This window comes from Mustela nivalis (assembly GCF_964662115.1).
Source record: "Mustela nivalis genome assembly, chromosome: 4".
NCBI classification, from domain to species: Eukaryota; Metazoa; Chordata; class Mammalia; order Carnivora; family Mustelidae; genus Mustela; species Mustela nivalis.
This window is the reverse complement of record NC_139023.1, coordinates 159,661,867-159,806,045: the sequence shown is the minus strand read 5'-3', so window position 1 is coordinate 159,806,045 and position 144,179 is coordinate 159,661,867. Positions and strand designations below refer to the sequence as shown.

At 36.5% G+C, this 144,179-nt stretch overlaps 1 protein-coding gene and 1 pseudogene across 5 annotated transcripts; both read left to right on the top strand.

Annotated features, from left to right (window-relative positions):
* Positions 1-29,204: 29,204 nt before the first annotated feature.
* On the top strand, positions 29,205-30,446 carry LOC309863155 (large ribosomal subunit protein eL20 pseudogene; annotated as a pseudogene). Its single transcript has 2 exons — positions 29,205-29,232; positions 29,936-30,446. The product of its transcript is annotated as a large ribosomal subunit protein eL20 pseudogene (transcript).
* A 16,699-nt stretch (positions 30,447-47,145) lies between these two features.
* ADAM28 (ADAM metallopeptidase domain 28) lies at positions 47,146-112,976 on the top strand. Of its 4 annotated transcripts, none has more exons than XM_082727431.1 (24): positions 47,149-47,370; positions 54,507-54,610; positions 62,334-62,410; positions 63,948-64,026; positions 65,664-65,740; positions 67,343-67,532; positions 71,093-71,164; positions 72,100-72,171; positions 76,750-76,919; positions 79,682-79,766; positions 87,556-87,686; positions 88,688-88,865; positions 90,416-90,505; positions 93,001-93,196; positions 96,324-96,426; positions 98,443-98,602; positions 99,310-99,390; positions 99,695-99,773; positions 107,194-107,302; positions 108,255-108,333; positions 109,123-109,188; positions 109,962-110,024; positions 110,872-110,934; positions 111,414-112,976. In XM_082727431.1, the coding sequence occupies exons 1-24, from the start codon at positions 47,319-47,321 to the stop codon at positions 111,432-111,434; spliced, it is 2,397 nt and encodes a 798-aa protein (XP_082583557.1). In that variant the 5' UTR covers positions 47,149-47,318; the 3' UTR covers positions 111,435-112,976. The 4 variants fall into 4 exon arrangements, with proteins under 4 accessions (XP_082583559.1, XP_082583558.1, XP_082583557.1 ...); XM_082727430.1 differs by having other exon boundaries at positions 47,227-47,370; positions 67,325-67,532; XM_082727433.1 differs by lacking the exon at positions 54,507-54,610 and having other exon boundaries at positions 47,146-47,370.
* The last annotated feature ends 31,203 nt before the right edge of the window (positions 112,977-144,179 follow it).

The window sequence follows — 144,179 nt, the reverse complement described above, 5'->3', positions numbered from 1 at the left end:
CTTCTCATAGAAAAAAGCAAGAAATCTATTCTATTTTGTTAGGACATTTTTTTTGCCAGTTTCGGGACCATCTTATTTTAATCTCAAGACAGTTTTGTTTTATTTATAACTTTAGGCATAGAGAAAAAACCCACAAAAACCTCTATTAATGATTATTTATCATTAGCTTCAAATTTCTGAAGTTTTTTTTCTGTTTTGAGGGGAGGGGGGCCTTGAATGTATGTGTATGTGTGTATGTGTGGATGAGTGTATGCGTGCTTGCACACACATAGGAGGGAGTAAAAGGAAGATAGATGTCTCTACTAGATGTTAAGCTCTAGTAGAGACAGTCAATGAGAGACATGCTGTTACATTGAAATCATTGGAATGGTAGCATCGAAAAGTGAATGAAGAGAATGATAAATGATTTGGCAGGCATTTTAAAGAAAAACAATGGAACAATCATACTCACAACAACGGAGAAATCATACTCACTGAATTATAACCTTTAGGGGAAGGCAAATTGACTCAGACAACTGAAGAGGCTATTATCCAGAGCTTAGGCTCTGGATAGCTAGTAATAATTTATGGCTTACCAACAACAACAAAAAATCTTTCCTATTTTTATTAAACCTCATTTGAGAAAAAGTTATATTGTCTCTCCATCTTACTATAATATTGTGATATAATAAACTTATCTTGATCTTTGTCCTCAGCTTCTGGCCAAGAGCTCCTAAAACCCCTGTAATCTACGAAGTGAGCAAAAGGAGCATTTTTGGTTATAATATTTGTTTTTTATCTTTAAAGTCTGAAATTGCTTTGGAATTACAAAGGTGAAAAAGCATCTTTTCCTATGCACAACAAACCTTTTTCAACCACACCTGCATTTATGCTAATGAAGTGACTTTTGGAAGACTCTCAGGGTGGGGATCTGGTTGCCAGGATAATGAACCATGTGATTGGAGGGTTGGAACTTTCAGTGCCACTCTCTGACTTCTGGGGTGGGGAGAAGGGCTAGAGGTTCAGTTAATCACTAATGGCCAAAAGACCTAAATAGACATTACTCAAGAGAAGACATAAATATATATGTGTGTGTACACACAGATGCACATGATGGAATATTATTCTGCCGTAAAAAATGAAATCTTGACATTTGCAAGGACATAAATGGAGCTAGGGACTATAATGCTAAGTGAAATAAGTCAGAGAAAGATGAATACTATACAACTTCACTCATGTGGAATTTCAGAGGCAAAACAAACAAGCAAAGAGAAAGAGAGAGAAATAGACAAATTAAGAAACAGACTCTTAACTCTAGAGAATAAAGTGATTGTTACCAGAGGGAAGGGAGTGGGGGATGGGAGAAGTAGGTGATGGGGATTAAGGAGGGAGCTTGTGATGTGCACCAGGTGTTGTATGGAAGTGTTGAATCACTATATTGTTAACTAATATAACACTATATGCTCACTGGAATTAAAATAAAAAACTTCTTTTTACCTCCTCTGTTTTAAATAGATTATATGCTTAAGTATCCCACCTGCAAAAGGAAAAGCATTTTATAAAGAGGTAATGTGGTCTGCTGAAAATAAATATGAGGTTACAATGGTCTTCGAATTCTCATCATATCTTTTGTTATGTGTTACTTAATATCTCTAGCCTATTTTCTTATCTTAAAATAGGAGGGGAGGGGATAATTCCTTTAAGGCAGAGATACCACGAGGAATGGGGGCGACTATATAAACATGTATACATACATATATATCAAACATTTGACATAGAAAGTTGGAGACTCCACTATTTAAATGTTGCAAAAGTTTAAAAGGATATCTGGATCTTTAATTGATGCTACTTAACACATAAATACTTTATATAGAACACACTTGAGATTTTCTCTTTATGTATAATTATATCCCATTAAATTTTTATGTTTCAACACTGAGCTTTTCAAACTATTTTGCCTTTTCCTCTTTTATAGCATAAATTGTAGACGAGAGGGGCCATGCACAGGCAAAGAAGAACTTGCAAAGGAAAGTTTTTTTTATGTGATTTTTCTAAATATATATTGGGTTATTGGCAGAAGTTTAATCTGCTTCTGATCCTAAGCTGGTGATAGGTGACAGAGCAATAGTGATAGTGTCATAGATCAATAAATGAACTGTAGGCTTATCTGTACTAACCGCATTAATTGCTGTGTCATCTCCATATTACTCTTTTGCCTGGGTGCAAGTCTTGTAGCCGGAGGTCAAGGTACATAAAATTTTCAGTGTTATCAGTGTTAATTACAACTGGATTCTGATGAGAGACAGCCATTCATTTACTTGAGGCTAAGCCTCTCAAATATGTATTTCTTTTGCAATAAAAAATCCGTTTTTAAAATGACACAAATGTGTTAATCCTTCTTAGTTCCCCAGAAGCTAGGTCCAAGGATTCCTCTCCAGTGTAAATCAATGAAGACAAACCAGTTATGTACACTGTGATAAGCACTATGGGGTACCATAAGCTCTTAAAGAGTCTTCAGTCTAATTTGCTACCTCTACTATTACTACAGTGAAGGCTTATGTGAGGCACTGTGTGCCAGGCTCTGTTCTAAGAGCCTGACATAGAGTAATTCATTTTATTTTTACAATAAACTGATGAGACCAGTATCATCATTACATCCATGAGGAAACTGAAGCAAAGAGAAGTTCTGTAACTATAACCAGTATGTGATGGAGCTAGCTATAGTTAAGACACACCTGTGGGAAGATCACTAACTAAGAAACAAATTGTTCTAAATGCCAAATGAGTGTTGGAGGCAGTAAGTACTTTAGGTATTCATTAGAGGAAGAAATCAGTGTGGGCTTATATGGTTAGGGAATGTTTTTTGGTGAGTACAGGATGTCAATAGATAAAACCATGTCTTTAAAGTACACCATGAATTTATTGAAGCAGGGTTGATTAAGACAATGTCAAACTCAATTATTTTTAACCAAACCACTCACTTAACGGTGTGAATTCAAAGATGGCCGAGGGTGGGGCGTCCATTGAGGGCACCTGGCCAATCCTGTATTTCCTATTTACTCTGCTTTTTTTGGGAGATCATGCTCTGTTCTGTGATTTTGATGAAGAAAACACCCGAGTCTTAAACAGAAATCAAGGTGAAATAGAGTAGGTTTGAATATGGGAACATGGTGTGTAAGGATCATTTAAGTTTTGTTTCCTTTCATTCTCTGGGAAGGTGCTAAATAAATCTGAAATAACTTCCCTGTGCCCTTTATGATTACCTGAGATTTCTCCTCAGGAAAAAGTGACTAAGTCCACACTAGAATGTACATTGTAGATGTTAAATAAATGCTTATTATCTAGTAGGATGAAGTATAATATTAGATCTTGATATTGTAGACTTAGAAAAGAGGCTATTGATTGGACAGTGTTAGAGAAGGGAATACTTGAATCTTCCCAAATCCTTCTCTTCAAAGTTTTGGTAAGCTTTTCCTATAAGACTTCTTAGTTTTTTATTTATTGAGATATAATTGAAGTATAACATTATAGTAGTTTCAGCTATTCAGTATAGCAATTTAATACATGCACATATTGTGAAATGATCATCATAATAAGTTTAGTTAAAATCCATCACCACATATAATTATAGTTTTTCTTGAGTGAGAAGTTTTAAGATCTACTCTCTCAATTTTCAAATACACAATACAGTATTACTAACTACAGTCACCAAGCTTTACGTTATATCCCCAGTACTTACTGACTCTGTGTCTATTTTTTTCTCTTTTTAAATTCCACATAAAAATTATCACATGGTATTTGTCTTTCTCTGTCTTACTTCACTTAGCATAATCCCCTTAAGGTCCATCCATGTTATTGGAAACAGCAAGAGTTCCTTCTATTTGTGTTTTATATGGCTGAATAATATTCCTTTGTGTGGGGGCACCTGGGTGGCTCAGTGGGTTAAGCCTCTGCCTTCGGCTCAGGTCATGATCTCAGGTCTGGGGATTGAGCCCCGCATTGGGTTCTCTGCTCAGTGGGGAGCCTGCTTCCTCCTCTCTCTCTGCCTGCCTCTCTTCCTACTTGTGATCTCTCTCTCTCTCTCTCTCTGTTGAATAAATGAATAAAATCTTAAAAAAAAATTCCTCTGTGTGCGTGTGCACGTGTGTGTGCGTATGTGTGTGTATATCACATTTTCTTTATCTATTCACCCTTCAATGGACATAGGTTGTTTCCGTGTCTTAGCTACTAACAAATAATGATGCAATGAACAGAGAAATGCAGATATCTTTTTGAGTCAGTGTTTTAATTTATGTGAGATAAATTCCCCAAAGTGAAACTGCTGAACCACATGGTAGTTTTATTTTTTATTTTTTGTGGAAACCGCATAGAGTTTTCCATAGTGGAAGATGCACAGGGTTCCTTTTCTCCACATCCTTACCAACACTTACTTACCTTTTTTTTTTTTTTTTAAATAAAGATTTATTTTTTTATTTGACAGAGATTACAAGTAGTCAGAGAGGCAGGCAGAGAGAGAGAGGAGGAAGCAGGCTCCCTGCTGAGTAGAGAGACTGATGCGGGGCTTGATCCCAGGATCCTGGGATCATGACCTGAGCCAAAGGCACAGGCTTTAACCCACTGAGCCACCCGGGCACCCCTATTTCTTACCTTTTTAATAACAGCTATTATAACAGGTGTAAGATGATATGTCATTGTGGTTTTGATTTACATTTCCCTGATGACTGTAATGATATTGAACACCTTCATACGTACCTGTTGGCCCTCTGTATATCTTGTTTGATAAAACAAGGTCTATTCAAATCCTCTCCCTATTCTTACTAAGATTGTTTTTATCTTTCCTTTTGAGTTATATATGTTCTTTATATTTTTTAGATATTAACTATCAGATATATGATTTTCAAATATTTTCTCCCATTCAGTAGGTTGCCTTTTTAAAGGTTTGTTTCTTTTTAGGTGTAGAAGCTCTTTATTTGATGCAGTCCCACTTGTTTATTTTTGTTCTTGTTGTCTTCGCTTTGGTGTCAAATCCCAGAAATCATTGACAAGACCTATGTTAAAGAAGCTTATTGTCTATGTTTTCTTCTAGGAGTTTTATGGTTTCAGGTCTTATGTTCAAGTGTTTAGCAGCTTTTTCTACTTTAAACCTGATGTTCTTACATTTTCGTTTTCTGTGTCTAAAGGGAGTGTTTTAAGATATATTAAGGGCTTAAAGGATAGGTTTTTTCTTTATTTGAACATTTATCAAAATTGGATCACTTCCTGGGGCACCTGGGTGGCTCAGTCAGTTAAGTGTTTGACTCTTGGTTCCAGCTCAGGTCATGATCTCAGAATCATGGGATCAAGCCCCAAGTAGGCTTCAAGCTCAGCTTGTGGTCTGCCTGAGATTTTTTCTCTCACTGAGCCTTTGCTCCTCCTCCCCTGCTCTCTCTATCCCTCTAAAATAAATAAATATATAAAATCTTACATAAAGTAAAATAAAAACTTGAATCACTTCCTATTATAGAACTCTTTAACAATACCCATGAAGGGAGTCATAATGGTAAAATAGGAAAATAAGAACAATTTATTGAAGGAAAAGACATTTTTACAAAGGGAAATGTAAAAGCAGAGAAGTAAGACAATCATCCAAAAGGAAAACTCCTTCTTACCCTACTTTGCTTTTTTAACTAAGCAGAATTATGGACCAAATGGCTGAGATCAATGGTTCCTCAGGATTGGTTGGGCATTAGAATCATCTAGGGAGTTTTTATCAGACAACAAAGGCTGGGCCTTTCCCCTAGAGTATATAATTTAATTAGCTTGGGGTGACATCTGGGCATTGACAGGGTTGAGAACCATTAGTCTAGAAACTGTCTCAACTGCCCATTAGAAATACATAGACAACATAATCAGAAGTGTATTTTAATGGTATTTCTACTCAAAGTGTGAAACTTAATTGATCTTTAATATTTTTTCACTTTTGGGAAACAAAGTTAGAAGTTAAACACACATAGGCATAATAAGACACCATACTGGGTTACATCTTTGGTGCAACAGAGAGGCATGGTCTTTAACATAGCCTTTTTACTTTATTTATTATTTTTTTTTAAGATTTATTTTTGGGAGGGGGAGAGGGCAGGGAGAAGGGTCTGAAGGAGTGGGGGAGAATCCCCAAGCAGACTCCCCATTGAGCCTGGAACCCTAAGTGGGGCTCGACCTGGGCTGAAATCAAGAGTTTGATGATTAACAAACGCAACCCACCCAAGCTTTCTTTTAATGTGGTCTTTAAATACTACGGCTCAAACTCTCCAGCTGGCAATAACTATCATAGTAATAATCACTGGTCTTTAATGAAAATAGAACTGCACCGTTTGTGCTCCTAAGATTAAACATTAACCAAAGCTGTTAACTACAGTGATGTACACATAAATTGGAGAAATGCTTTAGAAGGGGCTGTCCAGTGTTCTTTTACACACTCCTTCTTGCGTGTGAAAGGGACAACACATGAAGAATGCAAGTAGGAATGTGGGGTGGGATGCAGCCCACATCAGAATTTCCTCCACACTGGGAAAACTGCTATAGTTTGAAGTGACGAGGCTGAATGCGCTTGACAATCCTGGGGGAAGATATCCATCCACAAGCTCCACCCCTGAGAAGCAATTTGATAGTTAGGAATAGAGCTGCAGAATTCAGCATGATGAAGGAGGAGGCATAGTCTCTGTACTCAAAACATGCAAATGTTTCTTTTATTAACTCTTCATTAATTAATTTTATTAGATGATCTTATTAATTTAATGTACTCTGAGGGTTAGATAGAAGTCAGCACTAAATATGAATGAGCATTGACTAGGTAGCAGAGTCCAGGCAAATCACTCCAGTGATTGCTCCAGTATATTAGAATTGCTCCAGTATATTAGAAGCCTTGGTGGAGATTGACATCCAATTCTTTCCACATAGCTTTCTCTTTCTCAGGGACTTATTAACATGAGAGGACCTCCAACCTCCTACACCTCAGATCTGCTATTGCTATGTGAGTTTGTAATCCCTCCTTCCTCTCTTTCCAGATCTGAATTGTTCCCAGCAATTGTCTGAGATGCCTATCAGGATGCCTATCAAAAATCCCATCAAATTTCTGGCTCATCCAATTAATATTTGAGTGACCTTGGCAACATCAGAGTGTAAAGTAGAAGTGGTATTACTTGTCTTATGGTTTTTATCTGAACAAAATTATACTAATTTGTGGAAGAGTATACTATAAACTTTTGCCACTCAACCTTATGAGAGCTTAACCTAGAAAAATTCACATGGCTAACTTTGTTTTTACTGTTAAATATCACTGTGGGAAGTATTGTAAATATACCAGTCCCACTGAAATATTAATTTTTTTCTGTAGAATTTTATTTGGAAAATTTCATTTCACCAAAATATTAATCTAAAAACATTCTAAGATATGAAAATGTTATATAATTTATCTATTAAAAATTAATCAGATAATTAATTCTGCAGTTAGGTACATTGTGTTCACCTACATAAAAAATATTGCATATTTTCACTTTGTCTACATGTTTATCTGATGTCTAAACTACATGAATTCCAAACTATTCTAATTTCTGTGAAATACTAATTTTAAAAATATCAGAACTAAATGTACTGTGAAACAACCACATTGGAAACATGCATTTATTCACAGTTGATTCATTTCCCCAGATAAATACATAACTGCTCAAAATTATTTAAGAACCTATGTAGACATCCAAGAGCACACTTATAAATCTATTTCTACCTTCATCTTGAAGAAACACTGATCTTGGAAAAAATCTGGCTTATTTTAAAATGAACTATTGCTGGTTAAAAAGGCATACTTTAAAACTCTTCTGTGGCCTGCACCTGCTTTTTTCTTTTTAAATTAAAATGTAAAAGCATTTGTTTTCAGAGATGTATCTGACTATTGAGGCATAAGTGAATAATTACATAAAAACAGACCCTGAAAGTTGTTGAGCATTTAAGTGCCTGCAGAGCCTCATTTTACTTGTAAGCGATGACTGCCTTAAATAGCTAGACCACTTGCTGATCATAACTAAGAAATTGAGAAAACCAGACCATTTTAATGTTATGAAATTGACACAAACCCACATGATACTGCATTCCTCCACTGAGCTGAGGTTATATTTTTTTTTGAGGTTATATTTTAAAAATACAAATAAATATATTGAATTGTGAGTCTTATTTCTGTAATACTCCCAGTGTTTAAAATATGCTTCTAAAACAGAAGTAGATAAGTGCAGAATGTAGTTCCAGACTTGACTATTACCCACTGAAGTATTCAATGCTAGTCTGTGCTTCCTTGTTGTTCCCCAATTTGTGAATTGAACTTTTGCTGTCTTTATGTTGCATTATCTAACATGGCTATTCCACACCTTACCCACTTACCTCAAATCTCCACTTCTCCCCCATTTCGGTTCCTGTGAATAGATGCATTCTCTCTATTAAGAAGAATGGTTTGGTCTATCCACCTTCTATTTTCAAACTTCATCTTCTGTGGCTTCTCAGTTGCATTTCTTACAATTCAGCATTCCTATCTTTATGACGTTAGCACCCTCTGTGGTATCTGTGAGAATGTCCTCAGTTTTGTCTCATATCTCACACTCTTTTTTTTTTTTAATTATTACATGTAACTTTATTTTTCTTTTGGATTAAGAGGCTTTATACACATTTGGTTTCATGAACAAAACAAACCATACATCAATAATTACCAGAAAGCTTTATGGATCCAAAAGTATTTGCCATCAAAAATAAACCACTGTAGGGGCGCCTGGGTGGCTCTGTGGGTTGAGCCGTTTCTTTTTTTTTTTTTTTTAATTTATTTTTTAGTTTCGGCATAACAGTATTCATTATTTTTTCACCACACCCAGTGCTCCATGCAATCCGTGCCCTCTAGAATACCTACCACCTGGTACCCCGACCTCCCATCTTCCGCCCCTTCAAAACCCTCAGATTGTTTTTCAGAGTCCATAGTCTCTCATGGTTCACCTCCCCTTCCAATTTCCCCCAACTCCCTTCACTTCTCCAACTCCCCATGTCTTCCATGCTATTTGTTATGCTCCACAAATAAGTGAAACCATATGATAATTGACTGTCTCTGCTTGACTTATTTCACTCAGCATAATCTCTTCCTGTCCCGTCCATGTTGCTACAAAAGTTGGGTATTCATCCTTTCTGATGGAGGCATAATACTCCATAGTGTATATGGACCACATCTTCCTTATCCATTCGTCCGTTGAAGGGCATCTTGGTTCTTTCCACAGTTTGGCGACCGTGGCCATTGCTGCTATAAACATTGGGGTACAGATGGCCCTTCTTTTCACTACATCTGTATATTTGGGGTAAATACCCAGGAGTGCAATGGCAGGGTCATAGGGAAGTTCTATTTTTAATTTCTTGAGGAATCTCCACACTGTTCTCCAAAGAGGCTGCACCAACTTGCATTCCCACCACCATTGTAAGAGGGTTCCCCTTTCTCCACAACATCTCCAACACACGTTGTCTCCTGTCTTGCTAATTTTGGCTATTCTGACTGGTGTAAGGTGGTATCTCAATGTGGTTTTAATTTGAATCTCCCTGATGGCTAGTGATGATGAACATTTTTTCATGTGTTTGATAGCCATTTGTATGTCTTTATTGGGGAAGTGTCTGTTCATATCTTCCACCCATTTTTTGATATGATTGTCTGTTTTGTGTGTGTTGAGTTTGAGGAATTCCTTATAGATCCTGGATATCAACCTTTTGTCTGTACTGTCATTTGCAAATATCATCTCCCATTCCGTGGGTTGCCTCTTTGTTTTCTTGACTGTTTCCTTTGCTGTGCAGAAGCTTTTGATTTTGATGAAGTCCCAAAAGTTCATCTTCGCTTTTGTATCCTTTGCCTTTGGAGACATATCTTGAAAGAAGTTGCTGTGGCTGATATCGAAGAGATTACTGCCTATGTTCTCCTCTAGGATTCTGATGGATTCCTGTCTCACATTGAGGTCTTTTATCCATTTTGAGTTTATCTTTGGGTACGGTGTAAGAGAATGGTCGAGTTTCATTCTTCTACATATAGCTGCCTAGTTTTCCCAGCACCATTTATTGAAGAGACTGTCTTTTTTCCACTTTATATTTTTTCCTGTTTTGTCAAAGATTATTTGCCCATAGAGTTGAGGGTCCATATCTGGGCTCTCTACTCTGTTCCACTGGTCTATGTGTCTGTTTTTATGCCAGTACCATGCTGTCTTGGTGATCACAGCTCTGTAGTAAAGCTTGAAATCAGGTAACATGATGCCCTCCATTTTATTTTTGTTTTTCAACATTTCCTTAGCGATTCGGGGTCTCTTCTGATTCCATACAAATTTTAGGATTATTTGCTCCAGCTCTTTGAAGAATACTGGTGGAATTTTGATAGGAATAGTATTAAAAGTATAGATTGCTCTAGGCAGTATAGATATTTTAACGATGTTTATTCTTCTGATCCGAGAGCATGGAATGGTCTTCTATCTTTTTGTGTCTTCTTCAATTTCATTCATGAGTGTTCTGTAGTTCCTCGAGTACAGATCCTTTACCTTTTTGGTTAGGTTTATTCCCAAGTATCTTATGGTTCTTGGTGCTATAGTAAATGGAATCAATTCTCTAATTTCCTTTTCTGTATTTTTATTGTTAGTGTATAAGAAAGCCACTGATTTCTGTACACTGACTTTGTATCCTGCCACATTGCTGAATTGTTGTATGAGTTCTAGTAGTTTGGGGGTGAAGTCTTTTGGGTTCCCGTTGAGATCAGGAACACGACAAGGATGCCCACTCTCACCACTCTTGTTCAACATCGTATTAGAAGTCCTAGTAACAGCAATCAGATAACAAAGAGAAATAAAAGTTATCCAAATTGGTAATGAAGAAGTCAAACTCTCTCTCTTTGCAGATGACATGATTCTTTATATGGAAAACCCAATTTCTCACACTCTTTAACTGAATTCATTTTTCTTTCTAGTCTTCCAAGTTCAGTTTTTACACTAAACACATTCTACAACTATCTTCTCTTTTTACAATTTCTCACTTAAGATTATCATCCATTCTCACAAATTCTTATATGTATGTAATATTCAGATTTGTTCAATGCCAGTCCTATCCTTGAGTCCAAGTCTTGCATTTTCAATTGTTTGATGTCTCCCTCACCAAACTCATATATAAAACTGAACTTGTTATGTTTCCCTCAGGCATGTATTTCCCAGTACTTCTTATTTCTGTTAATGGTATTATCAGCTATGTAATGTTAGTACTTTGATTTCACTGAACTCAACCATACTTAATCTAAATGAAATTAGATTCATATTTAAAAAGCATTTATGACTTTAGGCATTTAGTAAAGTAAATCTCCCAAATATACACTTCTTATGTTTTCTGTATTACCATTTATTTTTGGGAATAATATGAATATTTAGTAAATATTATTAATATGCAATGGTTTATTAGAAGCAGTTTGCTTTGATGGAACTGTATTGAAGAAGAAAGGAAAGTATTAGTGGTATCTGACATGCAGCTGTTGTCCAGGATTGAAGCAAATCTGATATCTAGTCTAGCATAAATCTCTTTTACAATAATTATTACATTCTGCCTTTAGGGTTTTTTCAAATTTGTCTTATTTTATGTCTTAGGTTGTAATGTTAAATGACAGTAGGGATTATGTCCCATTAGTCTCTGTGGTTTTTTATTTGTTTGTTTGTTTTTTAAGATTTTACTTTTAAGTAATCTCTATACCCAATGTGGGGCTTGAACTCACAACCCTGAGATTCAGAGTCCCATAGTCCACCGACTGACCAAACAAGTACCCTTATCTTTGTTTCATCTCTAGTCCCTAGAACATTGCCCATATATAATGGGTAATCAATAAATAGTCACTAAATTCACAAAGACACTCAGTTCTTGAGCTATTATGGAAAAAGCCACCCCAAAAATGGAATGGTGATGGGAAAATTGTTGATAACAGAGTAAAGATTGCAAAAAGCAACTTTACTTACTTATACATTATCTCCTAGGCCCAGAAATAGCCACGTATCTTCAGCAAGAAACAGCAAATTTATACAAGAAGTGCATACAGTTCTGTCCTACATTACTGCCATGTGTTTTTTATATTCCATTGATTTTCTTTGTGATTGGCAAGCCCTACATATTTAGCTTAACTATTCATTCTGGGAATTCCTCCAGAAATATCACGAGATTAGCTCACTTATGAAACTTGAGCAATTTTACTACATGATTATTACTAGTAATAGCAATAATTAGTTAATAGAGAGAAACATTGATTCAGAACCAACCAAGCTCTATGGAAGCATTTACTGTTTAAAACATGATTGGAGGCGGTGCCTGAAGAACCAGGGACCAGAGTGTTGACATTTTAAAGCAGTCTAAGCCAAAACTTATAGTAACAAACCTCAGGGGAACTAACTTCCAACTTTATAAATCTCCTCATAAATTTCTAGGGTGATTTTGCTGAAAATTTTCATAAAATTCCAGCACTTTCTATTTCATTTTGGAACTGGATTGCCTTAGAATCAAGCCACTGATTTTTATCTGACTTTTACTGTTGATTTCATACTGCTTTTCATTAGTTTTACTGGAGCTGGCTCTAGATGCATGCCTAAAAATGTGGGCATGTCAAGAAAATCCAGATTTTTTTGTTTTGTTTTGTTTTTATTGTCAGCATGTTATGTATGCCCTCATAGAAAACTTCATGGGCAAATGTATAGTCTCCATTTGTTGTGGCAATAGAAATTATTTTTCAATACAGTCATTTGCTAAAAATGAATGCGCTGGTGTAGGCTACTGCTCATGCTAGCAGGGCATAAAATTAGAAACACATATAAGAAACTTTAGAATATGAAGACTTTTTTCCCTGCCTTTCAAAAAAAGATAGTCGCTATCCTAATGGGTATGAGGTGGTATCTCCTTGTGGTCTTGATTTGTATTTCTCTAATGTTGAGTGATGTTGAACATCTTTTCATAGGTTTATGGCTATTTGTATAACTTCTTTGGAAGTTATACAAGTCATTTGCCTGTGTTTTTTTGTTTGTTTTGTTTTGTTTTTCATTGGGTTGTTTTACGTTATTGAACTAGGAGTATTGTATATATTCTTGATATTAATCCCTTATCAGATATATGATTTGCAAGTATTTCTTCCCATTCCATAGATTGCCTTTTCACTCTGTTGATTCCATCTTTTGATACATAGAAGATTTTAATCTTGATGTAGTCTAATATATCTTTATAATATATCTATTTTTACTTTTGTTCCTTATGCTTTTGGCATCATATTCAAGAAATCATGGCTAAATCCAAAGTCATGAAGGTTTCCCCCCTATGTTTCCTTTTAAGAGTTTTATAGTTTCAGGTTTTGCATGCAGGTCTTTGATCCATTTTGAATTAATTTGCATATATGATGTAAGGTCCCAACACCACTTGTTGAACAGAGTATGTTTCACCATTGAATGGTCTTGGTACTCTTGTCAAAGATCATTTGCAGTCAAATGCTCTACCCCTGAACTATTGTCAAAGATCATTTGACCATATAAATGAGGGTTTATTTCTGGGCACACTATTCTATTCCATTGGTCTATGTGTCTCTATGCTAGCACCAAGGTTTTGATAATTGTAGCTTTGTGGTAACTTTTGAAAATAGGAAGTGTGAGAGCTCCATCTTTGTTCTTTTTCAAGATTATTTTGGCTATTCAGGATCCCTTGTGATTTCATATGAATTTTAAGATGGATTTTTCTTTTCTGTAAAAATTGCCATTTGTAATTTGAGGATTGCACTGATTCAGTAGATCACTTTGGATGGCAAAAATGTAAAATGGTGCAGCTGCTGTGGAAAACAGAATGGCAGTTCATCCAAAAATTAAAAATGTAATTACCAAATGATCCAGCAATCCCACTTCTGGTGCTATACACACACACACACACACACACACACACACATATATATATATATATATATATATGCATATATATAAACACACATATATATTTTATATATATATAAAATAACACTTGAGACATATGTCTCAAAGAGTTATTTATACACATTCATAGCAACATTCAAAGAGTTATTTATACACATTCATAGCAACATTATTCATGATAGCCAATGGGTGTTCATCAACACACATGTTCATCAACAGACGAATGGATAAAAAAATTGTTTTATATACATACATTAGAATACAATTCAGTCTTTAAAAAGAAGGAAATTATGTCACATGCTGCAATATGGATGAATCTTCAGGACATTATTCTAAGTGAAATAAACCAGCCACAGAAGGACAAATACTGTGTGATTCCACTTACATAAGGTATCTAAAGTCATCAAATTCGTAGGAACAGAAAGTAGAATGGTGGTTGTCAGGGGCTAAGGGAGGGGGAAAACGAGGAGTTTTTTTGGGTACAAAGACTGAGTTTTACAAGATGAAAACAGTTCTGCAGGTGGATTCCACAACAATGGGAATATACTTAACACTACTGAACTGTACATTTACAAATAGTTGAGATGGTAAGTTTTATGTCATGTGTGTTTAGAACCATTAAAAAAATGTTAAGAACAAGGATAATAGACACTCAAAAAATATGAAAACTTGATTTACGTCTTGAAGAGTTTTAAAATTAACAGTTCAATATTTAATTTCTTAGACTCACACAAGATGTATAAAAGATTTACTAGAAAGAAGTGGGTGGGGGAAGAAAAAAGAAGAGAAAAACATAAAAAAAATCCTTTCTTTGGCTTTTACTGTCTTTTTAGCCTATATAGGCAAAGCAAAGTTCAAAATTCATTATCAAATATTTATTCTGTGAACTTAAGTCAAATTAAATGAAGATGTGTTAGTATAAACATTTTTAAAATTATAAATGGCTAAATAAATGGAATAACAATACTAGGCAATAAAGATCAGAAAATATTTGAATTTTATGACAGACTCTAAGCTCCTTAATGTCAGGAAAGATGTTTTGCTTTTTCTTTGTATCTATTCAGGAATTTGGTCTATTTTAAGTGAAGACATAAATGTGAATATATAAATATAACATATTAATATGTAATTTTATATAAATGTGTATAATTTACATATGTTATTTATATATGTATAAAAATATATACATATAATCCCACCCCCTTCTCCCAAACCCCCTCCCCCCAGCAACCCTCAGTTTGTTTTGTGAGATTAAGAGTCACTTATGGTTAGTCTCCCTCCCAATCCCATCTTGTTTCATTTGTGTAAACCTGGTGATTCACAGACCTGTACCCCTGGGGATAAAAATATATGTTTATAAAATATAAAAAGTTAAAAAAATTTAAAAATATATACATATATATATGAAATATATAAAAAAGTAGTACCACCTTAACTAGTTTGTATTTTCATCACCTTAATAGTCACAACTGTGTGCTTCTATTGTTCTGTGAAAACATAAAGAGTTAAGTTCAGAAAAATAAGATAAAGCAGGAGCCCAAAATTCTCCTGTGTGACACACTGAGAATATTCCTACAAAACAGAAATGTCTATGGCTTGATATGACTTACCTGAGAATATAGTCCTATAGAGATAATAGAAAGAAGAAAACATCTTGTTGGCTTATCTATTTTCAATAGATGTTCTATACTGTATTACAAATGGAAGGCATTCCTGCTTCAAAGTAATACTCCATACTCTTTAAATAAAATTAACTTCATATGTATGTTTCTTCACAGAAAATTTTAAAGCCAATTCCTAATACATTCTGGAGTCTTCCTATAGGTTTACCAAAAATGTATAATTGACTTTCTCCCTCTTCACTAATCTTACTAGACCCTCCAAACCCAAATCTGGTCTCACCTTCTCTTAGAGACATCTAAAGTGCAAAAAAGAAAATTAAAAATCACCTTACTGGCTGTGTTATTTTCCAAGTGAGAAAACTGAGTTTAAGTGAATTACCTAAAGTCACAGTCTGTTGCTCTGAGACCAGAACCTAAAAATCCCAGTCAGTTTACTTCATTTTCCTGGCTGCCTGACCATCCCTAGTGAACTTCTTGGGCTTTGAAAATGACTAAATAGATGCAATATGGAATGATGGTGTTCTAGAAAATGGATGAAATGTTCCAGAACCAGCTGCCCCATCTCGTCAGGGAATGGGTCTAGCTGACAAAGAAAATAGATGTAGGAGGCCTGTTAGAGAGGCAAAGCCTCCCCCTGTCCTGGCTGGTTAGTTTGAGGGGGTGATGATGGCAATTCTAACAGGTGGAAACAGCCTCCTAGTTAACATTATTATAGTTTACCTCTAATATCAGGAATCAGTGTACGTTCTAAAACACTGATTTTGAAACCAGATCTATAAATGGACTTCAGGGAGTCAGTATTCCCTACATATAAATCTAGGCAGAACAACCACCACCACTACTACTACTACTTCTTCTTTTTCTTCTTCTTCATCTCCTCCTCCTCGTCGTTGTCCTCCTCCTCCTTCTTTCTTCTTCATTTTGCATTTATCTGGGATAAAATCCATGGATGTCTTCAAATTTTCTGAGGGATTTTGTGGACTAAATAAGAGTTAAAAATCACTGATCTAGACTGTCAAAGGAGGTAAATGCTAAAGTGAAAACTATAATGTTGGTACTTGTCCTTAGTATTTCCAGGCTCTCCTTTCTGTAATATTTTACTTTTATTAACAATATTCTGTTTCTATCATCCCTTACCATTTTATGTACTCAATATTCTCGTTGTCTTTTTCTCCCATTTAAAAGAAGAGAAAAAGTGCCCCAAACTCTGGGTGTCCTACTAACAGGTATAAGACTGATAAGGAAATCATCCATCTATTCTCTCCTGTTTAGTTGATCTAGTGGTTTGAGGAGGTCCACCTACTTCCTGCTTTGATAATGAGAGGATGTCTTCAACAATCCTTGGATCTTTGCCATTCTCTCTTTTCAGCCAACTTTAATGATTCCAGATGGAATATAGTTCCCTTCCTGTGTTTATCAATTTAACCTCCTGGAGAACACAGAGTTTTGTCTGTGGGAGCTAAGTAATATTTCTATTATCATTAAGTTCTAAGAAATCTCTAATTTCCCTTAAGACTTGTGTTTATTTGATCTTGTTTCAAAATCTAGTTTTAAATTCCCAATCTTAAGCCTCCTATGGCTTCAATGCAAACTCTATTAAGATTCTAATGGCATTTTTCATAGAAATAGAACCACAAAAGGCCCTAAATAGCAAAGAAATCCTGAGAAATAAGAACAAAGCAGAAGGAATCACATTTCCTGATTTCAAGCTATACTGCAAAGCTATGATTGTTAAATAATATAGTACCGGCATAAAAACAGACAAACAGACCATGGAACAGAATGGAGAGTCCAGCAATAAACCTAAATATATAGAGATAATTAATATTTTACAAAGGAGCCAAGTATACTTAATGAAGAAAAGACAATCTATGCAATCAATAGTGCTGTAATAATGAGATATTTACATGTAAAGGAATAAAGCTAGACCCATATCTTATACCATTCACAAAAACTAATTTGAAGAAGATTGAAGTTTTAAGTGGAAGACCTGAATAGTGACTCAAAGATGAAAATTTAAAAATTATGCTTGATATAGATTTTTGTTATTTTTTTTAATGACACTTTAAACAGGGCAATAGCAACAGCGATAAAAGCATGAGACTGCATAAAACTAAAAAGTTTCTGCATAGCAGAAGAAACCATCAACAAAGTGAAATGATAACCTACAGAATGGGAAAAAAAATATTTCCAAGCTGTAGATACGATAAGAGGTTAATATCTGAAACATGAAAAAACTCATATAATTCAACAGCAAAAAGTCAGTAATCCAATTAAAGAATAGGAAAAGGACTCTAATGGAAATTTCTTGAAAGAAGACATATAAAAGGCCAATGGGTACATGAAAAGATGCTCAACATCACTAGTCATTAGGGAAATGCAATTTAAAACCACCATGAGATATTCCCTCACCCCTGTTGGAATGGCCATCACCAAAAAGACAAGAGATAACAAATGCTGGCCTAAATATGGAGAGAAGGGAACCCTTGTCCACTGCTGCTGAGACTGTATGTTGGTACAACCATTATGTAAAACAGTACAGAGGATCTCAAAAAAAAATTAAAAATAGAACTACCACATTATTGAACAATTTTATTGCTGGTGAGAGTGCTGTCACTGTGAGCGCCATACTAGATACAAGGTCTTGCTTGGGAATCACAGGAAAACGAAGCCCTGAAGATTTTACAATACAGATTTTCCTTGATTTACAAGGGGGTTATGTCCCAATAAACTCACTGTAACCTGAAAATAGCCCATGATGAAAAAAATGCCTTTAATACATCTAACCTACCCAACATCACAGCTTAACCTAGTGTACCTTAAATGTTCTAAGAACACGTACTTGAGTCCACAGTTAAGCAAAATCATCTAACACAAAGCCTATTTTACAATAAAGTATTGAATATCTCATGTAATTTATTGAGTACTGTCCTGAAAGTAAACCATAGAAGAATTGTATGGGTACAGAATGGTTGTAAGTGTATCAGTTGTTTGCCCTTGTGACCTGGGTGGCTGACCAGGGGCTATGGCTTGCTACCACTGCTCAACATCATAAGAAAATAATGTATTGCATCTCAGTAGCCCAGGGAAATATCTAAATTCAAAATTCAAAGTAGAGTTTCTACAGAATGTGTATTGCTTTCACACCATTATCAGTCAAAAAACCGTAAGTCATTGCACTGTAAGTCAGGGACCACCGGTGTTTTGATGGTATCTAAGTAGGGGAGGTAAAAGGATAGATATGAGTAATGAAGTATAAAGTGTTTTTTTAACTTATTTTGATTTTATTAGTTTTTTTGACAAAAATAGTATACATATTAAGGTGCACAACATGATGTTTTGATATATGTATACATTATGAAATAATTACCATAATCAAACTAACCACCTTTTGTATTTACCTTTTTCTTTCTTGTAGTAAGAACACTAGAGATCTACTGCCTAAGCAAATTGCAAGTTTACAACATATTGACTATTGTCACCATTCTATACATTAAGTCTCCAGAACTTACTCATCTTATAACTAAACGTTTGTACCTTTTGATCAATATCTCCCCTTTTCTCCCACCCTCTAGGCTCTGGTTATCACCATTCTACTGTTACTATGAGTTCAACTTCTTTTTAAAAATCTTTTTTAGATTCTATGTGTAAGTGAGAAAAGGACTGCTAGACTAACCTGGGTAAAAGGGATTTGCTTTGGAGATTATAGAAAGGAAGTCTGAGCCCCTAGAGGAAGTTAAGTTATGTAGGATTTCCTGTTCTGTGATAAATTTGCAGTGTCATCTGTACATATTTAGATACAGAATATTGTCTATTTATGGGGACTTCGGCAAAAAAGATGCTCAGGAAAGTTACTTGGCTACAAAACTGACTGCAGGGATACAAGTGGGTGGAGAAGAGAGTATATGATTTGGCAAATAATTTAGGTGTCCAATGAATCAGATACAAATTCAATTCAGAGCAAAATAGTAGAGACTTCAGGCAAAGATAATTTTTAAGATATCTGCAAGATTAAGGAGACAGTTCCTCTTTGTGCGAACTCTCCACAGATGCACTGTCTCGCACACTGATCTGGGTCTGAAGCAGAGCTTAGGTCTTAGGGTGAGGCTGTGAAGGCATCAGGTAGAGAGATTCTCTCTACCAAAAAATTAACAAAATTCCAAATCAAAACACCAGACAGTGGACTAGGCCAACTTTTGATTGAGTTGGAGAAGGAGTCCTGTCAGTCACATAACTTGCATCTAGAATGTTTTTCTGGAGATACAAAGGTCTAGACAACAAGAGGGACTCAGAAAATATTATAGAAATCTAGTAGGTATGACTAGACCATTTATTCCTGAGTCTAGAAGGGGCAACAATTCCTATGAATAAGTTTTACTGGAGAGGAATAGAGACGACACCTTACATCTTACATCCTATACTATTTAGGATTAACACAAATGCTGGTATGAGGCAGATTGATTCTATAGGTAGTCACACCAGCAAAATTACTGTGAAGAGCTGGGGTGGCTAAAGGGAAGAAAAATTCATGAAGACTACAAAGAAAGACAGAAGTCATGATTTAGAAAGAACGGACTAAATAAGAAATACAAAATATTCTATAGGAGAGAAATCTTAGGCTTAGAAAAGCTACATTTACACACTGGAACGTTACAAAAGTCCAGGCATAGTAATAGAAATTGAGAGGAGGGTGATGAACATACCAAGAACTACAATTGAATAGAAAGTCTTGCAAATATCCAATCGGGTGTTTGGGGATAAATGCGTTACTATAGAATTTACCATATACTATATTACTATAGAATTTACCATCCAAATCAGACCATACTGACAATGAAAAGTGGTATTCCAATAGTCAGGCCAAGACAACAGGAGTAAATGGAGGCTTGTCCCAGGTGAGACAAGAAGTAAGGTCACCCCGGGTGTAGGATGAAAGTATTAGAAGGATTCTCAGGTTTTCTCAGCTCCTGGGAAATTCCAATCCAGCATATAGGGAAGTAGCATTTTGCATTCACTCACCCTTTGTATGGTGTGGGATCACAGGTGTTAAATCACCTAAGTATGTGTTATTTTCTTACTTTTCAGACCCAGGTGAGGTTATAAATACAACTTCCACCCAGGTCTTAGAGGCAGTGCTGTGAGGAATGTCCAATCCCTGTAGGAATACCTTCTGTGTGTGGTACAGCTGATGCCTGGCTTGGGTCCCAGGCAACAGCCAGTGCTAACCTCCAGACATGAGAAAATGATCCCTCAGATGTTTCAAGCCCCAGCCACTGTCACACTGCAGTTGTATGAAAGATTCCAAGCCAGAACTGCCTAATCCAGGCAAATCCCAGAAATGTGAAGGGTAACAGCTCTTAATATCTGAAAAGATTTTCACAGAGAATATTGAAAAACCTAGCAAAGCTCTATATTTCTACTTAGTATTATAGATTGTTATTGAAATATCTCATTAAAGGCTAAATTCATGCTTTTATGTGCATTGTTACTTGCTAATTTTGCTAAAATAGATATTTGCAACTGAATAAAAGCTTTTGCTCCAATTCATCAAATACCCGTTATGGACAAGTGAAGATTTTCATTTCAAGAATGGGCTAGCCACCTGCGTGGCTCAACTGATTAAGAATCCAGCTCTTGGGGCGCCTGGGTGGCTCAGTGGTTAAAGCCTCTGCCTTCGACTCAGGTAGTGATCCCAGGGTTCTAGGATCGAGCCCCGCATCGGGCTCTCTGCTCTCTCTGCCTCTCTCCCCATCTCTCTCTGCCTGACTCTCTGCCTACTTGTGATCTCTGTCTGCCAAATAAATAAATAAAATCTTAAAAAAAAAAAAAAAAGAATCCAGCTCTTGATTTGGGCTCAGGACAGGATCTCAGGTTTGAGCCTTGCACCAGGCTCTGCACTCAGCACAGAATCTGCTTGAGATTCTCTCTCTCCCTCTGCCCCTTCCACCACTCATGCTCTCTCTGTCTCTTCTAAATAAATAAATAAATAAATAAAATCTTCAAAAAACAGGCTAGCCAGAACCCAGGGGTGATAACACAGATTATTAGGCGAAACAGGATAAAACTCAAGTTTGTGGGTAGCCTAAATTCAAAATATCTACGCAGATGTGTCCTGAGTCTCTATCTCTAATCTCAAAATGCCATCTGAATTTTATCAGAAGTAAATATTAGCGGACTGAAACATGCTAGAGCAACAGTAAGGAAAATAGAACCCTGATTAGTATGTACAGTACATAGGGTCTTCAGAAGAGACAGTGAGCAGGACACAATTCACTCTGATGTGAAGGTTTTTTTTTAAAAAAATATTTATTTATTTGAGAGAGAGAAGAAGAGAGTGCAAGCAGGGGGAGGGACACAGGAACAAGCAGGCTTCCTGCTGAGTGAGGAGCTGGATGCAGGGGCTCAATCCCAGGACCCCGAGATCATGACCTAAGCTGAAGTCAGGCACTTAAACAACAGCCACCCAGGTGCCCCTCTAATATCAGCTTTAACAAGAAATGATAAAGAGAAGTATAAATTAGTCATGACTCACTTTGTAATCTGGTACAGACCACACCCTTTTACGTGAAATACGGCAAGCCCTGTCCCTTTCTTCCATACACAACTGGTGGGAACAGATGGCTTTGGAGAAATTTGTTTTGTAATATGAGTTTCTGAATTGTCTAATGCACCTTTTTACACGAGCTTTACCTCTAAACACCAGGCCTTGGAATCCTTTATTTATCTCACTGTTAGGGGATGCCAACTTCTCTCGGTCTTTGCTGACAAATCTCATTCCCTGGCCCTGGTCCTCTTCTGCCTAAATAACAACTGAAAAATGCTGTAACTGGAGCAGAGATTTGAAGGAAAAATAAAAACTCTTGCTTGAAACGTACGAAAACTGAGTTTATTTCCTTTGTTGGCATTAACCGATGGTGGGATTTTTTTTTTTTTTTTTTTTTTTTTTCAAGTAACTTGGCCTCACTGACCTCAGCTTTCTTAGGAAAATAAGTGGGTTTGGCTCAAAGACTTCCTAAAGAGTCTTCCCACAGAACTATTGTTCAGTAGCTCAGATCCCTGATACATTCAGCGGCACCTCTGTTGGGGTTAACAAGGTGTGCTGTGGAAAGCAGGTTTGATTTTCACAACTCAGCTTTTCCCTTTCTTGGTTCTATTTTCTCCCTCTCCTCCAGCAATTTCCAATTAGCTTCTCACCACACACATTACCAGCTAACTTTGCTTCAGCTAGCAACCCCAGACTTCCCATCCCTTTTACCCTTTGTTAGTTCTAAAATCTAATGTCCTCTCCTCATTTCCTCACTGGTTTCTTTCTCTCTCAGCCCTCAGCCCTGTAGCCAGGTTGTTAGCAATCACTAGAACTGTTGCTTATGTCTTTAGACGGCTACTTTCTTTTTTTTTTTTTTTTATAAAGATTTTTATTTATTTATTTGACAGAGAGAGAAATCACAAGTAGATGGAGAGGCAGGCAGAGAGAGAGAGAGAGGGAAGCAGGCTCCCTGCTGAGCAGAGAGCCCGATGCGGGACTAGATCCCAGGACCCTGAGATCACGACCTGAGCAGCGGCTTAACCCACTGAGCCACCCAGGCGCCCGACGGCTACTTTCTATCAGGCTATTTCTACTCCTGTACAAGGCTTTGAAATATTGTAGCTTCATGACTGATTCTAACATTTACTGAAAACAGACCCTCACTTGTTCTCACTTTAATAAAGGTTGTTTACTAAAATAAATAGCAAAGTATTAATCAAGAAGATCGAGAATATGAGTAAGACCATTTGGGGGCTATTTACAAAGTTTTGACAGGTAAACTGAAGATATATTTCCTTAGGTCTCTGGGCCAGTAATTTCCTTATTACTTGTTTATGCACATAGACAGTTTTCATCTGCAGATCAGTGATTCACCTAATCAGCTTTTCTGCTATAAATTTCATTACTCCCTGCCACTTAGCGTATTTCCTAGGAACAAGCAATAACAATGTAGAACCTCATAGAGCTCCTTGGATTCTGTGGTTCGTGGTTCATGTTTCATTTTATTTATTCTACTGCTCTGGTGTCATTCACAAGGTATCGCTATTCCTGATAAATACCTTTTCTACAGTAAACATGTTCTAAGGTGTGTACCCAGCAGCTAAGGTATATCAAGCATCTTTGGCAATGATTCATTAGGAAATGCATGCTTTAAGATATTTGAGATTGCTTTGGGAAGTTCCTGTGACACAGGAAGATAGTTCAAGACAACATAGGTACATGAAAACTTTCATCTCCCATTTCTGCATTCTCTTGTTTATCCTCCTACAATTGCATCTTTTCTCCTAGAATTATATTTTTTTCTTTCAAGTCCTGGCATGCTTGGTTATGTTTGCAAATGGAAACTACTTTGGTAAATTTTTGTCTCTACTTTAAAAATTTCTCATTCTTCCTAGGCTAACTTGTCACCTTGCTGCTGCTCTGTCTTCCAGGCAGGCTTGTGTACCTTCCAGAATGAGTTTCATCGTTTATAAAACCTGTAGCACTTTTAACATCTCTTCACCTCATTCCGTTACTCCAAGGATAGAATATATCTGTAGCTTTTTTGTAGACAATCCTCATTCTGTCACTTTCTAGGAGTGGAGAAAGCAGTGGTTAGATTCTGTAAGTTTCCCACTGTCGTTTGCATGCTCTATTCTACATGCTGCAAGGATATCTTTTTCCTTGTAGTCACGCAGCTCTCCACATTTGCATAGCCTCCAAACTATTTCTCCATATTCACCTAGAATTTGGCACACATTTAACGGTTTTCCTCTTTTAAAGCCTAGTTTCTGCCATCATCCCACAATTGTTCAAAAACCATAACTTACCTCTCAGTTTCCGGACATTCAATTGCACTTATGATCTCTCTTCTTATGCCATTTCCAGAAATAGCTTCATTCTTGACCTGTTCACTCTAAAATTCTTCAGCTTTGAAAAATTTTTAAAAATTTTGATTTCTTACTTATTTTATAAAATAATAATATTCATTTTAGAAAATTTGAAGAAATCACAAATATATAAAGAAAATACAAATTATCAGTAAGTTCATGATATTGGTAACTTGTATATTATATACGGACTTCTATATCTAAATCATCCGTCTATCATCATCTGTTTATTATCTATCATATGTATGATATCTGGCTGGCTAGCAATCATCGAGCGATGTAGCTATCTAATTATCTATAATTCTTCCTCTCAACACACTAACACACGTATACTAATTTATGAGTATACATACCTAATTTTGTCTATGTCTATGTGAAGGGACGTAGAGCCCATTCTGGCCCGATCTGCTAGGATTAAGCCATGTGCTCTGGAAAATGACTGTGTAGATGAATTTTCTAAAATTGTAATGTTATGTTCCAAGCCAATTTGAGAAAAAGCACAAAAATTTCGGGCATATTAGCTCTCATAGACTAAAAAGGAGACGTCATTAACGGCCTTAGCTCTTTAAGTAATTGCCAACAGTGTGACCAGCAGCAGTGCAGCAACTGCCCTGCAGGATATCCAAGCTACACTGTGTTATGCAGATCTACTGGAGATTTGGAGTGTCTGGAACAGAAAGATTAGGTCCCTATGCTCATAATGCCATCTTACACTTTTGTCTCATTACAGGCAGCTCTCTTTGCATGTTTAAGTATTGTTCCTCTCATCCCTTTCTCTTCCTGTTATACAGAAATTTAAAAGAAATACATTTTGGAGGGCAACATACGCCTCCTAAATTGTTCTATATACTTTTCATAAAGTTATTTTAACATCCATGCTTGCTTCTTAAACTTGAGAGTAACATTCCATTGCCTTAATTATGCACATATTTTCATCTACTCCAAGATGGTTATTTTATCTATATTCAGCTTGGATGGAAAGATATCCTTCTAGTTCTGGTGTTTCCTGGTATACAAGTTGATGGAACTGCACTGCAGATTTATGAATCCCAACATCCAATGTGGTCCTCAAGTCCCTCACCTAGAGCAGGTTACTTTCTTTTCTTCTTAGAGAAAATACTTTTCAGAGTGTGTATACTTCTTTAATATTTGCCAATTTTTAAAAATGTTTCTTTTTTTAAAGATTTTATTCCTTGCTTCCTTTGTTTAGAGAGAGAAAGAGCAGGGGGAGGTCAGAAGGAGAGAGAGAGAGAGAGGCAATCTCAACCAGACACTGCACTGAATTTAGGAATCAGATGTGAGGCTCGATCTCACGACATTGAGATCATGACCTGAACTGAAATCAAGAGTCAGATGCTTAATTGACTGAGCCACCCAGAAGCCCCTTTTCAGATGTTTCTAATCGTGTAACTACTTATAATCAGTAACTCCAGTGTAATCCAGTTATAAGTCCTCACATAAGTGGTCAACTACTATTTGGCAAAAGAACAAAGAATACTCAATGGGAAAAGCTTATCTTCTTCAATAGTGTTGGGAAAAGTGGATAATGACATGCAGAAGAATGAAGCTGAACCCTTATCTTACACAAAAAATTAATTCAAAAAGGATTAAAGACATGTATAAGACCTAAAACCATAAAACTTCTAGAAGAAAACATAGGAGCAACCTCATTAACATTGGTCCCAGTGATGATTTTTGGATGTGACACCAAAAGCACCATCAACAAAAGCAAAAATAATAAGTTAGACTATAACAAACTAAAAACTGCTGCATAACAATCAACATTATTGGTCTGTAACCTCAGGAGCTTCCTGGGTCTAATCCGAAAGAGGTTCCTGAACATGGAGGACAGGAAGAGACCAAAGAAAGAGGCAGCCCCCTCCATTTTGGTAGGTGGTGGCAGTTTTAAGAAGCAAAGGGAACTTGCATATATGTCTTCTCTGGGGTAGCAGCAGGACAAATGGATCTTTGCACCTCCCCCCAAAATCTTGAAAGTCATCTTTTCAATGACTTTCCCCAACACTCCACCCCTTGCAAGCAGCTCTTACAATCTCACATGCCCTCATCTTCTGTCATGGACCCTGAGTGGTCAACAAAGGGTTTCACTCACATAGAAGTGTCTCTTTTGATGGCTACCTGGCTGCACAGGAGACAGTTGCTATAGCCACAAATCAGGCACATGCCAGGGAAACAGATTAGACTACAATTCCCAAAATCAGCGACAACTTTTTCCATTCAGAGCCCCAAGACCTGGACTATTGCTTTATCAAGTCCCCTAAACTGAGGGTTGTATCACTCAGGGTGTTTACTTATGTCCTTGTGTGACTTAATAAAAAGGATACAATAGCAGATTCATGAGGTATGAACACACAACATTCTGTCTGGATTATGGTACAGATGTTTTCTTAAAAGGGAGTAATAATGTTTTAGGGTCTTCATTTTGAAAGACAGCTTTTCTCATGAGAGACATTTTGGTGTTCTTTAAAGACAGGTTTTGTTGGCTATCAGCTAAGGCTCGCTTGGAGAATTTAGCAAAGGATTCAATTTGTGCTATACCATCCTTAGGCCAATTGAGAAGACAAAGATAGCTGCCAAATTATTGTACAAGTGGAAAATTGTGTCCACCTAACCTTGGAAAGAGGGAGGTTGGTAGTTTTAGGAACCTAACCTGGTTTTACATACCATACATGTTAGATGGAAGAGGCAGCATCATCTGGCATAAAGAGATGGACTGGGGTGGGATATGCCAGACCAGGACCCCCACCTTTCTCCCCTCTTTCCATGGTGCATGCTCCATTTCAGGTATAATATTTAAATAGGTCCATCTTGAAGAAGGACAATGAGATCCTAGTGGAGATTGAGTAGTTCCCCTTCACCTTAGGTGTGAAGTAACTCACCCATCGCAGCAAGATGTCCCATTGTAAATTCCAGTGTGCTCTCAGTAGTATAATATGTTGATCCATGGTGAGAATAAGGAGAATGGGTGTTTCCCATGACTTCCATACTTTCATGGTATTGGATGCCTTGGCATGGGTCCTCTGTCGGGCATATGGGAGAAGGACCTACTTGTTGATCACTCAAATGTATTAAAGCCTATGACAGTACTGCAGTCTACCTGGCCAAGGTGGTTTTACATGTTAATAGTTTAATCTGTTGCTTTAACTTTCCATTTTTCTTTCCTACCAATGCTTTTGCTGTGGTTAATATGGGAGATGAAGCCACCATTCAATGTCATGTTCTTTTGCTCATTCTTGCCTGCCATGACTTTTGGAAATGTCTTTCCTAAGGACTGCCTTGTCCAAGGGGGTATCTATAGGTTTTATTTCATTATTTTAATGACCTAATGGTGGCAGTCTGGTTTGCACATTAATAGGGAAAGCTTAAGTTGGGTTAGATATAGTATCCATACAAACCAAGGCATATTTAGAACCCTTACTCAGGGAGAGGAGTTCAATATAATCAATCTAAGGCACTAAGGCAGCCACAAGTTCCTTGAGGAAAGTTACATTATGCATGTTTCAGTATCTGTCAGTGGGCTGTAAGCTGCAGGGAGATTTAATTTAAGCTACATTTCTCTTGCTTTTGTTCTCCTCATCATTGTGGCCACTGATTCACCTGTGAGCTGAACCCAGACACTTGGAGGCTCCTAACCCTCTCCCTGGTCCTTAGAATATGGGTTACACTTGCCTTTCCTGATTCCATAGACTGCTCCAAGTACATAGCCTTGAGATAGTGATGTGGTGTGGAGAATACCTGCATAGTACGTATGACTGACCCCAGTTAGGGTCTCTTCATAAACTTTTAAGACTGGCGGGCAGGTGCATCCTTTTGTCTTTAAAACAGTAATTACCCCAGGGACACCTGGGTGGCTCAGTTGGTTAAGCAGCTGCCTTCCAGGTCATGATTCCAGCGTCCTGGGATCGAGTCCCATATCGGGCTCCTTGCTCCGCAGGGAGCCTGCTTCTCCGTCTGACTCTGCCTTCCACTCTGTCTGCCTGTGCTCGCTCTCGCTCACTCTCTCTGACAAATAAAAAAATCTTAAAAAAAAAAACCAGTAATTACCCCAAAACTCATAGGAGAAAGCTAGAATTGTTTCTCTGCCTTTTAAAGTTGTAAATCTTTTCTTGTCTTTGAAGTATAAACAACCCAGAATATAACAAAAACACTGCCCACAGAGACTAAAGCAAGAGAAGGGGGTGGTGAGACCTCTTAAAATACGGACCACTGTAGAAGAATTTACAAATTTCATCAGCATCATTTTGATGACTCCCCTCAACAAAATAAAACCTGCAGGAGACACCTGGGTGGCTCAGTTCATTAAGCATCCAACTCTTGATTTCAGCTCAGGTCAAGATCTCAGGGTTGTGAGATTAAGCCCCAATATATTCTCTTATGATTCTCCCCCTGCCCCTCCATTCTTTCTCTCTCTTTACCTCTTTTAACAACAACACCACAAAAAAAGACAACCTACATAATGGGAGAAAATGATTACAAATCATATAAGGGGTTAATAGCCAAAACACATAAGGGACTCATACAACTCAGTAGCAAAAATCACACAATATAATTAAAATGGGCAAAGGGCCTGAATAGACATTTTCTAAAGAAATGGCCAACAAGTACATGAAAACATGCTCAACATCACTATTCATTAAGAAATGCAAATCCAAAGGACAACATGATATCACCTCACATTTGTTAGAATGACTATCATAAAATAGACAAGAGATAATAAGTACTAGTGAATATGTGGACTGTACAGCAGCTGTGGGAATGTAAACTGGTGCAGCCACTAAGGAAAACGGTATGGAGGTTCCTCAGAAAATTAAAAAGAGAACTCTCCAGCAATCCCAGCAATCCCACTCCTTCTAGGCATTTATTTGAAGGAATCAAAATCAGAATCTTGGGACATCTGTACTCTCATGTTCATTGAAACCTTATTCATAATAGCCAATGTATGGAGACAACCTAAATGTCCACTGATGGATGAATGGACAAAGAAAATTTTATATATTCATATAATATAGTAATTATCAGCCTTAATAAAAATAGAAGGAAATCCTGTTATTTATGACAACATGGATGGACCTGGAAAAGGTTAAGTAAAATAATTTAGACACAGAAAGACAAATACAATATAATTTATTTACATGTAGAATCTAAAATAGTCAGACTTACAGAAGCAGAGAGTAGAATGTTGGTACTGGAGTGAGGGGAGGGAAAACAAAGGGTAGATGGCCAAAGGATGCCAAGTTTAAATTATGTAAGGTAAATAAATTTTAGAAATCTATTATACAGTACAGTGCCCACAACTAACAATACTGTGTTGTATACTTAAAGTTTACTAAAAGGCTAGATCTTACGTTGTGTTCTTACCACATAAAATAATAATAACAATAATGATGATAATAATAACAAGGGGGACTTTCTTGGGTGGAGGTGAGAGTGGAGAGTGAGTCCTGAAGGCCTGGAGCACAGGGCAAAAGTACAAAGTGGTGGGGTGCTGCCTGCTCCCACCCAAATGCCGCACTCCTCCTCTCCATCGAACAGGAATCTTTGCACCTCCTCATGTTGTCGCCAAGTCCTGCTTCTGGTACTTTGTGTCTCAGCTGAAGAATATGAAGTCTTCAGGGGAAATTGTGTACTGTGGACAGATATGCCAGAAGTCCCTCTTGCAGGCAAAGAAGCTCATCTGGCTGCGCTATGACTCCCTCAGGGCACCCACGCATGGACCGGGGGCGCCCGGAACCGCCCACTGCAGGGGCCTTCAGGCAGTGCTACCCAAACTTGGATGTCCTGCACCGCACCCGGGGCGCACTCCATCCAGATCCGGAAAGTGGAGGACTTTCCAGCCAGCAAGGGCCGCATAGCAGCAGTCAAGAGGTTCCACGACTCCAAGATCAAGTTCCCGGGGCCCCACTGAATCCTGCACGGCCAGCACCAGTCATGTTTCACCACCAAGAGTCCCAACACCTTCTTTAGGATGTAGAGCCTCCCTGTCCAAATAAACTCATTGGGAAAAAACAAAACAAAACAAAACAAGCCAAAAAACAATACTACTACTAATAAAGGGGATGGGAGGAAATTTTAGGAGGAGTTAGATATGTCGAAGGCCTTAATTATGGTGATGATTTCACATGTGTATACTTATATCCAAATTCATAACTTGTATACACTAAATATGTACAGCTTTTCACAGGTCAATCATATCTCAATAAAGTGCTTTTTAAAAAATTCTACTGATTTATGGGTACCTGGGTCGTTCAGTCAGTTAAGCAGCTACCTTCAGCACAGGTTATGGTCTCAGGGTTCTGGGATGGAGCCTTGCATGGGGCTTTCTGCTCAGCCTCGTAGCCTGCTTCTCCCTTTCCCTCTGCCTGCCCCTAGGCCTACTTATGCGCGCGCACTCTCTCTCTCTCTCTCTATTAAATAAAATCAGTACATAAATAAATAAGTCTGCTGATTTAAATGTAAACCTCATCAAAAACACCTTCATAGAAACAGCCAGAATATTTGACCAAATATGTGGGCATTATGGCAGCCAAGTTGACACAAAAAATTTAACCACCACCATATATGTTATATTCCAAATTTTACTTTCTTCAAGCACTTTTCTCTCAGCTCCTTGACGTTTTGTTACATTTACCTTCTCTTTTCTTAAGCCACTTTCAGATATAACTGTATTCTTGAGCTGTTAAGCAGATCTCCATCTACTTGATTCAAAATTAATTGAATATATAAATAATTTGCTGGTTTTCTTTCATATATATACTGTGTAAAGGATCACACATTGATAAGACCATGGGGTAACAACTTTGGTTGGTTAAGTTGAGAGAGAAATCAGAAAGGATTGCTAAGGTTATCCTCTGTTTTAATCCTAACAGACCTAATGAGGACTTCCTATGAACCCAGAAGCATGTGACACAGGAATGGAGTTTGTAAACTGACTTAGTTATACATAGATAAATTGGTTGAGTGTTACTCTTGCCAAACAATGTTCTTCCATCTAGTTTGTCTGAAAGTAAGAACACCACCATTAGCCTCAGGGGTTTTGTTTGTCCTGGCTTACATGATCCCACTTGGTGAAAAGATGAACATTTGGGTCTGAGAACGTACCCAAAAACACTCATTCAGGAATTGCAATCAGCATCTTGATTTCAATTCTAGGTGTTTATAGTTTATTTTTATTTACCTGCCACATCTTCAGGCGTTATTGCTCATGTGGGTATCCCGTATTTCGTAGAATGGGTTCAGGATTTCTAATCCAGAGAAACCGATCTTTGTCCTACAAAAGATCACTTGGAGGACCTTCTCTGGTATGCAAATGCACAGCACACATTTATTAGTGGCTTAGTATATAACAAGGTCTTTTTTTTCCCTCTTTCTTTTTTGATGGTCAAAAAGTTGCAATACCCATCTGGTATCAATAGATCTATGTGGTGAAAGTGACAATTTAAATAAAGAGCTCTGGGTTTCCTAGAAAGAAATAGTCGAATCCCAATCTATATGCCCTGTGATGATTAGTTGTATGTGTCAACTTGGCTAGGCCATAGTACCCAGATAATTGGTCAAACAATATTCTATTTCTGTGAAGGCATTTTTTAGGTGAGATTAGCACTCAAATCAATAGATTTAACTGAAGCAGATTACCCACCATAATATGTGTGGGCCTCATCTGATTTGTTAAAAGCCTTCTCTGAAAAAAAAAGAGCAACAGAGGACTGAGAGAAAGGGCATTTTGTCAGTAGACTGCTTTCAGACTCAAGACTTGAACTAACATCAGCTCCTCTGGCTCTCCAGATGGCCGGCGTACTCTCAGATTGTGGACTTGCCAGCCTCTACAATTGTGTGAGGCAACTCAAGGAACGTTTCAGTTCTCTGAATTAAATAACATGTGGGAAAGGAGCATTTAAGCCACAACTAATGAAATGTTGAACACCTCATAAAAAACTAACAATGTACTGTTCACTGGCTAATTGAACATAATAATAAAAAAAATTTAAAAAATTTTATAAAAGGAGTGTAAGCTGGAAAACTGGGCTTTAAACAAAGATATACATTAAATTGAGAAGAGTAAGTTTGAAGCAGTATAGAACTCTTATCCCTTTAGATCTAAACTACTCTGGAATAAATTAACCAGTGTGAACAGTAGCTAAGTCAACATGAATTAAGAACCTTAGTGCCCTATTTGGGGGCACCATCATTGCCTAGGGAGGGTCCAAGGCCTATAAAAGTACTTCTACCGTATGGACCAGTTTCAGTTCAGTAAAAATAAAATTGCAGTAACAGACCAGTCAGAATCCAGTCCTCATTCTATGCCTAATATCTTGGAAGGGCGTGCCATACTTTCAACTATATAAAACTGTAAAACTTATTTGGAGGAATTGGTGCAAAAGAGAAATATGATGGATTTCCTGCTAATAGTGTATTAGGGGGCTCAAATGGGTTACTGAAAACTTTTCTAAAATTACAAATATATATCAGAATTCTATGTTAATAAATGAAAGAACTCTTCCTACAAAAACTTTTTAAAAATCCTTAATTTAAATATACTCATTTAACAAATATTCACAAATATTTACTGGGCTCTTACTCTGAAACATACATACTTATAAGTGCAGGGGCTACCTTATAGAACAAATGCATGCCTTTATGGAACTTAAGGACCAACTGGGCAAAAGACAGACTGTAAAAATACAAATGCATTCTGTAGAGTGCTAGTGTTTGATAATTGCAATGGAAAAAAAAATAAAACAGCAAGAGGATAGGTTGTGGTAAAGAAGAGAAAAATGGAAATTACAATCGAGTTACCTTTCATGGAGAAGGTGATGTTAGACAAAATATTTGAACTAGGTTATCATTCAGGTAGTTATCTGAGGGAAGCACATTTCAGGAAGAAGTGACAGTCAAAGCAAGTGTTGAGGCAGGCGTATGTCTGACATAGTCAAGGAATATGAAATAACCCAGTGTGGCTAGGTTTGAGCAAACAAGAAGATGAGATCAGAAATCAGAAGGGACAGAGGAGTGAATGCAGAGTATGAGACACCAGGTCCTGTTCAGCCTGAAAGTCTGCAATGGATGGAATTGAGTTTAATAGAGATGGTGAAGATTTTTTAATCACACTGGATTTTCATATGTAGGCAGACCAGGAGTAAACATAAGTAAACTCTCTCTATCCCTATTATAAAGAAGAGGAATTAATAAGATTTCTCTGAGGGAGTTTAACTGTGAAATAAAAACTAATGAATCAGAATACTTCTCATGGCCAAGGACATGTAACTGTTCCTGGAGGTGTCTGTGTTGGGGTGCTTAATGCCTACTATTTACCACACTGATGAAGGAATGATGCCTGTCCTAGTTACAGGGATGGCTCAACATGCAACCCCCTATACTGGACAGATGAGATGAACAACAGCTTATGTCACATATACTCACAGCCCAGGGTTGGAGGTTCCCCATGCCGTGAATGCTACACACAAACACCCAAAAGTTGCACTTTGGAACAGAGTGAACCAAGGTCTATGAGATATAGGCTTGGTAGTATCAAGAAGATGATATGCTCCCCCCGTTTCCATGGAAGCATATCATTGGCTTGAATAGTTCTTCTTTAAGTTGGCAAGGAACTGAAGCCTGTTATTCAGGAGATAAGCAGGGACTCGGCCTGGTCCTGTAACTAGGCCCCTTAACTAGGGGCCCTGACCCATGGAAATAGGGTAGAAAGGGAAACTCATGTTTAGACCAATGCAGACCCCCTTGTTTTTCCCCAGATGTCAAGGAACACATAATGCTAGATCTTAATTTCCATTCTTATACCAGATGCAGGGCTGGGGAGAGTGTGGGTCAGCAATGGGACACAGAAATTCAAGGATCAGTTACAAAGATGGACAATATCTATCCTCGTTCTCTAGAGGATAAAGTGCTCTCCTTGTCCTTTGTAATCATAAGCCCTTGTCTGCTTATTAAGTACATTAGATTATGCAAACTGTGAATCAGTTTGATTGGATCTGATAAATCTCTGCTGATTATCTACTGCCTTTTGATTTAGATCTGGCATGATGCAGAGGAAAGACACTTCTCATTGTAGGCGTACCTTGAAGGTACCGAGGGTTGAGTTCAGAATACTGTCATGAAGGGAATATTGCAGTAAAGTGAGTCAAACAAATTTGCTGGTTTTTCAGTGAATATGACAATGATGTTTTACACTGTACTCTAGTCTATAAAGTGTATAATGGTGGTATGTCTAGAAAAAATGATGTACAGACCTTCATTAAAAAATATTTTACTGTTAAAAAATGCTAACCATCATTTGAGCTTTCAGCCAGTCATAATCACTGATCACAGGTACCATGACAAATGTAATAGTGAGAAATTTTGAAATACTGCAAAAATTACTGAACCATAACGAAGAGGCAGGAAGTAAGCAAGTGCTGTTGGAAAAATGGCACCAGTAGGTTTGGTGGACGCGAGGTTGGCACAGACCTTCATGTGTAAAGTGCAATAAATGTAAATAAACGTATCTGCAAAAGGAGATATATCTGTACAAAGAACCTAATGGAATGTAGCAGGCCTTAAACACAGAGCTAATAATTCAGTGCCAGCAGGTTATAGGCTGATTATAATATTAAGACCTAAGCAAGAAACTAGACTCTTAGGTAAATATAGTACCTGAAAGGTGATAACAAAATCTCTTGGCTTTCTTATGTAAAAATGTATTTACTAAGCTTGAAATCAAATAGCTTTCTTTCATTTGTGTCACACTATCTACTTACCACAGGTAGGAATATGATAGGTTAGAATAGGGAGCCCGAAGGCTTTGAGGTGGTTTTGGTTTTAAAAGACTTCTAGCTATTTCTTGCCCCTTTATTCTAAAACTCAGCTGTTCATGGTTTGTGGTTCAGAGATATGCTTGTGTTTTTTTTTTTTTTTTTTTAAGCGTGATCCTCCTCCAACCATTAATTCAGCATGCAAACCCATATTTAGTAGCTACTATTTTTAAAGCACTATATTGGGTTTTGGGGATACAATGGTGACTGAATATATCTTAAAGGAGAGCTCAATTTAAGACCCATCAATAATTTTGGATAATATTTTGATTTTTTTGGTATTCATTATATAATTTTTAATTTACAAAAAAATACTGACCACTACTTAAAAATCAAGAAATACAGAAAGAAAAGAGGTAAAAACCCTCAACTTTCCAGCAAATACAGAAGGGCTTCTCCAAATATTTTGATTTTTGTTTTCTGTTTTTGTGTTTCCTTCTGAATAGGTTTGTAAACTTTTAAAAAAAATTTTGACCATTTTGCTTGTAAGTCTATTGCTTTCCCTTTGCTCTAATATTATAATGTAGAGATTGCCCCTAATATTAAAATTCACTGCACAGATAATTTTAAATAATGGTTTAATATTTCACTCAATAGGTATGTAGTGGATTGAAGAGCCATCTCCTTATTTGGGAGATATTTAGTTTTAACTTTTTCCTTTATAAATAATGTGATTAATTTCTTAATGTATAAAACCCATTTTATATTTTAGACAATTTTCATAGAGTGATTCTCAGTGGAGGAATTCTTTGTTTAAAATATATAAGAAAATATGTGAAAATGTTGAATTTGACAAGTCTCTCTTCTCTTGCAGATTACTTTCAAACTCTGTATTATTTGTTTGCTCTGTTACCCCAAGTAGAGGTAAGAGATGTGATTAGATAAAATATCAACATATGTACAATGTGTATATAGAGCAGAGAGAAGAATGTATCCAGCATGTCAAACCCTGAGCTTCTCAGGCCCTTCCACACACCCTTTATTGGCATCACTGGAAGCCATTGACTTCCATTGACTTCCATTGACAGCCATTGACTCAGTGTCAACTCTATGCAGTTCATTTCTGGGTACAGGATAAACAGTGGAGGCAGTGCCTCAGAATTCAGTCACCTTATAGTTTATCTTTGGTCTGAAGGATGGTATGCCTGTGTCTGTTCCAGAAGCAATTGTAATAGCACAGCAGTTTAAAAAGGTTTTAATGGAGAAGAATAAATGAAACAAGATGGGATTAGGAGGGAGACAAACCATAAGTGACTCTTAATCTCACAAAACAAACTGAGGGTTGCTGAGGGGAGGGGGTTGGGGAGAAGGTGGTGGGATTATGGACATTGGGGAGGGTATGTGCTTTGGTGAGTGCTGTGAAGTGTGTAAACCTGGTGATTCACAGACCTGTACCCCTGGGGATAAAAATATATGTTTATAAAAAATAAAAAGTTAAAGCCAAAAAAAAAAAATAAAAAAATAAAAAGGTTTTAATTGAATAAAAACTTTTAATTGAATAAAAACTTATATTAATGATCCTATTTCCAATGGTACCAAGATTTTTCACACATGCTTAGAAAAGTTCAACTATCTTTGATATTTCAATGCTATTTCTTTCTCAAGGTGGTGGTAAAGACGGGTTCATGCTCATGTAAAGAGCCTGGCATGGGGGCTCCTGGGTGGCTCAGTTGGTTGGACGGCTGTCTTCGGCTCAGGTCATGATCCTGGAGTCCCCGGATGGAGTCCCACATCAGGGCTCCCAGCTCCACGGGGAGTCTGCTTCTCCCTCTGACCTTCTCCTCGCTCATGTTCTCTCTCGCTGTCTCTCTCTCAAATAAATAAATAAAATCTTAAAAAAAAAAAAAAAAAAGAGCCAGGCATGTTCTAATCACCCCGTAAGGCTTCTCTCTTCCCCTTAAGAGGACCTTGCATCCTTGGCCTAAGTGGGGCCACATTGGCGGTGACTGAATTATCTTTTTCTCTCAGTTCCAGTACTGACACCATTCGTTCTTCTTTCTACATGACAGTCTTTTAAACAATTAAATTGGAAAGCAGAAAGGATACTGAGAAGAGTGGGATGAAGTGAGAAAAGACATAATCTTCCACATGTGCAATTCATTTTCTGCCCTTAGGTAATAGAATAAGTGGTATTGGAGTCATTATGGTCCTGGGGGTGAAACAGTTACAATGAGGTCTTCCTGGTGCTTCAGTAATAATCTGCCTCACGTAGAATGATCTCTCATCCATAGAATTTGGTGGTTCTAAGGAATTATTTCTGAGGATATTTTGAAGCCCTTGATGAAATATGTTTACAGAGAACAGAGCAAAATAATTATGTTTATTTATTTAATCAGATCCATTGTATGAGTCTTAGGAAACTATCCATAATTTGGTCTTTTTTTCTCATCTCCCTTCTCCAAAGTTTTAGGACTATCCACTCCTAAGAGGAAGAGGCCATCTACCATAAAAATAAAGTATTTTAAGCTTTGAATACCTCCCTTCTCCATTTTTCTGTATCTGTTTTTATCCAACACTTTCTTGAGATGTGCCCTAGAAAGAAATAGAAGGGATCATAACTTGATATAGATTCTCTGCTCTAAGAAACACCTCACAAAGACAAATTACAAGTAAAAAGGCAGTGCTCAAGACCAGTTCCTCCTTGAGATAGGAATCCTCATTATGTTTTCTGCTTGGTACTAGAGAAGTCTTTTACTGTCAATCTCTCCCCAGTTAGCACCCCTGAAGGTATTTCTCTTTCTAACAATTATTACCCAGTGAGCTGTGTCCCCTGTGGGATGGAGCTAGGATCTGGGCAAACCCTGTATGTAAATGGCACCACCAAACAATCATCAGAAGCTATACACCGCTGGCATCCCTGAGACAACTGCCTAAACACCTCTGGGCCTCAGTTTCCTCAGATGGAACTTGGAGTTGATGATATCTACACTGAAAAGTTTTTATAAGAATCAGTGACACTAAGTACAATGCACTTCAAATGGTATCAGACATATATTAAAGGAAAGAGGTTTTCCTGAGTTCCCATAAATTATAATATATGGGAACTACACAATTTGGAACACTGGTACAAAGCAGTACTAGTGCAGCACTCTTACTGCATCTAATCAGATTTCATAGCCCATTATTTTTAGTGAGATGGTTAAAAATAGGTCATCTTGTAGGGATGTCTGGGTGGCTCAGTAGGTTGTGTTTTGGTTTTGATTTTAAAAACTTTTGGTTTCAGCTCAGGTTGTGATTGCAGGGTCATGAGATCCATACCTGAGTGGGCTGCACACTCAGCTGGGAGTCTGTTCTCCTTCTGCTCTTCCCCCACATCGTGCATGCTATAAATAAATAAATAAATAAATAAATAAATAAAGTAAAAAAATGGATCACCTTGCTATCATCCTCTTTCTTAGGCAATATTTAACTAAAGAAGTTTGTGTAGAACAGAAAACAAAGTAGACATTTTACAGATATGTTGGAAAGGAGGGACAGTAAAGCATCCTTCAAACTGAGAAAGCTCTTTGAGATAAAAAAAAAAAAAAAAAAGAATCAGGAGACGTCATTCAGTTGACAGAGAATTCTATTCATGTAACTTACAGATGGGCGGGATTGGGTGGATTTTGTGCCATTCTTCCATGATGACCCTACAGACAATTACTGGGAGGTGACTTGCATCCTTGTGCCCTAGCAGCAATATAAACATCAATATGAGGTTATTATACATATAAGAGAAAAAAAACTTAGGACTGGAGTTCCCCCGGAGACCTGGTTAAGAGATGAGCTACCTAGTGAAGGCATCAGCAAAAGATATCTTTTTTATGTTATTAATAAGTTTCTGTGTATGAGGATGCAGCAGTGGAGTGATTGTGAATTTCAGCACAAATAGTGGGCCATGACAGGGAAAGGCTTCCTGAGGCAACAGAGAGGGACATCAGTTGTGCAAAGCTGGGGACATCTGGATTGGGATTGGCATAGTGAAACTGCCTTGCAACTAATTATAGTGTCTAGCACTAGGTTGAGCCCTCATCCTTTGTAGACCCATTATTTTGGAAGCTTTGTGGATGGGTATAGAAACATCCATCCAGTACTGTAAGTGCGGTGTTAAAGTCACCTACTATTACTGTATTATTATCAATGAGTTTCTTTATTTTGGTTATTAATTGATTTATATATTTGGGTACTCCCAAGTTGGGGACATAAACATTTATAATTGTTAGAACTTCTTCTTGGATAGACCCCTTAATTATGATATAATGCCCTTCTTCATTTCTTGTTACATTATAGTAGGTTTAAAATCAAGCTGTCTGATATAAGTATGGCTGTTCCAGCTTTCTTTTGACTTCTATTGACATGAGAAATGGTTCTGTATTCCCTTACTTTAAAAAAAAATTATTTATTTGACAGACAGAGATCACAAGTAGTCGAGGGGGGGGTGGGTAGGGAGCAGGCTCCCTACTGACCAGAGAGCCCAGTGCAGGGTTTAATCCCAGGATCCTGGGATCATGACCTGAGCTGAAGGCAGAGGCTTTAACCCACTGGACCACCCAGGTGACCCTGTATTCCCTTACTTTTAGTCTGCAGGTGACTTGAGGTGTAAAATGAGTCTTTTGTAGGCAGCATATACATGGGTCTTTTTTTTTAATATACATTGTAATACTTTATGTCTTTTGATTGGATCATTTAGTTCATTTCAATTCAGAGTGATTATTGATAGATCGAATTTAGTGCCATTGTGTTACCTATAAAATTGGTGTTTCTGGAGATTTTATCTGTTCCTTTCTAATTTTTGTTGCTTTTGGTCTTTCCTGCCCACTCAAAGAGTCCTATAATATTTCTTGTAGGGCTGGTTTGGTGGTCAGGACTCCTTTAGTTTTTTGGGTTTTTTTGTTTGTTTGTTTGTTTTTCTGAGAAACTCTCTCTCTCCTATTCTGAATGACAGATTTGCTGGGTAAAGTATTCTTGGCTGCATATTTTTCCCATCCAGCACACTGAATTTATCATGCCACTTTCTTCTGACCCGCCAAGTTTCCGTAGCAGATCTGCTGTGAATCTTGTTTATCTTCCTTTGTAGTCTAAAGACTTTTTTTCCCCTTTCTGCTTTCAGGATTCTTTCCTTATCTGTGTATTTTACAAGTTTGACTATGATATGTTTGGTGTTCGTGGACTTTTGTTGATTTTGATGGAAGTTCTCTTTGACTCTTGGATTTCAATGTCTATTTCCTTCCACAGATAAGAGAAGTGTTCATCTAAGATTTACTCAAATAAATCTTCTGCTTCCTTTTCTCTCTCTTCTTCTTCTGAGTCTCCTATAACACAAATGTCATTACTTCAAGGCTAAGGTCTAAGTCAAATATTTGCCATCAGACTTGGCTGCAGTACCTATAGATTTGGATTTCTTTATCTTTCCTTGAGATCCCCAAAATATCTTGAGGTTCCTGAGCCTGTCACAAAGTGACCTTCAGTAGTTGGTTGTGAAGTCCCCTAGGAATGCTATTAAAGAGGTACCAGGCCAGTTTTTCCAAGGGGCTTCATTGGCTGCATGAAGTCAACTTTAGTTTCTCAAAACTGTCTACTCATATCTCAGTCTATATGTCTTTCTCAAATATGACATTCCAGGCAAAGCCTTGATAATATAACCAGTGTGTCCCATGGTGTCCCATGGTTTTATAAGGAGAACAGATTCTTGTTGAACTTATGCAATAACTGTAATTGCCCTGAGAAAAGAATACTCACTGAGAGTTTCTGAATTCTGGAAGGATCAGGTTGGGAGAAAATGATAAATTTTTGTTGTTGTTGTTTTTTAATCTACTAGAGCATGTATAAGACTCAGCAATGTTTTACATAGGAGTCAGAAAAACTATAATTATCTTTTTTGATTAATTCAGTCCCATGTTACTAATTCTTGATCTGTTTGAATGAAGTTTTTCCTTTAGTTTTGGAAATTCTCACTCAACTTAGTTTTGTGATCTTAAGTGTATAAGAAAGATTCATTCATCAAAAGTCCTCCCCATAAATCTCTTTGAAGATAAAACACATTTGTTAGAACAGCAGAACAATAACTGTAAACAAGACTCAAAAATGACCATGGTTAAAGATCTGATGAGAGTTCAGTATCAATAATTAAAATTACATATAATGAAGTTATAGCATGACATATGAAACTTCAGGAATTTCTTTCTTTTTTTTTTTTTAAAGATTTTATTTTTATTTATTTGACAGACAGAGATCACAAGTAGGCAGAGAGGCAAGTGGGGCAGGGGACAAGCAAGCTCCCTGCTGAGCAAAGAGCCCCATGTGGGTCTCGATTCCAGGACCCTGAGATCATGACCTGAGCTGAAGGCAGCCACCTAACCAACTGAGCCACCCAGGCACCCGAAACTTCAGGAATTTCATTAATTTCTAGAAGAGTTGTTCCATTCACTCATGCAATATAACCTAAAAAGATTTATCCTCCCCTTTCTGACAGTACTTCCAATATAACTTAACATATCAAATAAACAACCCTAATTAGTCAAAACAACTTCATTTAGAACTGGAATTTTGTTAAAATTATCAGGAGGTTTTTAAAGCATATGCCTAAATAGGATTACAGGTCATTACAAAACTTAAAACTTAACTATCTGTTTAACCAAGGTGGCAATAAGAGATTCTAAAGGAAAATACAGAAGTTTACATAGTTGTCCGCAAAACTTGACTGTTTTAATATTGAAAAGATTTAGGTTTCCTAAGTAATTAAAGAGCCAGTAAAGACAAACAAATGAAACTTTGTTTTTTTATGGGGAGATAAAAAACATTTTTGTTTACAATTTTCTATCAAGTGCAGACCAACAATAAAACAAGAAACAAACAAACAAACAAAAACCAAAAAAATCTTTGTCATCTTAACAGAGAGAAAAAATAAATTTCAATCTTATGCCATACTTCTGATATTAAAACTCATTCATTCCAATCTTAGTCATTCTTCATTATGCATAAAAATTCTCTTCCAAAGAGTCTTTTCTAATAAACTTTCTACAGTTTTCTCTTTCATTCAGATTTTGTTCTGTCTTTCCTCTCAAGCAAACAAGTTCATTTTAGGACAAATTTACTTTTCTTTTCCTTCAACAAAAATGTATTCTCATTCTTTATACATTTCTTATAAAAACACATACCTTCCTTTCCTTATATATAGAGTTGTTTCTCTTATTGTTTCTAGTAGTCTTAATGACATTTATTAGAATTCTTCATGTTTAAAAAACTCACATTTCAGTGAAAACTAAGTTAGTAAGCAAGTGTGAACTTTCTATTTCACCTGAATTCTCTGGATTGGCAAATTTATGAATATATTTCATAATCTTTAGAAATGTGTTTTTCCATGGTACCATTTTTCAATAAAGCATAAAATATGTTTACTAAAAGGCTCAAATTTACTTTATTTTTAATCAGACATAAGTAGATAAATGTATGTTTAGTAATCAATGTTTCAGTATTTTATCTTATTTGGAAAAGACTTAGATATCCAATGAATTCAACTAAATTTTTTTTTAAAGACAATTAAGCCAATTTATTTTTTTTTATAGAAAGGTTTTTTTTTAAGATTTTATTTATTTTATTTTATAGATAGAGATCACAAGTAGGCAGAGAGGAAGGCAGAGAGAGACAGAGAGGAGGAAGCAGGCTCCCTGCCGAGCAGAGAGCCCAATGCGGGGCTCGATTCCAGGACCCTGTGATCAAGACCTGAGCCAAAGGCAGAGGCTTTAACCCACTGAGCCACCCAGGTGCCCCTCAACTAAATTTTTAACCTAGACAAACTTTAAAGATTTAGGTTACCAGAAATTTTGAAAGCTATTTAGAAACTTACCTACAAACCATTTTTATTTATTCAACCTACTGTTCCTACTGATTACTCATGAAAGCTTCATGAAACAGACAAAATCAACTATAATGTTAAGTAATTTTTGCTGACAAATTGCAATAGATACAGCAGGAATTTAACTAATAAATTCATGTAGAACAAAAGTTGATTATCTGTATTGTATTTGATGTTTGTAACTCTAAAAGGCATGCTTATTTTAACTAAACCAACAAACTTAAACTAGCTTTAATACTGAATATTTCTCACATGATCACATGAATATGAAAAACATTTGGCTTAATTTCTGGGTGTGTTTGTTTGTTTGTTTTTAGTTTTAGGATGCTCAATTCTTACAATTGCTTGCCTTTTAACCATTGAAATAGAGCTCTTTTACAAATTAATTAAAGCAATACCATTCAGAGGGAGAAAATATCACATACAGACAGACATAATAAAATAAAAAACCTTATAGTGAAGATTTGTATTTATCCTTGATAAGTAACCTCATGGAAGCTGTGGCTCGATTTTGAGGTACTTTTCTTAAAAGACTTCTCTATCCCTTTTTTAAAATTTTCAATCTTAGGAATGGGAATGAACTAAATAAGAGTTCCCAGAAATGTTGAAAATACTTGGATTGTTTCTGGGGCCTCAATTTCTAGTTTTTGCAAAGATTTGCAAGGTAAGGACAGTTGCTTTCAATCCCTCAAGGAATTGGGTTGCAACCCAAATGACATTATAGGTTGACCTACGCATCTGGCTCTATTTTATCCTGTCACGTTTTTAGATACTTATAAAAGTGTTTTTAGACACAATCAGAGTATGCATCCCACTCAGGTTGTTTAGTCTACTACCTAGCTTTCTCAAGTTGGTTATCTATATATATACATTTATTAGGTATTTTTTAAAAGTACCTCATTTAGGCCTTCTGAGTGTTAAAATCATCCTCGGTGTAATCTTAAAACTTTCTTTTGACTTCCTTCATCTGGGAATTCCTAGGCTCTACTTGAACAGATATATTCAATCTACCAGTGCATTTATCAAAGGGAGCTTTCTCTCTCTCGATTTTTTTTCAGAGGGGGTTATCTCTTAAAATACTTCCCCAGACAGTTCCTTTTTCCTGCTGCTTGAGATAGAGGCAGAGCCCTAAAGCTGATTTGTAGGGTAATAGCCACTCACTTCTCTGAAAGGACTCTCTGCTTAAAATGTCTGGAGTGGCCACTGAGCTTGTTCAGCTAGTTGAGGTGCACAGACCCGACAAGGAGTCAAGAGGGATTCTCTTATGCACCCCTCCCATAGGTTCTCCAGCAACACAGATGAGCTGGATCAGGTGAGTGGCTCCTGCCCACTACATTACTTGCTGGGAGCTGGGGGAATTTAAAGGGGTCAGGTCAGAGGTCCCATCTGAGTCTCCAAATTTGTAACTGAACTCAAACGATTAATTGCTTGGAGTGCATTAAATCAAACACTTCCCAAGGGAGTATTGAAAGCAAAGAAACTTTTACTACTTGTTATAAGCAAAGAGAAAGGGTGGTAGTGCTCAAAGTGCTATCTTATGATTCCATCTCTCTGGTGTCTTGTAATGCACAGAACAATGGCCGAACAACTGCCGAAATAATTTGTTCACTTTCCCTCTTCCATTTCCTTTCCCCCACCATTTCTGATAGGATGTCTAATAATACATTGGGCATTTTCAGGGCATCCTTGTACTCATGTACTGGTGTAAAGTGCTCAAAAAACCTCCCCAAGTCTCCCCACATGAAGGTGGCTGTCCAGCTTGGGATTTCCCTGACAGACAATGGGTTTTCCCTGGGGCAGGGCCCCTTAACCCAAGCTTGATTTTTTTTTTTTTTTTTAAATCTCCTGACTGGCTTGCCAATTGTGAGAAGATGGAGGAGGGACACTAGAGTATCATCCAAGCCAAAAAAACAAACCAGGATACTCCATACAGTTTACACAGAGTAACTTACTGATGGGGGAATCTGTGGTGAGCAATCCAGACAGTGACCTAGCTATTCCCCATAAAGTCCAAACCTTTGTCTACAGATTTTATAAAGTGAAAAGATATGCAGAAGGCATGCAGTGAGGTCAAAGAATCTGTATCCAGTTACTTGATCGCTAACACTTAATGGAGCTTGTGGTGTCATTGGGCAAAGGCGTAAGGGGGAATCAAAATTATCTCTACCACTTATGTAAACAACTTTAGGGAAGACCAGAACAAGCCTCCCTGCATTTTCAATCAGGGCACACATTAACCTCCAAGGGATCTAGAACATGTAGCACCAAGGGAGGTCATGCCATGAATGTGAACAAGATGGAGGGCCAAATATGGAGTCAATATTGTGAGCACTTGCACAGTGACAAAACCAGACATAAGATCTTTTCCCATTACTTCAGGCTCTCTTTGCTCCAACAATACTAAAGTATTTACCATAAACTAGTATGCTATGACATAATGTCCTCACTTTTTCTCATAGTTAATTTTTCATTGACCTTATTGTTACTGTCTCCAGAAAGCTTTCCTTACCTGGCTAGGGGTAGCCTCTGACTTCATGCCTAAATCTTTCCTAGCCCTATGGGTAGTGTCTCGTGATATACAGGTAGCACTCACTTTGCACGTCTTCATGGTAACTGTCCTTGCCTATCTCCCTCACCAGATTATAAGCATCTCAAAGAGAGTGACTATTTTCAACTGTGATTTCAGGGTCTTAGATGTAATATGTACTAGTGAATGTGCATAGAATTAATGGGGGAAATCATGTGACAATCAAAAAGTAGGTATAAGCTTTTTGTTCTCTGAAGAAGAAAAAGCAGTGGAACTTCGATTAAAAGAAAAGAAATGTGTGATATTCCTAATCTTTTGGCTGAAAGGCTCAGGAACTAGATTTAAACTTTGCCTTGTGGTTGTTAGTTGATGCTGTATGATATTTTGAAAAATCCTTTTTCATCAAAATCACTGTATTACAAAAATATCCTTTGGAATCCATAGAATAACTAATAATTTTAGTATTTAGTATTAATTCTAGTGGACCAAGAATTGGTGTTAGTCATAATCTCAGGAACTTGTATTTCATAGGAATAGTACTTTTATTTCATATATACACACACACATGTGTATGTGTGTGTGTATATATATGATGATTTCTCAGTAGAAGTAAGACTGGATTTATAAGTCAGCTATTAGAATGTGTGACTAAGAGCTCACACAATACTGAACTCAAATTCCACTCCTGCCACTTACAAGATATATGAGCTTGGGCAAACTGCTTAATCTTATTTACTATATAAAGGAAGGATAACTGAGTCTTAATCTTTTGAATCCTTTATCTTTTTAAATCCTAGTATTTTAACCTACCAAGTAGGAGTAAAATGGCATTTATCATACAGAAGTATCATAACAATTAATATGATAATAAGTATAAAGGATCTGGAACTTAGTAAAGCAACTCAACTGTAGCTATTTAACTTCTTACACAGTGTGATATTTGGACATGTCGGCTTAGCCTCACTATGACCAATGACAGCTCCTACAGCTTTTCTGGAAATTACATCCTTTGAGACTTGAAGGCTTTCCCTAACTCCTGGTTGTTAGTAATGATACAAATGCCCTTGGGGATCTGATAAGCCTTGAGCTTGTATTGTCACACATTCTTATTTCAGAATAGTTCAAGCTCCCTGGTGCACCATTGTGTGAGAATAGAATACGAGATAGCCGAAAAGAATTTTATATAATAACTGGATTGGATTAGAAATTGTTTTATTGACAGCATATGTATGTGAGGGAAGAAGAACATTTGTAACAACTTGTTGCTAACATAGCAAACACATATATAAATATTTACATATATTTATAATGTGCATAATAAATACACACATTTACCAAGGTTCATCAAAGTCAGTTATGTCAATCAAGGTAGCTTATTGGGCTATAGTAATATATTGGAAACATACTACCTCTAAGTGGGGAATATGGGGAAGCCGGAAAGAGAAGCAGGAGGAGGAGTCCTAAAGCCTGGAGGCGGCCGGAATTTTTGCCCACAGGTGCCATTGTCACAGGACCACAGCTCCAAGGTTGTGCAACACCTTTAATAAACACTTCCTGAAAGCAGACAAGAATGAACCTGGGAGTTTCATTCTGTCTCACTTGAGCGGAGGCTGGGAGAGACCGAGCAGTGCTCTCAGAGTGTGAAGGACAGGTGCTGCGCCCCTGAGCTCCCCCAGTATGTGGCTGGGGCTTCTTCTGACCACCACTTTCCTCCTTTCTCCAGTTCCAGGTAAGTGTCTGATTCCTTTTCAGGTTCTGGTAAATATGTCAGTGAACTGCTTGCTTTTCATCGTCTCTCAATAGTTTTATTTATTTATTTTTAAGCCAATTTTACTAACCAGTTGGGCTGGTTTGGATCTGTTGTTTTGGGGGGAGTGTGACTGATATAAACTCTCCACGTAAAGGAGAGGCAAGGAGACGCCTTGAATCGATATGTCTGATCTGAGAATACATAGAAATCAAAGGGGAAACTTCATATAATTTAATTTAAATAGTAAATATGATCTTCGAGTCAAAACGTGAAATTCCTCAAATCCCACCTTATCATTTTTAAAGCAGTAGAGATGCAGTGGATTTGACTAGCTATTGGTGCAGAAGGCTCTCAGAAGTATCTGCTGTTATTATCCGGACCAGTTTGGCTGGTCTTATTCCTTTTGGGTGTACATTTTTTTGTTTTATCCTTCCATAACTGGTGATAATAAATATGTCGGTTAGAAATAAATAATTGACTGATTCGATAATTATAAAGCATTGTGCTATTACTTGGTTAAAACAATTGTGCTGCTAAGCTTAAGCTGATAATTTACTTCCATTTTGAATTTAAGAATTCAAACAAGAGGAATTTTACTTTTCAATAATAAATCAATTCTAGCATATCTCTCCATTTCTGAAAAATCTACCAATTAGATTTTGGTTAGATTAGATTGGGCAACATTTTCTTAGTTTATTTCTATTTCTAGAGCTTAGTTAAGTCACCACATCAGCTTCAGTGCCTGGGAATAACAAACCTTCTCTTTGGTTTTAGAATGCTTGCTGGGACTCAGTAATGGGAGCAGATTATCAACAAGTACAAGGCTAGGGAGGGAAAGATTCTCCTCACCCTTGCACTCACTCAACACTTTGTGGGTAAAAGTGATTTTCCCCACTCCTGGTTCCTGATTTGTTTTCCAGACTTATGAAATGTTTACTTAAGATCAATTAAATATAGAACTGTACTAGGCATTTAAGTTATTGACTCAAAATTTCCGCTTTGTGAGTCAAACTTAATAGAAATCTTCTTTCCTTACATTCTCCAAAAGTGTTATCCCTAAAAATTCTTTGGGATCCTTTACTTAGTTGGAATATAAGAGTTGTTTGGGACTGCTTTATCCAACAGCATAAAGATCAAGCAGGCTCTATTAACAAAATCACATAGATAACCCTGGAGTCCACCCACGTGACAGCTTTTTCAGTAAAATTAGGCTTTAAGGGGGCACCTGGGTGGCTCAGTCTGTTAAGTGTCTGCCTTTGGCTCAGATCATGATCCCAGCATTCTGCATGGGGCTCCTTGCTTGGTGGGGAGACTATTCCTCCTTTTCCCCCTCCCCTTGCTTGTGCTCTTTTGTGCTCTCTCTCTCTGTCAAATAAATAAATAAAATCTTGGGAAAAAAAGAGTATATGAGCTGATTTCCCCCTCTCTTTGCATTCACAACATGGCACCAAGAGGCATCTTCCTTAGAAATCATGCCTCAAGCTGTAGATCTTCAAGGGCTTAGTGGTGGGAACAGAGGTTCTGCAGTGTCTTTTGTGAGAATAGGGGTTCATATAGGCAATTATCCCTTATCTTCCACCTTGAACAGAGAGTCACCCCACTCTCTACCTTCCATCTTGTATTTTCAACTATCTTCTTGGTATTATTCTCGTTGATATTATTACCACATGGATTTATTTCCCATTCAGAATGTAAAAAAATAAAGGAATTTGCATTTCTCTTCCTTTTTGTTTATCTGCCCCCATCATCCAAAGAAAATAATATGCAATCAGATCATGACTTGTGCTCAGTTTCTGTATACATGAAATGAAAGAGTGAAACATAAGTAGGTCAGCTGTTTGTATGTCCTTCACAATCCCCTGAGAGAAATAATTAATAGGATTTCATCATAGGAAAAAAAAAAACAAAACCCCAAATAGTTAAAGGGAAGTGACAGTTGTTTAAGGGAGAATATAAGGTAAATGACAAGAGAGAAAGGTCTTCAAGATATTCCAGCAGGATATCTAGGGGATATAGTACTTTTTGAAATTATTTTGTTTCAAATTAGCCATCCTTTCTTGTCTTTATAAGGTGACTAGATGACCCTTAGAAGTATTTATAATTTAATCTTATTAGCCAAAATGATAGACTTAATAGGGATGTGTTTTCCCTCAATGTTTGCACTCACTTTTACAACACTAAATTTAAAAGTACCAGATAGTTTGAGGGGGGTACAGAGAAGCCCAGATCTGAGGTCAATATTGAATAAACTCTGATCCAGGTCTGAATGTCATGTGTTTAGTCTGGAAAGACACTCTCTAAAGAGTTTGGAACAGATTTGAACAAAAATGAAAATGTCAATATTATGCATTATAGCTAAACTCCAAAACTGCCCCAAACTTATTAAAAAATAAAGTAGCAACCCACACCAGGGCCTGTTGTATTAATCTTGTCCATGCGTTTTAACTTTTTAAAAACTAAAAAACAGTAAAATAATTATCTAACCCAAGCCAAAATAATAGTTTTATTTTTCTTGATCTAGTTTTTCTTGTCAGAAGTAATCCAACATGCGAGTTCTGTGGGAGAGAGAAAGCAAGTATTAACATGAATTAGTAGAAACATATTGTGTTACATCTCAGATTTGTTTAATCCCTGGATGGCAGTTAGTTGTGTTTATTCCACAGGCTTCAAGATAATTAGCCTGGTGTTATTCAGCTGGGAGGAGGCTGTCTCATTTCCATCAACCTTAAGGATGAATGAGCCAAACAATATTTAGGTCTGTCCATTTTTCTAACGGCTGTCTAATTTGTTATAATTCAAGTCTTGTTCTTTCATGGGCTTTCTTGGTTTCATAAAAATTGGAGCCATTAAAAGAAATTCTATCTGTTTCTCTTAGACAATGTACTCTGTTGCAAGAGTTTGAGAAGAGCTGAAGGTCTGTTGGTTTCAACTGAAGAAAAGGAGAGGTTCCCAGAGGCTTTTAAAAAAAATACTCTGGTTCATTTGTTGATTAATTTTGTTTGTCATTGGGAAGTGCTCAGCATCAAAGAGTTGGGAATAAATTTCTCCACAATTTACATACTTGGCTCCTTATTTAAGTCAATTCATAATTTCTGATTTCATAAAACATTAAGATTTAGATACTAACTAGAATCATGGAGATGAGTGTGTATATATATAATTATTATTATGTTATATTATGTTAGTCAATATGTACTTCATTAGATGAGTTGCATATTAAGAAAACCTGCAGTGGGGAGATTCAAATTAAAACCACATTGAGATATCACCTTACACCAGTTAGAATGGCCAAAATTACAAAACACGAAACAACATGTGTTGGAGAGGATGTGGAGAAAGGGGAACCCTCTTGCACTGTTGGTGGGAATGCAAGTTGGTGCAGCCTTTTTGGAGAACAGTGTGGAGATTCCTCAAGAAATTAAAAATAGGACTTCCCTATGACCTTGCCATTGCACTCCTGGGTATTTACCCCAAAGATACAGATGTCGTGAAAAGAAGGGCCATCTGTACCCCAATGTTTATAGCAGCAATGGCCACAGTCGCCAAACTATGAAAAGAACCAAGATGCCCTTCAACAGATGAATGGATAAGGAAGATGTGGTCCATATACACTATGGAGGATTATGTCTCCATCAGAAAGGATGAATACCCAACTTTTGTAGCAACATGGACGGGACTGGAAAAGATTATGCTGAGTGAAATAAGTCAAGCAGAGAGAGTCAATTATCATATGGTTTTACTTATCTGTGGAGCATAACAAATATCATGGAGGACAAGAGGTGTTAGAGAGGAGAAGGGAGTTGGGGTAAATTGGAAGGGGAGGTGAATCATGAGAGAATATGGACTCTGAAAAACAATCTGAGGGGTTTGAAGTGGCGGGGGGGTGAGAGGTTGGGGTACCAGGTGGTGGGTATTCTAGAGGGCACGGATTGCATGGAGCACTGGGTGTGGTGAAAAATAATGAATACTGTTTTTCTGAAAATAAATAAATCAATTAAAAAAAAGAAAAGAAAAGAAAACCTGCAGTGGTTGGATTGGCCTCTTTCCCTCACCACTTCTAAATGGGAAAATTGTGTGGGTTATCATTTTCTGCTTTTATAAAAGAATCAATTATGATTAGCTATTATTTTATGACCTCAGGGTAACTTGGACTAATATTTACTCTCAGAATAGTGTGTGTATTGGATGAAACCACTTTTTATATAGGACTTTTAGAAGAGTTACTCTGGTTGCAACATTGGTGAATATATGGCTTTATGAACTCTATATTAATGGGACTAATTGCATTGATTGGACACAATACACTAGACAGCATGTGGTTGCCTTATGGTATGCTTGTTTGGTACTATGGGTTTACAAGAAGCTCCAGGGAATTGTGTCAACACCATCAGTTCATTTCTGGCAAGAGTAATTTTCTTACCTTGTGACATCTTATTATTTTGAAATAAGTATAATAATTATAAACATTTCAACTCGATGTTAATAAAATGATTGATAATATAACTCTAGATTTTTGAATTTGTTATAATTTTTTATAAAACAATGTTATTATTTTCCTTTACCAACAACTAATTAAATAGAAAGAAAAATGCCCAGTGATTATCTCTTTAACAACAAGAAGTCATTGAGGTAACTTATGTACTTTTTGAAGTCTTGACTATGTAATAAGACTTATTTTATCACACCCACTTAAAAATTTATCCAAATGATCATCACTTCTTCAAAAAGATTATGAGGAATTCTGTATTTATTTGCATAAAATCATAGACTGCTTGAACTGTTCTTAAAGATCATTTAATCTGCTGTGTCTGTTCAAACAGTTAATAAATTAGAACCAAAGCCAAGTTTTAAGTATTCTAGGGTTGAATCCATGGTTTTAAGGTGTTTTGAAATGTTTTAAGAGTAAATCTTGAGACACATGCATACACACACACACACACACACACACACACACACACACAAGAATATTACTCAGTCATCAAAAAGAATGAAATCTTGCCCTTTGCAACCATATAGATGGAACTAGAGGGCATTATGCTTAGTGAAGTAAGTCAATCAGAGAAAGAAAAATATATGATTGCACTCATATGTGAAATTTAAGAAACAAAACATGAACATAGGGAAAGGAAAGGAAAAATAAGATGAAAACAGAGAGGGAGACAAATGATAAAAAAATTATTTATTTGATAGAGAAGAAGCAGGTGCCCACCAAGCAGGGATCCTGATGTGGGGCTCAATCCCAGGACCCTAAGATCATGATGTGAGTCAGAAGGCAGATGCCTAACCGGCTGTGCCAACCAGGCATCACTACCACAGAAAACTCTTATTATAGGAAACAAACTGAGGGTTGCAGAAGGGCAGGTGGGTGGTGGGATGGGGTAGAGGGTGATGGCCATTAAGGAGGATACTTGAGGAATGAGCACTGGGTATTATATGCAACAGATGAATCACTAAATTCTATCTCTGAAACTAATAATACATTGTATGTTAATTAAATTGAATTTAAATGTTAAAAAAAAAGTAAATATTGAGCCAGTGAAAGAGAAATCATTCCATCCCTTTAATTGTTCATTTTTGACCCAATGAGTTTTTAGCTCATTACTTTTCCTGTTCTTCGAAGTTAGAAGTAAATAGCTCTTGAGAGGTCAAGTGCATTTAGCCATCCTAAAATGATAAGAAAAAAATTGACATAACTACAATTTTTTTAAAAGATTCTGCTTTAGTTTTTAAAATAAATATTCTCTGGAGCATAATTGGGATAAATGTGCAAGTCATTTAAGATGACTAACAAAAGAAATACTCACTTGTATTTGTGAAAAGATCAACAATAATAGCAAATTTATATTACTATAAAATTTAGGGCTGAGTAATTTAATGAGCTGGGATTATCTTTAGAGAGCACGCTAGTCAAAAGACAGAACTAAAGCCTTTCCAGTCCGTAGTGTTAGTCAATTGCGAGACTGGGGCCACAGTTTAGTTCCTACTGCATCTATATTCTGGGTAGACCAGTAGCCCCTTGAAAAACCAAAGAACTGGCTTATTGACATTTCCTTATCCATTACTCTACCCAGAGCAAGGACTGATCAAGTGAACAAATAAAAGAGAAAATAGAAAATTAAGTGTTAGCATTGGGAAAACTCTGAATTCCTCTGAAAAATAGCTTGTGGAGGGGCACCTATGTGGCTCAGTTGGTTAAACCTCTGATTTTTTATTTTGGCTCAGAACATGATCTCAGGGTCTTGAGATGGAGCCCCAAGTTGTCTTGTGCTGAGCATTGAATCTGCTTGGGATTCTCTCTCCTCCTCTTCTTCTGCCCCTCCTTGCTTGCTCGTGTGTGCCTGCATGCTCTCTCTCTCTCTCTCTCTCTCTCAAAAAATAAAATTAAAAAAAATAATAACTTGTAACAACAATTCAAAATATAGAAGAAGGTTGGATGAGATAACTATTCAGTTCTCTTTCAATATGACTGCAGGCTCAAAAATTTTCCTTCCAGACCAGTAAAATTGTTTTAAATTTTACTTATCTAATTTTCATTTTTTCATGCTTTGTATGCAAAAATGAAAGTTTATCTGTATTACAAAAGCCAAGCATTCTATGGAGCTTATATTGGAGCTTTTCTTACTGTCTTAGTTTCATTCATTACAATTGGAAAATGGCATGCATTAGTTATTTCATTCAGAAATGGCATGCATTAGTTATTTCATTTTTGTAACAATGTAGTTTTCAGAGTACTTCTACACAATTATGCCAACACTGATTAGTATCTTAGAAGATTAGTTTGGCTTTTGCCTTGCTGTACTAGCTTTTTGCCTGTACTCTTTGCTATATTCCTGTATAGAGGATTCAAGGTAGCAAATAGAGATGAAAAAAATCCCAAAGAAATATTTTTACCAAATAGAGAAACACTTTTAGCGGGGAAATAGGTTCAAGATTTGAAAGGTAGTATGGACTTCTGATTTTGTCTATCTCTAAACTTAAATAATTCTCTGACGTAACTCGGTTAAACCTCTCTATATAACATTATCCATCAGAAATGCAATAAGGCTGATTATTTCCAACCATCTTGTTTATTTGTTCTGCTCTGCTAAATCTTCTCTTACTTTCTTCCCCCTCAGTAAATGCTATCAAGGAACTCCCTGGAGTAAAGAACTATGAAGTAGTTTATCCCAGAAGACTCCATTCAGTACATAAAAGAGAAGTCAAGGAGGCAGAGCAACAGGTACAGCTTTTGACTTAATGAAGAATCTTGAAAAAACATACATACATATTTTACATATGCTATACACATAGATATATAACTATAACATATATATATATTTAATTATATACATTTATTTGCATTTGTTGTTTAACCTTATTTTTATTAATCTTCACAATAACACAGTATTCTATTATCAGTCTCATTTTGAAGATTAGGATTCTGACAACTGAAATAAACTGCCCATGGTCACACAAAAAGTAAACTTTAATACTTTTATGGTAATTTGTGACTCTTCCAAAGAGATTAGATACAACTTATTTTATCTATTATTGATTGATCATCTATGTGTCTATGTACACACATACAAACAAAACCATAAGTATTAAAGTAGAAAACAAAATATTGTAGATGAAAATTAAGCTAGAATGAATTACTAGGGTTAAACATAAAATTTACCTTTGTCTTTTCTAAAGAGAAATTTATTAAAATTTGTATGGTTCTTATTACTTAATGAAAGAACACGTTCTTAATCAAATGATAAAAGCTAAAACACAGTGATTCATTCAGCAATTTTCTAAATACCTGCACCCAGAAGTTTTCTGCTGAGAGCCAGGAAAAATATAGATAAATGAGACATAGATAATAACTTGAAGAAATATTTTGAGATGCCACTCCCTGGGAGTACATACCCCCCACCACTGGGTAAGGTTCCTAAAAGATGATTTCTTCTAAAGCAAACATTTATAATAGCAGAACCCATAGTAGACCCTGTTTATCAAAACATTTCTTCCAACAAAATGTTTCTGTTAAATTTGAATGGGATCTTTATTCATTGGATTCCTTATCAGTATGGTCCCTTTAAATGTTTTCCAGTATTCTCTTAAAAATATCAATATCACTTATGGTTTGTCTCCCTCCCAATCCCATCTGAGGGTTGCTGGGGGGAGCGGGTTTGGGAGAAGGGGGTAGGGTTATGGACATTGGGGAGGGTATGTGCTTTAGTGAATGCTGTGAAGTGTGTAAACCTGGTGATTCACAGACCTGTACCCCTGGGGATAAAAATATATGTTTATAAAAAATAAAAAATTAATTTAAAAAAATATCAATATCAGAACACCTAGGTGGCTCAGTTGGTTAACCGTCCATCTTTGGCTCAGGTCCCAGGACCTGGGATCAAGCCCCGTGTTGGGCTCTCTGCTCAGTGGGGAGCCTGCTTCTTTCTCCCTCTTCCTCTGCCTGCCATTCCCTCTGCTTGTACGCGCTCTCTCTCTAACAAATAAGTAAATAAAAAAAAAATTTTAAATGCCAGATACATTTTGTCACTGAATATTTTGAGGAAAATTTGAATACACATGTAGTGTTTTTATCATAGGTATAAAGTGATTTCCTTCTAAAAAAAATTTAAGCTTTTGAACAACTTAATTTGATGAATAACTAGAATAGTTTTTGATGATAGATGAAAATAGATGAAAACTATTCTAGTTTTTCATCCCCCTTTAGTACAAGAGTTACTGGTAGTTACTATTCTATATAGTAGAATAGTTGCTCTACTTTACTCTACTATTCTACACAGTAGTACTGGTATCTCATAGATGTAGTTGATGCATTGTGCTTGATATTTATCCCAAACACATTATTTGTCTAGTGCACAACTCGATTAACTGGTTGTATGAGCTTTAGGTTTTCCCAGTCCATAGTGGAAGGGTAAAGGACCTGAACTGAAAAGCCTTGTTTATGCTCAACATCTTAACATTGTTAATTTTCTCTGTATAAATTTAGATGTAAGTGAACTTCAAATTCTGTGTCTTTAAACTGAGATAATAATAGCCATGCTTATCTTATATGACTATTCTGAGAAAACTTACTGAAAAGCAAAGCAGAATACAATTATTAAGTCCCTGCTCAAAATTATATTATGGCACTACCTACGTAACTCACCAAACTTCACTTCTTAGGACTCATCATCTTGGCTCTTTTGCTTAATGCTATGGTTTACTAAACCATTTTGTCTTCTTTCTGCTTCTTGATACAACCTCCTTTTTAGTCAGCTTTGGTATTCTCAAGACCTTTCTTAAGAATATACTTATTGCTACCTATCTGCCCTTTAAGAATTTTTTCCCCTACATAACTTGTTCTCCGTTTATGTAATGCCCAGTCCATCTTACATTCTTTGTGAAGTCAACACAGAATAGTCCATGCTTCAGGAAAGGTCAGTGTTACACCATTTGGCTCTTGATTTTCTTTTTTTTCTTTTTTTTTAAATTTTTATTTATTTATTTATTTTTTTAAAGATTTTATTTATTTATTTGAAAGACGGAGATCACAAGTAGGCAGAGAGGCAGGCAGAGAGAGAGAGAGAGAGGGAAGCAGGCTTCCTGCGGAGCAGGGAGCCCGATGCGGGGCTCGATCCCAGGACCCTGAGATCATGACCCGAGCCAAAGGCAGCAGCCCAAACCACTGAGCCACCCAGGCGCCCCTGGCTCTTGATTTTCTTTTAATATTGATTTTACTATAGTGTGTGTGTATGTGTGTGTATGTGTGTGTGTGAGTGTGTGTGTGTGTGTGTGTGTGTGTGCATGTTCTGCATGTCTGTGAGTGTAAGTTTAATCTTCTCTTCTGATTTAAAATGGCCAAGCACAATTTAAAAAAAAAAAAAAGAAAAAAGTATTTTCTGTGTCTTTAACATGCCTCTTCCCCCGCTTCCCCCTCATCTTTCACCCCTGTCCTATGAAAAGTATTCCATAAATGCCTTTTGGTTCAAAAATATCCTACAAAACGTGTCAATTTTATCTTTTGAAAGAAATAAAACCATTACACCAAATTCCATAGAGATTGGAATATGCCTAAATGACTTGCATGCTTTAATTCCATTTTTATTTTTAGAGTTTTGTGTAATATATTTGCAAACTTCTCCTTGCTGCCTTCAGTTGTAGACAGTAGAAGGCAACATATTAGCCATGAAGAATGGAAAGGGGGAAGCACTGAGTGATTTCAGCCATCTCACAAATATGTGTAACTCAGACATGTTTGCCTTTTAGCATTCAAACGGCATTGATGTTCTCAGGGGCTACTTGATGCCTTTGAAGTACCCCACAGCAAGAATGTGATCAAACCATTAAAAGTAATTCCTGACTAAAGAAAGAATTAGTGATATAGAAGACCAAATGACAGAGAATAAAGAAGCTGAGCAAAAGAGGGACAAACAGCTACTGGACCACGAGGGGAGAATTCGAGAGATAAGTGACACCATAAGACGAAACAACATTAGAATAATTGGGATTCCAGAAGAAGAAGAAAGAGAGAGGGGAACAGAAGGTATACTGGAGAGAATTATTGGGGAGAATTTCCCCAATATGGCAAAGGGAACGAGCATCAAAATTCAGGAGGTTCAGAGAACGCCCCTCAAAATCAATAAGAATAGGCCCACACCCCGTCACCTAATAGTAAAATTTACAAGTCTCAGTGACAAAGAGAAAATCCTGAAAGCAGCCCGGGAAAAGAAGACTGTAACATACAATGGAAAAAATATTAGATTGGCAGCTGACTTATCCACAGAGACCTGGCAGGCCAGAAAGAGCTGGCATGATATTTTCAGAGCACTAAACGAGAAAAACATGCAGCCAAGAATACTATATCCAGCTAGGCTATCATTGAAAATAGAAGGAGAGATTAAAAGCTTCCAGGACAAACAACAACTGAAAGAATTTGCGAATACCAAACCAGCTCTACAGGAAATATTGAAAGAAACATTCCAAAAGCATCGATCTGCTTTTCCCAGGCAGTGGTTTCCATGTTCTGGTATTTCAGAATTTCACTTCCTTACCCTGGTCACAGATGTTTAGTTTCCATTCTTATAGCTCATGCTATAGATTCTACTGTGTTTAGAACAACCAGATTTAGCAAGTAAAAATACAGGATATTCAGTTAAATTTGAATGTCAGATAAACAATGAATGTTGTTTTTTTTTTTTTTTTTAGTGTAAGTAATCTCAAATATTGTATGGGACATGCTTATATTTAGAAAATTATTCACTTTGTGTGGAATTCAGATTTAACTGATGTCCTGTATTTTATGCAAAATACACCATGTGTCTTTTGTCACTTCCCTCTGATCATCTAGGGCTAAGCCTTTGTAGTCTCTGATTCCAGCCACCATTTTGGTTATGAATGTAAAGTCCCATGTTGCTTCATGTCTGATATTTCAGTTCTGCTCTGTCAGGGTGACTGAATTGTATCACATCACACTTGTCTCATAAACACAGGTTAGAGAAGCCAGGTAATCCTTATCTGCCACACAGAAGGCACATTCTTTTGACATAGAATCTTCTCTTTTTGTTCAGGTACAGCTTATGACCAATAAGAACACTGTCCTATTAGATAGAAGCCAAGTTCTTAGAAGTTATCCTCGAGCCTTTTCAGTTGAGACTATTGGTCTTCCTTGTGCAAGGAATTGATTAGCAATTTCTTGAAACATCTAGACTTTGGATTGCATGTGACTGAAGGGATCTCTGCATCCCATAGATGTAACATAGATCTAGTTAGTCTAGATTATTCACTCTTCAAGGCAGTGGAGATGTGGAGGACATGTGTACTTATTATTAAGCAACTGTGCCCTCTACTGGTCCAGAGAACAGAAGCACTAGCTTTACTTTGCTATTCCAAGAGCCTGGCCTCATCCTTCCGACTTCATCGCACCTGGCCCAATTACTTAAGATTTGAGCTAGAAGGAAATGATCCTTTGAAACATTTTCTGGAGTGGACATTCAAGGCCAGAGTAGAAACATGAATTCCATATTCATTATCGTATTTTTAATTATATTTTATATGCATGGCACAAGGAAAACTAAGTATTTGTTGCATAAATAAGTAAATGGACAAATGGTTAAATGAATGAATTAGTACATTGTCCATAACTGCATAGATACTACTGGACTACGTGGTCCATATATTTGCCAAGTACTTAATCAAGGTCCCTGATGTTGGGAACTTAACTTCAAAGGTAATCCCTATTTTCCCAGGATTCTGCCTCCAGAGCACACACACCTCCTTAGAGGCCAAAACTGCCATGCTGTTGGCCAATGCCCCAAATAGAGTATCTGGCAACACAATGCCTCCCTTACACTGGGAACAATTTCAGGCCTAAGCTAGGTCTGCCAGGGTTCCTGGAGGCCTCAGCTTACTGTATGTTATGACAACTGTTGTACTATTGCCATTAAGCTTTCCCGGGACTTCTAGGGTGTGATTTACTATTTGTTGTGTGCCTATGGGCATCATCTTGACTTTACACCCTCTCTTCCATCCTGGGAACATCCCAGATAGTGGCCTTCCCTGTCCACCCATTCAACCTTATCCATGGCATTTTTCCTGGAGGACGTTTATTTTTATGTCCCTGTGACCAGCTAACCTTACTCTTTGGGCTCCAAATCATTGCCTTCTAGTGGGTACTCTCCAAATCAAAGTGCATCTTTCCTCTCCTCATTCATAGTTCAGGACTCAGGTTGCACACAAGGAGGATAGTTTTTTGTTTTGTGTTTGTTTTTGTTTTTGTTTTTGTTTTAGCAGGCATTTCTCTCTACCACGGACTTCTACTAGGGACATGAGGTTATCACATCACCCAGTGCAACCTCTTTCATAAAGACTTGTTTTCTTCCTTGTTGTTTCCTTTCATCTATAATCTATGCCAGTGTTGGCTAAAACTTCCAGTCCAAAAGCAATAATCTTTTCTAAAATAATCTCCAAATAACATTTTAGGTGAAAATCCACTAAAATCCATTGCTAACAGAAAATAGTTATCAGGAAGGCTTTTCTGGGAAGAAAATTATATCTGCTACCCTCCTAATATTTTAATTCCATCTGGCCTTTCTTAAATCTAAGTGATAAATGGTTACAATGATTCCCCATAACTGATTTTCAAACCTCAGGCCTTTTTTTCCCCCCAGCTGCTGTTATTCTTCAGTAAGGTGAGTTACAGCAGCCTCTCCTCATCTAGATCTGCAGTATAGGATACTTATACCCAGGAGCTTTTGACATCAGAGAGGACTCTAATGACTAACCATTTCAAGGGAATGGGCGCCATTCCAACTGACCTTGGAGATGGTTCATCCCTGCACAATCCTCCTGACCTGAAGTGTCTAATGCACTATTGTCCCTTGCTGAGCTCAGGTGCTGCTCTGGCTAGGAGAGGGAGAAGAGAGGAGAAGCTTGGCCTTAGGTGCAGCCCAGCAGAGGAAATAGCACTCCATCATATTTGGTCAGCCATACTTAGATCTCTTTAATAACAATGTTGTGGCATTCCCCAGTGAATTTTTAGATTTTGAGTGTAACCATGGTTAATAATTCTGTTTTATAAAACAAAATTAGAATTTAGTACTCAATAGCATCTTCCCTAACATACAGTCTTCTGTATCTCTTTTTGTATATCTAAATCTTGAAATGGTTCTCCTTTTCCACATGAGGTTTTCTTGAGATGATATTTTCTCTTTCTGAAGTCTTGAGATCTTAATTTCTCTCTGATTTTTGAATACATACACCTGTTGTTTTGTCCACATTCTGACCTCCAGTTAGCCATGAGAATACCATCAGACCAAAAATCATCAGTAGGAGTCTTTGAGGTCTTTGGGTCTGTGGACATACTATTCCTTCTTCTCAAATAAGTTCCCACCCTGCTTCACCTGGCTAATTCATAACTCAGCTTGCATGGTACTTCCTCAAGAAAGCCTTTCCAGACCTTAAGATGTTAGACAGCTTGCATTGCACTCATATTTATATCCCTTATCGTACAACATAAATCACTTTTATTGTCTGTCTTTCCACAGGATTATAAGCTTTCTGACAGTAGGGGTCAATTTTTCTTGCTTAGAGTTGAATTTCCAGAACTGAGTAGAGTCATGCATATAACTAACACTCAGATAATATTTATAAAATAGATGAGTGGATGGATGGATGGATGGATGGATGGATGGATGGATGGATAGAAAGGTCTCAGATAATTTGTCTATTCTGGTTGCAGAGTTGTTTGATTTGTTAAAAGAGGCTAGAAGCAGACATTTGGTATATAAACTATATAGACTACCATTAAAGAAAAAGATGAATGGATAAAGAAGATGTGGTATTTATATACAATGGAATACTATGAAAAGAAATGAAATCTTGCCATTTGAGACGACATGGATGGAACTAGAGAGTATTATGCTTAGCAAAATAAGTCAATCGGAGAAAGACAAATATCATATGATCTCTCTGATATGAAGAAGTAGAGAGGCAACGTGAGGGGTTTGGGGGGTAGGAAAAGAATAAATGAAACAAGATGGGATTGGGAGGGAGACAAACCATAAAAGACTCTTAATGTCACAAAACAAACTGAGGGTTGCCAGGGGTAGGGGGGTAGGGAGAGGGTGGTGGGGTTATGGACATTGGGGAACATATGTGCTATGGTGAGTGATGTGAAGTGTGTAAACCTGGTGATTCACAGACCTGTACCCTGGGACTAATAATACATTATATGTTTATATAATATATATATGTTTATATAATGTTTTTATATATTTATGTTAATTTATATATGTTTATATATAATTTATATATATGTTTATATAGTATATATTATATATATATAATTTTATAATATAAAATTTAAAAAAAGAAAGTAGGCATTGTTTGCCAATGATTAAAAAGATGAACACAGCTGAATGAATATTTGTGTGTGTTTATAATGACCAGTAAATGTTTGTGCATTTTTGCAGGAAAAATTTGAAACTGAATTGAAGTATAAAATTACAGTTAATGGGAAAATTGCAGTGCTTTACTTGAAAAAAAACAAGTAAGTGTTTTTATTTCTGATATTATCCTTACCGAAAGCAAGTTAGTATGTGGAAAATGTGCTAATTGAGGCATTTTCTGCTTAAGGCTCTCGAAAACCTCTGCTAATAAGTTTTTTTCTCTCAACTGGCCTGGGGGCGGGTGTTGGTGAATATTTGTTTCTACCAAAGTAGTGGAAACACATTGAGTAAAATAACAGTTTACTAGTGTTTGGACCCTTCCAGTAATAAAATATAATGCATGAGATACAATTGTATCAAATTCTGTGAAAAAGCAGACATATTTTTAAATCTCACCCTACATTATTGTAGTTTATTATTCTAATACTCAAAGATTGAGATTTAAAACAATTTGCAACTATTTCCATCAGGGAAAAAAAATGTATAATTAAATAAATTCAAGGACTAAAGAACAAGTCAATGGTAAAGCCAGACTGGGCTCTCCTGATGCCCACACCAGTGCTCCTCCCATCCAGCTACACACTGACCCTCCCACTTTCTCATGCCTTATATCGTCCTCTTGTTCTTTCATAGTCCGCATTCAGGTCAGTTACATTCAACATTTCTTTCAAGTTTCACTGCCTCGATTCTGACTCAGATCTTGATGATCCTATATCTTGACGACTTCAAAAGTAGTTTTCTCCCCTAATTCTGTGCTTTCAAGCTCTTTCAATCCCTAAACCATTCTATATAGTACAGCAAGATTTTTTTTCCTCAAATAAACTATTGCCATTTGCAAAAATCACAACTGCCTGGACTTTGGAAATGGTGTGGTAGAATAGAAATAGTACAGGTGTGGACTTTAGGCAGACTTAGATATGATCTTTTGCCCCTCGAACTGTGTCATCTTATCTGAAAAATGAAGCAAGTCATATTTACCTTATCAGACTGCAGAAATGATTAAACAAATGATCCATGTAAGGTGTCTAACTCAGTGGCTGGCACAGAGACAACATTTAACATATCCTAGTTACTTCCTTTTCTCCTTGCCCTGCCTCTTTAAAAGGCATATCCAGATTCCTATGTGCTGTCAGGTAATTGAAAGAATTCTGAGAAGCTCAGTGAAAATGCCAGAAGGGCCCTACCTACCAAACGCAAGTCATTGACCACGAAACTTGCCACTGCTACAGTTGTTAGCAGTCCCTGGGAACTGAAAAGGACTGGGTGAAAATGTAGTTATCACAAACTGATGAGGAACGCTCTTTTTTCAGTCATTTTTTTAAGTCAACTCTACCCTTCTCAGTCCCATTCCTTCCTCAAGTCACCCCTCAGAGAAGTATCAAAGTGTCTGCTTTCTAGCAGACACTGTTCCACACTACTTAGGAATGTCCACACTACTCAGGAATGCCAAAGACTCAGCTCCCTCAGTCTTTGCATTGTAAGCATCCTCTTCGTGCTTGGACTCTGCTTGAGGGCTTAGGAGAAGGAGCTCAGGAGTTAAACGCTTTCCTAGACTACCAGTGGAAGCTTTCACTTTGACCAAGACACTTTTCAATTAGCATGAGTAACCATGAAATTTTTTCTTTTTTTTTTCTCCAGGGATCTCCTTGCACCAGGTTACATGGAAACACATTATAATTCCACTGGAGAGGAGGTCACCACAAGCCCACAAATAATGGTAAAAGAGTATCCTAGAATCACTGTCATTTGGGGTGTGACCGGTACACCCAAGGGCAGTGAGTGTCATTGCCAGACAAATAATGAAAATGAAACAGCATTTACAATGTTGGTGCTTTTTCCAGAAGTAGTAATTTCTTAATACACCCCTTAATATTTATACATTTTGACAAGAACAAAGTCATTCCTTGACAACCATGGTAACCCCTTGGTTATGTGGGCTTCCCTTCAGGGGCTCCCTATAAGAGAGTGGGAGGAGCCTTTCATTTTCATTAGACGAGTGAAGAATTGAATACTTCTAGTCTTCTTAGTCAGCACTATATAATCTCTAGATTATATAGTGTCTCCAACTCAAGACTATTTCCTCAATAACAGAATTATAGAATTCTGTTTTCCTTAAATATTTTTTACTCTTGACTCTTATTTAGAAGGTGGCTATGTGAAGTCATGTGAGGAGTATTTTATCATTGCCATATTTCTGAGCTCCCTTTTTCTATTGGCAGGCCTTCAGGCATTCTCTTCATAGTGATGGCACCGGTATTTATGTCAATATCTCATCTGTCTCAAAGCGGAAAGGTGTGCTTGATTAAAGTACATCCACATGGAAAAGTTCTGGGATTGGACATTTTTCTCCAGATGGAGAAGGGGATGTCACACTATTCTGCTGAAACACTTTGAATAAATTAAGACATAAAATATAATCCTGATAACTCATTCATTTGAAAGAGCTTGTAGGTGTTAGAAAAAAATAATGATCCACAGATGAGTGAAATCATATGATAATTGTCTTTCTCTACTCGACTAATTTCACTTAGCATCATCTTCTCCAGCTCCATTCATATTGATGCAAATGGTGGGTATTCATCTTTTCTGATGGCTGAGTAATACTCCATTGTATATATGGACCACATCTTCTTTATCGACTCATATCATATAATTTTACTCATATGTGCAACATAAGGAATAGTGGGGAGAACCACAGGGAAGGAAGGGAACACTGAATGGGAAGGAATCAGAGAGGGAGAAAAACCATGAGAGACTCTGGACTCCAAGAACCAAACTGAGGGTTACAGAAAGGGGGGGTTGGAGAGATGGGGTAACTGGATGATGGGTATTAAGGAGGGCACATGTGATGAGCACTGGGTGTTACAAGCAACTAATGAATCGTTGAACACTACATCAAAAACTAATATGGTGGCTAACTATACAGTGGCTAAAGAAAAGGAAGAAAGGGATGACTTCCATGAAGATAATAAAAAGAAAGAAATAAAGAAAGAAGAAAACGATGAGTAATCAGCCAAGGGAAAGAATGAATGTCTGATATTTTGGAGGCTCATATTTTAAACTTCTATCTATAAGTTTGTTTCTTCCAGACTGCATTCACCCATTATCCTTTTTCTGCAATACCAATATTTATTTAGTAAATGTCCTTTAAGCATTGGATTATTTAACCAAATATTAAAGATTTTAACCATAAAAAACTTCTTAACCTTTTATTTACATCTCTAAGTTGACTATTGTTCAGCATAAAATTATTTGAAAACATAGATCTTGTTTCAAGCTTTCAAATTCAAATTTAGCAGTGTCTCTAAGAAACATGTACATTCTCTTACAAATCTCCCTTTTTCTTTTCTTTAGGATGACTGTTATTACCAAGGACACATCATTAATGAAAAAGTTTCAGATGCTAGCATCAGCACATGTAGGGGACTAAGGTAAGGCTTCATAAATGGTTCGTGTATACCTGTGCTAATGGGGTGAGTGTGTGTGTTTTTAATAAACCTGAGGAATCTCAAATAGAATGAATTATCCTGTAGTTAAATATAAATCCTAAGGGTTCAAAGATTTTGAAATTTAAAGGAAACAGAGTTTCTCTTGATAGTGGTTTCTAAATTCACACATCTGAATTGCTTATAGAAGTGTGTTTGTTTGTTTGTTTGCTTATTTTCAAAATACAGTTTTTGAGTCCAACTCTTAAAGGAATGGGTGCTCTTCTCCACCTTTCCTCTTTAAACTCTCTCTTCGGCTTGTGCTATCCATGCCCAGCTTTTCTTCTGTATATTAATAACTCCCCAGTCATCTGTCTACAGTGAGATATTTCTTCTGATGCCCAGACTTGACCATCTAATTTTGTCTTCCATATATCCATATCTCTTCCATATTTGGATAGATTAATGAAATCTCAATCTTAATAAACCCCACATCAATAATGTTTTTCTCCCAAATTTCATGTCTTTCCAGTGTTTGTTATTTCAGTGAATGATATAATCAACTAACCACATGCCCAATTCGGAAACCTAGATTCCTTGATGAGATCTTGCCTCTCAGCTATCCATTTTTGATCCATTTTCAAGCCCTTCTGATTAGATGTGCTAAATATTCACTGGGATTATTCACTCTATTCTTTCTCTACTGCTACTTCCTAGTCCAAACTACCATGATTCTTTATGCAGACCATGAAGGATCTCATATGCATCCTTGTCTTCTAGCTCTGTATACACTTAACCAGTCTCTGATTATATACTTTTATGCTTTTTTATCCTAGCAGTTATCTATAATTATGAATACTTCATATATATCATCTAATTATATTGTTTTGGGGTCAAATGTGACTATTTGATCCACATCCATCTTCCTCATTTTACTATAAGCTCCGCAAAAGGAGAAATCATGACTTTTTTCTCTGATTTTCTGCCCTTAATCCAAGGGCTAATGAATAATGGGTGCCCCTCACTGTTGGTTAAATGTATCTTAATTTGGAGTTTCAGCAGAGATAACTGAGAAGCTGGTAATATTTGTTGATCATGTGCTTTACGTATTATGTCCTTCAATCTTTATAACCATTCTATTAGGTAGGTATTATTCTCATGTTATAGAGGTCTCCAGAAACTATGGCAGTGTGGGTTTATGTATTTTTCCCATGGTATCACATCTAAGAAGTTATAGACCCAGATTCCTAAGTCTTATTTATAAGACCCCAAGGTCTTCATTTTCAGTGCACCTTTAGAGCGGATGAGGTATTAGATTGGAAGAACACTGGGTGAGAATGAGGAAATTTCCATTCTAGCGTCAGCACTGACATAAGTTAGCTATGTAACATTATAGTAGTCACTTCTCCCCAAGAAATCTGATTTCTCATAGAAAAACTAAGTTTAGATCATCTCTAAGTGTATCTTTAGCTGCAAAGTTACACTATATTCTACTGCCATGAACTTGAAATTATTTGGTATTGGAAATTCTTTAAAGTCTGTAAGTCTATAGCACCCAAAAGCAGGAATATTTTTTAAGAAGTCAGTCAGGATTTTCATGTTTTTCAGGGGCTACTTCAGTCAGGGAGATCAAAAATACTTCATTGAACCTTTAAGCCCTACAAATCAGGATGGACAGAAACATGCACTCTACAGTTATGATCCAGAGGAAAAGACTAACAGCACCTGTGGGACAGATGACATACTACGGGCACACGGATCTCGGCAGAGTATGGTTCTACCTGCCACCAGTCTGGTGGTATGCATACTTTCATATTTTATTTGCAGTGCTTTCATGTATCCTGTCCTGGCTCTCCTGGGATCCAGTCTTAGTAGTTACAATTAACAGAAACTTTATAGTCTTGGTTGAATTACTAGTATTATAGTAGGCCATAGAGACACTAAAGCCTTGTGGTACATTGATGATTTATTTAATAAGTATTTGTGGATTAACTATTATTATCAACAATGTGCCAAGGTCAAAAAGAAATATAAACACCAGTCAGAATGGCTAAAATCAACAAGTCAGGAAATGACAGATGCTGGCGAGGATGTGGAGAAAGGGGAACCCTCCTACACTGTTGGTGGGAATGCAAGCTGGTGCAGCCACTCTGGAAAACAGCATGGAGGTTCCTCAGAATGTTGAAAATAGAACTGCCCTATGACCCAGCAATTGCACTATTGGGTATTTACCCTAAAGATACAAATGTAGTGATCCAAAGGGGCACATGCACCCGAATGTTTATAGCAGCAATGTCCACAATAGCCAAACTATGGAAAGAACCTAGATGTCCATCCACAGATGAATGGATCAAGAAGATGTGGTATATATACACAATGGAATACTATGCAGCCATCAAAAGAAATGAAATCTTGCCATTTGCGACAACATGGATGGAACTAGAGCGTATCATGCTTAGCGAAATAAGTCAAGCAGAGAAAGACAACTATCATATGATCTCCCTGATATGAGGAAGTGGTGATGCAACATGGAGGCTTAAGTGGGTAGGAGAAGAATAAATGAAACAAGATGGGATTGGGAGGGAGACAAACCATAAGTGACTCTTAATCTCACAAAACAAACTGAGGGTTGCTGGGGGGAGGGGGTTTGGGAGAAGGGGGTGGGATTATGGACATTGGGGAGGGTATGTGCTTTGGTGAGTGCTGTGAAGTGTGTAAACCTGGTGATTCACAGACCTGTACCCCTGGGGATAAAAATATATGTTTATAAAAAATAAAAAGTTAAAAAAAAAAAAGAAATATAAATATAATGCTTGCTCTCTGGGAACAGGCAACTTTGACAATACCACAACATACAACAAAGGTATGAAGTATTATTACTTTCACATAAAATATCCTGCTGTCTTTATGAATGAATCCATTCAATAGTTTTCTTTCTTGAAGTACTTCCATAGGTGCTTGGGATGTAACAGTGAGCAAAAATAAAGGCAGGATATGTGCAGAGTAACTGAGGATATTCTTAGATATATGAGTTCAGCTTCCAGTCACAGAAGAAAAATGAATATGGCTTGTTTGAAACCATAGGGAGTCATTGCCATAATTGCTTTCATTTTCTTCATGGGATGCTTTATATCCAGTCATCTCTTCTAAATGTTTTCACCATCCACAAGCACTGGGCAGAATTTGTCTTAACAAAAGAATATCTCTTTTGGGTTCAGTTTGCTGTGGATTTAAATTCCACCAGTGATATGATACCAGGATCCCACTAAGAACTCACTCCTACGGATGAAGGATAAAATAATCAAGGATAAATTCTAGATTTGGGCCTGAGCAAATGATGAATGGTAGTGCTGTTAACTGAGCTGGGGAGAATGAGGGAGAAGCTGGTTTTGTTTGAGGTTTGGGAATCAGTAGTTTTATTTTGACCACATTAGGTTTATGGTATTAGACATTTGAATGGATGCGTGAAATAGGTATTAATTGTAACAGTCTGGCCTTTAGAAGAGAGGCCAAGGCTGGAGATACTCATCTGATAGCAATTAGTGCAGAGTTCCTATTTAAAGAAGGCATAACACAGGATGAGATTACTGAGGAAGAATGTGTAGATAAAGAATGGGACCCATGGCTGAGATTTTATGAGGGCCTCTAATATATGGAGGTCAAACAGAGGAGGAATGACAGTGAATTGCAAATCCCTGTAAGCTTAGGGCCCCACTTCCCTCTGTAATCTCCTTTCCTTCAACTCCTTTCCTACGGACAACTTCCCCCATTATGTTCTGACAAACACAGACAATTTTTCTGTGCTTTAAACATGCCAATATCAATTCACTTCACAATCTTTTTGTTCATTTCTTTTCTCTGCTGGAGTTATCTTCCCATTTATCTTCTCTTGCCTGATGAGAACATTAATGAGAATATTCTCATTAATATGTCTGCTGCATGACCAAACCCTTATAGCTTTCCCTGACCACCTATTCTTATAAAACTACCTTGGTACTCAGTATCACATGACTCCATGTACTCCTCTTCACAGCACTAATCACCACCTGATTTACTCATGCTTATTTGCCTAGTGGGAGCTCCTTAAGGCCACGGACCAAGAATGTTTCGTTGCCTTATTCTTAGCACCCCTGGTGTCCAGTAAGTGCTAGTGAATACACTGCTCCGAGACTGGGAGGGAAGTGTTTAGCTAGAGGACTACACCTGAAGTCTACTTTCAGTAATGTGTTCTTGCTAATGGAAGCTTACTGCTCTGTTAAAAGACAACCCCTTCTGTGTGCCTGGGTGGCTCAGTCTGGTAAGCATCAGACTTGGTTTCTCAGGGTCGTGGGATTGAGCCCTGAGTCAGGCTCCATGCCCAGCATGGAGTCAACTTGAGATTCTTTCTTTTCCTCTCCCTCTACCCCTCCCATCACTCGTGCTATCTTTCTCTGTCTTGCAAATAAGTAAATAAAATAAAAAAAAAAAAGACAAGCCCTTCCAGATATGCAACATAATAAACTTTGATAGTTTATTATTTAGTATGAATAATGTATCTGCTACTTTTCAATGGAATAATCCACTAGGAAATATATCTTTTCTTGTTGTTGTTATTGTCTTGTTTTGTTTTGTGGAGAAAAAGGAACAGAAAATAGGGAAGCTTGGAATGTGGGAAAGAGATCCAGCTCTGCCTGAGGAGAAAAGAGCAGACTGGGTGCCATGATGGGTCTGGGCATTGCACCATTGCTGAGGAAGGGGGTGCTCACTAGGAGAGGGATAAAGGCTGCTTAAACCCACCACCACCACTACCAACAACTACAACTAGAAAACACTAAGAGGTTGCCGAAGTCAGAGTTTTTCTATTTCAGGGCAGCATAGCGGAGAAAACCCATTGTTCAAAAAATCTGAAAGCTTTTTTTTTTTTTTTTTAATATTTTATTCATTCAACAGACAGCGAGAGATCACAAGTAGGCAGAGAGGCAGCCAGAGAGAGAGGGGGAAGCAGGATCCCTGCTGAGCAGAGAGGCGGTTGCGGGGCTCCATCCCAGGACCCTGAGATCATGACCTGAGCTGAAGGCAGAGGCTTAACCCATGAAACATTCAGGCATCCTGAAAGCTTTTGGTTTTAGTTCAAGCACACCTATTAGTTTAAGTTCTGCCAAAATGAAAGAGTCAGACTAGAATGTTGCTCATGTCCTTCTAGCTCTGATACACTGAGCCTTGTCTATAGTTAATTCTGCTTGTTAAGAGTTAAAATGGTAATGTTTTCTTTTATTGCCAGATATCAACCAATCTTTTCCAAAATTACACTTTTCAAATAAAAGAATGACTCTCAAGATGATGCTGTTTTAGTGATTTTCTTTTTTGTATTTATTACAGAAATCAAAAGACCAGAAGGGTCTGGAACATAAGAAATACGTAGAGTATTATTTGGTCCTGGATAATAGTGAGGTAATTATAACAGATAAATGTGTCTTTCAAAATCCCCTTCTACATGTATTTATTATGGGAAATATTAAATATACTGATCAGTTTTGATAAATCATGAATATGAGCTTTTCTTCTTTATGAATTGTTCTGATCTTAGGAAATTTGACATATAATTAGACAGGATTTAGACAGGATTTTTTCTTCTTAGAAATGTATACCTATGCATAAAGTGAATTTTTAGCATTTTATCTTCTATTATTGTCTCCAAATTTAGTTTCCAGTTAAATTCCTTTCTCTTTTTGTCTTTTATTAAGCAGCTAAATCACTGGAAAGTTAGAATTTATCTTCATCAGGAAATGGTAAATGTATAAGACTGATGAACGGAATCTTCTGAAAAAATATTTTTTGGGGATAATATTTGTTGTTTATATTATTTTACAAGAATGCATTTTCAAATTTTGGAAATCTAAGGTTCACATGTATGACCTCAAAAGGGAAAACTTTGCTTTATGATAATATGAATAAGTTAATTTGTTCAGGCCCTAAAGCTTGGCCTCTCATTATACTACATGCACTTACCATTTGTCATTCATATATATATGTATATATATGAATAAGCTGTTGCTTGCACCAATTCTGCACAGCTTATGAAACCATAGCATTTAAATGGAAATATATTTAATAATTCCGTAGAGCTTTACTGAGCTACTATTTCAGGGGTAAAACATCATCTCTACTCTGAAAGTACATTAATTTCATTAATTTAGTCAAAGGTAGCATTTTGCTTCTACCTTTTAACTGTTAATTTTTATAACTGATTGTTAATTATAACCACTGAGAAGTAAAATAAACTGAAGTTGCCTTTTTTTTTTTTACCTTCCAATTATATTCATTTCTGACAGTGCCCATATTTTGTCATAGTTGGCTTTTTTGTGTTTTTGTTTTTGTTTTTTCAGTTTAAAAAGTACAACCAAGATCCAAAGGAAATAAGAAAGAGGGTGTTTGAAATGGCCAATTATGTCAACATGGTATGGTATACTTCAAGTGGAATTTAATAATTTGTGAGGCGGTGTCATTGGGTGGATCTATGAATGCTTGTGAAGCAGGGAAAGAAAGTCAATACTCCCAGATTAATAATACTGCTGATTGGCTCTTGAAATTTTGCTATTTAATTAAATATTAATATTACATGATAGAGATGTTTCTCCCTTACCTGCCACACTATTCTCAGGTTGATGAAGATCTAAGAAAGAGTTCATTTTGTTTGAATTGCTTTTTTGGTTTTTTTAAAGCCTGGGGAGACATCACAGACCAGCAATTCCCAACAGAAAGCCAATCTATGGGAGAACATGGGAAAACAAACAAAATCAACCAAACTCTGGCACAGTAGTATCTTTTAGTACATCATCTCACTGAATCTTCAAAACAACTCTAAGAGAGTTGTTTTGAAGATTCAGTGAGATGATGTACTAAACCTAATTTATATATTATATATATTATATTATATATAATTTATATATTATTATATATTATATGTATTTATATATTATATATATATAATTTATATATTTCTAAACCTAATTTATAACTAAATAATTAGATTTTGGGAAGCAAAGTAATTTGCCTAAAATTACAAAGTTAGGAAATGGTAGAGCTAAGATTTGAACTTGGATTTTTTGGATTTCAAAGTCCATTTCAATTGGAAAGATGTTGATTTTGGTCTGTAAACATGATTTTGTCATCTAATTAACAAAATCTTTAAAAAATGATTTCTGTATCTCTTCTGTTTAAACCTTAATTGTTAGTGCCTTGTTAGTTGAATATACCGTTAGTCTGCCTACTTACATGGTGAGTCACTTTGTGGTAGCCTGCAAGTTCTCTAAGGATAGAGAGAAAATGAAGGTGGATTCAATGACCAGCATCATCTGTATCTTGTCTTCTCACCACAAAGATCATTCTGACTCTTCTTAAAGAACCCCAAGAACTGGCAATATTTATTGAACACCTTTGTGACAGGAACTTTTCTAGGTGACAGAAATAGAGTGAGACAAAAAACTGACAAATGTCCCTTCAAGGAGTTTACATTCTTGTTCAAGATGAACATAAACACCCCACATAAAGAGTATGTAGGATGGGGATTATAAGTGCTAAAAAAAATAAAGTGGTATTAAAAAAAAAAAAGAGAGAGGTTCGTCTTGGGTGGTATGTTAAATAGGAAAGCTCAAGTCCAAGGTGTCCAAGGTGACATCTGAGTAGGGAAAGGAATGTAGGTAAGAGTCTGACTCTAAGAGAGGATGTGCAAGGCAGAGTGAGGTTCTAAGGACAGAACCTCGATTGTCATATTTGAGGAACAGTGGGTTGGCTATTGTAGTTGGCATGTAGTAAGGGGGGGAGGGTGGAAGTTGATGACATCAGACAGGGAGTAGTGGCCAGAACCTGTAGTCCTGGTAGGACTGTGTAAGGACTTTATTATTCTTCACAGGCAAGGACGACATTGGAGAGCCTGAGCTGAGGTATAACATGTTCGGATGTGTATTCTTAAAAGATCATCTTGGCGATTGTGTTGGAAACAAACTGAAGGAAAGCCACTGGCAGAAATAAGACCAGATAGGGGAGTTATTCCCTAATTCAGGGCAGGAGATGATGGTGGCTTGAGAAAAAGCAGTGGTAGTGGATCTATTGAGAATAGCTGATCTCTGGATTGAGTCATCAGGGTAGATGAGGTAGATGAGAGGTGAAAAGTATAAGGAAAGGAGAACAAGTGACATCAAGGATTTGGACCTGAGCAACATTAAGAATGGGTAACATGGTGGGGGATAGTGACTCAGATGGAAAATGAGGATTTCCATTTTGAACACATTCACTTTGACATTTCTTTTTGTATAAGTATTTCATTATGTTGCATACTTAAAACTAATATAATGTTATATGTCAATTATATCTCAATGAATATATTATTGTTTCTTAGTGGGGGTGACAATGACAGTGGATTGTTGATTTTTATTAAAAGTGTTCTATGACTAATTTTTTTAAATGTGTACATGTTTCATGTTACATTTTTATATTTAAGAAATGAAAATATTAGAGACTTTACATTTCAAAAATCAGAGAAACAATACTAGGAAGTTTTCCTAAGATGAGCGGTAGACATACTGACAATGTCCTCTTCGTGTCCAGCACCTAGTAACATGTGTCGGGTTATGACATTATACAATTTTTAGATCATTAAAATAGAAGAGAAGATTCATGGATGCAAAAAAAAAAAGATTTCCAGGTGAAAATGCTAGATATACAAGATTGATGGGGTTCGGGGGCAAGGTCTGGGTGGAGATATAAATCCGTAAGGGTTTAACACATACAGATGGCATACGACATGGATCAGCAAAGTGTAGCTTGTGGCCAGATCTGGCTTACTGCCTTTTTAAAAGCAGTTTTAATGAAACACAGCCACACCCATTTGTTTATACATTGTCTGTGGCTGTTTTAAAGTTACAGTGCCAGTGGTGGTGAGTAGATAGGACAGAGACCACACAGACTCAAAGTCTGAAGCATTTTCTGTGGACCTTTACAGAAGAAGCTTTCCAATCCTGTTATAAGATAACTGAAGGAGTAGGTCTAAATAAGTAGGACAGAGACTGAGAATAGGTCCTTGAAGTGCTTCTTTGAGGAAATATCAGAGGTAGGAGAAACTGACAGAGAACAATCAATGATGTTAGGTGCTTCTGAGGACTGAGGATTGGCCATGGAATTTAACAAGATAGAAGTTTTTGGTCACCTGGATGATGCAAGTTTCTGTAAGACTGTAAGAGTACAAGTGTGATTAGAGTGAGTCCAGTGAGAATAAGAAATAGAATTAGAGACAACACAGAAAACTATTCCCTTCAGAACTCTTGCTATAAGTGGGATCAGAGAAATGGGGAATAAGTGATAGGGATGGGGGTCATAAAAATTGTCCCCCCCACCCTGATAGGTCATCTCATCTGGTCATTCCCATGCCGATGGGAACGATTCTGTGGAAGGTTAAGCATAGAACTGCAAGGAAGATGGAAGAATTGCTGGAATAATCTCCTTGACCTGGGAATAGACTGGAGATCTAGTGCATGAGTGGAGAAGGTGGCCTTGGGCTCACAGCATTCATTCATGTAATAAATAAATAAATAAATAGTAGGCAGACAGTGGTGGGAGCTTGTGGATGTTCTCTTTTGGCTGCTTCTATACTCTGAGTGAATTTGGAAGCAGGGGCAGCTACTTGAAGTGAGGTTTTACTAGAAAGTGTCACAATTTCTAAAAGAGAAGAGTGAGCATGGAAAAAAATGTGCAGAAGCCTCTGGTAATAAGTGGATTTTGGAAATGCAGCAGGTTTGCCGAGACTGGTAACCACCACTTGAGGTTAGTAGTCATGGCTTCCAAGTGAAAGTGGTCAGCATAGTGTGCTTTCTCCTGTGTTCCAGGGCATGATGAGGAGAGACGGAGGAAGGAACTGTTTTAACCAGGGTTGGAGTTTTGTCAGGTTGGTCAAATAAAGCAAGAACAGAAGAGGGAAGTTGAGGGAATCATCAAAGGGAAGGTTTTATTCTAGTTAGATTCTGACTTTTCTTTCGATGATAATTGCATTCCTCAATGCTTTTATTGTTTTCCAAACTACTTAAAGCTATGTCTGTGTTTCTCAGCAGGAAGTTGGCCCATGAGAAAACCTGTCACTGTGCAGCTTTTTTTCTAGGTTTATTGGGATATAATTGGCCTATAAATTGTGTGAATTTAAGGGGTCCAGTATATTGATTTGATATATTTACTTGCAAAATAATTTCCACCATGGGTTAGCTAACACCTCCATCACATCACATAGTTGCTATTGCTTTTTTGTGATGAGAACGTTTGAAAATTATTCTCACCAATGTTAAAATAATTAAGATGATATTATTAACGATCACCAGTAAGCTGTATATCAGATCCCCAGAACTCATTCATCTAATGACTGGAAGTTCATCTGACCAACATTGTGCAGTTTTGTAAACTATAGTAGGAATTTAAATTTTTGTTTTTAAAGTAAACATATTACTTTTAAGATTAATTCATTATTTCTGGAGATTATCCATGTGCATTATAGATTATTTGGTTCAGTCTAGGTTTAAGAATTAGAGGATCACTTACTTATTTGTGACTCATAGGTGAAGGACTTTTTCATGACATCTTTTTTTTTTTTTTTAATCAGTGTCCAAACCAGCACTGGGTCAACCTTGCTAATTTTGAAATGTTATCACTCTGAGAACATTGAAAAGCATTTGAGTAGATACACTTAAGTTGAAGTCATAGTAATAAACTACTAACAGAAAATTATATGTTTCTTGAGATTGCAAGCAAGAGAACTTTGTTTCTCTAGGAACTTTCCTCCAAAAAAAAAAAAAAGAGAGGAGTTTTCAGACCTAAAATATCTAAGGGTGTCTGCCTTAATAAAAGAGGTGGTAACTTCCATTATACAAGTATGTTTGGAAAGAAAGTGTTTACAGTGTTGCTGTTAATACGTTCAAAAATCTAAAGTACACTGAAAATATTGGAAGATATTATTACCATTACAAATTCCTTTGACATGTACTCTCTTTGAACAGCTTTATAAAAAGCTCGATACTCACGTGGCCTTAGTTGGTATGGAAATCTGGAATGAGGGGGATAAAATAAAGATAAGTCCAAATGCAAGCTTCACCTTGGAAAATTTTTCTAAATGGAGGGGAAGTGTCCTCCGAAGAAGAAAGCGTCATGATATTGCACAATTAATCACGTATGTATAGATTTTCCTCCTTTGTATGTTAAATGGTATTTAGCATAGAAACTTTCCAAAGACTTGGCAAAGCAAGTGGTATCTCAGGAGGCAGGGTAAGAGGAAGTGGCTTCCTCCTTAGGGAAAGGGAGTTAAAAGTTTTAAAATACTCATTTGACTCTGATGGTGAATATGCTCTTACCTTTGTTACAAGTATTTCTTTTTTTTCCATCTTTAAAGAAAAGCTAGCAATTTGGCAATGATTCATTAGAATTTTGTCTGTTTTGATTAGGTATACAGAAAGGAAAGATAGGTTTAGATAATGACAAGAGAAATTTCGATTCAATGTTTTAAAAGACCTGATTAGCTTTAAGCACTAGTCAGAACAAACTTCTAGGATTGAAAGAAAATGGCATATTATATTCTAATCCCATACCTCTACCCTTCAGGTGAAATGACTAATTAAAAAAAAAAACAGGAAGTAAATCTGGTGACTATAATTTAGACAAGACTGCGGAGGGTATGCCTCAAAAGAACTGGAAAAAATTCTGCTGAGTAATTTGCAGCTGGAATCAGATAGAAGGAAGCAGCAAGAAGTGACTTAAAAGTATTCAAGTTTTACTTCCTAACAAAACAGGAGTTGTTAAAGGAATTAAGAATTAATTAATACTCTGTGTTGATTATCTACTACACATATCAGCCTACAACTTCCTGACTTAAAATAAGTCTTCTTATGTTCTTGAGTGTGTTGTTTCCTGCCTGGTATAGTTGGGGCACAGGGCCTGGTTGGTCATCTCTGCATCTCCCGCTTTCATGTGGCTTCCTTTGACTGCCTCCAGCATGGCAGGCTCAGGGTTCTGGGTATCTTGCAAGGGGACTAATTTTCCCCCAGAAGAAGCATTCTAAGAGGACCAAGAGAAAGCTTCAAGACTTCCATGATTGAAACTTAGAAATCACAGTGTCTACTAGGTATTTATCCAAAGGATAAAAAAATAGCGATTCAATGGGGCACCTGCACCTGAATGTTTTTAACAACAATATCCATAATAACCAAAATATGGAAAGAGCCCATATGTCTATTGACAGGTGAATGGATAAAGAAGCTGTGGTATACACACATAGTGGAATATTACTCAGCCATCAGAAAGAATGAAATCTTGCCACTTGCAATGATGTGGATAAAACTAGAGAGTATTATGCTAAGCAAAATAAGTCAGTCAGAGAAAGACAAATACCATATGATTTCACTCATATGTGGAATTTAAGAAACAAAATAGATGAACATAGGGGAAAGGGAAGAAAAGTAAAATAAGATGAAAACAGAGGGAGGCATATCATAAGAGGCTCTTATGTATAGAGAACAAATTGGGGGTTACTAGAGGGTAGTTAGGTAGGACATGGGGTAACTGGATAATGGACATTAAAGAGGGCATTAAGTGGCAATCCAATATCAAGAGTAGATTTCCTGATTAGACTAGAATAAACAAAATAAAGGCACTAAAAAGTTACGATGGAAGGAAATAACTGTCCTTTCACTGAAAGTTCTTAAATTGAAAATTCTAGCCTTTACATGATAAACTAACAAAAGGTATATGTCTATACCTAGGCATAACCAGGTAAGAACCACTGAAAACAGGAACCAAAATAGCTAACTCCAAAATGGGAGAAGATTTTACTTATTCTAAATGAGCTGGTACTGAGTATTAAAACTACATAAATGCAGACTTAAGTATCAATAATTTTATAATATGATTTTTAAAGAGGATATAAATGCCACGAATCTTTAAAATATCATGTACAATGCAAAATACCATTTCAAAATAACATATGTGAAAATTTTCCAGAGGAAATGTAAAGTGGGAAAAAGTTCTCTAATTTTCCTTATTTTGCATGGCAAAATCAATAGTCCCCATTCTTGAGGATGATAACTGGGAAAATATAAGTTCAACTTTTAATTTAAATGCCTCTACTAAGGGAATTTTTTAAAGATTTTATTTATTTACTTGACAGAGAGATCACAAATAGGCAGAGAGGCAAGCAGAGAAAGAAGGGGAAGCCGGCTCCGATGCAGGACTCGATCCCAGGACCCTGGGATCATGACCTGAGCCGAAGGCAGAGGCTTTAACCCACTGAGCCACCCAGGCGCCCCGGGAATTTTTTAAATAATTGCATTCTTTGCAAATTATTACAGACAAATCAGGGCTAGGATGTTGAACAGATAGCAGGATAATAAAGGCAGCACATGGAATTATTATGAATTGTAAGAAAAACAAAATGAAACTAAAAAATAAAAATAAAAGTATGAAAGACAAAACCAACTGTCTATGCAAATAAATGCAAGTGGTTCAAATTCCTTTTCAGTAACAAATATTTCAATAACATAAATGCTTCAGTAACACAAGTATGTTCAGAATGGGTCCAAATTCCAAATCCCACTATAGCTAAAACAGTGCTTAAAGAGAACAAAAGTAAATGGGTATAAAAATATATGAGAGAAAAATATAAATTAAAACAAAGCACATGTGATAATAATAATATAAAAATAAGATATACATATATAAAATATTAAAAATGATTATATCCAGGTGCTTGTAGTTGGGTGATATGACAACCATCGCATACAGGAAAAAAAACCTAATGCAAAGTCAAAACCTGAAGGAAATATTTAAGTTATTATTCACAATGTGAGTTTCTCTGTTAACAATTTAGAGTTCTGGATTGTCTATAGAACATATAGTTGAGAATGGTAGGTTGTTATATAGTTTTTTTTTTCTTTCTTGCAGAGCAACAAAACTTTCTGGAACAACTGTGGGCCTTGCTTTCATGTCTACAATGTGCTCTCCTTATCATTCTGTTGGCATCGTTCAGGTTTGTTTGAAGATAAATTGTTGGTTCTACAGTTCAAGTGTGACAATTGCTCTTTTTTCTGGATCATGTAGTTTTTCTTGTTGTTGTTGATATGGTAACTAACATGGACTGAAATTCAAATGTTGAAATAGTCTTGCGTATCCATTATAAACCCAGCAAGGTCATAATGCATTATCTTTTTTGTATCTTCCTGGATTCACCAAGCTAACATACCTCGAGGATTTCTATATTCTATATAATCATGAGGGATATTAGTCTGTAGTTGTCTTTTCCTGTTATGTGTTTTTAAGGTTTTGTTATTAGGGCATATCTGGCCACATAAAATAATATATTCCCAACCCCTCAATTTTTTAGAATGTCTTAGTAAAATTGGCATCATTCCTTCCTAAAATATTTGGTAAAACTCATCAGTAAAACCACATGGGTCTGGTATTTTCCTTATGGAAAGGTTTTTAACTACAAGTATAATTTCTTCTGTAGGTAGAGAAGTCCTGTAGATACAGGACTACTACTGATACAGGTTATTTACCTTTTCTTGAGTGAGACTTGGTAATTTGTGTCTTTAAGAAAAGTGTCCATTTTATTTAAGTTGGCATAAATTTGTTGATGATATTCCTATAATATTGTTTTTTAAAAATCTGTATAATTTTTATATCTGTAGTGATGTCCTCTCTTGTTCACGATATTAGTAATTTACATCTTTTTCTCATGGTCAGTCTCACTGAGTTTATTAATTTTATTCATTCCTAAAAAACTGCTTTTGCTTTATTGATGCTCTGGGCTTTCCTGCTTTCAGTTTCATTGATTGCTGCTCTTGTCCTGATTATAGAATTTCTTTTGCTTTCTCTGCATTTAATTTGTCCTTTTTTTTCCCTATTACATAAGGAAGAATTTTAGATCATTCGAGACTTCTTTTCTTTCTTTATTTTTAATTAAATTTATTTATTTTCAGCATAACAGTATTCATTATTTTTTACCACACCCAGTGCTCCATGCAATCCGTGCCCTCTGTAATACCCACCACCCGGTACCCCAACCTCCCATCCCCCCGCCCCTTCAAAACCCTCAGATTGTTTTTCAGAGTCCATAGTCTCTCATGGTTCACCTCCCCTTCCAATTTCCCCCAACTCCCTTCCCCTCTCTATCTCCCCATGTCCTCCATGATATTTGTTATGCTCCACAAGTAAGTGAAACCATATAATAATTGACTTTCTTTGCTTGACTTATTTCACTCAGCATAATTTCTTCCAGTCCCGTCCATGTTGCTACAAAAGTTGGGTATTCATCCTTTCTGATGGAGGCATAATACTCCATAGTGTATATGGACCACATCTTCCTTATCCATTCGATATAAACATTTAATGCATAAATTTCCTGCCATGCACTGCTTTAGCTGAACCCATCATATTTAGATATGCATGTTTTCATTTTCATTGTTAAAAATATTCACTAATTTCTTCTGACCTCCTTTTTGATTCATGTATTATTTAGAAGTGTATATTTAGTTTCATTTGGTTCAGATCTGTGTATCCATTTGCTAAGGCTGTTATTAAAAAATACCCCAGAGTGTATGGCTTAAACAATACAAATGTGTTTTCTCAGAGTTTTGGAGGCTAAAAACTCAAGATCCAGATGTTGGTAGGTTAGGCTTAGTTTCACTTGAGGTCTTCCCCATTGGCTTGCAGATGCCCACCTTCTTGCTGTATCCTCAATGTGGCTTTTCTTCTGGCACATATCCCTTCCTTTTTACTCCTGTTGGATTAAGGCCCCAGGAGTATAGTCTCATTTAACCTTAATTATCTCCTTAGAAATCCTATCTCCAAAGACAGTCACATTGGTGGTTAAGGCTTCAACATATGAATTGGAGTGTGTGTGTTGGGGTGCCACAATTCAATCCATGATAGTCTAGGAACATACTTTGTAGAATTTTGGTATTTTTAAACTTTTTGAGGTTTATTCTTGGTCAATACTGCATATGAACTTGAAAAAGAATGTCTTCTGCCGTTATTGGATAGAGTGTTCTTTAATTATCAATGTCAAGTTAACTTACAGTGTTGTTCAGTTCTTTTGAATCATTTATGTAGAGAAACTAGTTAATATCCAAGTATAATTGTAGATTTGTCTATTCTTTTAAATCTGTAAGTTTTCACTTCATGTATTTTGAAGCTCTGTTGTTAAGTAAATACACAAATAGAGTTGTCAAATCTTTTGGAGAATTAATCCGTTTACTATTTCATGTTCCTCTTTTTTCCTGAAATATTCCTGTTCTGAAGCCTACCTTGTCTGATATAATTATAGTTACTCTGACATTTGTGGCTAAAGTTTGCTTGATACAACCTTTTCCTTACTTTTATTTTTCGCATATATTTTTCTCTATGTTTAAAGGTCTTAGGTAGACAGTATAAACTCATGTTTTACTTTTTATCTAATCTGACAATTTCTGTATTTTATTTAGTGTGTTTAAATCATTTATATGTAATATAATTATTGATATTGTTGAACTAAAAGCTTCCATCTTGCTAGATCTTTGCAATTCCATCTTTTCTATTTTTTTTCTGCCCTCTTTAGGGATTGAAGATTTCTTTAAAATAATTTTATTTATTTCCATTATTAGCTTTTAACTGTTATCTCTCTTTTTTATTTAATGGTTGCCCTGGTTTATTATATACCTCTGCTTGTCTGTTTTTACATTTACATTTACATTTTTACTCTTGTCCTCAGGATGCCTGGGTGGTGCTGGCAGTTAAGCATCAGACACTTTGGTCTCAGAGTGTCTCATGACCTCAGCTGTCTCATCAGACTGCTCAGGTCATGTTCTAAGTGTTGTGAGATTGAGCCCCACATCGGGCTCCATGCTCAGTGTGGAGTCGTCTGCTTAAGACTCTCTCTTCCTCTTCCCTGGCCCTCCTCCCTGTACACACAGTCTCTCTCTCTAAAAAATTAAGTAAAATTTTTGGGGCGCCTGGGTGGCTCAGTGGGTTAAAGCCTCTGCCTTCGGCTCAGGTCATGATCCCAGGGTCCTGGGATCGAGCCCCGCATCGGGCTCTCTGCTCCGCAGGGAGCCTGCTTCCTCCTCTCTCTCTGCCTGCCTCTCTGCCTGCTTGTGATCTCTGTCTGTCAAATAAATAAATAAAATCTTTAAAAAAAAATTAAGTAAAATTTTTTAAAAAAAGGAATATTCTTCAGCTGCTTCACATGTAGTATAAGAATATTATAGGAATATTCCTCTAAATACTCCTTTCCATTTCTTATGCTATTGTTATCATGTGCTTTACTTTACATGTATTAGAAATACACAATATATTGCTACTAATTTTTCGTAGTCATCTCTCAATGCAATTTAAAATAAGAAAAAAAATATTAGTATGCTTATCTTATCTCTACCTACATTCACCTTTATCACATTCCCAGTGCTCTCCATTTCTTTGTATAGTTACAGGTTTCTATCTGGTATTTATATATATTTTTTTCTTCCAAGAGATTTTTAAAAATATTAAAAAAAATATTTCCTGTAATACAGGTCTACAGTCAATGAATTCTTTTAGTTGCTTCAGATAACTCTCTCTCTCTTTTACTTTTGCATGTATTTTCACTGGGTTTGTAATTTTGAGTTAATAATGTTTTACTTTTAGAACTTCTAATTATTTCATTTCACTGTCTGCTGGATTGCAGGGTTCCTGATGAAGAGTGTGTTGTAAACTCTATCTTTGTTGCTCTAAAATGTGCCTTTTTTTCTACTTTAATATTTCTCCTTTCTTTTTAATTTTCTTCAATTTGATTATAATTGTGATATAACTAAGTGGGCGTTTGGGGAGAAATGGGTAATTTATCCCACTTAGTGTTCTCTGAATTTCTTGGGTCTGGGGCTTGTATTGTGATGAATTTTGGAAAATTCTGGGCCATTACTTGTTCACATATTTCTTCTATTTCATTCTGTCCCTTTTTTTTTTCCTAGGGATACCAGTTATATATATCTGTGACCATTCTATATTGCCCCTCAAAACTTCTATGCTCTGTTCTGTTGTTTGTTTGTTTTCTTTTTTATTCTTTTTGCACTTTGTGTTTCCATTTGAGTAATTTTTTTTCCATTTGAGTAATTTTTGTTGAACTATTAAAACCAGTGATTATTTCCTCAGCTATTCCAAATCTACTGTTGAGCCTATTGAAGACATCATTCATCTCTGTTATTGTCTTTTTCATTTCTAGCATTTCCATTTCAGTCTTTCTTATGGTGTTCAGCTCTGCCAAAATTACTCACCCAGACTTGTGTTCTATTCATCTTTTCCCCTGGAGCTTTTAACCAATTAATCATAGTTATTTTAAAGTATTGTGTGGTCATTCTAACATCCGGGTCATATATGAATCTGGATCTGTTGATTGGCAGGGTATTGCTTTTCTTTCTGTTTTTATTTTTTGTTTTCTTGGACACCTTACTATTTTTTGTTGAAAGTCAGACACCCTGAGAAAGACATTAGTCCAAGGTGTGTGTGTGTGTGTGTGTATGTGTGTGTGTGTGTGTTGGCTTGGAAATGATCATTTCTTTCCTTCGGCTAGGTCTCTTGCATGAGGATTTGAATCAATCTAGCAGGAATTGAGTTGGGTTTGGGATTTTGTTGTTGTTGCTGAGACTACTCTCAGTACGTCATAGGCTTTGAGTTATCCTCACATTATTTTGTGGTTAGAGTGAGGGCTGGTTTTCCAGAGGGTTTTTCTGAGTGTGTGTTTCACATTCATTTTTAGGTCTTTACTGGATTCCCCAAAGTTTCTTTAAGCCCTTAGTAGGCTACTGGTGGGAAGAGGACATTCTCCTTTGTTCTTATTAAATCTCAGTCTCATGTCCCTTAGTGTCTGGGGTAGTCCTAACAGTGCTCCTGTTCCATTGCCAGGTGGTGGAGACCTCTCATGACACTGCCCAGCATGTATTCATGCCCTTCCTTCCCCTTCCTTCCAGGGGTAGAGGCCGTGTGTGTGTGTGTGTGTGTGTGTGTGTGTGTGTGTGTGTTTCCCTTCCTGTTCCTTTTTTAGAGTTGCTTTGAGACTTCACCGGTGCTCTAGGTGGGACAAGATTTTCCACCATTTCTCTCAGAAGCTTAAAGCCCTTTAACTAGGTTTAGAGGTAGGACTAGAGTAAGGCAAGGGAGACCCTCCTTTCACCCTAAACGGTCATGTTTGTTCTGTGGCATAGAGGAGAATGATCCTGGAGGGGTTTCCTGCCTTTTCTGCTGCTGTTGGGTAAACTTTCCCATAGTTTCACTTGATGAGGTCCATGTGGAGAAAAGACAGTGAGTAGGTTGGAATTCCCCTATGTCTGAAGCTCCCCATTTTGTATATTTTCTTTCTGTACTGTACACACTCTGCCTTTATCAGTTTTAGGGTTTTTTTGTGTTTTGTTTTGTGTTGTTTTGGTTTTAGATTTTAGTATGAGTTATTACTGGCATCTGGTAGTATCTGGTATCTGGTAGTGTAAACAAATATTCGTGCCCTGACTTTCGCTGCAGATGTTAGCCTACCTTTCCTTGGATTTCAGGTTTGTTTGTTGCCTTGTGCCCTAAGCTGTGGATGAGTTCTATAAATTATGAATCTTACTTTGCCAAATGTTTTATTTATTATAAGTTGGGGAGTGACACTCTTTCCAGCCTGCTATAATCTGGTGGTGAGGAGCAAGGGTAAGGGTTTCTCTTTCGATTTTATCCAGTATTAGTCTTAGGCAGGTCATAGGTCTCAAAGGAAAAACTTTCTTAGGGACCTGCCTATCCTTCCCATGGCAGCAAAACTCTCCTTTCTATCTTTTGCAGGTCTTTTGAGGAAGAGTTTCCTGACTCACCTTCAGTGGGAGAAAATCTCAATTAATATCAATATGGGCTTCTGGGCTCAAGATTTTTGTCTTCCTGTTTCAAGAGTAGAGGGTGTGTGTGTGTGTGTGTGTGTGTGTGTGTGTGTGTGTTTGAGAGAGAGATTAAACCCATTCTCTAGCCATATTGAATCTTCAGTTCTACCCTAAGTTATCAGAGATTACTATTTCTCTTCCCAGTGGCTTTAGGCTTCTGTTCCTTGAAGGAGAAAGATCTGGATATGGCTTATGCTCTTATCCTGCAGCAACTGCTACTTCACTCCTCATGGCTCATTCCACCAAAAGAAGTTCTTTCTGTTCTACTACCTAGCTCCCAATGTTTATCATGAGCTATAGAGAGGAGGTCTCTCGAGAAATGTCTGTAAGTATGTGCAAAGCACCCTTGTTTCTGAGGTCCTGCTGATTCTATACTCTTACAGTGGACCATACTAGGCCTTTAGCAATTCATTTAAGAACTCAGATGAATTGCATCCCCAGTTGCAGGTACCTGACATGTCCTCCTCTTTGCCTTGCTGGAGATAATCCAGTTCTCATGTCAAATCTGTACTTGGGAGGGCCTGTCTCTTCTTAGTTTTCAGATCTGTGGATGTCCTGCAACCAGAATTGACTGATAGAATCAAGGAAAATTATAATTAAGTTTTTCTGTCTAGTCCTTTTGTTTAGTGCAAGAATAATGTTCTTCCCAGCTCTGCACATCTGAGGTGGAAGGGTGATATATATATATATCTCCAATATATCCTATGAGTTTGAGTTTGTGATAAGCTTCATAAGGTGAATAGAAGAAGTGAAATACATATTTTCTAAATTGAAAGAGCTTACCATATAATTGGAAAAGAAATCAGCCTCTTGGTGTTCATTCCAAAGGAAAGAAACATTGAAGTTATGAAAATAATTTATTAAAGGAAGATACCATAAATTTAAGGACCTCATAAGGCAATGTGGAAAGTCTAAGCCTATTTCCATTTTTCTTAATTTTTTTGGTTTGTTTTTGTTCCTCCTTGAGTAACTCCATCTTACTAAATAGGAAGGTTTACCAGGTTCATCTTGACAGAATGACTCAATATTATGAATTGTAAGTATTCACTTCCTATCTTACACAGTTGTTCCTTGTTTATCAGTCTTGCACTGTACTGTATGGATCTCTTTATTTGCTTCTTCAGATTGAAGTAGATAAGGAAATCAGGATTCTGTGGGTGGGTGTAACTGGCAGATTCTTGTCTCCCCTCTGGGAAATTACAGCCTGTGGTGATTCTGTAGTGCTGTTTTATCGCTCCTGGAAAAACCTGGAGCCCCCAGTGTGACACTTCTAATCAGAAATACTCTGGGAATGAAGTTGGTGACTAGCTGGACTTCATGCAATGGGACACGTGTAGAAGGGACTGATGTCTTGGTGGTACCAGAACTGAAAAAAGATACCAATGGTACTAAAGTCCTGGGTTAACATTTTCAGATGCCCATTAGCCAAACATATCAAAGGCCTTCAATCAAATTAGAAGGCATTAAAAACAAGCCAGTGGGAGTGGCAGATAGATTAGTTTTTTAAAAATTCTGATTCCTTATCATCGTTGAAGACATTTTGCCACTATCTTTCATGGCAGGAAACCACAGAAACGTTTCTCATTATAAATATTCCCCATTTAAAAGAATAAAGAGCAAACAATGAGCCCTGTGTTGTGCAATCAGTACCAAAGTTGCGTGTGTGTGAGAGAGAGCGAGCGAGCGAGAGGGAGAGTGAGGGAGGGAGAGAGAGAGAGACAGACAGAGGCAGGAGGAAAATAAAGGAGAGAAGGAGAAGGGGAGGGGAGGAAGAGAGATGGTGAGTAGTGAAAAGCTGAAGGTAAAGTCACTCTCTCTGCCCCAGTTAGTAAAACTAATTATACCCCGCGTGGTAATTTAGTTTGAAAACCAGAGGATCTGTTTCCCTATTCTTGCCCTTAGGACCACAGTGACAACATGCTTAGAGTAGCAGGGACCATGGCCCATGAAATGGGTCATAACTTTGGAATGTTTCATGACTCCTATGTTTGCAAGTGCCCTTCTACAATATGTGTGATGGACAGAGCACTAAGGTGAGGCTCTCTGGGAAGATGCATTCTGTCCCTGGTTTTGGTTCACTCTGGGCTGTATCTGTGCTATATCTTTCATGTCTTCTTCAGCCACACATTCAAGCTTTAAAATATTGAATAGTATAATCATGAATGCATATCTATACCAAACCACTTTATCCTTCTATATGCAATATTTTTCATTAACTAAGACATCATTTAAACATATTATGTCTTTGCTGTTGACATGATTGACATTTTTAACTTCATCTTACCTACACAAGACTTGGTTTCAGAAAAATCATTAGTATATATCAAATTTTCATTGAATTCAGACTGGGTGGTTCTAGGACAAAAAGCTAATTAAAGAAGAGCATCCTTGCAGGAGGATAAAGACATTATACATCCCTGTCTTGCCTAAGCTAAGTTTCCAGGGAATTTTATCTTTAAAAATCCCCAAATACCTTTTATATATGTATTTCCTCTCTTCTATTTCCCTGTCCCAGCTCACTCAACCTAGGGTTAGTCTTCCAGACCCTTCTCCAAAAGGTGGAATGCCAGTCACATATCTTTGTTATCTCTCCCAGATACTATTGCATTTTTAAACCTCATCTTTGTTTGTGAAATGAAGAAATTCTGCCAAAAGTAATTCCTCTGAAGGAAAGTAAATTTTTAGACACATAAATAAGTATGACTTTACTACCTGTAGGACTTTGCAGCCAAAATGACCTAAGGTTGATTAAGATTCTCTGGAATAGTCAGAGCATCTTTGTTTTTTAAAACAGCAGCCTGGGTGCTACACTTTAAGAATTGATATATTTTTTTTTTCATTAATCTCGAGGTTTTTGTGCCCATCCTGGAGGGCTAATTCAGGCACACAAAAGAGCTCATGATTTAGCAGTTGGGTGGTGGATTGGGTTTAATCTTTTAGGGGAGGTTTTGGGTGCATCACCCCCAATGTGTGACATTGCTCCCTTCGTGCTCAGCATGACTGTGTTCCATTTTCTCTTTCCTTATCTTCGTAGCTTCTATATACCTACAGACTTCAGTTCCTGCAGCCGCGTCAGCTATGACAAGTTCTTTGAAGATAAATTATCAAATTGCCTTTTCAATGCTCCATTGCCTACAGAGGTTATATCCATCCCAATCTGTGGGAATCAGCTGGTAGAAATGGGAGAGGACTGTGATTGTGGGACTCCTGAGGTACCACCGAAGAACTTTCTAAGATGGTCTAATTTGTTTTTCAATTGCTAAGACTATAAACTATAAAACTATATTATTATTCTGAAGTTGTACATTTTTTAATAACTTTACATATGTTCATCTGTTAGACATTTGTCAGGCCAGCCTTTCTAACAATGACTACTGCATTGCTTAACAGACCTTCCTAATTTCTTTCTTGGGGTTCTGTCTCCATTTCCTGATTTTTAAGAACCACTCAACAGGGGCACCTGGGTGGCTCAGTTAAAACCTCTGCCTTCGGCTCGGGTCATGATCTCGGGGTCCTGGGATCGAGCCCCGCATCAGGCTTCCTGCTCAGCGGGGAGCCTGCTTCCCCCTATCTCTCTGCCTGCCTCTCTGCCTACTTGTATTTCTGTCTATCAAATAAATAAATAAAATCTTAAAAAAAAAAAAAAAGAACCACTCAACAACTGGGATTTGTATCCTCATTCCTCTCTTTCTGGCAGAAATAACTTCACTTTTCTTATGTGGCTATGACCAACTGAGCGGTTACTTTAGGCGTGGCACCTCAATAGCTCTTGGAAAGTGTAAATAGCTCACCCAAGGTCACAGAGATGGTAGAGAGAGAGGCCAAGATGTAGACTCGGGTGTTTGATTTGGCAGTCGCAAAGCTGTCTTGCACTGAGATTTAGTTTTTCTCTTTGTGACTTCAGAGTTTTTACCATTAGGAGTCCTTGTCTGATCCTACCCTATTCGTAGGGCCACCAGGCTTCCAAATGGGACCTTTGCCCCCATTTTATTAATATTTAATATGAGTGACCTGTCAAGGCCTCAAGGGGTCGGCTCTTCTGTAATTTCAAAATTTGACCACAAATGCATTCATTCTATGAGAAAAGAGGAATCTTTCCAAGAGGATGTTCCTATTTGAAAAAAGGGCAAGAGTTTTACTCCTAAAAAGTTGTAACTCTCTTAGGTAACATAAACAACCATAAGAGGAAGTTTCTGAGGGGAGAGCTTCCCCAAAGTCTCATGCAGATGCCTGATTTCTTAGAAACAAGGTGAGGAGAGCAAGACAAAGTCCATTGCTTAATGCAGAGTTGAATTAAATGTCAAAGTTGCATAAAGAACTATACATTTAGGTTTTTAGTACATCTTAGAGATTAAATCTACTGCTGAGTAGGTACAAAACCAATGAGCTCAACTAATTGTGTTTTTAACTATTTAGATAAGTTTTATTTTTAAAAACTAACATTTTCCTTTTGTTTTCTTTCATAGTTTACCAAAAATAGATCATTTTCAGTATCCTATGGGAGGCTGAGTGATCTAGAGGAGGTACTCAAATTTAAAAAGGTGTCAGTAGAATTCAGATATGTGACAAGTCACCAGTGGTTTTAAAATCTGTTTTTCTAATGTTGAATTTTGTTCAATATTTTATTTTCCTGAAAATTATCTTTAGACCATATCACAGTAGGGTCTGTGTGATGAAAAAATTATACTATGAATTGTGGTGAAACAAGAGCAAAATATTGAGACCCAATCTGGCATTTGCCTTTGTCTCTGGTATTTCTTAGGAATGTACCAACATTTGTTGCGATGCTAAAACTTGTAAAATCAAAGCAAGTTTTCAATGTGCATTAGGAGAATGCTGTGAGAAATGCCAGGTAAGATTATTATTTTATTCTATTTTAATAATTATAATTACTGTTTATTTTTCTACATTAAAAATCTCAGTGATTATGTTAAATAAAATAGCAAAGCACTAGCTTTTTGTCTATAAAATAATGCTGCCTACATATGAGTGTTTACAAACATGGGCTATTTGATCCCCCAAGAACCTTTTGAATTAGATATTATTATCTCATTTTGCTTTTGAAGGAACAAAAGCTCAGAATAGAAAATGTGTGAAGTAAGAGAGCCACTGAAAGTCAAACTCCAAATATGACCTTTTCCAAACCCAATGCTGGGACTCCTACCTGCCGCTGCTTCCGATGTCACAGAGCCTTCTTGCACCAAACCTCATAACTGGTTGCATATTCCTTTAATAATGGGTTAAGTGGAAAAGTTTTGTTTTTTTGTTTTGTTTTGTTTTGTTTTAATAATGTGGGGTCTTCCCTATCTTCAGACTTTGACGTCACTTCAGGGTGAATTTCTTAAATATAAAGTGAGCATTCTGTGTCATTTTCTCTGTGAGGCTTGTTGACTTTCCTTTCAGGTACAAATGTAGAATTTCACATTCTATCATTGCATAGATTTCTCTATTATGATTATTTGTTTATGTGTCTATTTTCTTAGTTAGACTGACTTCTGAGGGCAAGGGACTGATTCATTCTCACCTAGCACAGAGTTTCAGACATTTTAAATGTTCAAGACCTGTTCGCAGAAGGATTGTGTGGACAGATGACATACCAGATTATAGGTAGGATTTAGGATTTTTTTTCTTTTTGATGTCAGAAGGAGAGGAAAGAAATAAAAAAGTCCAAAAGGAAGAAAATTTGGGAATTTAAGTCTTATTCAGCAAGTGTTGATTAAGTGCTATTTGTTGGAGATTGTGGGAGATCAAAAAAAAAAAAAAAAAGATAGTCTTTGACTTCAAAGAACATGCTATTTCTTTCGGGTAATGATATACATACCTGAAACAGATGAAAATATAGTAAGGATCAAATGCCCAGGTAGACATTATAAGGATATTTGCCCTTTGTGTAATGTTTTCCACTTTATATTTTCACAAGTTTCATAATGACTCTGTAAAGGAAATATTAGATGGGGAAATGGATTTTCAGAGAAATAAAGTCCCTTTTCTAAGTCATAAAGCTAGCCTCTGATAGAGCCAAGACTCAAATCTGTATCTTCCAAATCTAAATTCAGGGATCTTCCCATCATGAGTAGGAAGGAAAGGCAACCATGTGCCCTGAAGACATTAGAGGAGGCTTCATGGAAGATGAGGCTGTCACTAGTCTTAAGGTCAAGCGCATATTTTATTTTAAGTTTTTATTTATTTATCTGACAGACAGAGATCACAAGTAGGCAGAGAGGCAGGCAGAGAGAGAGGAGGAGGTAGGCTCCCTGCTGAGCAGAGAGCCTGAAGCGGGGCTCCATCCCAGGACCTTGAGATCATGACCTGAGCTGAAGGCAGAGGCTTTAACCCACTAAGCCATCCAGGCGCCCCAAGCACAGATTTTAAATAAGTAAACAGAAGGAGGAAAAATTCCTAAATGATGAGACTGAGGGAAAGAATAAAGATGGAACAGGAAGTATAACCATGCTCATGTGAGAGCTGGTAAGAAAGCTCATCTGGCCGGGCAGCAAGATTTGAGTTTGGAGGGTTGTGTATGATCTAATTAAATTTTGGATTCCACTCTGTCATTATGTAAAGATACTGAAAGTTCTCTGATGATAGAGGAGCATGTTTGTTCACCTCATCTAGGGAAAGATATGCTTCGCAGTGTTCACACAGGAATCTTCAGATCTGCATAAATGGCAGAATTTGTTTGACTAAGTTTTTCATTAGGCAGTAAGAGCAAGATTTGCAGTGGAATTAATACATCAAACAAAAATACATCAAATAAAAAATAATTCAAATTCACATTCAGTTGTTTCTCTCCCATAAGAAATCATTTCATAGGAAGAAGTGAGTTGAAAAGACATATTTGAGCATACAACAAAAGGAGTTAAGGATTAGGAAACATGATGCCTGGGAAAGTCTCAGGGCACACTGATCTGGTGCTTATAAACTTACCTGCCTTAATACAGAAGATTCACTTGGCCAATAAATCTCTTAAGTTGCAGATATAAATCTCCTTGAAAATCTTGACAAAAATGTATTCAACAAAGGAAAAAATAAATCCCTTCTTTGCAACTAAGATGAGGTTTGGTTTTCTTCTGTACCTTTCTCCTTGATATTTGTGTAGTGCTTGCACTATAAATTCAGAAATATTGATTACTTAAAGACTCGGGCCATTGGCAGAAGTCAATAAAAATGATATAATAGGAGATGTCTTTAGTTTATGCAATGCAGATGTAAGCTAAAATAGAAGGATGCCTCTAACTACCTTGCCAAAAAAAGGCCAAAGGAAAAATATTATTTACGTTAGCTTAAGATATTCAAGTAAGTCATGTGGGAAAACAAAGCCTTTTCTTCATTTTTATTTCCCTGCAGTTTAAGAAGCCTGGGGCAGTGTGCCGACCAGCAAAAGATGAGTGTGATCTGCCAGAAATGTGTGATGGTAAATCTGGTATTTGCCCTGATGATAGATTCCGAGTCAATGGCTTCCCCTGCCAAAACGGGGAGGGCTACTGCTTGATGGGGATGTGCCCCACGCTGCAGGAGCAGTGCACTGAGCTGTGGGGACCAGGTAAGAGGACAAGTCCCAGTGTTGCGGGCATTCCTGCCTCTATGCACATGAAAAGAAAAATGATGCTGTAACAGGTGACAGTGTTTAATCATGGCCAAAGTAGTATTCTGTCTCAATCTTCTTTCTTAGAAACTGTGTTAGAGCTCAAAATCCTGGATAAGTGCATTTGAAGAAATACAAATAAGGATGGGCCAGTTAACTTGACTTTGAATTCCAGATTAACAATTTTTTTTTAGTATCAGTATGTCTCGTGAAATATTTGAGGTAAGCTTATACTAAGAAAACTCTATCTGAAATTCAAATTTAACTGGGTAAAGCAGGAAAGAATATCCAATGGGAAAAGGTCTCCAACAAATGGTGTTGGGAAAACTGGAGAGCAACATGCAGAAGTGTTGAGTTTGAGACAGTACAGACAAAAAGTTGATATCCAAGATCTATAAAGAACTCAAATTCAACACACACAAAACAGATAATCATATCAAAAAATGGACACTTCTCCAATGAAGACATACAAATGGCTATCAGACACATGAAAAAATGTTCATCATCACGAGCCATCAGGGAGAGTCAAATTAAAACCACATTGAGATACCACCTTACACCAGTTAGAATGGCCAAAATTAGCAAGACAGGAAACAACGTGTGTTGGAGAGGATGTGGAGAAAGGGGAACCCTCTTACACTGTTGATGGGAATGCAAGTTGGTGCAGGCACTTTGGAGAACAGTGTGGAGACTCCTCAAGAAATTAAAAATAGAGCTTCCCTATGACCCTGCCATTGCACTACTGGGTATTTACCCCAAAGACACAGATGCAGTGAAAAGAAGGGCCATCTGTACCCCAATGTTGATAGCAGCAATGGCCACGGTCGCCAGACTGTGGAAAGAACCAAGATGCCCTTCAATGGATGAATGGATAAGGAAGATGTGGTCTGTATACACTATGGAGTATTATGCCTCTATGAGAAAGAATGAATATCCAACTTTTGTATCAACATGGATGGAACTGGAAGAGATTCTGCTGAGTGAAATAAGTCAAGCAGAGGGAATCAATTATCATATGGTTTCACTTATTTGTGGAGCATAACAAATAGCATGGAGGACATGGGGAGATGGAGAAGAGAAGGGAGTTGAGGGAAATTGGAAGGGGAGGTGAACCATGAGAGACTATGGACTCTGAAAAACAATCTGAAGGTTTTGAAGGGGGGGATGGGAGGTTGGGGAAACCAGGTGGTGGGTGGAGGGCACGTATTGCATGGAGACTGGGTGTGGTGCATAAACAATGCATTCTCTTATGCTGAAAAATAAATAAACAAACAAACAAACAAACAAATAAATAAGTTTCAAATTTTGTGACCTATAAGAGATCACAAATTTATTTCAAATTAATCTTCAAGGTTTTAAAAGTCTAATAACATATATAAGGAAGGAGATCACCCTCTTCAATTTCAAATCATTTCTATAAACCCTTTGTAGTTCCAAATATTGGAAATGTGAACAAGGCATTAATAGGTAATTTGTCATAAAGAAATACAAATGTCTAAAAAACATTTAAATCATTTTAACTCACTAGCAAGAAGTATGAAGTACTGACACATTGATGTGTCAGGAAATGCAAATAGAGTAAGAAATACAATTGAAAAGCTGATTACTTCAACACCTGTCAGATTGGCGAAACTTTAATATATTTAATGCTCAGTGTCAGTGAAGATGTGGCAAAGCACCTACTTTTACGCACTCCAGTAAAAACATGACTTAACACAGTCCTTCCAGGATGAATTGGAAAAATGTATGTAAAACCTAAAAAGAAAATGCACTCCTTCCCCCAGCAAGTGTTTTTAGGAATATTTTTTCACAAAGGATTTTCACCTAACACTTTTTTTTTTTTTGCCTTCCCCTAAGTATTTTATTTTAATTAACATATAATGTATTATTAGCCCTAGGGGTACAGGTCTGTGAACCACCATCACCCAACACTTTTAAAATTGATAATGGATAATTGTGAAACATCTCAAAGTCAAAGAATAAGCATTAGTCAAATAAATGATAGAGTATTTACAGAATGCAATTTTTATAGCCACGATACTGCTCAATATTTAGTGCTAGGGGAAAGGACAAGTCTACTTGTTATTTGGGAAGCAGTGTGGTACTGGGTGTGTGAATGATGCTTTCCACAATATTAGCAGGAATAACTCTGAAGTTTGGGATTAGGAGCATGCTTTTTCCTTATCATTCATGCCTAACTATTCACATTTTTCATGTAGAAAATATGATAATGAAACTTTTTTTTATCATCTTGGAATTTGGAACGTGAAATTTATTTAAAATGATTCCAGCTTATAGATAAACCGAGAGGTTAAGGCAGTCGGCCAGAGTCACATAGCTGTGATTTAGCTTCTGAGCTCTTAACCACTGTATTCTACTGCTCATCTGATAGGGATATAAAGAAGATTGCATGAGCAATTAAGTATGTGATGCCTGTTGCTGTGCCTGCACAAAGCAGAAATTTGACTAAGCATAGCAAGTAATTGTGACAGTAGCAAGTATTATCAAAAGAGCTTCCCAATGTCTGCTTGTGGGCTGTTAATATAATGATTGTGGCTCTCCTAGCTCAGTCTTCATATTTAGATTTTTTTTAATCTTCAGCAAATCAACCACATTTCTAAATATTTAGATAGTCATTATTCAAAAGTTAAAATTTTGAAGGCTTATTTTATTTTTTTAAAATATTTTATTTATTTAGAGAGAGAGTGTGTGTGAGGGGGAGGAGGAAAACAAAGAGGGAGAGGGAGAGAATCTTAAGCAGACTCCAAGCTGAGGGGTGGAGCCTGTCCCAGGGCTCGATCTCCCAATCCTGAGATTATGACCTGAACTGAAATCAAGAGTCTGATGCTTAACCAACTGAGCCACCCAGATGCCCCTAAAAGAGTATTTTAAATTCTAGCTAGCTTTCTTAATAACAAAACTATTCCAACCTATATTTCTGACAATGGTCAATAGGATTATGCCAGAAAAGTAATTCTCATGCTATATATTTCATCAATTTTATATTTCATTAATCATTTGTAGCATTGAATATCTTATCTCTTTTCTTTTCTAATATGTCCCTACTGACCATGCCTGGTTCAAGGGACCAATGTTGCAGACAAATCGTGTTACAGCAGGAATGAAGGTGGGTCAAAGTATGGGTACTGTCGCAAAGTGGATGACACACCCATTCCCTGCAAATCAACGTAAGTGGCCTTGTTGTTCGAACCTTCCTGCCCCATAGACTAGAGAAATCATTCACTTCCAGACACATGTTCTGATTTATTCCAGTTAAAGCAAAAGTTAATTTGGACATCATTCATTTGATAAGCATTCACTGGGTGATGATTATGTGCTGTGTTTTAGACTAGGCACTAAGTTAAAATACAAATAAGAAAGAATTCTTTTTTCCAGTGCCTCACGGTGGGTGCTTTGGATGACACGTACAGTCATTTTGAAATAAAGGGAATATGTGGATGGAACGTGCAGCAGTGAATGGGCATGTCTGGAAGTCTATACATGGATTTTCCAATATAACTTAGGAGCTTTTCCATCTAGGTGTTTCATTATGGTTCTAGGAGTGTAAATATTTATCTACTCAGAGGAAAAACCAATACAATGCTCATTTGGTTTTATTTAAGGTTGCCATGGCATTATCTAAGAAAAAACACAGTAAGAGAAAAGATGGACAATTCATCTGGAGAATTTGTTTTACTTTTTGTATTGATATTCTGTAAAATAAATTCCTTCAATATCATAAGCAATGGACTTGAGATCTTTGGATAAGGTTTTTTTTTTATTCTATAATTTCAAGATGACTTGTAAAATTCAAATTATAATGGATTAAACTGAGTATCTTCTCCAAATTTCACACATACTAAATAATGTGGAATAAGAAACTGAACAAGATTAATGTTTCTCAAAGTTTTTCTGTTAAACAGTGATTTTTCCAGATGATAAATATCACCAAGCTATATTTCAGACAGAGAGTCTTCCTTTGGAGAGTCTGAGCCTAAAAGATAAAAATATTCCATGGTCTCTCCTTTATAAGAAATCAGGGAAGATTCAAAAGGGAAAATAATTTTGTAAAAAGCAATGCATATGTTTTCTGGGAACCAATATGTAGTTCGAGTGGCAGCGAGCAGGAAAGAGAGTAAGGTGGTTCCCCTTCTCTCTGTAGCGGGTGCACACATTGTCCTGAATGACTGTATGATCCCTGGATCATTCCTCCAACTAGAGGCACAAACATATCATTCTTTCCACAGGCTGACCTCCTAGTCACTTCTGATTAGTCATCGGTTATAGTGGAGAGGACCTGAAATTCTCTGTGCTCTAGGCCCTCCTTATAAAAGCTCTACCTAAGTGACTCAAGAAAAATGCCTCTTCAAGTTTGGAGAGAATGTGTGCCTTTCTCTACTCCTCTGTCATATTTGCTAACAGTTGCTAGAAACATCGGGAGAATCTTATTTTGTCCCTCTCAGAGTAGTTTTTCACAGACTTCCTCAGAATTCTGCATAAAGTGATTGACTCCAATTTTATTGGATCTGACTTTTTTCACCTTGGCAGTGAATGAATGGCTTTACTAAGTGCTGAGCTGTTTCATCATTATTTGCAAGGAGACAGTTCTTTCAGGAACCCCAAATGATGTCTTTGAGTGTCACCCAAGGCTCAGCCTTATGTAGACACAGCTATAGTTGGGAGACTTAATATGCTGCAATTCATGAAAATAAAGTAACTTTAGTTGAAACAAAATAGAAATATCCACGTGTCCTCCATGATGTTAAAAGTCTTTCCTCTTTATAGCTCAAACATGACCTTCATTTCCAGGTGTTTCTCTTGCTCTGTCATGGCTTCTGCAGTGGCAGCCATTGCATTCCAATGAGACAAAAAGAGAAAAAAGTAAGGAGCAGGACATACTCCTTCATGTAATACCCCCTTCAAGAATTTACACATAAGATTCTGCTTCCTCCCCATTGGCCAGAACTTAGGCAATTGACCAAAATTAGCTGCCTAGGAATCTGAAAAATGTGGGTTTTGCTTTTAAGCAACAATGTGCCTTGTTAGTGTTTGGTGGCTCTATTACAGAAGAATAAGGGGAAATTTGACATAAAGAGAGAATATGATGAGTTAAATATTGATGGCCTGGGAGGTGATTTAGAACTGTAGAGAACTGCAGTTAGGATCCTGGTATTTCAACTGCAACAAATTTGACTTTTCCTCAGTGATGCCATGTGTGGGAAGTTGTTCTGTCAAGGTGGGTCAGATACTTTGCCTTGGAGAGGACATATTATAACTTTCCTGACATGTAAAACATTTGAACCTGAAGATAGCAGTCAAGAAGTAGCCATGGTAGCCAATGGAACCAAGTGTGGAAACAAGAAGGTAAGTTGAAAATGTAGCTTTTAATCAAAGTGTTCTTTTGTCTTGTTTTTTGTTTTGTTTTGTTTTGTTTGTTTGCTTCTCAAGGACTCTTTATGTTTTATGGGGCACAGTTTTCAAAGCAATACTTAGCACCACTCATTTATGCATGCGTCCACTCATCCCTTCAATACTGTTTTATAGGTAACTATTATGTGCTTAAGTACTGGGTTATTAAAACTTGGTAAATTGTATTGCCCGAAATCAGTAGGTTCTCAATAAATGATAACCCCCTTGATAATAATAATTAAGAGAATAACAATACTATTTATTTTTACATAAATGATAGGTACTGCAATATTGAAGATGATGTGATATTAACATGTTCTCCATAATATTTTTGTTTGGAATGGGTGCTTTGTATCATATGCAATGCTTAGCTCAGTGCTAAGTATCGGTCTCAGGCATGGACTGAAGAGGTGGATTAAGGGAATGACTCAGGAGGAATAAAGTGAAGTAAGGAAATATTCTTTAGAGGACTTTCCAAAAATTTTTTAACACAAATTATCTAGCTTCATCTTCTTATTTCCAAAAGAATGTTGTGATTTCCCTAATAAAAGGGCAACAATCATGGCTAATAATAGAAGACTAAATTCCAAAGAGTCAGCAATTTGCAGAGCTGAAGCCATTAGGTATTGATGTCAGCTTGATGCTTTTCACATCACTTTCAGGTTTGCATTAATGCAGAATGTGTAGATATTGAAAGAGCCTACAAATCAACCAATTGCTCCTCCAAGTGCAAAGGACATGCTGTAAGTTTTGATAATGCTTCCCCAATCTTGCTGAATCTTTTGTAATTTTAGATCAGTCTCGATGATGCTGAAGTAATGTTTCAGCATTAAATTAAAATTATTAAGTTTGCCTTAATGCTCAGTAGTTTGGTTCAGTGAAAAGAATTCTTCTAAGAACTTGGTATTGACATTCCTACGATGGATTCATACATTATGTAGATAGCTGAAAGGCTACAGAGTAAGGGTTAGCTTCTGATGAATAGGGCCCCTGGGTTGGTGGTCAGTCAGCCCAGTGTGGAAACTAATGAGATCTTGTCTTCTCCAGGTGTGTGACCATGATCTCCAGTGTCAGTGTAAAGAAGGATGGGCCCCTCCTGATTGTGATGACTCTTCAGTGGTCTTCCGTAGGTAACATTACATGTCTAGCCTGAAAATATTGCTCTTTTAAGCTTTTATTTTATATTACATTAGATTTCATTGCCTTTTCTCTATCCTCTTGGAATTCTTGTTCATTCCATAAATATTGAGTCTGCAATATTAATCTTCAAGTTCTCTAATAGTTTTTTGTTTTTGAAGCATATTTTCCACATCCTTATGCTTTTACTATACATACAAAAAATTTCCTCAAATTTTATATTTGCAATCTTTATTTTAATTTCCCAAATTTTCTTGTTTTATGATTGTTCTATTTTTGTAGCAACTTTGACTTAATGTATCGATATAATATCCTCATAGAACTCTCTAAGAACACAGCTTAGATTATTTTTGTAGGTTCAGTTCTGTTCTTTGAATCATCTCTATTTTGTTTTTTTTTTTTAAAGATTTTATTTGTTTGACAGAGATCACAAGTAGGCAGAGAGGCAAGCTTTTTTTTTTTAGTCCTACTCATTTATTAATGAATTTAAAAACATTCAGAGAAAGGTTTTATAGGCTTTCTCAGATTTCCAAAATTATCTGTGGCACATATAAGGTTAAGTTCCCTGCTCTTTAGTATGCCATACATAACCATGGGCTTGCAAGCTTCCTTGATTAAAACCATCTTTTTTGTAAAATTTATACAGAAAAACATATAAATAGATATATTACATGTATTATTTGTTTACATTTAAATATATATACATATATGCCCCTTCATTAACTTATATATGTTTTAATATATTTTTGATATAAGCTATTTTCAGTTATAAATGTTGAAAGAACTTCCTTCCCATGTTTTCTCACTCTCTTTGTGGTGCCATGTGATTAATGGAAGATTCTAAATTCCATGTAGTCAATTTTTTAATCATTTTCTTGATGTTTTTTTTTTCTTTTGTGTGTCCTTTCCTAAGGAAATATTCCCTGCCCTGTAGTTATGAATATACATCTGTATATTGTCTTCTAAAAAGCATTATTATATTATTTTTTCAAATTTAAGTCTATAATCTATCTGAAAGTCTTTTGTCTATGATGCAAATGTTTAATTTCATTTTCATCCCAGATAGATGCCCAGTTGTCACGTCATCATTCATACAATAGATCATCCTTCCCAAATGCTCTCCAGGGCCACTTACCTGATACAGCAAATGTTTGCACATGTGTCTTTTTGGGATATCTGCTCTTTTCTGGTGGTCCTATTTGACTGTCCTTTGTGCCAGTATGACACTTGTTTTAACTGTGTCTTTAAAACAGTTTTGATATAGGCTGTCCTTTAATTTTGTTCTTAAGAATGACTTGGTTATTAGTTTTTTGTACTTTTACGTTTATCTTATAATTAGATTCTCAACTTATACACATAATTCTTGTGGGGACTGACATTTTAACATAAATCATATTTATGATTTACTTGTGAGAATGAACATAGATAAAAAAAATTTGAATTCCTGGGGCATCTGGGTGTCTTAGGTAATGAAGCGTCTAACTTGATTTCAGTTCAGGTCATGATCTCAGGGTCGTGAGATGGAGTCCTGTGTTGGGCTCTGCACTATTCACAGAGTCTGCTTGAGATTCTCTCTCTCTCTCTCTCTGTCTCTCCCTCTGCTCCTCCCCCGGCCTGCTCTCTTTGTCAAATAAATAAATCTTTTTTTAAAAATATTGATTTCCCTCTCTCTTTTTATCTTTTGTAGATAAAAAATCTTTTTATCTTTTATAGATATGTTTTATCTTTTTAAGATAAAATCTTTAAAAAAAAAAAATGATGCCTTGGTGGCTCAGTTGGTTAAGCCTCTGCCTTCAGCTCAGGTCAGGATCTCAGGGTCCTGGGATTGAGCCCCACATCAGGCTCCTTGCTCAGCCAAGAGATTGCTTCTCCCCCTCCCTGCTGTTCCCCCTGCTTGTGCTCTCTCTCTCTCTGACAAATAGATAAAAGCTTAAAAATAAATAAATAAAATAAGATAAATATTGATTTCCTAATCATTGACATGAAATATCTATCCATTTATTGAGTCTTTCTTAATTTTGGCAACTAATGCTTAATGGTTTTCACCATAGAAATTTTGCATTTATTTTGTTAAATTTGTTTATAGGAATTTAAATTTCATTGTATATTTTAAGTGATGTCTTTTGAAAAATTATTTTCAACTCTTAGTAGAATATAGAAATTCAACCAATTTTATATATTTATTTTTATGTCTAGCACATATGCTAACCTCTCTTAATAATTCTAGTAACTGGGGTGCCTGGGTTACTCAGTCGTTAAGCTTCTGCCTTTGGCTCAGGTCATGATCCCCTGGGATTGAACCCCACATTGGGCTCCTGCTCAGCAGGAAGCCTGCTTTCCCTCTCCCACTCCCCCTGCTTATGTTCCTGCTCTCGCCATCTCTCTCTCTGTGAAACAAATAAATAAAATCATTAAAAAAAATTCTTGTAATTTATCTATCAATCCTTTAGATTTCCTACAAATTCAGTCATATTGTTTCAGGAAATGATTGTTTAATTTCATTCTAATTTTCATGATTTTAATTTCTTGTACTTGTTTTCCTTCACTAAATAGTACCCTCACCCACAATGCAGAATAGAAATGGTAATAACTAGCTTCTTTGTTTCTTTTTCAATCTCAAAGACTGTGTTTTGCCCTGATATGTGAAGGTATTCTGTACATATTTAGATATTCTTCATGAGATTAAGGAAGTTCACTTCTAAACCTGGTTTGTTAAGAATTAAATCAAATACCTTTTCTTTTTATTGGTTAAGGTTTTTAACTCTTTACTTTGTTAATATTGCAAAATAAAAAATATTTGAATATTTATTTAACTTTGCAATCTGTGGATAAACTCAATGTAGAAACAGTATCTCTTCCATATACTGATGGATGCAGTTTGCTCTTATTGTATGTCCATGACTGATATTGGCCTGTAATTTCTTTCTCAATTTTTAGTATTAGGGTTATGTTAATCATAGAAAATAAATCGGAGTGTGTTTACTTATTTATATTCTCTGGAAGAGTTTGTATAAAAATGGAAGATTCCATTTCTTCAGTAGTTATAAGACCTTTCAGCTTTTTAATTTCTTCTTATATAAGTTTTGGTATATTATGGTTTCTTAGACATTTTTCTGCTTCCTCTAAATTTAATTTTTTTTCTAAAATTGTTCATAATATTCACTTATGTTTTTATCAATAGGATATGTAGAATTGTTTTTTCTCTTTTTATATCTTCCAAACAGAATTTTTAAATTTGTATTTTTTGATGATTTGCTTGGCTTTCTTTTTTTACATTTGTTTGCTATTTCATTTATACTTTAATTATGCTATTCAATTCCCTTTTCTTAAGTTTATTTTATCTTAAAACAATTTTTGAAAGGGCTATTTGGCTCATTAATTTTCAGCCTTCTTTTTAAATACTTTTTTAAGATTATAATAATATTTTTTAGGATTATAAATTTATACATTTTCCTCTAAGAACTCTTGTTTGTAACCCATTTGGTAAATGATATTTTCATTATCATTTGATTCAAAATATATTCTATTTTCCATTTGCTTCCTTCTTTGGCCTTTTAAATGTTTAGATGTATACATATATATACACACATATATATTTTAAAGATTTTATTTATTTATTTGACAGAAAAAGAGCTCACAAGTAGGCAGAGACAGGCAGAGAGAGGAGGAAGCAGGCTCCCTGCTGAGCAGAGAGCCAGATGCGGGGCTCCACCCCAGGACCCTGAGGTCACAACGTGAGCTAAAGACAGATGCTTAACCCACTGAGCCACACAGGCACCCCTAGATGTATATATATTTTTTAAAGATTTACTTATTTGAGAGAGAGAGAGAGCAGCAAGCAGAGGGGAGGAGCAGAGAGAAAAACAAATTCCCTGCTGAGCAGGGAGCCCTACATGGGGCTTAATCCCAGGACCCTAGGATCATGACCTGAGCTGAAGGCAGATGATTAGCTGGCTGAGCCACTCAGGCATGCTTAGATGTATATTTTTTAACATACAGGCATATGCAGATTTTCCAGTCATTGTTAAATTAATACTTAATGTAATTACATAAAGATCAGAGAAACTACTCTGTTAAGAATATGTTGAAATTTGTTGAAACTTGCTTTATGGTTCAGCATATACCTGTATTTGTAAATATTGTCTGTGTACACAGAAATATGTATTCTACAGTTGTTATGTGAAGTGTTTTCTATATTTGTTATGCCAAGTTTGTTCACTATGTGTACATCTATTAAACCCTACTGGTATTTTGTTTGTGCTGAGCCAGGAGCATTAAAATCCCTCACTATAACTATGAATTTGGCTATTACTTCTGGTTCTACCGTGCTTATATACTTTATGACCACGCTATTATTACATAAAAGTTTAGAATTGTTATGTCTTTGACTCAGCACTCTAATGACAACACCATGCTTGTGTATAGCTCCAGTCTTCTTGTTTTTTAAAGTCTTTCATTCCTGGAGACGAAAATATCTGTACCAAATTTCTGTTGGTCTCCTTTGCATCATTATAATATTTTCCCATACTTCTATTTTCATTCTTTCTGAAGCTCAATGTTTTGCATATATCTTATTTTTAAAAAGCAAGGATATATATATGTATATATATATATATATATATATATATATGGCATACATATATTTTTTAAATTTTAGTCGTACAATCTTTTTTTTTTTAAAAAACCAGGGTGTTTACACCGTTTAAATTAAAGGTAATTACAGATATTCCTGGGTGTAATCTAGAATCATATCCTATTGTTTTTATTTATTCTGCCCAGTTTTTTTTTTTTTAAGATTTTATTTATTTATTTGACAGAAAGCTTAAGCAGGAGGAGAGACAGAGGGAAAGGGAGAAGTAGGCTTCCTGCTGAGCAAGGAGCCCAATGCGGGACTCAATCCCAGGACCTTGAGATCATGACCTGAGCTGAAGGCACTTAACTGACTGAGTCACCCAGGAGCCCGAGGAACTTATTCTATGTTCTCCTTTCTCTTCTTCCTTCCTTTCTTATGGGCTTACTGAGGATTTTAATCATTCCATTTTTCTTTTTATTAATTTGGAAATTATACATTTATTTTACATTATTTAAGTGGTCATCATAAAATGTTCATTTTATTTATTTATTTATTTTAATAGATATTTGTTTTTAGAGGAGTTTTGGGTTCAGAGCAAAACTGAGCAGAAAGTAGGTCTCCACATGTCTTCTGCCCTCTCCTCCCCAGTACAGAGAGCCTCCCTCACTATCAACATCTCCCACCAGGGTGATGCATTGTCACAAATGAACCTGCATTGACACATGATTGTCACCCAAAGGCCACAGTTTACATTAGGATTCATACTTGGTTTATTTATTTTTCATTCCTTCCTGCATTTCTGAACTTGCATCCAGGACCATTTTCCTTTCTGTCTTTCTGCATTCCTGTCCTCTCACTAATCTTTCCAAATTAGTTTCTCCTTGTCTTTTTGCGGGGGAAAGGGTGGGGGGGGGGGTGGAACAAAAATGTCTTAGTTTCTTTTAGTGGGAGAGTTGATCCGAATTTCCCAGACCAGAAACAGAAGAGCATTACTTTCTCTTCAATTATTTCCATGTCCAAGTGCATACCTTCTTCCTATCATAATATTTCCCATCTGTCTTATACTCCACCTTTCTCTGCAGACCTTGTACTTTCAAAGTAGGGGAGTTTGTGAAATCCAGTCAATTTCCTTTTTATTTCCTCTGATACCATGTTGCTCCTCTGAAAATAGTTACAGTTCTGAGGTTATCGCCAGTACATTTTTTTTCCACTCCGAATCTATCTATGCTATATTCAACCGAAATACCTCAGAATTTTCTTTCTTTTGGCTTTTAGATAGGAATTGTTATGGAGGGGTGGAAAGTTTAGATATTTGCCATTATCTTAGAATTCTACTTCTGACATATCTGCCTCTATCTGCATGTATGCATGTTCCCACTTGGGAGCTTTTCTTGCATTTATACCAAATCTTTTTTTTGGGGGGGGGTAGGATTTCACAAGACTCTGTAATCTGCCCTCAAACCTATATACTTTCTATTATACTATAACTGCATCTCATAAATTACCAAAATTAATCTTATTATTGCCTTGCTGATCTCTACTAAGAAAGCGGTCGTTCTCATTGCTCTTCAAACGTAAACCTCCTTGTCTCTAAAGTTTCAGATTTTGTAAGAGAAATTAATATTTGACATAGCAAACGATGGAAGTTACAGTCATTACTTCAATTAGCAGCTAGAAGGGAAAATGCCATATACATCCAGGAAATTTGTTCGATCTGCTCTGCAGTTCACAGGGTGATGTAATTTCTTTTCTGTCTGCAATAATTCCGAGACAGAGCAAACATGAGGAAGACATTCACCTGTGCCTCCATCACTTCTCTTCTTCAGGTCTCCACTCCTCATTTGCTGCTGACAGGGATGTGATCTCAAGTCTTCAGTTTCTTTTGCTTTGTTTGATGCCAATGCTGAATTTTAAAAATGTTTCAATCCTTTTCTTCCATCGCCCTCACTTTCTATTCTCTCTAATCTCCCAGCCCCAACACTTTCCAGTTGTTACAAATGTGAGGACCTATTTAGCAAGAGGCTTTCATTAAAGTCAAACTGTCCCTGCGCCCGTTCCCCCAGGGGATTTACTTAAAAACAAGTCCCAGAAACCAGCTCCAGGTAACAAAGCCCAGATACAAGGGTAGGTCAGGCCAGGTGGAGACATCCGATCAGTGGGGGTGATGCATACTATCTCCCTAGCTACCAAGGAGTATGGGTCCCCGCCCTTTGGGAGCCTTTTTGGCTCCAATCCCAATCAGGGTGTAATAGGCTGGTTCAGATGTCTACAAGGGTAAATTGTAATTCAATTGGTCACCTAGTATCATTGTGGAGTTTCCTGTGTGTGTTACAATCTCATTGGCCACCTGTGCGTGGCCAGGCCCGACCGCATGGCCTTTGCCCTTAAAAGCTAGTCTGTGAAACAGAGAAGGGTCGCCCTCTCTTGTAAGAGGTGCGGCCAGAGCTTCAGTTAGATTCTTGATGCTTGACGTGAAATAAAGCTTTGCTTGACCTTCGCTTTATATCAGTCTCGCTCCTTTAATCACGGACCCATTATTGGGGCATAACAACAAACATCCTCCCTTCTAAGGATTCTCAGTAGCATGCTGCTTTACCTACTTCATAGCCAATATTTTATATGGATTTGCCCTTTGCTTCCCCTATCTACATAATACTACAACATTCATGATCAAAATGCAGTTTCATTTTACCGACTCTGACTGATTTTCCAGGGAATCTGTTCTGTGGAGGAAAGGGTAGATGGAGTTTGTGATAAATGAAGAAATAAGGACCAGAGAGATGCATATTTGTGAATTTCTCATACCCTTATCAGGTCTGGGTTCTCTTTGTTGCAGACTTCTCCATTGTGGTTGGGGTGCTGTTTCCTATGGCTGTCATATCGGTGGTGGTTGCCATAGTCATCTGGCACCAAAGTACCAGAAGAAAGCAGAAGGAAGTCCAGAGGTAGCCTTCTATCTTGCTTTGGGAACTTTTGGACCTCTAATTTATTTAAATTCAAGGATAGGGCCCAAATTCTCAAATTTAAGTGGTTTACTTCAAATACTAAAAAATAAGTACAGATATATTTTTCTTGGACCAGAGGCTTGGTATCAGTTTTACTGAGAAATCGTTCACAGCAATACATTTATTGTTTTTATGTTAATCACTGTATTTATAAATAATACAAATTATAATAACTCTCAATAAAGGTTTTATACCCATTATAAGAATATACTATGTAGCATTTATTGGTCATTATCTTTATGACAAGGGCTATGCCGAGTCTTTTTACATTCATTATCTCTAATCTTCACAAGAATGTTGTGAGGTAGTAACTATTATTTCCATTTTATACATAAAAGGTATTGTATATTAATCCTTAGAACAGTCTTATAAAATCAAGCCCTTCACACTTTTTCTTAAGTGAAAACAAAGGCTCAGAGAGGTTAACAAATATGTTCCAAGTCTTACACCTAAACTGATGGAATCTTGATTTGCACCTACATTGGTTAGTCTTTCAAACATGGTCTTGACACTACAGTATCTTTCTAACCTTTTATAAAGACTGCCTTATTCATATATAATGAGTTTCCTAAATATTGAATGAATAAAGTAAATCATTAATTAAATGACATAATAGTTTAGATAAACACTGATTCAACACCATCATTATTAGGAATAATAATTAATAATAATAATAATAATGCTCTGTAGAGAATCTAGAAAAAAATTAGTGGTGGTGATTGTGAATTCCAGGACAAGGAGGCCTTAAGAATGTCCTAGAGAGCAGAAGAAAGCCCAGTCAATGTCCAAAGATGACTCAATGGGCAAAGAAAATTGGCAAACTTCTTTTGAGTGTCCTCCCCATGGTGAAGAAACTGTTAAGTCCATTTAAATGGTATGCTTTCACACACAGGCCACTGTCGACTACTCGCAACAGGCCTCGCAGACAGAAGAGGAACCCACAGACGGTGAAGGATGTTCAGCCCCAAGAGGTGAACCATAGTTTGTCCTGTGCTTGCCTCGTGCCCCAGTTTGTGATTCCTTCATCATCTTGTCCTGACCACCTACTTATCTGTCACTCCTACTCAGCAGTGTTTTACAAATCCAGTCCGCTAGTTAGTATGTAGCAAGAATTTGGGGCTCTCTAACTACACATTTAGAAAATTCTCCTTTGCCTTTTTTTTTTTAAGTGCGAAAGAGTCTTCCTAAAATTCAGAAGCTGCTTTGTTGAGGTTCACAACCGCAGAGAAAATAAAGAGAACAGGAGAGCCGACCCCAGCTGTCTTTCTCTCTCTTTCTTTCTCTCCCTCCCTCCCCAGCTCCTCCAGCATCTCTTTTCCCCTCTGTCCCCCTCCCTCCCTCCTGTCTCTTCTCTGTTCTCTCTCTCTCTCTTTCTGACTCTAAGTGGATTTCTTTTTCCTTTTGCAAATGTCCCAATAAAGATAATCATGCGTTTATTTGTATGACAAAACATGTAATATGTATAACCCTCAAGGCCCTGGCTATGTCCTGGAAGTTTAGAAATTTTAGCAGAGGTCGGTTATTGCTAATGTCATTGGCAACGGCAATGATATTTTTGATGGAAATGTACCTGTCTCTGACAGCTCTGGGTATAGCAGAATGCAAGAGCTGGACCGCTATGATTTCCCATCCCATCTCTTGGTATGATCTCAGTTCTGATCTCCCATGAAAGGACTGGTTATTTGGAAGTTAAACTTAGGGAACTTATCATTTCGTTTAAAAATTTTGTCTGTCTGTCTGTCCATTTGTTTGTTTATTAGATGAGTCAGATGAAGCTCCAATCACCTGATCTGCCAGTAGAGGGCAATGAGCCTCCAGCTTCTTTTGTGAGTTAACACTTTCTCTTAAGTATTCCTTCCAATTAGAAGGTCAGAGTTAAAAAAAAACAAAAAAAAAGTATCACTTCCAAACTAATCTCAAGGAAATACTATTAAGAGACATGACCCATGATGCCCAATTATTTCCTTAGAAGAATGTTAAAAATTTTGTGAGTATTAATATAAAATATAGATTTTCCCACAAAACTTTTTGAAATGCAAAATGTGAGAAGATTATATTCCTACATTTAACCCCTTAATCTGAATTACTGGGTCCACAATGCTGGTAATTTTTCTTTTTCTTTTTTTTTTTTCTTTTTTTGCTATTTTGTTGTTTTTATAATTTTTAAATTTTTTTATAAACATATAATGTATTATTAGCCCCAGGGGTACAGGTCTGTGAATCACCAGGTTTACACACTTCACAGCTCTTGCCATAGCACATACCCTCTCCAATGTGCTGGTAACTTGTTATAAGAAGAGAACCAATCTGCTCCCTAGAGTGGCATCTTCATCATCCATCTGTTGGCACTGGCTTATTTCTGAATGGCCTTACTTCTTGAATTTCTGGGGGGGAAAAAGAAAAAAAAAATATATATATATATACACATATACATACATACACACACCTAAATGAAAACACTTGAACTTACAGATTTAAACTATTTTCATGGGTAGGAGCATGAGTTCTTCCTTTCTGAAAATGATTTAAGCCTTTCCATTAAGGACATCTATTTTCAAGGCACCATCTTTGAATTAATTTTATTTTACCTTTTCATTAGCTAATTACAAAACCAGATTTTCCACCACCACCGATTCCTACATCTGTGTCAACTTCTTTCCTTGTAAGTACCAGGAAGTCACTGATGATTTTTTAAATGTCTTTTGGGCCCCATGTGGGTAGTGTCTCTAAATCTACAGATTCCTTCTCAGGAGACACACTCTCTAGGGCAACCTGAGCTACTGTAACACACAAGTATATCTGAGAAAGCAAGGCCTACTTTCTATCTATAAATTAATATGGATATTAATTTTTTATTATTAAAAATAGTTCTACCATTATCTCCTCATCAAAAAATGATAAATAGTTTTGCTCTAGGAGGTAAACAGTCTCCTTTCTAGATACTTACTTTGGAGAATATAATAATAAAATTTTATATTCTCCAAAGTAAGTATCTAGAAAGGGGACTTTATTATATAAGGACTATATTAGCTACAGTTTTGTATAGAAGTTGGGGTACAAAAAACAGACCATATGTAGGCAAACCTGGAATAAAAGTTAGGCACTTAAGAAGTAAAAGGTAAAATTCATTCCCTCAAGTAATTACTGAACATGTTCCTACTTGGTACTCTATTACCGATAGATGAGAAAGAACTAAAATTAAAGTCATTTTTTCAAGAATGTTTACATTTTTAGGGTGAAAACCAGTCATATGTGTATAGAGAGCTTAATCTTTCACATATTTTTTTGTGCCAAAGCAAGTGATAACTAATGAAAAGAATGTGGTAAAGGGGAAAATGAATGGACTCATAGTAGTTAAAGTAAGAGAAAGATCCCCTGGCTAAGTGGTCGAAATTGGAACTAGAGTGATGGGGAGGTAAGAGATAACTTAAATAAGGAAATAAATATGCCTAGGATTGGGAAAGAATAACATTTCTAACGACTTACTATTATTTTTGTCTCTCATATAGCATAATGCCACGAAGGTACTTCCCTCTACTGTTTTTAAAGACAAAATAATGTCAACACCTAAGGTAAGAGATCTGCAGGAAAATGTAATCTTGTCACACTCCTACTGACAAGGAGAGAAGTTCGTCTTCCTAGAAGATGTTCACTAAGAAGAGTATCTATATCATCATAGGATGGGAGCTAAGACATGTCTACCTTCCTAGTGTGGTCAAAACCAAGAGGAAGAAGATGGAAAGTTCTTAGCTAGATAGAGGACATATCCCATCAGATGATGGCCCAGTGTCTCACCACTCTTCTCCTGATCCCTCACCTTCTCCATATTACGTCCATTATTCAGATGGATATTTGGATCCTAATGCGATTTTTCTCCCGTTCTTTCTCTGCCTTCCCATGTTTGCACTCCTTCACTGTGGTATATCCAATGATCTGTGAAATAGGAAGTGTGACTACAAAGAATTTATTTTAATTTCCTAATAGTTCCAAGTTATAGAATATCTAACATTTTAGAATTGCGTAGATGGCTTAAGAACTTTGTCTTTTTCAGGGTTCCAATCCAAACGTCTGAAGCAGCGGCTAAGCAGGGTTGGGTGGGGTGATGATCAACCTGGAAGACTGGATAATCCGGGTGGAAGAGAAAGATGCTTTCTCCTTATTATTAGCTCTTGATAACTCAAGGATGTTAACATTTCTTGATACATGTTGTGCTTTGAGGCGACTCAACAAACATTTTCAAGAGAGACATGGTCTTGAGAATCTTTGTGTGGATTCACCATTTCTCTCTTCCATACTCGTGGGAGAGGAGAGGACTCTAAACAAACAGCTCTACATCTAAAATTAGGTGACTTTCTTAACCTCCCCCCTTTTCTTATTGTGATGTTGACTAATATTTCCTCAGGTATTTTGAACATCTTGATTTTCTCACTTAGTAAGAAATAATTTACCCTCTAATTAAAGCAAGCAAATGAAAAAGTCCCCAGGAAATCACAGGAACCTGGGAGGGATGGAAGAAAATTTTACATTCATCATTAGATGACTAGCAGCATCTTGACTGTTTTAACCATAAACCTGTCAAATTAGAACTGTAAGAACAAAATTACATAAACAACCTCTGATTTATAGAACATCTTTTTCCTACATTATCTTCTGCAATCTTTATTAGCTGAGTTATTTGAAGTTTGCTTCAAGTGAATAAAACTTTATTAACTAAAATTTTAATTTTAATTAATAAATACAAATACAAATAAAAATTTGTATAATTCAGTTACTGGCAAGCTTAAAGTGAACTTCACTTTCTAAGTAGAGAAAGTTCTAATTACATAAACTAATAGCATAAAGCAGATGTTGACAACTGGTAGCTTGCAGGACATATCTGGACTACAGATTGATTTTATTTGGCAGGGATGATTTTGGTCATAAAGTATTTTTAAATGTTTTGAATTTAAATGTTTGTTGATTGCCAATATTTTAAAATTGGGAGATCTTGCATAAACATCCAGCTTTGTAAAAGTAATCAAATGATCTGGCAGCCCTGGAATCACATCGCCCATAGCAACCATTAGCATAGTTGACTGAAGTTGGAATAAACATGTTGGTTGCCTTCCAAATAACCTTCTTCCTCCTTGTTTTCAGAACCCCAGTTTTATTCAGTTGTAGATATTTTAGAAAAGGTGATCCTGATTTCATCTCCAGGATAAATCTCTATCATTTTAAGTCAATTGTAATAATCTTATTTTCCTTACTTCCCCCAACCCCACATTTCTTTCTTTCTTCCTTCCTTCCCTTCTTTCTTTTTCTTTTTCTTTTCTTTTTTTTTTTTTTGCCAATAAGGCAAGAGAAGAGATATGTTGAGAAATTTTCACAAAAGATATCCTGCCCCTTCTTCTGGATGTTGGGATCTGAATAACCTCTCTGGTAGTGCTGCAACCATGTTGTGATTTTGAGGTCAAGGCTGATATACTGAATAAAATAGATCAAAGAGATAAAAAGATTAAACATGATCTCTTAATGATGTCATTGAATTGATAGATTAATAACTGTGGGTGTTACCCTACTTTTTGCTGGGATTTCCTATTATTTGGTCAATAAAATTTCCTTATTGTTCAAGCCATTTCGAGTTGGATTTTCTTATTTGCTACAGAAATCATCTCAACTAATAAAGTTGCTGCTTCCATGATTAGGGCATGTGATTTCCTTGTGTGCAATTATAAGGCCACTTCATCAGCACCATGATTTAGGCTTGTTTTTTATACTTGGCCTGCTTTACCCGTTTACACCATGGACCTGGCCCATACATACCCCTTCCTTTCCTTGGGGGAAAAAAAAAATTTTTTTTTTTTTAGATTTAATTTATTTATTTGACAGACAGAGATCACAAGTAGGCAGAGAGGCAGGCAGAGAGAGGAAGGGAAGCAGGCTCCCTGCTGAATAGAGAGCCTGATCTGGGACTTGATCCCAGGACCCTGAGATCATGACCTGAGCAGAAGGCAGAGGCTTTAACCCACTGAGCCACCTAGGCACTCCTCCTTGGGGAAACTTTATCCACAAGGAGTTCTTTTCCCCTTTCAGTGTGAATTTCTGTATAAGCTCAATCCCCAGCACACCCAGGGTCCATCTGCCAAATCTCTCCTGTTATAGCAGTCTTTCTTTCCACATGGGAGTTTACTCAAGAGCACATTAAAAACTCTAGCTTTATCTATGAGGTTAGGTTTTGGACAACCTTGCACTAACCCAGAAATAAATCCCTATTTCCCATGAGACCACGATTTTTCTTATGACAAACCTATAGATCTTTCCTGTGTTGTCTTCTTCCTTTGTTTCATGGTTTTTGTTTTAATTTCTGTCCCTGTCTCATTTTTAATATTGGTAAAATGGAAATCTTTAACCTATGAATCTTAACTAGCCACACGACCCGAGCTAGAAATAAAACATAGGCTATTAAGAAGAATGTTTCTGTAAATTTTGAAATGATGGCACTAGGTGTCTGATGTGGAGGCTGCACAGCTCCTTATAAGGACAGACAACTGGAGGACAATGATGGGGAAATGATTCTCTTATCCTAAGACTTTGAACCCAAACCCTACAGAGTCTCCTACTGAGTTGAACTGTAGAACAATTTAGACAATTTAAAGCAAAGACGTTGATTTCACAGTCCTGTTTCCAAATTAGATCCGCCACTTACCCACTTTGTAGGAATTCCACAATATGATATTTAAGTACCTCAGATATGCCACCAAGCCTGCTCTAAAAATTAGTTATTTTTACCTTCTCTGCTTTAGAATAATAGATTAACTTATGGTCTTATTCAGGTACTCTATGAGTGGTATGCCACTCATAAGTCTTTTAGACTTATTTTATCTTTTATACTTCAAATGCTCCTTTTTGCTAATTTTAAGGAATTTTATAATTATTCCTCATATTTGCTTAATAAGAATCTCTTCTTTCTTATCTCACTTCTGTTTTATAAAGGCCACTAATGAACTATTTTTGCCTTTTGTTTCCAGAATTTTACTTCTAAAATTTAATTAGCAAAGCAACTTCTGTCTAAACTTCACCAGTGCTTCTCAAAGTAACTATTTTTCAAAAGTGCAATCTTCCTCAGCCGCTTGAACATTATGCTCCCCGTTTTTCACAGATACAATTATTTTCATAGGTGATGTGTTGCTATTTTCTAGGTGACTCACCCTTGTGTTTTAAAAGTTGTATCCTGGGGTGCCTGGGTGGCTCAGTGGGTTGAGCCTCTGCCTTCAGCTTAGGTCATGGTCTCAGGGTCCTGGCATCAAGCCCCACATCGGACTCTCTGCTCAATGGGGAACCTGCTTACCAACCCCCCACCTGTCTCTTTGCTTACTTCGATCTCTCTCTATCAAATAAATAAAATCTTAAAAAAAAAAGTTGTATCCTGACCTGTGATATTCTTACATTTTTTATCTTTGATGACAGAATCTATCTCTTCAGCTAAAGAGCTTCAGTACAACTAGCATTTCGAGTGTAATTTGCAAATAGCTTGTGCCATGAGTAAACCTTGCATATTCTTCTCTGCCCAAGATTCTCTTTTCTTTTAAGCTAAAATTGTCTACCAAGGTCACATCAGGAGTGGAATACCTTGTTGGTGATACTGAGATCTACCTCTTCAGGCCTTCCTGATTCATCATGCGATGGCCTCCACCAACAAAACCTGCAACCGTCTTGGCATATCTGCTCCTGAATTTGCCTTGTCTTTTCTGCTCCTTCCAGAAAAAGATCTTCCCTTGCCAATGACAACTTTAGACACTGCTTAGCAACTAGCCCCAGGCCGTCTGCTTTGTGCCTCATCAGTAGTAAAATATTACTATTATTATCATGCTAATTAAGTAAGACTGTAATAGGAGCTAAATCCCCAAGCAGAAGAAAATTATGGTATGTTATTTATTGTGAAGGCATCTTCTTGATGAAATTTAACTCTTTTCTTTCTCATACCTAATGTTGAAATCCAAACTTTTTTTTTATAAATTAAAAAAAAAAAACCTATTATGGTGAGAACACTTGACTTGAAATGTACCTCCTAACAGATTTTAAAGTATAAATGCAACATTGTTACCTATAAACACAATGTTGTATAGCAGATCTCCAGAGTTTGTTTACCTTGCATAACTGAAATTTTATGTCCATTGATTAGCAACACCGCCCTTCTCCTTCCTAGCCCCTGGAAACCAGTTCTAATTCTGTGCTTTCCTTCTGTGAGTTTGCTTACTTCAGATACTTCATATAGATGGATTCATGCAATATCTGTCCTTCTGTGACTGGCTTATTTCATTTAGCACAATGTCTTGCAAGTTCACACAAGTTGTTATGTATGACAGGATATTCCTCCTTCTTTAAGATTGAGTAACACTTCATTATATGGATATACATCACATTTTTAAAAATCCATCATCCAAGGGTACCTGGATGATTCAGTCAGTTTAAGCATCTGACCCTTGATTTCAGTTCAGGTCACCATCCAAATGTCTTGAGATCAGCCCCACATGGGGCTCCGCACTGAGAGGAGAGCCTGCTTGAAGATTTTTTCCCTCTGTCCCCAACCCCCATGGTGCGCACACACACACACACACACACACACACACACACACACACTTTCTCTCTCTCTCTCTCCAAAATAAATAAATCTTATTAAAAAAATCTGTCAAATGTAAATGACATTTACATTGTTTCTACATTTTGGGGATTGTGAATAGTGCTACAATGTATATGGGATTACAGATAATTCTTCCAGACACCCGCTCCCCTCCATATGTGTAGCATTCCTCAGACACCCCTGATTTCAATTACTTTGAATAAATACCCAGAAGTGGAATTGCTGGGTCAGATGGTAATTCAATTTTTAATTTTTGAAGGATTTCCAAGCCATTTTCCGTAGTGACTGTTATCACTTTAAATTCCCACCAACAGAGCACAAGTGTTCCCTTTCTCAACACCGTCCCTAAACTCTTGTCATCTCTGGTCTTTTTTTTATAATAACCATCCTAACAGGTGTGAAGTGCTATTTCATTGTGGTTTTGATTTGTGTTTCTCTGATGATTAGTGAAGTTGAGCACTTTTTCATATACCAACAGATATAGGTGTTTAAATGTCTTCTTTGGAAAATATGTCTATTGAGATCCTTTACTTATTTTTAAAATTTGGTTGGGACTTCTGGGTGGCTCAGTCAGTTAAGCATCTGCCTTTGGCTCAAATTATGATCGCAGGGTCCTGGGATGGAGTCCCAGGCTAAGCTCCTTGCTCTGCAGATTCCTTGCCTCTCCCTCTGCCTGCCACTCCCCCCTGCCTGTGCGTGCTCTCTGTCTCTGAAAAATAAATAAATAAATATCTTTAAAAAAAGATCTGGTTATTAAAAAAAATCTGGTTATTTACAAGATGGGATCAGGGAGACAATCCATAAGAGATTCTTAAATCTCGCAAAACAAACTGAGGGTTGCTGGGGAGTGGGGATAAAGTGGCTGGGTTATGGACACTGGGAAAGGTATGTGCTATGGTGAGTGCTGTGAAGTTTGTAAGCCTGATGATTCACAGACCTGCACCCTGGGGCAAATAATACATTATATGTTAATTTAAAAAAATAATGATGTATTTTCTGGTGATCAACATAACACAATAAAAATTTTAAAAAAATCTGGTTATTTGTGAATGTGGTGTGTTTTTTGGGGAAATATACATAACAAAAAACTACCATCTTAACCATTTTCAAGTTTAAAGTTCAGTGGCATTAAGTACGATCATAATGCTATACAACCATCATTACTATGCATTTTCAGAACTTGTTTATCACCCTAACCAGAAATTTTGTCCCCATTAAATATCTTTTCATTATGTCCTTCCCCAGCCCCTGACAACCTCTATTTAACCTTCTGTCCATATACACTTGCCTATTCTCGGCACTTGATGTAAATGAGATCATATAATATCTTTTCTGTTATGTAATTGGCTTATTTCATATAACATATTGTTTCCAAGGTTCATGATGTTGTAGAATGGATCAGAATTTCACTTTTTTTAGGGTTGAATAGCCTATTACCATTTTACTATGTTTATTTTCTGTTTGAAACAGTTCCAGATAATACCTGCGGCTCCACATACTCATTCACATTAAGATTGCTTTTATCCTTGCTCATTCTCCAGACAAATAATGCTTTTGACCCTTTGTTTCACTGTACTTCTTTGATGGTGAACATATTTTTAAGCTGATAATTTTATCTACTTTATTCCTAGCATTTTAGAACCTTGTTTTAAATTAGAGTTATTTCTATCTTCATTTTAGCAAAGAACCGTATCTGAAGTTGCTTTCTTAGCCTTATCAACCCTCTGCATCAGTTCAGTGTTGAAATCCATGGTGTTCAATCCTGTTGGGGAAAGTAGCAAGGAAGTTCAGGAATATATCTAAGTGAAAAATGTAGTGGTGACACTCTGACTGTAGATAATGGTCTCCTGATGTCCTAGTAACTCTTGAGGAAAAATAGTCTCAGCCTCTGAATTGCAAAGATTATTGTATTTTTCATAGCAAAAACTCCTGAATTACAGGCCAACTGTTGTGACTCAGCACATAGCATTTTTCCCCTGTAAGTCAATGTGTGTCATCAATTTGGCTTTCTAAATTCTGTGAAATAGCTCACAGAGATTTGTGTGTCTCTTGGGACATGTAGCTATAATTGGAATGGAGTCTACAGAAGTCAATTCTAGGCAGAGACTCCTTTAGCTCCACTTGCTAATGGTGGAACTGAGCAGATTCAGTGGAGAGCTGAAGTATCAGATGGGAAACCTGGGAAATCAAGAGAAAATTCAATAGAAATGTACAGGAGAGAATAAGGAATTTTTTTCTAAAGTAATATTATATGAGGAAAGTAGAAAACATAAAGGGATAAAAGCAGAGACAGACCCCTAACTCTACCAATAGCTGGCTTTTTAGACTTAGCAAGTAATTTCAACTCTTTGGACATCTTTAAATTTCCTCATCCATGCAATGGAATTAACAATTCTTGACTTGCCGGTTTCCAAAGAGGGTTTTCTAGGAAACACGTAAAGGCAGTATGAAAATACAAAACAAAAACAACAACAAAAAGAGACACCCATTGTCTAAAAGGATGACTCTGTCCTTGGATTTGTCAGAAGTGAGGCCCCCTCTGTGTGGACCACTGCTTCACACAGCTTTGAGTAGGAACCTGAGAAAAATTACAAATTATATGTACATATTTCATTGATGAGACTGCATTTTTCTTGTGTTTTTCTTGTATTTTTTTATTTTTCCTCTGAAATGTGTCAGGGATCAAGAATTCCAATACCCTTCAAGGGTCCTTCCAGCTGGACTAAGAGTCAAATGGACATGAGACAGATTAACATGAGAAAATCAGATTTAATAGTATATGTACATGGAATCCAACACAGGAAATTGCAAAGACAGTCAGGCAAAATGAGGTATAAATTTCAGTCTGAAACAAGGAGAAAGGGATGTGAGACATCAGAGAAAAGAATGCACTTCACAGGGTGTTAAGAAAAAGAGCAGATGTTTGGTAGCTAGATGTTTGCTCTGCCACACAAATGGGCCACTCAAATAAATTTACCTCTGCTAATAACTCTTATTCTGGGAAAGAGCCCCCCTCAATTAAAATTTTTCTCTGTAATTAAGGGAGAAGCACAACTTTCTCTTGAGCCTCACAGGAATTATCAGTTGCCCTCAGCACAGAATAAACTTCATGCTAAGGTGGCGCATTTTGGGGTGGTATCCCCTCAGCCTCTACAAGTGGTTTTAGAACTTGGCTCCTTATTTCTATTAGATTTCTCCTGTTACATTAAGTCTGAATCTCAAGCAGAACTTCTGGGTTGAATCAAACACTGTCTTCGATCTGAGGCCGCCCTGTGCAATGATCCTGAATTGATGATTTGGGGAAATCAATACGCACTGAATCCACAAACTTATTAGAAACTATGAGTTACAGCTGATTGGCCATTTGATGATTTTTAAAAATGAGAATATCATAGAATAATACTAAAAGTTTACATTTGTAGCACACGATATGATTTATACGTGTGTGTGTGTGTGTGTGTGTGTGAGTGTGTATACATGACTTCACTTTCACTTAGTCCTTATAACAAATCCATGGGAAGAATCATCATCCTCATTTCACAGATGAGAAACCAAGACAAAAATGAAAGAAGTGATTTTTCTCTACCTCACACATCTGGTAAGTGTTGGAATAGGGACTCAAACCCAACTATTCTGAATCCAAGTTTTTAATTCCTTCTACAAAACCACACTGCTTGCAGAAAAACTATTTTGCACAAAGAGGCACATTAAATATCACAGTATAAGTATAGAAATTCCATTTTATTTCCAGCTACAATTTATTTTTGTTTGTTTTTAGTGTACTATTTATTTTTATCATAATTTATTTGAGCATAGTTGACAATTTCTTTTATACAGTATTTCCAGTGGAAATTTATCTAATGTTATAGTCAGAAAAATAGGCCCCCTGACTGCCCACTCCTTCTGAAAATCACTTTGGGTTTTCATCCCCGTTCCTGTGACTAGTCATTGCCATAGAGCCTAGAAAATGAAAGTCCTCAAAAAGTCTTTGTTTAACAAAGTTCTTCCACCAGAATTCTGGATTTATTCATTGTACTGTCTACACTTACCTGGTTGCTTTCTTTTTTTCTTTAATTCAAACATATACAAACCCCTCATTTACTGTGTTGCCACTGGGAATGGAAAGATTAAACTCCCTGCTCTCCAATGACTCACAGCTTTTAAAGACTAAAATCAATAAATACCAATATAAAGTAATTGCCAAAATAGAGGTGTGTTGCTAAAACACCAGCATGAGGGAGCAGAGGAAATGCTTATCAAGGGAGGGTACAAGAAGTTTCTCAAAGAGGTGCCATTCGAATCTTAAACTATAGGTGGTTTATCAAGACTATAAAAGAGGGACACCTGGTTGGCTCAGTGGGTTAAGCCTCTGCCTTCAGCTCAGGTCATGATCTCAGTGTCCTGGGATCGAGACCAGCGTCAGGCTCTCTGCTCAGTGGGGAGCCTGCTTCCCTCTCTCTCTGCCTGCCTCTCTGCCTACTTCTGATCTCTCTTTCTGTCAAATAAGTAAATACAATCTTAAAAAAAAATAAAAAGAAGAAGAAAAAAAAAAGAAAAGGGGGACAAAGGCATTGTAGGGAGACATGAGGTTCAACAATAGCATGTATGAAGTCATGATTCTCAGGTTTATTGAGGCTAGACTGAAATAAAGCTTTTTTTTTTTTTTTAATGAGCCCCTTTATATGTTTATATGTACCACCTTTCATTAAATATACACAAACGTATGCAAATACAAATTGAAGAGATTTAGAAACATATAACAAAAGAAAAAGAAACAGTAAAGACCAGAAAACAGAAAAGCAAGAAAGTTCTAGAAGTTGTAAAGCCATTGGTTAAATGAGGCCAGGGAAATATAAAACTATGGTAAGTATGAGCTCCAAGCTTCGTTCCAAACTACAAACAACCAAAAAAGTAAATAAATGAGAAGTAAACAGGATTGATTCTAGATTTATAGTGTCCATAAAATAAGCACACATTTACTGTCTAGAAGGATAATAAAACCATGTAAACAGAGCAAAGCCAACCAACCAAATAAATAAAAGTCAGTGGCTCAGAAGGAGTACAGCTCTTCTGCCTCTGAAATCTTGAAAGAAGTTTTCATGCCGGTATTGCTCTCAGATTAAATCTGGGATATGTCTCTGCCTTTCTCCTGGGCTCTCACGCTGCTATTCCTAAGGTATCTCACATACATAGACCCTTGGCGCCTTGGCCTAATCCATGCTCTGGTCACAAACCCCAGCAGGGAACAATGCATATGTTCAAATCAGGGCATCTGCCCCACTTTTTTTCCCCCTAACTTTATCATGTGTCACAGTAATGGAGTAGTTATTTTTAAGTGAGCTGTGCATCATGAATTGAGAAACCAAGTAATGGCTCCTTCTCAAGCTAAGACCTTATATCAACACTGAACAAATAAAATAGGTATTTTCATCTGTTTTAACATTACCTAAAGGATTTTTTAAATGTACATCATAACATTTAAATTTTCTACTGAGGGAATTTAAATCTGAAAGCAACAAAGCTTTTACACTAACTGGCATTGCTTACATTTTATATCACTGCAGAGCCATTAGTTATAAATGTTTCTATCTCAATTGATTATTTGAGAATCTGAACCTATTTTTTTCCCAATAGAATCACTCATAGGCTCACTGAAGTGATCTTTTATGTTCACTATGGTACATATAAATTATCACATTTTTTTCTCTCTTACCCCTATAATGATTTTATTTGTAATCAGTTCTGCTTGGAGTGAAATAAATAACAATAAAGTTATATGGAATAATTTTTTTCATTTCCTAAAACTCAATAATGAGAGCATTTTTCATATGTAATTTTGATTGAATTATAATTGGCATGTTATATTAGTTTTAGGGCTACAACATATGACTCAAAATTTTTATATCACCTGTCACAATCCAAAGTGATTATTGTTGACTATATTCCCTATGCTGTCCATCAATCCCCATGACTTATTTATTTTATAAGTAGGAGTTTGCCCCTTTTAATCCCCTTTACTTAATTATTTCACCCCTCCCCAACCTCCTCTTCCCTGTGGCAACTACCAGTTTGTTCTCTGTGTCTATGAATCTGTTTGTGTTTTGTTTTGTTTGTTCATTTGTTGTGTGTTTTACTCTAGACATAAGTCAAATCATTCAGTATTTGTCTTTGTCTGACTTACATTCCTTGGCATATACCCTTCAGGTCACCCATGTTGACACAAATGTTAGACGGCATTCTTCTTTCTTTGAATGGCTGAGTAGCACTGATGTATATATGTATATCACATCTGTATCTATCCATCTACTGGTGAACATTTAGGTTGCTTCCATATATTGGCAGTGGTAAAGAAAGCTGTAATGAATATAGGGATACACATATCTTTTCAAATTTGTGTTTTCATTTCTCAGATAAATATCTTAAAGTGGAATTGCTGGGTTGTAGGATAGTTCTCTCTCTCTCTCTCTCTCTTTTTTTCCAATTTATTTTATTTTATTTCTTTTCAGTGAATGAAATCAGCCTTCATGGTTAATGCACCACACCCAGTGCTCCATGCAATACCTGACCTTCACACTACCCACCACCAGGCTCAACCAACCCCCCACCCCTGACCCCTCCAAAACCCTCAGTTTGTTAGTTCTCTCTTTAACTTTTTGAAGAAGCTTCATACTGTTTCCACAGTGGCTGCACCGGTTTGCATTCCCAAAACCAGTGCACTCTTCTCCACACCCTTGCAAACCCTTGTTATTTCTTGTTTTTGATAATAACCATTGTGACAGCTGTAAGGTTTTGTCTCATTGTCATTTTGATTTGCATTTCCCTGGAGATCAGTGATTATTATTTATTATTTTTTTTTTTTTTTGGTAAAACAACAGGACCCATCCATATGCTGTCTACAAGAGACCCATTTTGAACCTGAGGATACACCCAGACTGAAAGTGAAGAGATGGAGAAGCATCTTTCATGCCAATGGGCCTCAAAAGAAGACCAGGGTAGCGATTCTCATATCAGATAAAATCTATCATATCAGATAGATTTTAAACTAAAGACTGTAGTCAGAGATACAGAAGGACACTACATAATTCTTAAAGGGACTACCCACCAAGATGATCTAACAATTGTAAATATATAGGCCCCCAATATGGGAGCAGCCAATTATATAAGAAAACTATTAATCAAGATAAAGAGTCATATTGATATGAATACATTAATAGTAGGAGATCTTAACATGCCTCTCTCAGAAATAGACAAATCACCCAAGCAGAAAATCAATAAAAGAAAACAAGAGCATTGAATGACACATTGGACCAGATGGACCTCATAGAAATATACAGAACATTCCACCCTAAAACAACAGAATACTCATTCTTCTCAAGTACACATGGAACCTTCTCCAGAATAGACCACATACTGGGTCACAACCGCAACCGATACCAAAAGGCTGAGATTATTCCCTGCATATTCTCAGATCACAATGCTTTGAAACTGGAGTTCAATCACAAGGAAAAGTTTGAAAGGAACTCAAACACCTGGAGGCTAAAGACCACCTTGCTTAGGAATGCTTGGATCAACCAGGAGAGCAAAGAAGAACTGAAACAATTCATGGAAACCAATGAGAATGAAGACACTTTGGTCCAAAACCTATGGCATATAGCAAAGGCAGTCCTAAGGGGGAAATACATAGCCCTCAAAAAAATTGAAAAATCCAGAACACACTAGCTGCCTCTACACCTTAAAGAACTGGAGAATCAACAACAAATTAAGACAACTCCACACACAAGAAGGGAAATCATCAAGATTAGAGCAGAGATCAATGAGATAGAAACCAGAGATACAATAGAACATATCAATGAAACTAGAGGCTGGTTTTTTGAAAGAATCAATAAGACCAATAAACCATTGGCCACACCAATCCAAAAGAAAAGAGAGAAAGCTCAAATTAATAAAATTATGAATGAAAAGGGAGAGATCACAACTAACACCAAGGAAATAGAAACAATCACCAGAAGTTATTATCAAAAGTTATATGCCAATAAGTTAAGCAACCTAGATGAAATGGATGCATTCCTGGAAAACTATAAACTCCCAAAATTGAACCAGGAAGAAACTGACAACCTGAATAGTCCTATATCTAGTAACGAGATTGAAGCAGTGACCAAAAACCTCTCAAAAAACAAGAGCCCTGGACCTGACGGATTCCCTGGGGAATTCTCCAAACTTTCAAAAAAGTAACACCTATTCTCCTGAAGCTGTTTCAAAAAATTGAAGCAGAAGAAAAACTTCCATATTCTTTTTATGAAGTCAGCATTACCCTGATCCCCAGATCAGTGATATTTAACATCTTTTCATGAGTCTGTTGGTCATCTGTATGTTTTGTTCGAATTAAGTGTCCATTCAGGTCCTCTGCCCACTTTTTAATGGGACAGTTTGTTTTTCATTGACTTGGATGAATTCTTTAATTTTGGATCTTAATTCCTTATATTATATCATTGGCAAATATCTTCTATTCACTGGGTTGCTTTAAAAAATACTCCTGTGTGCTCCTGGTTAAAAACCAAATGTTTAATGGAATATTTTAGCTTCTCTTTGCAACCTATATCTTATGACTATTATTAAACTTGATCTTGATTTTTCATGCAAATTAGTGTCAAGAATAATAAAAAGCAATTGGACTAAAAACTTTAAAAATATGTTTTTCAGTAATCTCAACTTCTTATCCAAAGTATTATAATTAAATTCTGAACATAGGATATTTCATTGGTGCTCTTGATAAAACCTTTGGGCTTTAACTGGAATAGAAGGAAAGCAAAGTTAAGTATTAGAAGCTAAAGTTAAAGACAATATTGAAAAATCAGCTGTGGGATGCCTGGGTGGCTCAGTTGGTTAAGCAGCTGCCTCCAGCTCAGGTCATGATCCCAGTGTCCTGGGATTGAGTCCCACATCATGCTCCTAGCTTGGCAGGAAGCCTGCTTCTCCCTCTGCCTCTGCCTGCTGCTCTGTCTGCCTGTGCTTGCTCATGCTGTCTCTCTCTCAGTCTAACAAGTAAATAAATAAAATCCTAAAAAAAAAAGAAAAGAAAAGAAAAGAAAGAAAAATCAGCTTGTAAATAATCAATTACAAGCAATATTTAGACTTGAGACTATCTTTTTCTCTTTTAACTGTCTATATATAAAACCAAAAAATTGTATAAAGATATCAATTATACAGAAGAAAATGCACGCAATTAGAGGGGAAGACCAAGCATTTGGAATAATCTGCTCAGCTGCAATGCATACCCGTCATTCCCTTGTTTCTTTGTGGTCCATTCCCATGGTCAGAGAATACAAAACTTTTTTTTTTTAAATATAGTTTGTATTCTCTACAGTGGTTTTAGGTTCATAGAGCATTTGAGTACAGAAAGTACAGAGATTTCCCAAATATGGCCTCCATTCACATGCCCAGTCTCTCCACTGGCACTATCTCCCACCAGAGTGGTACATTTGTATACTTCATGAACCTACATTTTTGCACCATTATCACTCAAAGTTCAACGTTTGTCTTAGGGATCACTCTTAGTGTCACCTATTCTCTAGGTTGGACAAATGTGTAATGGCATGTGCCCTCCATTATATACCATACAGTGTATTTCACTGCCTAAAAATCCTCTTTGCACCTTGGATTCAGTCCTCACCTCCCCAACCCCAGCAATCGTTGATCCCTTTACTGTCTCCAAAGTTAGCCCCTTCCCAGAATGTCATGTAGTTGGAATCTCACAGTATATAACCTTCCTCATATAGGCTTTTTTTTCACTTGGTAATATGCATTTAAGGATCTTCCATATCTTTTCATGCTTGATCGTGCATTTCTTTTTAGCACTAAATAAAATTCTATTTTCTATGTGTACCAGTTTGTTTGTCTATCCACTCACTAAAGTACATCTTGTTTGCTTTGAAGTTTTGACAATTATGAATAAAACTGACATAAATACCCATGTTCCGGTTTTGGTGTGAACATAAGTTTTCATTCCTTTGGGTAAGTATCAAGGAGTACAATTGCTGGATATGTTAAAATCTGTTATATCACACTTCCTTTCAAAGTGACTGCACCATTTTGCTTTCCCAGCATTTTTCCAGCAGTGAATGAGAGTTCCTGTTGTTCCACATCCTTGCCAACATTTGGTGCTATCAGCATTCTGGCTATTCCTATAGGTGTAGTAGTATCTCACTGTTTTAATTTGAAGCTCCTACTGATGAATGATGTTAAACACTTTTTATACTGTTATTTGCCAGACGTAGCCTTTTGAACTGATCCAGGCATTTCTTTATTTTGTTGCAACTGGAGATAGTACCACTGTAGAACTTCCATTTGAGTCCTCTAAATTCAGATGGTGAATTTCCCATTGACTCAAATGACTTCAGATAACCCCCTATCAGCAACTTTGTGCAACAATGTCTTGCAACGAAAAGCACATGAAGGGTTTGGTTTACACCTCTGCTTTCTTCTTAAAACATGAAATGGAAAAGCCAAAAGGAAGAAATGAAGCTAGTCTGATACAAATGGGTTTTATTCTAAAAAGAGGTTTTGAAGGACCCATTCAATGGAATCATCTAACTCCAAGTAAATTTAATGAAAAAAGAATACATGCATATCTTCCTTACATTAAAACAAAATCCAGTGATTTCAAACAACTTGTTGATGTGGTACAGCTGTCTTTTTCCTTAGTCCCAGAAGAACTTCAGAAAATGTGCAGGATCCCCTGGAGAATGTGCACGTCGGGGTGCGTTCTCTTCCACACTTCAGTGTGGGGCTGTTGTTTGGAACAAATAGGAGGCAATTTGGTTAGTCTGTGAGAGGGCAAAAGAGATGTTTAATGTGTTATTTTACTTCTCTGTCTCTTTGTCTCTCGAACACAGTGTCGGCAGCATAACTACAGGAAGTGGGACTAGTCCTGGTGGCCTCAGGAATAAAGTCAGGACAAGAAAGAACCCCTATACAGTGTAAAGCCAGGGAAATGAGACTAATCTCTGGCTGTGGCTATTTCATGCTCTCCCCTTGAAATCCACAAAGGAAGCAGCATCTAAGAAGTTTATCTTTTAATATAGCTTTTCTGGGGGCAAAAGGTGAAGATGTGACCCGAGAGCTGTCTGTGGGTGGGACTAACTGACTGGTTTTCTGGTATCTTCCATTTCTCACCTGGTGGAATATTCATCAACTCCCCACCCCCTAACTTTTTCCAGCTGACAACATAGCGCTGCCCTTCTCCATACGCATTGTTTAATAGTGTAAACCATTGTGTCATGTAAAAATGAGACCAAAAACAGCACATTAGGGAACACAAATATTTCCAAACAAAACCAATATACTGGATTACAGTTTCCAACCTAGGCAGAAATATTAGAAAAGAGGGGCTAAACATAATAATATTAATAGTTACAAATAAACACATGGTATAAGGGAAGATATTCCAAATATGAAACCAGAACAAGGAAACGTTTAAAAATAGGAACCAAGCCGGGCATCTGGGTGGCTCATTGGGTTAAAGCCTCTGCCTTCGGCTCAGGTCATGATCTCAGGGTCCTGAGATCGGGCCCTACATCGGGCTCTCTGCTCATCGGGGAGCCTGTTCCGCCCCCCCCCACCCCGCCTGCCTCTCTGCCTACTTGTGATCTCTGTCTGTCAAATAAATAAGGAACCAAGAAAATACTAAGTATTAAAAAATGTGATAGTTGAAATATAAAATAAAATATGGTGAATAGTATTAAGGAACAAAACATTTTTTTTTAAGATTTTATTTATTTATTTATTTGACAGAGAAAAAGAGATAACACAAGCATGGGGAGTGGCAGTTGAGGGTGAGGGAGAAGCAACCACCCCTGAACAGGGATCCCTATGCAAGGCTTGATCCCAGGACCCAGCTGAGCCAACCAGGCGCCCCATGAGGAATGAATTGAAAAGCAAATCCATAAATTGCAAAGATCAAATAGAGAAAACTTTCCAGAAGGATTCTGAAAAATCCAGTTTATATCCTTCAAAATGTATGTTAAATGTTACTTTAAAGATAAAAATGAATGTAAAAAGACACACTACATAAATGCTCTTTATTTAAAAAGTTAACATGGCTCTATAAATATCTGAGAAAAGTTGATTTTTTTTTTTACAGTGGGATATACAGCTGGAAATAAAGAGGGATATTCATCCTGAAGACATAATCATCTCAAATGTTATACACCTAGTAATACAATTTGAAACAGAGACTGATATACATTAAGGGAGACATAGGTAAATACACAGTCATTGATAGAATAACCAAGAAAAAGATTAACAGTATAGTTACAGAAGATTTAACAACACTATCAACAAGACAGCTGGTGTGGCCTAATTAATAAAGAATACTATGTTCATAACCACAGAAAAGATATCATTTTTAAGAGTACTTGGATCTTTCACCAAGGTGGATAATATGCTAATCAATGTGTTTCATATATTTCAAAAGGTTGAAATATTACAAAATATTTTCCAGCACACAGCAGAAACATATTAAAATTGCATTAAAATGTGATCTCTTTGGGCAACTGCATGGCTCAGTTAAGCATCTGCCTTTAGCTTAGGGCATGATCTCAGGATCCTGGAATCTAACCCTGCATGTAGCTCCATGCTCAGCAGGGAATCTGCTTCTCCCACTCCCTCTGCCTGCCTCTTCTGCTCATGCTCTCACTCTTTTTCTTAAATAAATGAATAAAATCTTTAAAAAATTTAATATCTTGGAAAGCTTGAAATATTTGGAAGTTAAGGAGCAAAATTCAAAATCTCATGAATTAATGAAAGCAGCCTTGAAATTTGGAGATACTTTTAACTGAAGGATAGATAAATACAAGAGATAAAAATTTGTTGGACAGGACTAGGAAATATACAGCTTCCAATGTTTATGTAAGAAGTTTGAAATCAATGATTTATTTGAATAATGAAAAATTAATGATTTAAATTTAAAAAATAAATTAAATTTAAATTTGTAAATATAAGGAAAAATAAAGTGACACATAGAAAACCAATGAAGGAATTAACAAAGCCATAATTTGATTATTTGAAAGGAAAAATTAAAATGATAAAAGTTCACCAAAATATATCAAGTGTAACAAGAAAGTAGAAATTGCCAATATTAGGAATGAGAGAAATGACATCACAGCAGATCATTGGACTATTAAAAGGATAATAGTAAAGTAGTAGAAAAACATTATTTCAAAAAATTCAACAGGCCTTCCCAGAGTCCTGAGATGGAGCCCAGCATGGAGCTCCCTGCTGAGCAAGGGAACCTGCTTCTCCCTCTGCCCACTGCTTCCCCTGCTTGTGCTTTCTCTCTGTGTCAAATAAATAAACAAAATCTTTAAAAAAAAATCAATAGCTTAGATAAAATAGAAAAAAAAAACTTTTAAAAGCAATTTAATCAGGAAAATGGAATGGAGGTACTTTCCCCAATTCCCCTCATGAAATACAACTAAAAACTCTATATGGAATATATGTAATAAATACAATAAAAGTCTGAATGGTGGAAAGAAAACACAACTTCTAGGACCTTTAGGTGTCAGTGAAACAGGCTGACTTTTAGGAGTCAGTGAAGACTGAGTAGAGAATGTAGATTTCTGCCTGCGCTAGGAGGTAATGAGGCAATGTCCCCCTTCCACTGTCTGGGTGGTATCAGAAGAAGCCAGCTAAAACAGAAAGCTTAAGTAATATGTTGCTTCAAAATAAGTCAAGCAGAGAAAGTCAATTATATGATTTCACTCAATTGTGCAACATGAGGAATAACAGGGAAGACATAAGGAGAAGGAAAGGAAAAGTGAATTGGGGCAAATTGGAGAATAAGGTGAACCATGAGAGACTGTGGACTCTGAAAAACAATCAGGGTTTTCGAGGAGAGGAGAGTTGGGGGTTATGTGAGCCTGGTGGTGGGTATTATGGAGGGTGCCTATTGCATGGAGCACTGGGTCTGGTACATAAACAATGAATCTTGGAACACTGCATCAAAAATTAATGATGTATTTTATGGTGACTAACATAACACAATAAAAAAAAAGAAACAAACAAACAAACAAAAAAATATCCCAAAGCCCAAGTTTTAATAAGAAATCACCTATCATACCAAGAATGAGGGATATCTTGAGCTGAATAAACAAAACAAAACAAAATCCCCCAAGCCAAAAAAAAAAAAACATATAAAAACAAACCACAGTATTGATGACAGCATTAAGATGACAGGGATTATAGAATTATCTGACAAATGTTTTAAAACAGTCATTATAAAGATGTATAAACAGGGGCACCTGGGTGGCTCAGTGGGTTAGGGGCCTCTGCCTAGTGCTTGGGTCGTGATCCCAGGTTCCTGGAATCGAGCCCCGTGTCGGGCTCTCTGCTCGGCAGGAAGCCTGCTTCCTCCTCTCTCTCTGCCTGCCTCTCTGCCTGCTTGAGATCTCTGTCTGTCAAATAAATAAATAACATCTTAAAAAAATGCATAAACAAGCAATTATTAACAAGCCGGAAACAAATAAACAAACAAACAAAAATAGCTTCACAGCAATAAAAGCAAGTCCCAGTAAGAAATAGAAGACACAAAGAAGGAACAAATGGCAATTTTAGAACTGAAAAATATGGTAACTGAAATTTAAAAAGAAAAGAAACCCTAAAAGATGAAGAGCAGAAGCTCTTTGGAAGAGTGGAATGAAGAAAACAGAGGAAAGAGCCCATACATTTGAAGACAGATCATTGAAATTATTCAGGCAAAATAATCCTAAGAAAATACACTAACACGTAGAACCTCAGCCCCTGTGGGAGTATAACAGAAAGAGAAAAATAGTAACATCCACTTCATTGGCATTCCGGAAAGTGAGGAGAGAGAGGGCAGATATGAAAAAGTAACAAAGAGAAAATGAAAAAAAAATTCATTACAATATCATTCAATGCCAGATTTTAAAAGTATATTTAATGCTGTCAAAAACTAATGATGTGTTTTATGGTGACTAACATAACAAAATAAAATTAAAAAGAAATAATAATGTTGCTGAAACAACTGCATAAACATTTAGAAAAGGCAAGAAATAATGAAAAAAGTAACTAAAATACTTAAAATAGGGTAATTTACAACAGTGCCAAGAAATTAACAATGAATCCAAAAGATATGGGAAATGTCTACAGAAAAAAGTATATTTTTTAGATATAATAAAATAATTACTAAACAAATTAAGAGATAGATGAAACCTTAGGTAGGAAAACAATATTTTAAACATATCAGTTATCCAAAAATTGATCTGTAAAGTTTCAATAAAATCCCTAGAGTTCTTTTGTAATTTTGAAATGATTCTAGAATATGTGTGGAAATGTGCAGCACAGTAAGAGTGATACAAAATTGTATACACTCTTTCGATCAAGAGGGAGACCTATTTCCCTTTCTCTTGTATTTTGGTGGCCTGGCCAATGGGCTGATGTTAAGCAGTTTGTAGGCCTAGCCTTTAAGAGAACTCACAGCTTTTGGGCTGGCCCCCTGGAATTCTAAGCCACCATGATAGAAGTCTGCGCACGCTAAGTCTCCCATGCTGTGAAGAAGGCGAAACTAATGAGAGAGAGAGAGAGAGAGGCAGACAGGCAGATATTACTTGATTACTTCTGGTCAGCCCCTAACCATTTGAGTTAGTTCAGCAGAAACTCCAGAGACATCAAGGGATAGAGACCAACTGTACCCTGTCTAAATTCTTAACCTACAGAGTGGTGAGAAATAATCAATAATAATAATAATAATAATAATAGTTGTTGTTATTATTATTATTATTAATAGTTATTGTTATTATTATTATTTTTAAAGATTTTATTTATTTATTTGACAGAGATCACAAGTAGGCAGAGAGGCAGGCAGAGAGAGAGAGGAGGAAGCAGGCTGCCCGTGGAGGAGAGAGCCTAATGTGGGGCTTGATCCCAGAATCCTGGGATCATGACCCGAGCCGGAAGCAGAGGCTTTAATCCACTGAGCCACTCAGGCACCACTATTATTATTATTATTATTGCTGTTTTAAATCATTAAGGTTTTAGGGTAGTTTGTTATATAACAATATGTACATAGAACCATATGAAAATACAGTAGGATTATTACAAAAAGAAAAGGTAAGTAATGACGAACACAGAATTCAAGACAAAGCTCAATTTAGATTGGGCAGCATGGCAGATGTGCCCATTAGTTGGATACTAGTGAGATACAGGTTATTACTAAAGGTTGTAGATTTTGTTTTGGGTAGTGGTTTTTCAAGTACTGACAAATTATTAAAAATGAATAATTAACTAACTAAATCTTAACCTTCATTTATTTTAATTGTGTTATGTGTGGGCTAATAAGAATGTGTTATAAACCAATTATTGTAATTATTCCAGTTTTCATCCCATGGTGTATCCAATAAAAAAAATTACTATCTATGGAAATAGTATAGTAGATTTTATAAAATTTCAAATCTCAAATATTATTATGAGCTGCTAGAATTTTTAGTCTTTTTTTTTTCTTACTCTTTCTCTTGTCTTTTATTACCTTGCTTCAGGGTTAAAAGTGCTTTTCCAAGAAAAATAAAATACACATTTAATTTCCTTATACTGCAGTTACAAAATGATTTATAGGAATTTCAACAGATGGAAAATGTTGACAGAATTTAATATAACTCTTTCTTGTAGTTATTATTTGTTTTATAGAGATGTTAATCTTAAGGACAGGTTAAATCATTAAGTTCCTTCCAGGAATAAATCCAGATGAAGTACACAAATTTCCAGTGACATATACTTGTAATAATTTACTTTAGTGAAAACCTTTATCATAACAGACTAAATTGTGTAGTGGTTCCTAGAAATGTTTTTTTTTTAAAGAATGCAGATTTCATAACAGCCTATTTTTCAAATGCAGCTTTTATTGTATAAATAAGACTGTAGCAGTAAAAAAAAAAAAAGTTTTAAAAAAAACTTAAGAAAGCTTCCAACAAACCATTTTAAATTGTTGATATTTTTGTGTATTTTTAAATACATACTTTAAAATTTTATAGCAGTATAATATGCATAAGCATATATCCCACAGAATACTATCCCCAATACACTCAAGGCATATATCCCTTACAATACCATCTCTATTAAGAAATGTAACACTAACATTACTCTGGAAGACTCAGTCATAGGTCCTTACAAATTTCTTTCTTCCCAAAGGAAACCATTATATGATATCTAAAAGCATAGCTGAGTTTTGCATGTTTGGGAATGCATTTCAGTAGAATCATAGAGCCTGACTTTTTTTCAAAATATGTTGGTGATACTTTTGCATGAATCTGAATGTGGCAGATGGTACCCTTTCATTGCTGTCTAGTATTTAACTGAGTGGACATATCAAACTGCACCTTTTCTTCTGGCAGGTAGTTAGTATCAAAGTAGATCATCTTTGAACAATCTGGGACTAAGTCGATCAGAAGCTAGTTTTCAATCTCTGTAAAGGCTGAAGTATTTTTTGTTTGCTTCTCCTAACACAGGGCATTCTTACACAGGTCCCAAATAATACTTGGGAGTTTATTAGACTCCCCTCCTTCTTGGGGGACACTTAATTCCAATTTTTGCCTTTAGTACTTGTGAAACTACTGAGACCTCTGCTCAGCTTCTTAAAGTCCGTTGAAACCTAAGAATTGCCAAGTGCCTGGAGGAGAATGTTGAGGGAAATGCCAAGCTCCCCTCTGTGTCGTCCCTTTCTCTCTGGGATGCTGGACCTCTACTCTAGTTCTTGTTGCTTCAGCTATTCTCAAAACCCTTTAATAGATCACATTTTTTTTTACTTTAAAAAAAATTTTTTTATAAACATATATTTTTATCCCTAGGGGTACAGGTCTGTGAATCGCCAGATTTATACACTTCATAGCACTCACCATAGCATATACCCTCCCCAATGTCCATAACCCCACCCCCTCCCTCCAGCAACCCTCAGTTTGTTTTGTGAGATTAAGAGTCACTTATGGTTTGTCTCCCTCCCAATCCCATCTTGTTTCATTTATTCTTCTCCTACCCCTTAACCCCGCATGTTGCATCTCCACTTCCTCATATCAGGGAGATCATATTTAAATAAATATATATGATGAAAATAGAATAGCATCTATTATATACGTATAAATGTATGTGTGCATGCTATTTGTGTATATATTATGTGTATATACTATATGTGTATATTATTTCCATGTGTATATATACATATAATACCCAACTCTATATTCTCCCCTTTTGTGTTGCTCCACTTAATGTTCAGAGTAATTTTCTCCACAATTCTACTAGTCAATTTCCCATCCCCCGAGAACTTGTACAAAGCCTGGAGCACAAACAATTCTAAATATTTGTTGAATAAACGGGCAAATTCTCCTGAACCCTCTCTCACTCCTTTTACTGAAATATCAAGAAACCTTTGCTCACTGCACTCACCGGGCATCTTCAATCTCTTAACCATCTATAGTACCTGAAATCTCACTCTCTATGAAATGACCTTGTTACCTTCCACCTATTTCAAGGATATGTTTCATATACTCCATGTATTTCATAAGTGAGAAAACTGCTAGTTCACCAAAGATGGTTTTAAAACTATTGCTTTTTTCACTTCTATTTCTTTTGACTTCATTGCTGCTCAGCTATCACCTTTTGGTCTTACTCATCTTTGATATCTAATGACTTTTGATCTAACAAACACGGAAAAGCTGCATAGCATAGTTCTTCCTCAAACCCATTTTCCTTTTGTCTGGGTCTTATAGCTAGATTCTTGTCCCAGCCTCCCTTACTGCTACATGGGTCCATGTGACTGAATTTGGCCAATGGAGTTCCAAGGATGTGATGTTATCATTTCCAGTTTGGCCCCATAAATTCTCCACTGTTTCTCTTCCTCCCTCTTCCAGCAGGATGTTGGTTTCCGTAGTAACACTGCAACTTAATATAGAAAATGGAAGACCCCCCCCCCCTTCATCTTGTGTCTCTGAATGGCTGTGTGGAGCAGAGCCCCTTGTTGCTGATTGGATTTCAAATAAACTACAATATGTTTGTAACCTCTGAGATTTGAAATTGACATGTTACTACCCTTAGAATTACCTTTGGTAATGCACCATGCTACATCTCCATATTGATAAATTCTGCTATAATTCTAGAAATTATAATTCTAGTATCATAGTTCTTGGACTTTATCATGAGATAGCATGGTAATGGTAACAAACTTTACTTCCATTTCAGAAAACTAGAAAACCTAACACATTCTGTAATATGAAGCTGTTGTACATCTAATTATTTCTATAATTTGTAACCTTAGCTATTTTTATTAATTTTTTTAATTTTATTTTTTTCAGTGTTCCAAAATTCATTGTTTATGCACCACACCCAGTGCTTCAAGCAATATGTGCCTTCCAACCAATCTTTTAACCTGTCCTTAACTCTCCTTCTATTGTTTTCCATAATTATTCTGAGTCCTCTCCTCTCACCTCAAACTTTTCCTCTCATATTTTTAGTGTAGATTTTTTTTTGTTTGTTTGTTTGTTTGCTTTGTTTTGTGGGTTTTTTTTTTCCCTCTTTAGCTTATTAAGATATCACTAGTGGAGGACTGGTCTGCTACATGCTCATCCACCAAAACTGGAAGCATCCCTTGCCTGGTACCTAATTCCTATCCTCTCATATTTTTAGAATAGGCTTCTTCTTTGAGACAGTTGAAGCCATCATATATTTCTCCCACAATAAAATATTTGAATTATTTTATTTCTCATACCAAACCCTCTTCTACCTCAGTGACTTAGGGAATACATTGCAGATCCTGAAGATCATTTGACTTAAGTCATTTAAACTCTTTATCTGTAAAATGGGAATTAAAGTCTTTGAACTGACTACTTAGATCTATTATGATGGCCAAATAAAGTGTATATATATATATGTATATATATATATATATATATATATATATATATATATAAAACAATCTTTACTTTTTAAGGGATTATTGCAATTTTTATCCATGATGCTGTACTATTTTTATTTCTAGTTAGGCACTGTTTAAACATGCATCCCCAATCATCAAATATGGTTTATTATGTAAAATTCCAAAATGTTAAGTTGTAAGTTTTATGGGAACAAAATTCTCTGTGGTCAGGATGTTGGTCATTATTTCTTAGTTTTATCATCATAAATTAAGTCCTATGTTTAGTCATTCCTTGGATATTGTGTTCATAAGGGTACACATATATGTCCTTCCTCATTGCCTCCAGATGCAGCAAATAAACAATTTCTTCAGTGCTATTTCCACAGTTTTAATTTATAGGCTGAAATTAAACTAATAAATATCATTTATAACCCTACCAGATAATTCAGTTGACAACTTCTTTCATAGTGTATATGTTCAATGAACATGTTTGAATATCTATTATCTTCAAGGAGCTGTTCCTCTGAAGGATATATCAGGAGATATGTCTCCTAAATATATCTCCTGATTTTAGGAGGATTAACTAAAATGCAACTCCCATCAACTGACCAAATTGGAAGATGCCATCTATAAGATTCATACAGTTTCTCCAGCTGCACCTTAGAACTCATTCCAGATTTCTCTATCTCCCTCAGCTGCTACATCCAATCAGTTAGCAACTCTGACAATTTCATGAGATAAATATTTCTCAGAGGTGTGCCTTCTTCGTTAAGGTCTCTAGCATTTGTCTCTACATAACTTGACCCTGCATATATCATAAGTTTTATGTCATTTAACCATGACTTTTAACATTATATTAAAGTCATGGAGAACATGTTATAGTTCTACAAATGTATTATGATTTTCTACATTTCCATGGTGGTACTCACATGGTTTTCTCTCACCAGAATGCCCATTCTTTTGTTTTTCTTTTTTTTTTTCTAACTTTTTGTTTAAATTTTAGTTATTGATATATAGTGTAATATTGGTTTCAGGAGTAGAACTAAGTAATTCATCACTTACATATAACAACCAGTGCTCATGATAACAACTGCCCTCCTGAATGCCCATCTCTTATCCCCCACCCCCCACCCACCTCCCTCCTATAACCCTCAGTTTGTTCCCTATCATTAAGTGTCTCTTGGCTTCCCTCTCACTCCTTCTCTCTTTTTTCCCCTTCCCACATCTGTTTTGTTTCCTAAATCCCACATATTCATGAAATCATATCAACCAACTGATTGCCTAAGTAATATCACTTAGCATAATACACTCTAGCTCCATCCACATCATTACAAATCAAAAGATTTCGTTGTTTTTGATGGCTTAATAATATTCCTATATGGTATATCTATACCACTTTTTCTTTATCCATGCATCAGTTGATAGACACCTGGGCTCTCTCCATAGATTGGCAATTGTTTATGATGATGCTATGACATTGAGGTGCATGGACCCTTTTAAATATGTATTTTTGTATTATTTGTGTAAATACCTAGTAGTGCAATTGCTGGATCAGAGGGTATTTCTATTTTTAACTTTTTGAGGAAACTCTGTACTGTTTTTCATGATGGCTGAACCAGTTTGCATTCAATCAACTGTGCAGGAGGGTTCCCCTTTCTCTGCACCCTTGCCAAAATTAGTTGTTTCTTGTGTTGTTAATTTCAGCCATTCAGGCAGGTGTGTCTTGTTATCTCATCATGGTTTTGATTTGTATTTCTTTGGTGATTAGCGACGTTGAGCATCTTTTCATACATCTGTCAGCCATCTGGATCTCTTCTCTGGAAAAATGTCTATTCATGTTTTCTGTCCATTTCTTAACTAGATTATTTGTTTTTTGAGTGTCGAGTTTGTTAAGTTCTTTATAGATTGTGAATACTAATCCTTCATCAGATATGTCATTTGCAAATATCTTCTCCCATTCTGTAAGCTGCCTTTTAGTTTTGTTGATTGTTTCCTTTCCTGTACAGAATCTTTTTATCTTAATGAAGCCCTATTGGTTCATTTTTGTGTTTGTTTCTGTTTCCTCCAGTGATGTGTCTAGTAAGAATTTGATATGGCCAAGGTCAAAGAGGTTTCAGCCTATGTTCTCCTCTAGGATTTTGATAGTTTCCGGTCTCACATTTAGGTCTTTCATCCATTTTGAGTTTATTTTTGTGTACAGTATAAGAAAGTGGTCCAGTGTCATTTTTCTGCATGTTGTCCAGTTTTCCCAACACCATGTTTTGAAGGGACTGTGTTTTTTCCCATTGGATATTCTTTCCTGCTTTGTTGAAGATTAGTTGACCATATTGTTGCACACCCATTTCTGGGTTTTGTATTCTGTTCCATTGATCTATGTGTCTGTTTTTGTGGTATTACCATATTGTCTTGATGACTACAGCTTTATAATGTATTTTGAAGTCTGGAATTGTGATGCCACCCACTTTGCTTTTCTTTTTTGGGATTGCTTTCATTATTTGGGGTCTTTTGTGGTTCCACAAAAATTTCGGGACTTTTTGTTCCAACTCTGCAAAAAATGCTGTTGCTATTTTGATAGGGATTGCATAAAATGTGTAGGCTGTGTTGGGTAGTATAAACATTTCAAAATATTTGTTCTTCCAATACATGAACATAGAATTTTTTCCCATTTCTTTGCATCCTCTTCAATTTCTTTCATAAGTGTTCTGTAGTTTTCAGAGTACAGATCTTTTACTTCTCTGTTAGGTTTACTCCTAGGTATCTTATGGCTTTTGGTACAATTGTAAATGGGATTGATTCCTTGATTTCTCTTTCTGCTGCTTCATTATTGGTGAATAGAAGTGTAACAGATTTCCTTACACTAGTTCTATATTCTGAAGCTTTGCTAAATTCATGTATGAGTACTTAGTAATTTTTTGGTGGAGTCTTTTGGGATTTCTACATAGAGTATCATGTCATCTGAGAATAGAGAAAGGATGATTTTTTCCTTATCAGTTTCAATGTTTCCTACTTCTTTTCTTTGCCTGATTGCTAAAGCTAGGACTTCCCATACTACATTAAAAAAACAGTGGTGATAATGAACATCCTTATCTTGTTTCTCACCATAGGGGAAATGTTCTCAGTTTTTTTCTACTGAGAATGAATGATACTAGCTGTGCGTTTTTCATTCGTGGCATTTATGAGGTTGAAATATGTTCCATCTATCCCTACTTCGTTGAGGGTTTTTATCAAGAATGGACGCTGTAGGCATTCCTGGGTGGCTCAGCGGGTTAAGCCTCCACCTTCAGCTCAGGTCATGATCCCAGGATCCTGGGATCGAGTCCCACATCAGGGTCTCTGCACATCAGGGAGTCTGCTTCCTCCTCTCTCTCTCTGCCTACTTGTGATCTCTCTCTCTCAAATAAATAAAGAAATTCTTAAAAAAAAAGAATAAATGCTGTATTTTTTCAAGTAATTTTTCTGTATCTATTGAGGGGACTATAAGGTTCTTATCCTTTCTTTTATTAATGTGGTGTATCATGTTGATTGCTTTGTGAATGTTGAACCACCCCTGCATCTCAGGAATAAATCCCACTTGATAATGATAAATAATTCCTTTAATGTACTGTTGTATTTGATTTTCTAGCATCTTCTTGAGAATTTTTGCATTCATGTTCACCAGAGATAATGACTTCTAATTCTTTTTAGTGTGGTTTTGTCTGGTTTTGGAATAAAGTAATGCAAGCCCATAGAGTGAGTCTGGTAGTTTTCCTTCCACTTACAGTTTTTGGAACAGTTTGAGAAGAATAGGTATTAGCTCTTCTTTAAATGTCTGATAGAACTTCCCTGGGATGCCGTCTCATCCTGGACTTCAGTTTGTTGAGAGATTTTTGATTACTGATTCAATTGCTTTGATGATTATAGGTCTGTTCAATTTTCTATTTCTTCTTGTTTCAGTTTTGGTAGTTTGCATGTTTTTAGGAATTTATCCATTTCTTCCAGATTGCCCAGTTTGTTGATGTAATTTTTCGTAATATTCTCTTATAATTGTATTTCTGTGGTGTAGGTAGTGATTGCTCCCCTTTCATTTGTAATTTTACTTATTTTGGGTCCTTTCTCTTTTCTTTTTGGTAAGTCTGGATAAGGGTTTATCAATTTTTTTTAATTCTTTCAAAGAACCAACTCCTCGTTTTGTTGATCTGTTCTATTGGTTCTTTTTTGTTTGTTTCTATATGATTTATTTCTGCTCTAATCTTTATTATTTCTCTTCTTGTGCAGGCTTTAGGCTTTATTTCCTATTACTTTTCTAGGTACTTATGGTGTAAGGTTAGGTTGTGTATTTGAAACTTTTCTTGTTTCTTCAGGTAGGCCTGTATTGCAATATACTTTCCTCTTAGGACCACATTTGCTGTAGCCCAAAGATTTTGGACTGTTGTGTTTTCATTTTCATTGCTTCTATATATTTATGCCCCAAACTTGGGAGCACCTAAATATATAAATCAATTAATAACAAGCATAAAAAGCACATTGATACTAATACAATAATAGGGGACTTTACAATAGTAGGGGACTTTAACACCACTTACAGCAATGCTCAGATCATCTAAGCAGAAAATCAACAAAGAAACAATGGTTTTGAATGACACACTAGACTAGATGGACTTAACAGATATATTCAGAAGATTTCATCTTATAGTAGTAGAATAAACATTCTTTTCAATATCTGTACCCTCCCCCAGATAAGGGAAGTTTTCCAGTATAATTTGCTCAAATAATCCTTTATCTTCTTCTGGGATTCCTTTCTTACAAATGTTATTATGCTTTATTGAGTTGCTGATTTCCCCAAGTCTACATTTCGTGATCCAATACCTTTCTTGACCTCGTTTTTTCAGCTTCATTATTTTCCATAATTTTGTCTTCTATACCACTGATTTGTTCCTTTGCTTCATCCTTCCTCATTGTCTTTGCATCCATTTGGTTTTGCATCTTGGTTATAGCATTTTTAATTTCAGCGTGACTAGTTTTTTGTTTTTTTATCGCTGCAGTAAGGGATTCTCTAGTGTCTTCTATGCTTTTCTCAAGCAAAGCTAGTACACTTATAATTATTTTTTAAAATTCTGGTTCGAACATCTTACTTGTATTTGTAGTGATTAAATTCCTGGCCAAGACTTCTTCCTATTCTTTCTTTTGGGACAATTCCCCCATCTTATCACCTTGTCTGGGTCACTGTTTTTGGGTGTGTGGAATTGTTAGGAAAGTCTGTTTTATTCCTGCTCCTGAGAGTAATGACTATGTTATGAAGAGGTCCAAAACAAAACAAGGCAAAAACAAACAAACAAAAAAGAAGCTAGATCCTAGGTGTGTTGTGGCTTGCTTGTTAAAAGAAGATAGACACAGGGTGGAGGGGGAGGAAATAATAAATTTTAAAATACTAAAAAGAAATTCTTTCAAAAAGTATGCTAGATTCTAGGTGTGTGTTGGTCTATTCATTAAAAGAAGTTAGATTAAAAAAAGAGAAGGGGGAGCTAGATCCTATTTCCCCTAGAGTTGAAGCTTTGTGGCACTCTATGATCAGTAGACAGTGTGTGTAAGGAATTTGTGCTAGCCTCCTGGGGAAGGGACCCGTTGCTCTGATTCTCAGATGAATTTGCCCTAATGAGGATGCACCTGCAGGGCATGGGGTGGGGAGAGCACAGATCTGGCCTCCACTGTGTGATGCTGTTTTGCTCCCTAAGTCAATCAGTGCTGATGGGTGTAGAGAATGGCATTACCCCACTTTCTCATCCCTAGAGCAGGGACCTCATTCCCACTGCTCTTCAGGAAGCCCTCTCAGAAGAGCAAACAATTAGCTCTCTTGTGTCCCGGGCTTCTGCCATATTCCTGCCTTCACCTTGCCTGTTTCTGAGCTGTCTACCTGCCAGGAGGCATACTATTTGTTTTATTTCAGGCACAAGTGGCTAGGTTTCAAAACTCCAAATATTAGAGACCTACATGGTCTGGACCTATGTTGATCATTTGGGGGAAGGGTCTTATTGTACTGTTACCAGTGGCTTCTTGTCTCAGAAATCAGTTGTACAACCATGAAGCAATTCAGAATTTATGATAAAGTGCAGCTAAAAGCTGACATGAAAGTCTGCTGCCCTCAGGTGGTGTCTTTGTTCCTATGTCAGGGCATAGGGAAGCATGCTGGTGCTACTGGTTCTTTTGCCCATGGAGAGCCTGTGCCACCACTCCCAAATATACTCCAAGGAGCTTCCCTGTGACCCCGGGGATCCTTAGACCACACTGCCCACTCCTGGGTCTCCACTCTCCTTCCCCACTGGTGTACCACTGATTCAGCCAGGCACAACCCTAGCCATTATGCAGACCTCCAAAACTTCAGACTCTGTGCTCTGTTTATAAAACTTACAGTATTTAGGGGTGCCTGGATGTCTCCTTCAGTTAGGCATCTGACTCTTGATTTCAAATAAGGTCATGATCTCAGGATCATGGGAACAAGCCCTGACTTGGTCTCCATGTTCTGTAGGGAGCCTACATGGGATTCTCACCCTCTCCCTCTGCCCTTCCCCATTCATGCTCTCCTTCACTCTAAAATAATTCAATAAAATTTAAAAACAAAACCAAAAAACTTGTGGTTATTGGCTCCTCCCCTTTTCCCAGTCAATGGTTTTGTAAAAGTTTCTCTTATGCAATTCCTTCCATGTGTTTTCTCTCCCTCCCTCTCTCTCTCTTTGATAGTTATCTGGCTGTGTTCAAGGGATGAGGCAAGCTTTGGGTCCCCTTACTCCACCATCTTAACTCCTCCTTCCTATTTTATTTCATCTAATATTATCTAGTTCTCTCTACTCACCAAATGATGGGCTTCTAAAATCTACTCCAACACAATGTAAAAACTTCAATTGTCATGTGTAGCATTTATATAAATTTTATCTGTTTATAGATTTACTTTAATTAGATCTTGTTGCAGGAATACCTCAATAGTAAGGATAATATCAGGGTCATCTTGGAATGCCCAGAAATGTAGTATTAACTTAGTATAAACTCAAAGTTAAGATAACTTACCTTGCAATACTGTTGGATAATTAATAAGCAATGAAATTCCTCTTAATAGAGTGAAAGTAGAATTTTCAACTGCAACAATAGTTGCTGAAATGTAATAAAACAGCTCCCAAATACTGAAAGACATAACTTATAATTCTGAAACTATTTCTAGCTAAACTACCACTAAAGAATAAGGTAAAATACTATCAGCAAAAATTAAAAAAAAAACATAAAAGTGCTTATCTAAGAAAATTTTAATGAAGTGTTTATCAAAGAACACAGTTAACCCAGAATGACACAGGTTTGTTTAAATTGCACAGGTATAAATTCCACTTATAACTAGATTTTTTTTTTTGAGAAAAACATAGTATAATACTGTAGATCTATTTTCTCTTCCTTATGATTTTCTTAACACTTTCTTTTCTTTGTCTTACTTTAAGTATACAGTACATACTACATCTGATATACAAAATATCATGTGTATATGTATATCATATTTATATGTATAAGTGTTAATTAACTATGCTATTGGTAGGTTTCTGGTCAACAGTAGACTAAATTCAAAAGTTTTACCCAGATTTTCAACTGCACAGAGGGTCAGCACCCTAATCACCACATTGTTCAAGAGTCAACTATATGGTTCACTAGGAATTTCTAGTTTTTTAAAAATTCACTAGGAATTTCTGTTTTTTTAAAAAGAACTGATGTTAAAAGAACCTGTGAGCAAGGAAGGTGGTATATATGTAGTGATTTCAATTAGCCTCATCTGTATAAAACACACAACTAATGATAATGACTAACTTGGTCATGAGAATCATGATAGAAAGAAATATCTGACAACAACATGTAAGGTGGCAAGGAGTGGGTTATGGTAAGAGTTAAACTGTGCCAAAGCCTTTATTATTTGATACTAGAGATGTTTATTAATATTATATTCTGTTAAATTTTAATGGCAGCCCCTATAGAATGTTGACTTTCTGGATCAGCAAAATAAATATAAAATTACAAAGAACACTTAAATGATTTAAAAGAATCTAGGAGGTCAGAAAACAGGCTAGACATAGAGAAGTAACTATAAAATGTACAATTATGTCCCAGTAAGTCCCCAAATATATTGGGAAAAGTAGCCTCAGCAGTTAAAGAGCATAGATTTCTAGATTGAGAGAACTATAAAGTGAAATGTAATTTGGTGATAACTCTCAGAGAAGTATTGTGTAAATGTATATGAAGAATCTCACATCAATTTACCGTTTTAAACTAAGTAATAC

Coding starts and splice junctions, on each gene's coding strand:
- ADAM28 (XM_082727430.1), top strand. CDS start 47,319: ATGTGGCTGGGGCTTCTTCTGACCACCACTTTCCTCCTTTCTCCAGTT. Junction 76,920..79,681: donor GATATTGCACAATTAATCAC/GTATGTATAGAT, acceptor TCTTTCTTGCAG/AGCAACAAAACTTTCTGGAA. Junction 98,603..99,309: donor CCAAGTGTGGAAACAAGAAG/GTAAGTTGAAAA, acceptor CATCACTTTCAG/GTTTGCATTAATGCAGAATG.